The sequence below is a fragment of the Acipenser ruthenus genome, chromosome 10 (assembly GCF_902713425.1).
Source record: "Acipenser ruthenus chromosome 10, fAciRut3.2 maternal haplotype, whole genome shotgun sequence".
In the NCBI taxonomy this organism is placed as follows: domain Eukaryota; kingdom Metazoa; phylum Chordata; class Actinopteri; order Acipenseriformes; family Acipenseridae; genus Acipenser; species Acipenser ruthenus.
The window spans coordinates 52,079,503-52,200,808 of record NC_081198.1 but is presented as its reverse complement, the minus strand read 5'-3'; the positions used below and the strand labels follow the sequence as shown (position 1 = coordinate 52,200,808).

At 41.7% G+C, this 121,306-nt stretch overlaps 1 protein-coding gene across 1 annotated transcript; it reads right to left on the bottom strand.

Annotated features, from left to right (window-relative positions):
• Positions 1 to 684: 684 nt before the first annotated feature.
• Positions 685 to 94,155, bottom strand: LOC117412408 (zinc finger protein GLI2-like). Its single transcript, XM_059032586.1, has 14 exons — positions 93,659 to 94,155; positions 69,722 to 69,867; positions 33,668 to 33,773; positions 24,604 to 24,806; positions 22,009 to 22,203; positions 15,854 to 16,055; positions 15,300 to 15,510; positions 14,579 to 14,689; positions 12,995 to 13,135; positions 9,504 to 9,653; positions 8,531 to 8,695; positions 6,892 to 7,161; positions 4,360 to 4,693; positions 685 to 4,149 (listed from the first exon to the last, which is right to left on the bottom strand). The coding sequence occupies exons 2-14, from the start codon at positions 69,834 to 69,836 to the stop codon at positions 1,841 to 1,843; spliced, it is 4,512 nt and encodes a 1,503-aa protein (XP_058888569.1). The 5' UTR covers positions 69,837 to 69,867; positions 93,659 to 94,155; the 3' UTR covers positions 685 to 1,840.
• Between the last annotated feature and the right edge of the window lie 27,151 nt (positions 94,156 to 121,306).

The following is a 121,306-nucleotide window of genomic DNA, read 5'->3' as shown; positions in this document are numbered from 1 at the left end:
TGTGGTTTCTGAAACTATTTCCTTAGGGCCAATCTGCCACTGTTAATTTTGGACAACTAAGGGGCGTTCTGTTTTTTTGCAGGATCCTTTTTCATCTCCTTCATGAAAGAGCCAGGACTGTGCACTTGCCAGCTTTGTGGACATAAACAATTTCATTCAAATCTGCACAATGAACTCAAGGGAGGCACAGTGACCTAAAACAATCTGACCTGATCTAAAGAAGTGAAGTTAGAGCATCCCATTGGTGGAGAGTGGAATTGAAGCTGCAAAGAAAATGCATGTTTCTCAATCACAGGGGAAGTAGGGTCCATTGTGATTAGTGGAAATGTTTTAACTGTAGTAAGCAGATTCAACTGACATTTTCAGTATATTTTGTATTGATGTATATTTTAAACATTTGGCTTTCACAATAAAGTCAACAGATATGTATGTATATTTAAATAAGTCATTTCCTCATTGATACCATTTGTATACTGAAACACTTGCTATGCACATCGAAAACACACATGGTTTGCAAATTCTACAGCATCTAAAATGAAGTTTGATTTTCGAATGCTTGTAAGTCAATACATCGCTCTGTTTATTTAGTGGTTAGGACTTACTGGAGACCCAACATAATTAAGCGTACTTGTAACCCAAAGGGGAAAAAGGGACGTGGTTTGAAATGACTCAGTACAGACAAGATAAGTAAAAAAATTGTTATTGTATTTTATAAAATGTACAAAAGCTATATACATATTTAGCACACGACATATGTGCTGTTAAGAGCGTATAAAAGGTTATTTTTAACTCTGGTGAATAAAACAGAATTGATATTGTTTTTTATACAGAAGTTTCTCTAGTGCTGTCTTGTTGAAGGGCAGAGCATTCCCTAATGGTCGACGGCACACTCTGCGGTACTTGCTCACTGTAATCTCTGCAGACTGACCAATAGCGTACTCGTCTTTTTCATCAGAACACTGTTAAATACATTTCCAGTCTTGATCTGTAATTTACTGACAGGCATTTAACCCTAGAAGGTAAACTGAAGTGACATAGTCATGGGGATGGCTAAAGTAACCCAAACAAAGCCCTCTGTCTGGGGAAGAAAATGCAACAGTTATATATACAAGATGACAATCAAGCCAGAATCATCATCCATGACATCATTTAGGTCATTTTACCTTTTAAATAGTTTATCAAGAAAATTCGTAAAAAAATAAAAATAAAAAAAAAAAAGCATTCTAAATAACTTCTATCAGTTTTCTAGCAGTGCATTACAAGTTTACATGAAGTATGGGTGTGCTCTTACCATCAGACAGAAATATACAGTACAGCAAGGCACTTGTCATACCGGTTTCTTGAATATCAATGTAAGTTCGGCAAGATGTTTACGGAAATGCAATGCGGTGAGATCTAAGTTTAGGCAAGATGTCTTTCTCAAAATGTGTGTAAATTATGGCTTTTGATGTGACATAAAAACATGTTGCCAGTTTAGATTCCTTATTGACTAATAGGTACAGTAACACTTTCATTTGCATAATACATTAATTATTGAAAACAAACAAACACAAATAAACCTAATTCCCTAGTTTACAGGAGAGATGCACATGTTGTTTTTCTCGTGTCGAATCCAGCATGGGTCAGTGCTTTTGGAGAAGACACCGGAAAAATAGTCATTCGCAAACGACACACTTTGATGTGCTAACTTACTACTGTAAGCTGAGTCTGCTCTGCCCACAGCAAGAGCACTGTCATGTCATTTCCACAAATAAACAGGACACAGTACTTGAAATGGTTATCAAAGACAGGATTCCAAAGAGCATGAATGTCTGTCTCTTTGTTTCTTTTTGACTCGGCGTTAAGACAACAGGTTAAGAAATTTGCTTTCCTCAGCCAGCGCTGTCAACATGGAGCTCATGTCCCCGATAGCCATGTTGGTTATCCCAGCAGGCATGGAAGGCAGCGTCAGAGAGCTGCGAGGAGTTGTGAGCCGGGAGGAGCTCTGGGAGAGGTTCTGGAGGATGCTGGGGCTGAGGGTTCCTGACATCAAGCTGGATTGATCTCCGTCATCCATCATGGCATCAAAGTCTATCTGAGCATGCTCCATGCCCTGGGAGTCGACTGTGCTTGAAACCTGGTTGACTCCTGGGGAAGGCATGCTGGGAGCCTTTATATCAGAGGAACACTGCTGCGCCACCTGCTGCTGCCTTGCACAGGAAATCCCTGTGTCGAGGTTTCCATTGTGCTCATACATGTGAATCTGTCCTGAATAAAACATCAGGCTGCTTTCCTGGCTGCCATTAGTGCACTGCTGGGCCTGGGACTGAGCCATGTTAGGCGGCCTTTTGGGGCTTGCTTCTGAAGTGGCGTGGCTGGGACTCGTGCCATGGATGGACTGTGGACTTCTTATAAAAGCCTGCTGCTGCTGCATGGAGCTCAGAGCCTCACGCTGCCTGTTGGATGGGCCGGGTCCTGGAGGTGGACCAGGTTGCATCAAGCCGTGGCTGAAACTTGAGTTCATCATGGTGGGTTGGGAGGGACTGTTGAAATTCTGCTGGGTGGGACAGTAACCTTCGTGATGATTAGGGGGGGCGAGGTGGTTTTGACCCACCCCAGACTGAGAGCTGTAATTCTGCACTGCGGGTCCTCTGCTGTTACTGGTCATCATGGGTGCAGAGCTGCCTGGTATACTGCAGCATGATGGCAGCTGGCCTGTGTTTACACTTGCAGCACTCGGACTGAGCATTGCATTGTTCAGATTATACCCCCGCTGCGGGCTCATTTGCTCATTTAAGTTAAGCTGCTGCTGCCTTTGCTGCATGTAGTTCATCCTTTGGGTATTTAAGTCTGTGTTCCTTGGCGTGAAACTCTGCTGTGCTATGTGTGCATTATTTTGATTCATTTGCATGGTTTGTTGGCTGGCATTAATGTTCTGATACTGACCAAAGTTTTGCTTCTGCAGCACAACCGCTAAGTTCCCTCTGGCAAACGGCTGCTTTGTCTGACTTGGTATGACATCAACAGTACCTGAGCTGACTTCATTCCACTGGACGGGCATGTTATTTTTATTGATAATCGGAGGAGTGTGGAACTGTTGCTGGTTCCCTGGGCTCATTTGGCACTGCGCCATTATTTGTCCTGGCTGATTCATGTTTGTGTCAACCATGGCCATTCTCCGCTGGCCGTAAAACTGATGCTGATGCTGCTGCGGCACATTCGCGTTTCCTTGGAAGCCCAGCGCCTGGCTGCCGTAGCCTGTGGAGCTGGTGTCCTGCTCCACAGATACTCTGTTCTGAGTTTTAATGTACTGCACTACGTCATCCGGAAGCATGATGTCATCCTCTGGAGCCTGACTGTCCAAGTCACCAGACATCGTCTCCATAGCAACGTTCTCAGTGATGCTTGGCGGCCGGGAGCAGAAAGCATGCCGGTGCAGGCTGCCATCTGAGCGGGTGTAGTTCTGCAGACTGAGGTTGCGTCTCTCCATTGGCTGGGGGAGCGGGTTCATGCTGTTTGTACTATTAAAGCGTTGAACCCTTGGGAGAGACAGAGGATCAACAGCTGGCCTCCGTACAGGGTCACTTGCACGTCTGTTGATGTTGCCCGGCACTTCCTGCAGCATCATACTGGACACAGCGTAGCCAGTGTCACTGCATCGTCGTGGCACAGTAGGGGGATGCATGGGAGCGGCTGCAGACTCGTATGCATCCCCAAACAGAGACATCCTTGTCCGGAGACCCATGCGGTCCATGTTGGGTAGAGGAGTGGGTGGAGCTCCCCCAGTTGCAGCGGCATATTTAGCCTTTAGCCTGTACTGCTGGGCAGGGGTGAGATTCAGGAGGCTTGGTATTCCCCCACTCAGACTCGCCTCACTTGATCGCCGAGACATATCTGTGGAGATTGGATCGTAGGAGTCTGCTGAGCTGATGTTGTTCAGACGACCCCCGAACTGGGAGGCCTCACTGGAACGGCGGCTGGAATAGCAGGGTGAGATGCCTGAAGATCTCCGACTGACGGTGTAGGCAGAACTGATGGTACTCGTGGTGCTGTCTCTGCGTTCGTTCAGCTGATTGAGCACAATGACGTTACTGGTGGACAGTTCACTCAGTCTCTGGTTGGGTAGCATAGCCGTGGGTCCACCAATACTTGAACTCTCCAGTAAAGAACCTAAAATACAAAAAAGCACACCTTTTAGGATTCAATAAATCTCTCTGTAAGCATTTTTAAAGAGATTTGCATTAAATATGCAAGCTCTTTTGTAAGAGATCAATGCTGACATAAATCTGCTCAAGGGTGTGTTAAGAGGGTCTTGGATATGAAAGAACTGAAACCAGTGTTATCTTTAATAGTTTAGTTTTATCTCATGATTGTGCTTACCGATCGCTGGTATGGGAGGCAGCTTGGTGTTTCTGGCTTGAGGTGCTGGGCTGGCCCAGGAACAAGAATCCTTCACCGTCTTTAGTTTCTCCCTCTTGAGTTGTTCAAGTCTGTGGGTGGCGGACATGTTTTTGCGCAGCTGAAGGCCGACTGTTGAGGACCCAGAGGAAACAGTGGAGTCCCCGATGGGGGGGTCGTCCAGTGCAGCCAGGTCTCCCAGACTACCTCCACGGTTCATGTGCATCTCTACTCCACTGTCATTGTTGGTGGTGCTGCCAAGCGGGGACGGCTCACTGCTGCATGACGACTGACCACCAGGGCTGGACTGATACATCTGGGGCGAACGCAGCAAACAGAAACACATTGTTACTACCAGTCTGCACTGTGGGCTGTGGAGCTACATTACAATATAAGGTTATAGAGGTGAAGCCTGCTGCTGCAGAACACTCGTATAGCAGCAGCACACTTTGCATTAGAACCAAGGGGGCTGCTGTATCACTCATATCTACCTCAGTTTAGTAGTTGCAGTATTTTGGGTCTTTCTAACTTTGCTGTTCAATGTACCGCTTGACTTATTTACAGGTTTGAACTGCAGCAGCTGAATGTTTTCTCAGTCCGCGCTTGTCTTCCCAGTGCATGCCATGGGGTTCTCTGTGAGCTGCTGGCTCTTAAGAACAATTAAACTGTCTGCAGTTGCTAGTCTCAATCTCTCACCACATAAAACGATTCCCCCATTAGAAAAGCTGCAAAAGTACAGATCCCCACCTCAGTGGCGGACATGTGAACTAAACCATCTGATAGAAACCGTTCCTGCAGTAAGTCACGTAGCTTAGAAACGACTGCCATGAAAGTAACGGTTTAAAGTATTCTTCTGCATCTAATTTATATTAATTCAGTGATCATAGCGATTAAAAAAACAAAACATGTTCCTTTAATGGTTTAGTAATCTAGGAAACATTAATTTAATGGTCGAACAAAAAAATCTTTCTTTGGCTGTAAAAAAGCAAACATGACATCATGACTCAAACATGACTCAAGTAGCAGCAGGCTATTGTACACATTGCTGCACATACAGTACAAAGGTACAGAATGCCAAACAAGGTGTAAAACGATCAGACAGCAGAAGGGTTAGAAAGCCTCTACACAGCTAACGAGTTTTCTAGCATGCTTGGTAATGTTATTTCTCTTCAGGGTGTCTTGTTGAAACAAGACTGTGCTGGTGTTAACATGCAAAACATGTTTTCATTATACTGAAATCTATTTCATGAATAATGCAGGTGATTAAAGTTTTAAGATAAAGATGAAGGCTACAGTAATTAGAATGACGAAGGGGATTTGATCCCCAGACTAATTCATGAAACTGTTTTTCGAGAGAGCTTATTCTCGCAGTTTATTCTCCGGTTTCAAAGCACACTAAAAAAAATAAGTGAAACGCAACTGAAAGGTTCAGTGAAGAGGGCCCACTATTTCCTGTATTATTTCTGGTGATTGTTATGACAGGTGCTTGGGTGATGGTTTCCATAACCTTTTGGTAGTTAAATGAGGGTTATGCTCACCTTGGTAATGGCTGTCCTTAGGAAAGTACAAAGAAAGAGAAAAACAGACATTGAAGCAGTAGACAAAGAAACATGGGTTAGCAGACTGGACGGAGAGGAGAGATAGGTCGGATTTGCACAGGCGCTGGTGTAGCATCAACATGTTGTCATCACAATACCTCTCGCTGAAGCTCACAACATTGTCGGCTGGTATGAGCCAGCGCCACTGCAGTTCCCAATCCTGTCAGTGGTTAGGAGATACTTGCTTGGAAGCAGTGGGGTCACTGGTTCATGTCCAGACTCCACATTGCACAGAAGTTTGATTTATCACTGTTAAAACCAGATTTAAAAATCACCACTCAAACCATTCTGTTCTAGCGGTAAGGTGAGAAATTAAAGCAAAACCCTCCACGAAACAAATGAACCAAGGCCTGATTGGTGTGTGTTTGAGAACAAATAAAAGGTTTGTGGTGACAAGGGAGTGCAACATTTTTGCATGAGCTAAATTTGCTAAAAACCCCAAACCTGCAGTCTATTTCAGTCACTGCTATAAATTCTCAGAATAGTGAGGTGCACACGGATGATCCTGGCCCCTAGGAGCTAGCTAATGCTTGCATAACCTAGTTTCAAATGCAGACTTCAGTTTTATTATTATTATTATTTGTTTATTTAGCAAATGCCTTTATCCAAGGCGACTTACAGAGACTAGGGTGTGTGAACTATACATCAGCTGCAGAGTCACTTACAATCACGTCTCACCTGAAAGACGGAGCACAAGGAGGTTAAGTGACTTGCTCAGGGTCACACAATGAGTCAGTGGCTGAGGTGGGATTTGAACCAGGGACCTCCTGGTTACAAGCCCTTTTCTTTAACCACTGGACCACACAGCCTCCGTTTTTGGATTATTAAAACCCAGAAAAGGGAATGGTTAATTTCAGAAGCTGCCTAGCATTAAAATATCACAACTAGCTATAGCGTTGCTGGAGTTAATTCTTACCACAGAGTTCTCTGTTTTAATGGGTTTGACTTGTAAGCAGTCCTCTATGCCTCTAGTTGTGCTGCTATCCTCCAAGCCCCTGCCACTGTGTTTGGTGCTGGCCTCGTTTGCTCCGTTCTCTCTTGGCGGCTGAGGCCGGTGGGGGGCTTCGTTTCTCTGTTTCTTTGTGACGTGAGCTTCAGGCCCATGTACGGTCTTTACATGCTTCCTCAGGGAGCTGGGGTCTGTGTACCTCTTTGTGCAGCCTGGGATCTTACACACATAGGGTTTCTGTGGAAGAAATGCATGGTGACTATACTGTTCATCTACAGTATCTCACCTAGAGACACTTGAATTAATGAAGGCAAGACAAATCCCAAACCGTTTATAAATGTATAACAGCCAGTGTGCATTAATCCATTTGTTTTAAATAGTGGAATAGTTGGTGTGAAACATTTCCATTCTTTAATAGGTCTTGGAGTGTGAGTGAATGCAAACATTCTTTTAATAGGTGAATGCGGTACTGAGACTGGCAGAGCATTTATATTGTCTGGTGCATCCTTCCATCACTTGCTTCCCTTACTCTCAACTCTATCTGAAAAGAGAGGAAGCACCTTGGATCTCAAGTGCTGCAGTGCAGCTGCGGTACTGTGACACCCCAGGCAGGCACACAGTATCTACCAGATATATCAAGTGCTCTGCTAGAAGTGCTTCATACAGCTGGAACATATTTCATGATGCATTTGTAAATAGAAGATGGGATGGTGGGCTGCTGCTTGGGCTGATTATACCTGCTGACAGTAAAAATACACATCCAGAGTCCCTTAACTGGCAACAGATGATTCCCTCAAAAAGCATGAGCTGCACTGGGGTAATTAGCAAGGACACTGATGACGGCTCCACTGGCAACGCAGACCACCTGCACACTCAGGGATTAGGAAGCTTTTCCATGTCTGGTAATGTATTCTGAACCTGCAGGAGGTCTGTGTACCTCCAGGGTGTGGGTTTGATTCGAATGGAATTCGTGGTTACCATGCAGCCTGGTGTAACCTGCTCTTCATTCTCTGTACTGCAAGAGGAGATGCACTGATATGTCTTTCCTATCAAATATAAAAATAAATACAAATGTAAAGATGAGCTGGCAACGGTCTTATTAGACTATGTGCTAATCAAACAGGAGATGACTCATTGCTGCAAGGATTTTTTTTAAGTTTTAGTAAAGCTCATGTAGTAATAAGTGCATTGTCAGCTTGTTTGTGCTGAGACTAAATGACAGCATTCAAGTTCTTGGATAAGTGAAAGTAATGGGTGTATGAATGAATGACTCAGCTGTTAATGGACTGGTTGTTTTGTCTGGTTGCAAGCAGATGCAGTCGGGTTCATTTGGATCACACACAGTAAGGCATTGATACTACACTGGGCACGGGTGCACACTATTTTACAAATCAAATGGAACTCTTAAAACATTTACCGAACCCTGAATAACAATAATGGAAACAACACAGAAGAGCTCCACATGAAGTAAAAGCTCCAGAGCAACCTGTACAGCTTTACAACGCTACTGGACCAGCCACCCTTACCCTCCCTTCATGTTAATGTCACAAGCAATGCTGCAGTATTTCACGCCCCTCCCCCCCCCCCCCCCCCCCCGTGTTTGCACCTCATTGGAGTGGGTCCTGTTCTGGTGCTTGGCTCTGTCCGAGGCGTTAGAGAACGCTTTATTGCAGCCCTCGTGTTCACAGACATACGGCTTCTCTCCAGTGTGAGATCTCAGGTGAGTCTTTAAATTCTCCAGTCGGGAGTAGGCTTTGGAACAGCCCTCAAACTAAAAATGAAAAACAAACAAACAAGCAACCCAACAGTGAGCACGGGCGGGCTGGTCTCTATAGGTCTGCACAGCTGTGTGACTCCTGTATGACTGCTGGCTGCTGTATGAATATTGCATATATTATAGTGAATCTATATAATACATTTCAATCATGTATAAAATACAATACTGTATGAGACAAACTAAGAAAAAAACTAGCAACATCAGCAGATTGTTTTTTTGTTTTACAAAAAAAATACTAAAACAATGGTGTAAACCTTGCATCTGATTAAATATGTCCTGGTACTTTCACTTAGCAAGCCTTGTGCCCTGTGTCTGAGCTGTGCCTGAGCTGTGCCTGAGCTGTGTCTGAGCTGTGCCTGAGCTCTGCCTGAGCTGTGTCGAGCTGTGTCAGAGCTGTGCCTGAGCTGTGTCTGAGCTGTGCCTGAGTTGTGTCGAGCTGTGTCTGAGCTGTGCCTGAGCTGTGTCTGAGTTGTGTCGAGCTGTGTCTGAGCTGTGCCTGAGCTGTTCCTGAGCTGTGTCGAGCTGTGTCTGAGCTGTGCCTGAACTGTGCCTGAGCTGTGCCTTGCTCCAGTAAAGACCCTGTACAATCCCAGAGGATCCCCAGCAGGACTGCCGGAGCCTAGTTGTTGTGTTCCCCCCATGGAGATAGCTGATGGGCTGTGATTCTCATTGTAGGTAACTCACTGTGCATGTGTGTGGATAGCCCTGCTGGTGGGCTGTGATTCTCATTGTAGGTAACTCACTGTGCATGTGTGTGGATAGGCCTGCTGATGGGCTGTGATTCTCAGTGTAGGTAACTCACTGTGCACTTGTGTGGTTTCTCCCCTGTGTGTCTCCTCACGTGCACCACCAGCATGTACTGCGCCTTGAAGGGCTTCTGCTCCCGGGAGCACTCCTCCCAGCGGCACACAAACTCCTTCTTCTCCCCATGGATGTGCTCGTTATTAATGTGCTGCGAGATCACAATCACACACGTTGAGGACGAGGAGGGGAGGGGGGACAACAATAGAAAGGCAGTGAGTCAGGGCGCCTGGCTTGGATCAGCAATGAGTGCAACAACAGGGTTTACTGGAGTTTTTGTCTTTCAGCGTAATGTCACAAAATCATCACTCTTTAAGAGAACTCATTTTAACAGTTCAGTGTTTTTAATGCAAAAGGAGAGAAGACTTAACTGCACACTTAATATATACAAAATAAAAACTTAAAACAAGAGAATTAGAGGAAAGTGCACAAAGTATTATTTGCTTTTTTTGGTGTTAATTGTAATGCTCTTGTCTCAATATTCAATAAGGAGGTGGCCTGGGTACCAGTCTGTATGTCCCAGAGGCAGCTACATGTAGAGTGCAGTGAGAGGTTCTCAATGAGCCACGCCTGGTGCCCAGGATAAGTGCTATAGTACATTGTGTGAAACGTATGCAAGCTTTTTTCTCAGGATTTTCCTTGTTGCTGTTATTGTCATTACTATTATTGGTAAACTAGGTGAAAGGTGCCACTGTGTGGATATTTTCTGAACATTTTACTAAAAATTATTATTATTGTTACCATAATTATTGTTTTGACTGTGATTGTGAAAACCACAGCTGGTTGTTAATTTGCTTTCCCCCCTGTCACACATCACATGATACCGGTAAGACATCACACCAGTCCTGCACTAAACTTAATTCTCCTAATTGCTCTGAAAACAGAGAAGACGATAACAGGAAAGCCTGAAACTTGGTTTTACTTGCTTGCATTGAAACTGGAATTTGCCTTAACATATGGATATGATCATTGCATGTGTGCACGCTCACGTGGATAAGATCACATAGATATGCTCATTGCATGTGTGCATGCTCACATGGATATGCTCATTGCGTGTGTGCACGCTCACATGGATATGCTCATTGCGTGTGTGCATGCTCACATGGATATGATCACATAGATATGCTCATTGCATGTGTGCATGCTCACATGGATATGCTCATTGCGTGTGTGCACGCTCACATGGATATGATCACATAGATATGCTCATTGCATGTGTGCATGCTCACATGGATATGCTCATTGCGTGTGTGCACGCTCACATGGATATGCTCATTGCGTGTGTGCATGCTCACATGGATATGCTCATTGTGTGTGTGCACGCTCACATGGATATGATCACATGGATATGCTCATCGCGTGTGTGCACGTTCACATGGATATGCTCATTGCGTGTGTGCACGCTCACATGGATATGATCACATGGATATGCTCATCGCGTGTGTGCACGTTCACATGGATATGCTCATTGCGTGTGTGCACGCTCACATGGATATGATCACATGGATATGCTCATCGCGTGTGTGCACGTTCACATGGATATGCTCATTGCGTGTGTGCACGCTCACATGGATATGATCACATGGATATGCTCATTGCTTGCGTGCACGCTCACATGGATATGATCACATGGATATGCTCATTGCTTGTGTGCACGCTCACATGGATATGATCACATGGATATGCTAATCGTGTGTGTGCACTTTCACATGGATATGATCACATAGATATGCTCATTGCATGTGTGCATGCTCACATGGATATGCTCATTGCATGTGTGCACGCTCACATGGATATGATCACATGGATATGCTCATTGCTTGTGTGCACGCTCACATGGATATGCTAATCGCGTGTGTGCACGCTCACATGGATATGATCACATGGATATGCTCATCGCGTGTGTGCATGCTCACATGGATATGATCATCACGTGTGTGCACGCTCACATGGATATGTGATTGCGTGTGTGCACGCTCACATGGATATGCTAATCGTGTGTGTGCACGCTCACATGGATATGATCACATGGATATGCTAATCGTGTGTGTGCACGCTCACATGGATATGATCACATGGATATGCTAATCGTGTGTGTGCACGCTCACATGGATATGATCACATAGATATGCTCATTGCATGTGTGCATGCTCACATGGATATGCTCATTGCGTGTGTGCATGCTCACATGGATATGATCACATGGATATGCTAATCGTGTATGTGTACGCTCACATGGATATGATCACATAGATATGCTCATTGCATGTGTGCATGCTCACATGGATATGCTCATCGCGTGTGTGCACGCTCACATGGATATGCTCTTTGTGTGTGTGCACGCTCACATGGATATGATCACATGGATATGCTCATTGCATGTCTGCATGCTCACATGGATATGCTCATTGCATGTGTGCACGCTCACATGGATATGATCACATGGATATGCACATTGCATGTGTGCATGCTCACATGGATATGATCACATGGATATGCTCATTGCTTGTGTGCACGCTCACATGGATATGATCACATGGATATGCTCTTTGTGTGTGTGCATGCTCACATGGATATGATCACATGGATATGCTCTTTGCATGTGTGCACGCTCACATGGATATGATCACATGAATATGCTCATCACGTGTGTGCACGCTCACATGGATATGATCATCGCATGTGTGCACGCTCACATGGATATGATCATCGCGTGGGTGCACACTCATATAGATATGCTTATCGCGTGGGTGCACACTCACATGGATATGATCACATGACTATGCTCATCACGTGTGTGCACGTTCTGAGAAATTTGATACAGGCCTCCTTAAGTTCAGAGTTCAAACATTGCAGTTCCTGATACACAGGGCTTGTCAGTCTCAAAAGTGAAACGTACTCCTTAACCAGACAGCTTCTGAAAACAAAATGTAATAGCAGATCCATTTACAGGGCCTCCTGTGTTAAAGATCAGTGTTGTCATGGATACCAAGTTCATGGGTCACTCTGACTTCCCATGCAGCTGCACTGCACTGTTCTAGTCTTACTATCATGAACCTCATTACACCAAAAAATCCACAAGGCTAAAAACAAACTTGTGCATGCAGCTGCTTTTGACCTGGTGTCTGTCACTGAACAAAGAAAGAGGTGACTAACTGGGCTTCCATCCAGAACTTCTGAATCCAGTCCAGGCTATGTTCAGTTAAGGGTTCAAATGAAGCTAATTAAAATGGGAAATGGTCACTACTGGACAGAGGGATGAAGATTAAAATTATCATTTTGATTTGTTCCTTGTGCCCCAATACAACAAAAGTTTGCAAACTTGTGCACTTGTGGGAAAGATTAGTCTGAGACTACGGGGATAAAACGAGTGTGAACGGAACCCATTTTAAAATGATCTTCTGAGATACAGGACACAGGAAGGTCCTGAAACAAAGACCACTGATGGTGCAGCTGGCGGGGTGAGGTCATGTATCATGGAGATATTCTTACATGCACAAGCTGGTCCTGAGTATCATACTCCTTGGTGCAGCCCTCCCAGTGGCAGTTTGTCTCATATATAACTTCCGGCTCCTGTTTACACTCGTCCTTATCTAAATCTTCTGTGAGACCCACGATTCCAGCCAGATGGTCCTGTGTAAAAAAAAGGAATGAATAAAGAAATCAAAAAATAACGGTGCTTAATAAATAAATAAGAATCTGTAAGAAACACAGAAATAAATTATATATATATATATATATATATATATATATATATATATATATATATATATATATATATATATGTTTTGATTTGTGTTCCTAAAAGTGAAGTATAAAAATTCTTCCTGTGAAAGCTCCTAATACAGTATTTGGAAAGAGAAAACCAAAAGTATTTATTGCCTGATAAACAAAACAAAAAAAGGACACATTCCCTGTGATACGGCCAGTGATTAAAATAAATTATTTCTGCTCCAGTGGAAACGGCATACAGTCCTGATACAATAACTTTTCTTAGATGTAAAAAAAGCTGCCTTGAAAGAGCCCTGCCCCTGAGGTTTGTAAAATTGTTTTCAGATGGAGCAGTTTCCATAATTGTTGACGTGCTCCTAAGCTCCGTGCTCCAGAGACGCAGCTCTTGGCCCTGAACGTGCTGACTGCAGCATGTTTATCTTTCCCTGATCCGCTATCTTCATCAATCCTCCCGGCCCCTAGGTGATTGCACTCACTGCCATCTCCATGTATCATGCGGAGACCTGCCTCTGAACCGGAGAGGAACAGGGAATTTGTCAAAAAACAAACTCAGATGATAATAACACTGGGCAATATTTCATTAAAATGAAGTGCCTTGACACAGTTTATACAGTGCTGGAAAAAAATGAATGAATGAATGAATGAATGAATGAATGAATGAATGCAAAGCTCTTATCACTGGAGTTTTTCTGTATGTGGTTCAGAAAAGGGGGTCAGAGGACTCTGGGTCTCCCTAGAGTCAACTATTGTGCCATTGGTGTTATTACAAAGCGATTCTCTATGGATAAGGTAATGTACACATCCAGGCGCACTCTTCTTGAAAACTTTTACAAACCTGCTTATGTACCTGGTCTAAAAACAGCTCCTCTGTTAACTGCAGTTGCTTTGTTTTGCAGGATCATTTACAGATTGATAGGAATTCATCATGATTTGAAATCTCTTCTATGACTTATAAGAAATGATGCTGACTAGAGATTGACAATCAGTCCTATTGGACAGGCATCACCATCAACCATTTAGCTGTGAAAGCACAGTAAATAGTTAGACTGCAGGTATAGCACAGTAAATAAATAGTTAGACTGCAGGTATAGCACAGTAAATAAATAGTTAGACTGCAGGTATAGCACAGTAAATAAATAAATAGACTGCAGGTATAGCACAGTCATTGTACAGCTAAACTGCAGTCTAGCTGTACCCTGGTGCTTGTAACAGCTTAGTGCAGCCTAATGAAGTTGCTTTGGACAATATAAGACCACAGAGGTCCAGTATGCAGCCTCTGAATAGCCAGGCAGTACAGCTATACACCCCATTGCTTGTCCACAACTCAGCACTGTGCCACATTACCTGAGTACCAGGGGAGGCTGGCCTCACTCCTTCCCCCTCTGTCTTCACCTTGGATCGCTTGGTTATCATCGGGTTCACGGTGCTGCTGATGGCTGACTCGCCACTGGCGTTCTACACATAGAACACATTTTAAAACATTGGACCGGGACCAACACCAATATTATGCTTTGATGCTGCATAATTGCCCTTTTGTGAACTTATAATAAATGTGAAAACTCACCACAGAGACTAAGCAGTTTACACTGTGCGGCATATAGAAAATGTATTGTATACAGCATGAAACACTGGCATGTTGATATAAAATATTTGATCCATCTGAAAAAAAATCCATCTGACGTCCTGCTGCATAAGAAATCCTGAAAGTGAGGCCAGTATGAACTATCCCTGTAGTAATACAAGCTGCCCACTTCTGCACACTGTAAAACAAATGCTTTCTCAAATAGCCACATGCTGTCAGTGGTGCTGGTTTTAAATATTACATAGAAATGCTGGGTCTCTTTAAATGCTAGGTCAAAAGTATTAAAAAACAGAATGCATGGACATATTTATTCTACCACAAATAAGCGGTTATTTTTGAATACCTTGTTCCAGTGGAGACTGTTTTAAAGATGCACAACACATACAGGTACAGACGTGTGTTGCGCTGTATGCTTACTGAAGCTGCACTGTAGGCTGAGCAGCTCTGTTTGTTTTGAATGAAGCAGGGAACTGTGTCTCTCACCTGGTTTGAGTCGGAAGTGCTGCTGTTGTTGTTGTTGTGTGCAGGGGTTGGAAGGCAGGAGATTCCCGTCATGTGCTGTCGCGTTACAAACGAGGGAGACGGCTGGATGAGAGGCGGGGTGTGCCCGAACGCGGAGCTCAAGCCTCTCTGCTGGTTCAGAATCTGCTGGTACGCCATGGGATTGATGGGGTGAGGAAAAGCAAACGCAGGGCTGAGGAGGGATACAAGAAACAAAGATGGAGAATATATATATATAAAATGATGTCTCTGTCAAGTTGTAATACCGATCTGGTCATTCAGTTTGGTTAATTCACAGTTAGACCATGTTGAGAGTAAATTCAGATGAAATAATGAGGAAGCACTTATGGTTTTAAGATTATGCAGATATTAAGTTGTTAATTGTTAATTGTTTAAAGTTAACAAAAATTAGAGCCTCCTTGATGTGAGACACTTTAAGGCAAATAATCGTAGACCATACCAATCTCTGGAATTAAAATCTCTATTCTGATTTCAGCGGGATGGCTGACGGCAGTCCCTCTGAATCCCCAATGTACCTGATTCCACCAGCAGAGAGATGCCCGTACGAGCCGCTGGCTGCAGAGCTGCTCCTGGAGTTGTTGATATAGGCCACCAGGGAGTTGGGCGAGGTGCGGATCATGGTCTGGAGGTCAATGCTGGCATCGGAGAGGGGCGAGATGGAAAGGGCTCGCTTTCGACTGAGCCTCGGAGTCAGCCGTGGGCTGGAGTACCGCGATACTGAAACGGGAAATAAAAACTGGCTTTGAATATAACACTTTCACTGATTCTGTTAAAAATCATGTTAAAAATCAGTACTTACCCTTGATTGAAACACAACTGTAAATGCTTTCCATTTCTACAGCTGTACAGTTCAGTTTCTACAGCTTTACAGTTCAGTTTCTACAGCTGTACAGTTCAGTTTCTACAGCTGTACAGTTCAGTTTCTACAGCTGTACAGTTTCTACAGAATTTCTGTAGAATTTCATAAGAAATGCTCTCTCCACCGATTCTACTGAACACAGAAACCCATTCTGGAGTACTGGTGTGGACCTTCCTTACAGGGAACATTTCCAACAGTGTTGTGTATTTCAATGATCTTTCACATTCTGTGTTGCAATTCAGATTTGGATCTTGCTGGGGATAATGAATTGCTCCCTATAATTTGCAGTAATTACAGTGATAATAATCTAATTACTGCAAATGTAATTCAGTTTGTTAAATGGTTGTAATTTACAGAATTGATTTGAATTTCTAAAAAAAAAAAAAAAAAAAAAGATTCAAGTTTCATGGTGGCCCATATTGCTCTGCCTTCGTTTGTCAGGGAAGCTGAGACCGTTACAGTTTTCAAGTCAAGACTGAAAACGCACTTTTACACACGCACGCACGCACATGCACACGCACGCACACGCACGCATGCACACACACACACACACACACACACACACACACACAGGAAATTAGAAACCGAGAAGAAATGACACCAACAGTTGTGAGGGTTCAAGGCAGTTCTGTTTCTCAGCCAGCCCACACAGTGTTAATCTATCCCTTCCTTGGGAAGAAGCGTGCTGAAAGTCTGTGTCCCTGAGTTTACCACTTAGTGGAGAGCTGCCCCCTGGGGTGGCTGGCCGTTAACCATACCGTGAGATATCCCATGCCATCAGAGCCAGTGCGTGCTGCGGTGATAAGAGTCAGCATTGACACACAGCAGCTGCTTCAGACCCCAGATCACACAACAGGTGCTGTGCATTAGGAACTGCTGTTAGCAAAGCCTTGTGATGGGGAACAGCTTAACATGGGGAATACAGGCAAACTGCACTCAGGGAGCACATCATTATATCATCAAGTCTTTGGTCTACTGAAGTCAATACTACAAGACACTGAGGTCTATTTGAATTATTGAAACAATAGCTGATTAAAATCCCATTGTCAGGGGCTCTCAAGTGGTGCATCCAGTAAAGACGCTTCACGTGGAGTTCAGGTCGCCGGTTCGAGTCCAGGCTTGTCCACTGCCGACTGTGGACAGGAGTTCCCAGGGGGCGCCGCACAATTGGCCGAGCGCCGCCCGGGGGTCGGCCAGGGTGTCCTCGGCTCACCGCTCACCAGCGACCCCTTTAGACTGGCCAGGCGCCTGTAGGCTTGACTGTAAGCTGCCCAGAACTGCATTGTCCTCTGACGCTGTAGCTCTGGGTTGGCTGTATGGTGGGCCTGCAGAGTGAAAAGAAGCGGTCGGCTGACGGCACACATTTCAGAGGACAGCGTGTGTTCATCTTCGCCACTCCCGAGTCAGTGCGGAGGTGGTAGCGGTGAGCTGAGCCTAAATACAACTGGCCGTTTCAAATAGGGAAAAAAATGGGATAAAATCAATTGGCAACTACTAAAAAAAAAAAAAAAAAAAAAATACCATTGTCTTTGGTTTTGTTAAAACACTACTTTTGTATTGCATTTCTATTGTTTTTATTGTCAATAAATCACCTTGTAGGAAAATACCAGCTGGATTGTTCTATTGTTGAACAGAGATATTAAACTAGACGCCTCCGTGCTGCACAGCAGCTGTTTCTGCCAGTTACTTAATTATCAGCCACTTTGTATTCGAAACCCATAAAATACCTTAGACTTTACATCACACACCTTCCAGGAAAGCAGAAAGGTTGTTTTTTGTGAATACTGTAGATTGAAACGTGTATTAAAACACATGTATATATATATATATATATATATATATATATATATATATATATATATATATATATATTGAAAGGGAATATAACTGCAGGGTACAAAAATAAAAAATAAGGTTATTTTTTGGGATGTACACATTAAAAAATTATTTATTTTAGGATGTTAACTATATATACAATAAGTACATTTGCTTTGAAAATGTAATATTTGTTTAACGGGGGACGGGGGACAGGGGACGGGGGACGGGTACTTTATAAAACCATGAAATAACAAAAGAATTAAAACCCCTGCTCAGAATGTCCACCAATTTGCATTGCTTTAATCCTTCTCTTTCTGCGACCTGAGAAGCCGTTCAGGATTGGCATTGCTATTTATCTCTGTTGCTCCCTCACCTCAGGGGAGATATGTTTATTAATGTGCCACTTCCCTTGATAAATGACTAAATACAAAGAGAAGCCATGTCCTCGTTTCTCCCCTCGTTCCCCTGTGATTTATGTCAGCAATGACTGCTCAGCCACTGGCCCCCATTCATTAGCTGCTTGAAGCAGGCGTGACGTCCGTGGCATGGCAGTGTTTATTGGCGCTCTGCTGCTGGTCTGCAGAGGAAGTGTACATTGTGTTAACCAGTGGAAAGTGTTTCTGGAGGCTGTGTGTCGTGTAACAGGCCCTCAGGCCTGGGGCTCTTCAAGCACGTCATTAAAACACATTTTATTAGCGGCTGCTTTGACGAAGATCTTCTGGGCCAATCAGAGTTTGGCACCAAATTGTGCAAAATTTGCACAGCTAAGTTATTTGGCCATTTTGACATTTATTTTCACTGGTGAATCTAACTAATACCATGACTGCACATTTGATTAGAAGAGGTGCTGAGCGAAAGGAAAGGCAACAGGGCTCCTCTCTGTAAGCAGCTTGCAATAGTGCCTGGACGGCAGACATTTTCTCTGGCACCAGCTATTGTCCAGGGATCCCAGAGATTTCCCACAGGCTCCAGCAGCCTATTTCACTTTTTTTTTGTTTTTGCTTGATCCTTAATGAAAGACAAGGAAGTCTTTTTTTAGTTTGAAAAAAAAAAGCTGTGAAAGGAATGTAAATCGGTCTCTGGACACCACATTCTCTAAGTTTGTCTTTTTCCTTCAGGGCATTTAAATGTGTGACACAGCCTTTTCAATGTGCTCTCAATGACAAAAAAAAGGTTCAAAGCATTTTTCCAATCTTACCAATTGCATTATTTCTAAATTATATAATTATACATTCAATCAATCAGCAGCATATCAGTCATATGTTGCCACCCTCACGAACTGCCTCAATTCTATTCGATTTCCCACCCTCATTGAGATCCATCCTCAGAAGTCTTCCCATCTCGTTCTTGGGCGTCCGCTTTTTCTTTTTCCTTTTATGTCTCCTTCCAGGATTGTTCATTCCAAGCTTTCATGCCGCTTCAGATGTCCAAAGTAACTTAGCCTCATTTTTTCTATGTCCCTCAGGAGCCTGCACCCTTACAAGTGGAGTTCCTCCAGGATCGACTGGTTCCTTCCATAATATATCAGCAAAGTCATACCAACACTTCCATACTGGAGCAACATTTCTTTTTCATTAGCGAAAGAAGCCATGCTGTATTTTGTTTTTCTTTGCAATTAGTTTTCGATGTAACCGCACACATTATGCGTTGGAACGTGAAATGTAAGCTGTGAGCTATCCTGAGCTGTATGGATAATTCAAGTACTCAACTAACACAGAGAAACACATTACAGCTTTTTAAAGGAGGCTTCAGTGACAAGATTACACCAGCATATGGATTTAATAGCGACTGAATTAAAAACGGCAAAGCTCATTTGGAAAGGAAAGCAGTTTAATTAGTTAAGCCTGACAGTTAAAGCAAGATGATGCACTAGAACAATTCTGCAGTAACCAGCTCTTGTCCTTTCAACAATTTTACTTATCACTATATACCTTAACAGCTCTTACTAATATATGGACTGTACGTATTACACTGCTTGAGCTGTATTATTAAATATTGCCACTACTAATCGTAGACATATCTGTTTAAAATCAGCCACAAAAATCGTTTAAGGGATCGGTTTATCTAAAATTATACAAAGTTAGGAAAGTATGTAGAAAGGCATATTTACAACATCTATTTAAAAAACAGATAGCAGGACCTACATCAACCCTGAATAAGTAATATTAGTACTTTTTTATATTTAATCTGGGAGCAGATTTTTTGTTCCTATTACATTTCTAAAACCAGTAATCTGAACTTGATCAATACACATATTGTTATGAATCCATACAGTTGATAGTTAATGGTGCACAGAATAAAGTGTTTTGACTCTGCGTGTTTATATACTTCCATTAACAAAGTTCAATAACTTGTTTTGTGTTTCGAGATTTTACCTCCCACTCTACTTCCATCACCTCAGGTACCAAATTAAAAACAACATCAAACCAACCAAAAAGAAAGTGACTACCAAGCTCGCTGAGAAAGGCAGTGTGAATAGTGTTGCTGGCTGTTTACAGACACAGCACAGAGGCTACCTCAATAAATATGTGTGGCAGACCTAGCTATGTTTTTCCAACCAGACTTACAGGCATTGTGTACTATGAAGCTTGCAGGGGTACGTCACTGAGGAGCTTCTCATCAGATGTGATGGATGGTGCTCAGCTCATGACTGCATGTTTTAAAGAAAGAAATATATTGAACGTTGTGCTCAACTCACAGAGCTGCTATTTTTTTCTAGTGTTTTTTCATGTCATGCTGAGACTATAAACTGCCGTCTTTCCTGTCTCTCAGGCGCAAGGCATGGCGAGAATGTTACAAAGTGAATGAGTGCGTTAAACGCCTCTTACTAAAGCACGAAGGCTTCATTTACTTCACAGCCTCAAGCCTGTTCTGGGTGATTGCTGCAGGCATTAGAGTCTGTACCTGGCTGTATATTCTGAAGGTAGGCTGGCCTGGCTCACTGGGTGGAGCTGTATATAAAGTCCCAGGTTAAAGAACAGTTTCTTTGTGCATCTCTAGTGCTGTGTTGTAGCTGAGGGGTGCACTGTTTCAGGATGCTTCACTGATCATACACGACTTAATTCAATAAGTGACTGCTGATCCTGTGATACTCAGAGCCTGGTAGTAACTGCTGGAGGCATGCTGCTGCACTGTTTCAGGATGATTTACTGATCATACATGACTTCATTCAATAAGTGACTGCTGATCCTGTGATACTCAGAGGCTGGTAGTAACTGCTGGAGGCATGCTGCTGCACTGTTTCAGGATGCTTCACTGATCATACACGACTTCATTCAATAAGTGACTGCTGATCCTGTGATACACAGAGGCTGGTAGTAACTGCTGGAGGCATGCTGCTGCACCTCTACACTGTGCAAAATGGAAAAACAAACTTTAAGAGAGTTTTTTATGGTGGGAAAAAAAACTGCTATTGATAAAACAAAGAATCTTAGGTGTTGGGGCTGGGAAAGTTCGATGAATATCTAATACTTCCTAGTATTTTATTTTATTTTATTTGGCAAAAGAACAGTCTTCCATTTAAAAAAAAAAAAGATTTGTATTGCTGATCTTTGCACTGCGGTGCAGCTGATATCCGAATTTGAAAAATATGTTTCTGAAGTGAAGATTTAGCTGCCAGATTCGCTTTAAAAAAAAACATCTACAAACCTCTACACTGTACCACACTGTAACACTACAGCAGGATATTGAAACCTCCACACTGTACCACACTGTAACACTACAGCAGGATATTGAAACCTCTACACTGTACCACACTGTAACACTACAGCAGGATATTGAAACCTCTACACTGTACCACACTGTAACACTACAGCAGGATATTGAAACCTCTACACTGTACCACACTGTAACACTACAGCAGGATATTGAAACTTGAAATGTACTGATGACTCATCGCACTGCAAGTTGAATCTGCCTCCTGTCTGCTGATCCCTCGCATGAGGTGCTGTGGTGACTATGAGAGTCTGTATAAAGAGTGAGAGGCTGACTTACCATCCACGGGGTTGATGTAGTCTGGGAGGTGTGCAGCCATCGCTGCCGCTGCCCCGCTCTGCATCAGGAGGTCCCCATAGGGGCTGCGGTGGCTGGCCATCAGTGCCATTTGGTGGTAGTACTCAGCAGGGGTAGCTCCAGGGGGGGGAGGGGGCAGGCTGAAAAGCGCTCTCTCCTTCAGGTGTTCATGCGTAACTGCAGGGGAGCAGAAGAAAGCGAGAAAACAAATCAAACTGTATTCCTAGTTGGTTAACAGCCCCTTGTGAAGCTATGTGTGGTGAGACTGCTGCACTGGTGTACAGGGCCTCCTCTGCTCCCCCAGATGGGATTTCGTAGGGCTTTGAATGACGCTAGTTTGGGCGTGTTTGTGTGGACAAAAGAGAGCCGAGCTGAGGCCTCTGCATTCCTCTGTTTCCTCAAACTTATAAACAAACCCAACTCCCCTGAATTGTTTTTCCAGTGCAGAAACCGAACTGACAGTGGGAAGGACCTATATCCTGTGCAGTAATAATGATGTAACAGTGTTAACATCTGCACCCATTAAACCAGGGTTAAAAGTGTCAGAGGCAATAAGGATTAGACATGAATTTGTTTTACATGGCCCAAGTCAAGTGGTCCAATGAGTTTCATTTCTGCTTCTCTACAACATTCGGAAACATCCATTCTGTTTAAGATTTCGCTGCCTCGTTTTTGTTTCTGTGCAGCCTGTTGTTTGTTTTGTTTTTACCACTTTTTGTCGTACTAGTTTCCAAATAAATTACTTGTACAAGTTATACAAATTGAAAGAGGCAATTTTTTCAACTTCGTAATATCCAGATTTTTCCTACATGTATCAAGTAACTACTTTTGATCAGCTAATTGCATAACATGCCTGAAACTAGCAGATAACCCCAAACCCAGTCCTAGTGAAACATGAATCTCTTTATTACACTTTCTGTAGCAGTCATTGCAGATGGGTTTATAATATGCCTGGACTGCATATGGAATCTATTGCTCTCTAAACATAAGAACATTCTTAAAACTAAGTTCTCCTGCAGTAACATGATAATAAAAATTCAACTTGTTTGCCAGACATTGGCTGCTATTTATACTACAAACTGCCAGGGCCATTCAGAGGCTGGTTTCTTAAAAACGATTGCCTGACGACCACTAAAGCTGGCTGCAATTGTACTCCAGGGCACCTAGAGCATATGAAAAGCAACCGTTCTGATAGAAAAAACATAACCACACACCCCCGAACACAACGTAATGGTTAAAACCTATCCACACTCTACCAAAGTGAAGCAGCTAAAAACCCAGGGACCATTCAAAAGAACAATCAGGTCCTGTCCTGGGCTAACAGTGTGCTAGCAACGGATTGGGCTTGGGGGGAAGAGCAGCCTCCATGCTTTCTGAGTACTTCTTACATTCTGCTTTCTTATTCAGCTCCAACTGAGAGAACCAAACTGACACATTCTAATTTCAAAGGCTGAATTCCAACCCTCCCCCAAGCCCTATCATTCTCACAGGAAATACCTCTCCAAGATCCTCAGAGGTTTGGAGCTGTTAATGTGTCCAGGTTCATTCCCTTTTGGTTTAGGTTATGGGAGGGTATGACAAAGCAGAGGGGATGCAGTGCTGCTGAGCTTCATGGATTCAACACACGCTTAGTGGCGTTTGTAAGGCCAAGGTTTTGTTGCACCAATAGTCCCGGGTTCTGTAAAACATTTCTTTGCTGCAAATCGAAACTTTTCTACAGTATTCTGAAGTCACGGTTCAGCCAGGGCTGAAGATGAAGCTGGAGCCCTGATTGCATTTTGTGCTCATTTGAATTTGTTGTTGTTTATTTATTTATTTTTTTATAAAGTCGGTGGGACTTCTCTAGTTATTTTTTATTTTCCTCAGACACTTTTATGTCCAGTAAAATCTACTCTGCCTTGCTTATTTAACTTTAAAAGCTCAGGTGCTCTACTGTTGACAGACTGTAAAAAGGTGATTTATTTCCCATTCTGGCTCTCGGTCTGAACCTGTTATAGTAATATAGCTACAACGAAGGAGCTAACATCACCCTGAGCACAATCCAGAGAACTCCTGTTTCCACAATAGCGCATTGGTAGCACACAGCAAGCTCCACCGGACACAACTGTGTAGGATGGTTCTCCTTTACAAAAACAACATGCAATACAAAATGCCTGGTCTGTATATACATGTGTGAATATTGGAGATCTCAAAATTAGGACGCATCATGAGAAAGTAACCTGATAAATCTGTAAAGAACCTTTTTTATTTTGAATTACACTTTGTAGCCAACCCTTTTGTACCACTTTGTTATGACATCAAGAGCAGACAAAGAGCATTGTAAAACATCACAAACTTGGGTGGCAGCGTTAACCTAACATAATGCTCTTCATTTTTATGTGAAGCTGCAATAAAGTCCTACCGAAGTGGGCTGCACACCACAGCTCTCATTAAAGGACTGCAAAGAGGGAACCTCAAGCACGCTACATATTATTGCCGGAGAGGCTAATCTGCTCCAGTCCTGGTCATTGTCCTGCTGCACTTGAAACGTCTGCAGCCCCTTCTCGAGAGCTCTCAAGGAGGCTGTGCATTACTCACCCTCCGCTGGGCTCAGGCCTCGGGCTGCTGAGATCATGGAGAGTGTGGGGCTGCCGTGCACAGAGTGGAGGTAGTTCTCCATGTGGGGGCTGACGTAGTGGTGAGGAGCATTGAAGGGGGACTCCCCCGCGGCAGCAGGGTGGGGGGACAGTCGAATGAGGGAGATGTCGGAGATGACAGGGCTACCAGTTAATCCAGGAGGGCTGCAGATCAAACAGAAAGGGTAAAAAGGGTAGACAATGAACTGAGATATACAGGTTAACGTGTAGCACACTGGGGGGTGGTGAGGTGGGATGGCATCACAGTCTTTTACTAAGTGTCCATAGCATCATTGATTCCCAAAAAAGAAATAAAATAAACTTCAGGAGCCCTTGAAGTAAATTCTTCAGTTGTTTATTAATATAATTATGACACTGGAGTAAATGGCTTTGTACATTTCCTTCTTTATGTATTTTGTTGACACCAGTTACCAATAAACACAGTCCACAGACCTTGCTTTCACTCTTACATCATGTCAGCACCTTTAGATAATTGTTAAAGATTTGTGGCACAATAGCATCACTTTTCTATAACAGATTGGCAGGTCACTTCTGATCAGCTTTGTGTAATTTTAAATTGCATGTTTTGTTTTATAATTATGTGTCAATGTAAATATGGGGCTGCAGTCAAGGTGTGTAAAATGTCTCTACAGGTAAAGAGATGTCACATTGCATACATTGCATATATGTACACATTAAATGGAACATTTGATTCTCTTCCCCTTTAATTGAAACAGATTTTAACCTGGCGCGTTGAAAGTTGTAAATGTGGATTCTCTTTTGCAAGGATCTGAAAGGGAAAGTCAGATGTGATTGCCTCTTTTCCCAGTAGGACTGCATATTAAACATTTTGGGATCTATGGGAAACAATATCTTGTTTTCCATTATGGCCCTGTAACAAGAAGTGATTCACCTCAATATCTTGTGTTGAATTCGTAAAACAAATCTAACGTGAGTGTTTTATATGTGTTGTAGTGTTTATCCAGGTTTTTCAGCTCATTTAAGGTGAGCAAACATGGCACAGAACACAGACAGTGTTGCATAGCTGTGGCAGACTTTGGGTCTGGGCAGGTCTGCTTGCATCCAGTGGCATGTTTCCAAGGCATGCATATCCATCACAAGTAGGATCTCAGGCAAGGCCCTGAAAAAAAATGATTATGAAACCACTGGCATAAGTAACAGAACAAGGAGGTGGTGTAATGTGTGAATGAAAATAACAGCAGATTGAAATCAAAGATCCCTGTTCCCCAGGCTGTGGTTCCTCAGTGATGTTTATCCAAGTCTGCTGAATCAGTCATCAAGCACTTTCTGCTTCACTTTCAAATAGCTTTTGACAAGGCCGGAGACTGTTGTAATGCTGAGGATTAAAGGCACGCTCATGCTGATCCACACACCGATGCTTCTTTACATGCAAGGCTTTCCAGCTAGGCCCAACTAAGAAGCACCTGATGGCATGTGACGTGATGCGTAGCCGGGAGATGTACTCTACATTGCTGTGTCTGCTTTACTTTGTTTCAGCTATCTGCTTGTTGTGACTACATTCCAGTAAAGGGATCTTACTAGTTTCCCCTCCACTCCCCAGTTTAGAGATTTAAGGATTGGCTCTTCTCTTTCACAAACCTGGCCAGATTGGTGCTGTAAGACAAACACCTTCTGAAAGTGTGGGCCGTGTTTTATTCCTTTTGTACCGGCAGTAATTTTGGGGAGCTCGCTGGAGAGTCTGCAGCCCGGCTTTGAAGATGAGTGCAGTGTATTTAATGTCACATTTAATACAGAGCAGTGTAGTGCTTCCCAGTACAAGAATGACAAGTTAGTGGGAATGCTTGGTAAGAAAGAATATATAGCTTGAAGGAGATCAGAGGTTTACTCGCGTCCTACAGAGATTGGACAGATCGGAGATTCAAATGTAACAGACATGTAAAAAAAAACCTACAGTGAGTGAATGGAACCCTGAATTTGTGCATATTTCTAAATACTTTCAAAGACACTCATCCATTAGCAAGGTCATAGAGGATTGTACAGCTGGTAAATATAAAGCACTGCAGATTGATTGCTGTCATCAGTGAAGTATTACTAAACCATACATCAAGCTGCTTTAATTCTGTAAAGTGATAAACCAGCTAGCTCTAGCTAGAAACAAGTATTAGTTTCTCGGTACCATTATAAAAGTTTACCACAGTATTTTTTCACTGTATTTGTGCAGTTTCCCCCCATGCTTTTCCCATGGTTATACTGTGCATTTACCATAGTGTACCCTCATTTGTCATGTTTATTAATATCCTTTATCATACCTGGCTATTCTTTACAATGCTTACCTATGCTTTGCCATGCTTTCACTGTGCTTTATTACACTTTGCTATGCTTTTATTATGGGAAACATTTATAAGGGTTTTGCTGATCTCCAAAAATGACATGGCTCTGAAGTTGTGTAACTACCTCCATGTCTATCATTTAAAAGGCATTCTGCATGATTACTAGTGAACATTTAAACACATTTTTAAATACTGCTAGTCAAATTAAGATAACTGAGTAGTCTTTCTTTACCAATTCAAATTAGCTTCATCTGAAAGTAAGAAATGATTCTGTTATTCTTAGATACCAGGCTTTCCAATATCTTATGAAACTGGAATCACTCCCAACGAGCTATTAAATAATGCAGATGGGAATGCAATGCAAGAGAGCAGAGACAGCGTGTTTTCAAAGGCTGGTTCAGAAATCCTCAGGACCGTTAGAAGACCATGGGTTTCTCATGTATGGGCCCAGCAATGCCTGATCCAAACACCACGTCGTTTCTGTTACACCGCTGCACTGACCCAAACACCACGTCGTTTCTGTTACACCGCTGCACTGACCCAAACACCACGTCGTTTCTGTTACACCGCTGCACTGATCCAAACACCACGTCGTTTCTGTTACACCGCTGCACTGATCCAAACACCACGTCGTTTCTGTTACACCGCTGCACTGACCCAAACACCACGTCGTTTCTGTTACACCGCTGCACTGATCCAAACACCACGTCGTTTCTGTTACACCGCTGCACTGATCCAAACACCACGTCGTTTCTGTTACACCGCTGCACTGATCCAAACACCACGTCGTTTCTGTTACACCGCTGCACTGATCCAAACACCACGTCGTTTCTGTTACACCGCTGCACTGATCCAAACACCACGTCGTTTCTGTTACACCGCTGCAGACTGCCCTTGTTAGAGTGCCAATTCTCTGCTGTCAGTCCTGGAGATGAACTTCATAGAAACAGACCTCTTCTCATATGCTGGCCACACTCATTCCTTTTCATTACGGCAGCAGAAACAGGGTTATATATTTAACTTTGTCTATCATGAATACTGTCAAGGAAATGAATTGCTCTTATCTGCATGCATTATTTATTGTAAAGACTCCTTTATCTCAAGCCTCCCCTGCCCAAGCCTCAGTTGTTGAAATAACAGGAGGTCTTGGGGTCTCCTTGGGTGACCCGGCACCCCACACCCCCAAAGCATCAGTACCCTCAGCAGCTTATAAGGCAAGCTAAAAAAAAACCAGCAGTGGCAACATCATAGCTGCTGGTCTATTTTCAGCCACTTTTAAGTATATCTTGCAATGTCATTGCTGTCAGCTACAAATGTATCTAATAACAAAAGCTCAAAGTGCCCCCCCCCCCCTGCTGCAGCACTAGACCAATGGATACAGTATTTTACTGTGACAGACACAGCATAATACATCTCGGTGACATCTGCCTGCAGTAGCTATAAGATAAAGTGAACATGATATAATTAATATACTGATACACTGTAAACCTATAAGATAAAGTGAACATGATAGAATTAATATACTGATATACTGTAAACCTATAAGATAAAGTGAACATGATTGAATTAATATACTGATATACTGTAAACCTATAAGATAAAGTGAACATGATAGATTTGGCATGGCATACTGATACATCGCTGGATCTACTCTTGAACTATACATCATACCCACAGACCTCAGCCTGACACACTTACATTTACTTCTATGGGAGGAAAGAAAATACGGTACTACTGAAGTTATTTCCCTATTCTATGATAACACTCAAAGTTTACATTTTCACTGTATGTGTGTTTAAATATTTATATATTATATACTTATTGCATTTATATAGTGCTTTTTATATAAAAGTATTGCAAAGCACTGTACAGTACAGAGCAGAAAAAAGAACAAACCACAATACATTTGTATAGCATGTCACACATACAACTGCCACAATCAGACCATTTAAATGACAGTTTACACATAATACAAAAGCAGGAAGTTTAAAGTTACATTAAAACCCACTAAGATAAAAAAAACAATTTTATAAAAGTGGGCTTACAGAATGCTAACACAGAGGTATAACACAGGTCAGAATGTGGGGTGCTGCAATTTTTTTATTGAATCCTCCCCTAGCTGCTACCAGCCTGTCACTGGAGGGGAGATAAATAACCAAATAAATGGGGTCTGGCAACCAAAAACACCCCACGCCCCAGTATATCTCACGCTAGCCCCACCAACTTCCAATATAAGAACAGGCAGCAAGACACAACAGGGCATTGTGGAAGCAATCGACTAATTAATAAAAAATCACCATCTGCTAATAACGAGCGAATCCTGCGCGTTTAACATGTCCTTCAGTTTCCTTCGGGGCTCATTTTAGGTGTGCTATAACAGCTACTGGAGGAGCTGGTGGGTGTTTCTGTTTGAGTGAGAGGTGTAGCACAGCTGAGGCTCACAGAACTGTGAACAGATACCATCTCTCCAGACCCTCAGTCATTCCAAGCGTCTGTGTTCTCCAGGGCAGGCCCTTGCCTTGTTCCCAGAAGATCATGTTACTGGCAGCGGAGCTCAGCCATCTTTTGTTTACTTATTTCTTATTGTGCAACTTTAAGGCTTTTCAGGTTACTGATAACGAGCATTCGAAAGTGATTCAGCGCCTATGGGGAAACATTCACGTGTCTGTAAGAGAAAGAGTGGGCACAGTATCTCTCTATAGAAAGATGACTACTGCATCATTATCTCCTGTAAGGGGTGTATATTCCCAGTGCTGGAGATATAACAGAGGCACACATACCTACCTCCTCTGTTTTGGGAACCACTGGCACTAACTTGATGAAACTCTGAGTTAGGTGTTTAGCATACTGTGCCACAGTGACTTCCACTGTTCTGATACCTGTAATGCATTATTTATACAGTATCATTATCAGGGGACATGTAGGTCACTTACTCTACATTCATTTATAAAGTTATTTTTTAAAGTTGTAACTTACTAGAAACACCCATCAGGCATAACATATTTTTCTTTTATATTTCTAAATGCTACTGCATTTTTTCTCAGCAGTCTGCCTCAGTAAGTTTCATATTGCCTATAAAGTGCCAAGCAATGTGTTTTAGAGAGCATTGCTGGTTAACCAAACCTGAGAGCATATATTTGTTAAAAAAGCTGCTACCTCCATCCCAGTGCTGGCTGGAGATTTTTGTAAACACTAATGATTTTGGTTAAGCAATGCAAAAGCAACAACTATATCTTTTTACTAATGTGCAAGAACTTACTGGCTGTAAAATTGTTTGTCAAATACCTCAAAGAGGATTTAAGCTAAACCACCGTGATCCTGATTTGAAACGGATCATTTTGAAACAGCTACTTACTGTACAGCATCTCTGAAACATGTTGAAGAAACAGACTGTACAGCATCTCTGAAATATGTTGAAGAAACAGACTGTACAGCATCTCTGAAACACGTTGAAGAAACAGACTGTACAGCATCTCTGAAACACGTTGAAGAAACAGACTGTACAGCATCTCTGAAACATGTTGAAGAAACAGACTGTACATGGATTGAGCACATAGGGTTTGAAACAGCTTAACCCTTTAATATTTGCCGTATGTTAACATACATCGTCGGAAAGCACGATGGACCCCCACGGGACTCCTAGGTCCCAGTCTGAGGTAATGGATAATTATATGTTAAAACAATAATAATTGTGTCCTGTTCTCATGTATACTCAATAAAGGGGTTCCTTTAAGTATATAACTTAACTTCTCATTCTTCAGCTTGACTAAAATAATTCAGGACTGAAAGGGTTAAGTTGGGTGTTTTCTCCCAGTAAACTAACCCAAACAACACCACAGAAAGAGAGGGAAATAAGACTGAACTTGCTTTTGAAAATAGAAGCAGTTTGCCAGAAGAGAAATGTTAAAAACACTCTTTAACTGTGTACAGCGGTTCTTTTCCTGTAATCAGAAAACACAGCTGCGATTACTGTAAACAATGTTCTGACTCTGTGTACAGCTCCAGTACTGCAGTAATGTTATCAGAAGTAGAGTGCAACACTGGATCCACAAGCATACAGTTTGTTCACGGGAATTACACAACACAGTCCTATATTCCTGACATTTTGAAAAAATGTTCTTTTTTCCTTGACTGCAGTGTTTACTGTGATCCTGAGCTGGCAATTTCATGAAGCCCTGCTGCTGCCCAACCCAGCGCTGTTATTAAACAAGAAGACATCGGGGAAAACTAGGAGGCTGTGTGGTCCAGTGGTTAAAGAAAAGGGCTTGTAACCAGAAAGCCCTCGGTTCAAATCCCACCTCAGCTACTGACTCATTGTGTGACCCTGAGCAAGTCACTTAACCTCCTTTTTGTAAGTGACTCTGCAGCTGATGCATAGTTCACACACCCTAGTCTCTGTAAGTCGCCTTGGATAAAGGCGTCTGCTAAATAAACAAATAATAAAATAAACAAATAATATTAATTTAAAACTAACATTAATCATCAGGAAGTCATTCTGAAACAAGCAAAAAAACATACATTTCTGGCACTGATATGTCGCTACTTTTAAAATTAATTTTCTCTCAGCTAAAATGGTAATTGGGTGGGACTTACCTATCTTAAACATGAAACTGAATCAGTGAAGATTTAAATTGTAACCAGTGAAACAACAAGATTACAGTTTTCTTTTAAATGTGGACCTAAGCTTGATTTTTTCCCAGTGTTGTGTAGCATTACTAAACTGCTGACTGGGTTACTTCTTGTATTGAGATTGTTATCTTCAGTGATGGAGATGTGCTTCTGTTCATTATTACCCAATATAAAAACAATATATAGCATGTGTCTCTTTAGAAAAAGCGGCTTAAATGTGAGGTTTTACAAAAATGCAGTTAAAAAAATGACATTCAAAATCTTTGAGATCAAATGAAACAGGAAACAGGAATCAAGCAATAAGCACCAAAAAAAGCCTGCCCCCACCATTCCCAATGCTGTGGCTTCTCCTTTCCTTTTCCCATCATGTCATTTCTTTTGTATACGCAGGCTGGTTTTGCATGGCTATCAGTTTTCTCTGAGTGACACATGCAGTTCATTACCCCCTGTGCTCTAAGTATCTATAAGCTGGCACTGTGGTTAGAATAGATGCCTCTGGATACGGAGGTCATTGACATGATCCCTGGCTGGAAATGTGGGCAGAGAGTCTAGACTTCAGTCTTCAATGAGTGCTCTGCAGTCTGCACACTAGGATAAAGTCCTACTAGCTTTGCAAAAACCATGAACACTGGGGCTGGGTGCACCACTCCATTTCATAGATCCCACTGATCAAGAAGCAGAGTGCCGAAGCGCTTTGCAAAAAAGCTTCTTGGTTACTCAGTCTGAAAGCAGTGCAGGAGCAGGAGATATTAGCTCATGCAGGTTTAATATGGTATGAAAATACATTAAAGCACAGTTAACCTGTGGTAAAGCATGCAGACTCATGGTCAAAACACTGCACCTTATACATTGTATGCTTGATCAGAGAACAGCACAGCATGGTAAAGAGAACGATAAAATTACCATGCAGATCTACCGTGGTCTGTTTAGATGCGGACACTGATTTGATGGATTTTTTTTCCCCTTTTCAGCCTTCATGTCAGCCTTCACACCCAGTCTCAGGGTGGGATTATTCATAATAAGTATTACGCTCAGATCTCTTGTTAGATCTGGGGTCTGCTGTCATCCCTGCAGTTATAAAATAGCTGTCCTGCGTGCACGCTGCAAGGCTCACAGAACAAGCACTCTGCTGCTTCTCTTATGACAGCTATGATAAAATAACCCCAGGTCTCATTATGTTATATGCAAACAATGATAAAGGGGGATGTATGGAGGTGTCATGTTTAGCAATCAAAAAGCAAACCTTTGACATGTAGCTGCGAGCGGATAATAAAGTTCCCTGCCTCACAACAAATGACACTGCACTTAATTTGCTGTGCAATGTTGTTGTAATTAGATACATTTGGCACTGGCAGCGGAAAAGACAGCTAGATCAAGGCCTTGATGAATTAGGGGTCCTCTGTCAAGATCAAATCACATTAATCAACAAGCCCAAGCACAGAGACAGAATTTTTTCCTACTTCCAGCCTCGTTGATGAATAGCCTTGCTTTTGCCCAGCTCCAAGAAATGTATCAACATTGAATCTGTGAATTTAAATGTAACAGCACGATTTCCACAATTGTATCGATTTTGCTGAAAAATCAGGCTTGGCGTCTGCACCTAAAGAGTTTGTATTCCCAACTTAGGGTGGCCAAGCTCCAGAATATTGCAGAACCGATCCTGAACCAATCACACTGTATAGACACTAGACTAAACATCTCTCTTTGACTTTGCTTCTTGTAGTTCTACCTCAGAACCAATACTGCCTTAGACCTCTCTAACCTGCTGTACCAATACTGCCTTAGACCTCTCTAACCTGCTTTGCACTGAATCTATCAGGGAAATCTCCTGCTTTTCAACAACCCTGAACTTGGGGGTTGAACCTATTTCTCAAGAAAGTAAATACAGTAGATTCACAAACAATACAGATATATTTCAGGGAGTGTCACAGCATCATTGTATGTATTCTCAGATATAAAACAATCCAGTTGCGTTGAGAAACGTTAATTTTTTATGTTTGTTTGCTTAAAAAAAGGCCAGCTCAGGTTTCTCCTAGTGTAGCGCAGGATCATTCGTCTTCCATGCAACAGAGGTTGAAGACTTACCCGTGTATAGCGTGTATGGCGTGTGGTTCGTAATGGTATCTTCCCTCATGGTGACGCATGTCAATCGGAATTGGAGTGTGGAGTGTTGGGAATATGTGGTGTGGGGCTGTGGAGAGAGAGAGAGAGAGAGAGAGAGAGAGAGAGAGAGAGAGAGAGAGAGAGAGAGAGAGAGAGAGAGAGAGAGAGAGTTAAAAAAACTGTGCTTTCAAAAAAAAGTTCAAAGGCAAAAGCGCTACAATAAAACAACATGAATTTCAGAGCAAGCTGGGCAGTTTCGTGTAAAATACTGGCACTATCACACAAGAGAAGTGGAATAAATAAATAATCAAAGTCATCCCAAGAAACCCTACATCTCCAACATAAAAGATCTCCAACTGGGCTTCTGACAAAGACCTGCAGCTAGGCACCCTTTGAACTTGGGGAGATGAGAGAAAGAATCGAGGAAAACTGCAGACTGAACACAAACAGAGCTGACAGCATTGGGAAAATCCTTTTCTAGCATCTCTGTCATATGCTTAAACCAAAAAAAGCACCTCTCTTAAGAGGAAACTGCAGGCTTGAACAAGGGACGAACCTTGGGTATGAAGCTGTGCTCTTAATAAAATAATCAAATGCAATAATGGCTTGTAAACAATGGCTAACAGCACAACACGCCTGTGGTCCAGGACCACATATTCCTCAGCTGTGAGGGCATCATTAATACCAGCCATGCATGGGCTGGATCTGGTCAATATTGCTGACACCTTTAAATGAAGTGCCGCTGTATTTATCTGAAGTTGCTTTACAGCTAAGTAATTGGGACCTGTTTACTAAGTCAAGCTATTATGCAGGGCATTGCCAATTAGAGGGCTTAATTTCTATTGGATGCTTCTCTTCTATTAATAACATAAAGTCTTTATTTAGAAGTATTTTTAATGCAGTGCTTGGCTTTACATATGTAGTTAGAAATCAGTTCTGGTTAAAGCAAGTATTTGTAAATTGTAGAGATTACAGACAACTGCTATGTATGCATGAAAAAGACATTTTGCTCAGTTGGGCTTTTGTGTGGTGTACTACTGTGATAGCTGCTAAGCAATTTAAAAAAGTTGTAGTTTTTTTTACTTCATTTTGTTTCTCATTATCATTATTTATTTCTACAACTTCAAGAGCTTTGTACAGTTTAAATTTGACAATTTTGTTTTTTTAAAGCAACACTTAAACATTTAAACATGTAAGCATGCTTCCTTACAGGCACTACTTCAAGACCCAGCATGCAGACTTTTGTATTGTATTAAATTCCTTCAGCATCTCATGCAAAGAGACAAGTTTGACCTCAAAGTAGGAAAAATCAGGTGTCAAAACAACCAGGATCATTATTTCACAGTCTATGTAGAACTGTCGACCAAAGACCCCCCGTTGAGTTAGCATACACAGCAGACTGTATATCTGTATGTCTGTATGTCTGTATGTCTGTATATCTGTATATCTGTATGTCTGTATGTCTGTATGTCTGTATATCTGTATATCTGTATGTCTGTATGTCTGTATGTCTGTATGTCTGTATCTGTATGTCTGTATATCCTTAACAGACATTTAAATGTTCCTTTTCAAAATGAACCGAAGCAAGCTGGTCCTCTTTTTAGACTTTTTATTTTCTGGTGATGGGAAGCACCCAGTATAATGGTCCACTGTTTAAGTCCATCGGGTGGATGAGAGGGTGCAAGCTAAACAGTTTTATTCAAAGCGCGGCTGAAGTTAATGCACCATTAATAATGGTCAGGGTGAATTATCGGAGGAGATAATAGGAAAGAGGGGTCAGGGAAGGTCTAAGACAAAGAGCTTCAAGAACTGGGTCATGCCCACATGACAGGGCTGATCAGCTTGGAACACCATCGGAATTCTTGTACACTGCAGTCATGCACCGCTGAGCTGAATAACAACTGAGTGAAAGAGGCTGAAAAAACCTGGAACTGCACGCAGAGCCAAGAGTGGCGACCTTCGAAATATTAAAGGCCTCTGGAAAGTTTTAGAAGCTCCTCGTCTTGAATTTACTGTCCAAACTGAGTTTGAATTCATTTCCTCTGGTTACTTTTTAATTATGACATCACTACCCTTACAGTTTTAAAAAAGTACCAACAAAATACAGTGGCATTTCATTTAAAGGTGTCAGCAATATTGACCCGATCCAGCCGTGCACACCTGATATTAATACTAGGGAATTTTTTTTATCATTTTACCAATAAAATTATGAAAAATACACAAGGAATTTGTAGGTTTCATTTTTCAATTTGTACACATCCAACACAGAAGCAGGGTTTACTAAACTAGAGCCCCTTTCACACTGGCACTCCTACCCGGGTCCCGACCCAGGTTCGGGCTAGCCGCGTCACAATCCCGCGTAGTGTGAAACCACGTACCTTAGCCCAGTTGACCCGGGTCCCAGCGACCCACCTCAGGATGTGGGTCGACATACTTTGACTCGGGTTGAGCACAACAAAATGCATGACGCCCGTTCGTAAGGCGACGAAATAACAAACAGCCACGCCTGCGCTTTCTTTTATTTTTATTTGTAAGGACTGACTTTTTAATATGATGCACTCGTGACTGCTGCGTCCTGGTTCACAGGGGTCGTTCTCTCTCGTCCTCCTCTTTGTGCCCTGCCAGAGTTTGCACTGTATTCTCCTGCCTTGCTCCCCTCGGGAGAGCTCAGATGAAACGCAGGCAGGGCTAGGCTCTGACAGAGCAGGCTTATTCCATCACCAAGACAGCTCTATTGTTCCAACGCCATGGGAAGAACAAAAGCAGAGCGCTCTGGTGAGTTCAAGGGCTGCGTTTACCTTATTTACTAGGACTAATCCCCCAGGGGTAATGCACAACTGGAATGTCGTGCTCAGGCTCTCACATGTATTAGTTAAGGTACTAACATGTTTTTGGAGCAATGTTACAATGTAATATGCATCCCTTCTTAAACTTTCCTTTCACTAATATAAATGCATGTTAATGTGCAGCATTTTGCTTTTTAAATACTGTGGTAAAATGTTCTCAAAAAACACTCTACTTTTCTAAAACCATACACTTTTAGTCTAAACCAGGGGTAGTCAATAGGCAATCTTTTTATTTACTTATTATTATCATTATTGTAACTTTTTTAATTATTATTTTTACTGTTAATTTGAGCTATCGTCAGTTTCCACGAATAAAAAAACGAACAAGAGTTCCTTTTTTTTTATTACACTTTCCACTGTACGCTTGTGCGCACTGTTGAACGCTGTAGTCCAGCCTCCAGTACTTTCTCAGATTTAATTTATTACATCCTTTTTTTTTTTGAAGCAATGGGGTATATCACTAATTCACAGCATTGCATGTGTTTGTTGGACAGGGGCACTTGCAGCATGAAAGATGTTTCTCCCCGGAGTCTGGACCTTGACTATACCTTGACCAAGAAATTTGGACCTTGACAAAAAATAATTGACAACCCCTGGTCTAAACTGTTATACTTATGAAGTGCAATTACAGTACAAGTAAAACTAGTAAGAAAAGGGTTACTAAAGGTTCAGAAATAGGTAAACGTTCTGTGGGGCTGGATGGGTGAAGCTTAGTTGCCTCTGGGCTTTGATTCTACACACTAAAACAATATTATTACCGGCTCCCTTAATACAACAAGAATGACGGCGCAGAGCAGACAGTACCAAATGCACAACAATACAAGAAAAACAACCCGCAGTCTAAAAAAAAAAAAAAAAAAAAAATATCATTAAGTTTGCATGTCCCAACTTAGCTGAAAGCCGTGTAACCTCGTACTCTGAAGTAAGTCTCATCCTCGGAGGAAGCACTCACTAACAACAATAATACCCTGAAACGCTAACCCTCTGCACTGTAATTAAAAAGCTTTTTTTCAGTCTAGGTTGGAAAATCAAGGAGGGAAATTAAAACGAGACAGGAAATTCCACTGGAATAAGCTGGCTTCTGTCCTAACAACACAGATCACTGCCAACCCCTGCACAATACAGCACCAAGCCCCGAGCCTCAGGGCTTCCACTCAACATACAATCTGCACAGACTTTCTCTAAACACACCCCATGCTCAACAAAGACCCCTGCACAAGACAGCACCAAGCCTCCAGCCTCAGGGCTTCCACTCAACATACAATCTGCACAGACTTTCTCTAAACACACCCCATGCTCAACAAAGACCCCTGCACAAGACAGCACCAAGCCCCCAGCCTCAGGGCTTCCACTCAACATACAATCTGCACAGACTTTCTCTAAACACACCCCATGCTCAACAAAGACCCCTGCACAAGACAGCACCAAGCCCCCAGCCTCAGGGCTTCCACTCAACATACAATCTGCACAGACTTTCTCTACACCATCCCCGTGCTCAACAAAGACCCCTGCACAAGACAGCACCAAGCCTCCAGCCTCAGGGCTTCCACTCAACATACAATCTGCACAGACTTTCTCTAAACACACCCCATGCTCAACAAAGACCCCTGCACAAGACAGCACCAAGCCCCCAGCCTCAGGGCTTCCACTCAACATACAATCTGCACAGACTTTCTCTACACACTCCCCGTGCTCAACAAAGAAGACAGCCACCTAATCAATTCGTTTACACTGTCCTAGGCCAGTCACTGCCTATTTGAACATGAGTGCCATTCTGCTGTATTACACACTGCATGTCATTCTGCTGTATTACATACTGCATGTCATTCTGCTGTATTACACACTGCATGTCATTCTGCTGTATTACATACTGCATGTCATTCTGCTGTATTACACACTGCATGTCATTCTGCTGTATTACATACTGCATGTCATTCTGCTGTATTACATACTGCATGTCATTCTGCTGTATTACATACTGCATGTCATTCTGCTGTATTACACACTGCATGTCATTCTGCTGTATTACATACTGCATGTCATTCTGCTGTATTACACACTGCATGTCATTCTGCTGTATTACACACTGCATGTCATTCTGCTGTATTACATACTGCATGTCATTCTGCTGTATTACATACTGCATGTCATTCTGCTGTATTACATACTGCATGTCATTCTGCTGTATTACACACTGCATGTCATTCTGCTGTATTACACACTGCATGTAATTCTGCTGTATTACATACTGCATGTCATTCTGCTGTATTACATACTGCATGTCATTCTGCTGTATTACATACTGCATGTCATTCTGCTGTTTTTTTTATTTTTAGAATAGCATAAGGGTTTGTAAAATTATCCTTTTTATCTTGATGTGGTATATTAGGTAAACGTTTAGTGGATAAAGCCTGGGCTCCAATTTTAACTAGCAGTTCATTAAGTCTGCTCTATGTACTGCTGGTGGAAACAAAAAGTGTAAGAATAGCATTGTATAATGTGGCACCCCAGAACTCTGAAAGCTCAGGAAGTGATGAAAAATGTGTCATTTTAAATTTGATTTTATGGGCGAGCGTTGCTTCTGAATGCCAGTGTGGTCAATTAAAGGATACATTTTTAACCACCTACAAAAGAGATCCAAACTTTATGAAAATATTACAGAAATAACAGAAATTGCATAAATGCATTCAGCCATCCCAAATAATGTAGCTCACTCAGTAATGACACTATGTTTATTTCCTTGGCTGGACAGCTGCAACCCAATATTACAATAAATATTATGTTTCGGTTCTTTCACACCTCTGACAAGCTAATGTGAGACAAAGTGCAGCGTTTCTGTTTTCTTGAAAGAGCAAAGTAGCTTCTGACATGGTGAGCACATTCAGTGGCTTTCACTTAAAGTGTTAGTGACTGGGAGGGCGATACCTGTTGGCTGTTGGGTCTCTGGGGTGTTTTTTCACCGCTGCATGAAGAATCCCACAGCAGCTGCCAGAAATGTGCTGCTCAGGCCTGCAGGAGCAGATTGGCAGTCCCATTGGAAGAGGCAGGAGACGTTTTAATTAGGATAGGCTCTTGAAATTGCCATATTATTATTTGTTTATTTAGCAGACGCCTTTATCCAAGGCAACTTACAGAGACAGTTAGGAAGGAGTGGTTCAAAGATGTTTTCAACTGGGAACGGGTAAATTAAAGTCTACATCTGAGAAGGAGTGTAACAGACACTTGGGTCTGTTTTGTTTATTTTGAAGAGTTTTGTGTGTAGGGTTTTGTTCAAACTGTTATTTTGTTCCTGTGTTTTGATATTTGTTATCTGTGTGAATAAAAGTGTGCTGAAAAACTGCAGTTCCTGTCTCTGTGTTGCTATTTCTGCCTCTGGCCAGCCTTGACCGCCAGCCACGTTACCGCATATCAAAGCTGGCCAGCGGCAGAAACACAAACCCAGACACAGGAACTGCAGTTAAGCGCCTTTCAGCACACTTTAATTCACAAGGTACCTTCCTCACTCGTTCCACTCCTTCTCAGCTCCACACCCTCCTACACAAACCCACCCTAAACATTCATTCCTTTGTCCTTCTATAGGGTGTGACCAGGGGTAATGGACAATCAATCAATCAATTACCACCTGGTCACATTCCACACGTTTCAATAAACCAATTAAACAATTCAACACTTACACAGCCCTCACACCAATTAAACAATTCAACACTTACACTGCCCCCACACCAATTAATTAATTCAACACTTACACAGCCCCCACACCAATTAAACAATTCAACACTTACACAGCCCACACACCAATTAAACAATTACACACTTACACAACCCCCACACCAATTAATTCATTCAACACTTACACTGCCCCCACACCAATTAAACAATTCAACACTTACACAGCCCCCACACCAATTAAACAATTCAACACTTACACAGCCCCCACACCAATTAATTCATTCAACACTTACACTGCCCCCACACCAATTAAACAATTCAACACTTACACAGCCCCCACACCAATTAAACAATTCAACACTTACACAGCCCCCACACCAATTAAACAATTCAACACTTACACAGCCCCCACACCAATTAAACAATTCAACACTTACACAGCCCCCACACCAATTAAACAATTCAACACTTACACTGCCCCCACACCAATTAAATAATTCAACACTTACACAACCCCCACACCAATTAAATAATTCAACACTTACACTGCCCCCACACCAATTAATTAATTCAACACTTACACAGCCCCCACACCAATTAAATAATTCAACACTTACACAGCCCCCACACCAATTAAATAATTCAACACTTACACAGCCCCCACACCAATTAAATAATTCAACACTTACACTGCCCTCACACCAATTAATTAATTCAACACTTACACTGCCCCCACACCAATTAATTAATTCAACACTTACACAGCCCCCACACCAATTAAACAATTACCCAGGGCAGGCCTCTGCCCTGCCCACATCCTCCCCCTACTATGCCACAATCCCTATGAAACGTGCGTAGCTAATTGCCCTTAAAATGAGCTGCTGAATACTATAGGGGCTCCCCCCACAGGCCGGTACAATACATAAATAAACATTTAAACTCAACTCTGAGATAACAGCCGCTCAATCCCTTCAGTGTGTTATTCTTTGCTTTGTTACTCAAATGGGTTGTTTTAGTACATTCTGTGTTGCTCACTAAACCTAGAGGGCTGTTAAAGCTGCACAGTTCAACGACACACTCTGAATGTTCACTTATTTCGTGCACTGGTCCACAGATTTAGATTGTTTGTGAAGTGCCTACATGTAAACGGTACAGCTTAGTTTACAGTACACAGAGCGTTCCGATATTTAAAGTGCAGTGTGCTTATATGTGGTAGCGTACATTAGGCAGACCCTTTCAAAAGCCTGTGGTTTATTAAATAGTATACATAACGTCTGGCTATGAAGCATTTAGGCGCAAAGAGGTCACATTACTATATTTATCCAGCATTGCCCTTCCAGGTGGCTTACATCTTCACTACCAGTATTTAAAGGGTCTTCCTGTTCATGTTTACAGAGTTGGACCTGCTTTCCAAAAGTTCTGGCTGTTTCATTCAAATGAGTTCCAGCTTTACTGCCTAATTGGTCTGACATCCTTCAGGAAACTAAAATACTATAGAAAGTATTTGTTGGTACATAATCTATCATTTAGGTTTGGATCAGGCCAGGCTTCTCAGGGATGGCTCAAGTTCAAACCTGCCTGCGGTCAGTTTAAGCTCTTCGCTGATGATCTGTCTCCTGGGCGGTTCACAGCTGATCTTTAAACATGCCAGCCAACTCTCAACAATACAATGGGGTGGAAGCTGTCAAAGAAACTGACATGGCTATTTACAATGCAACATGAAAAGCAGCAGAAATATAGGGATATATTTTGATATGTTCCTTAAGTTTGACTCTCAATGTCTGTCATTTAGTAACAGCGCCAAAGTCTGTCTTTATTTATTTATTTATTTATTTATTCATTTATCTACTGCAATTATTAGCCATTACAGTATAATTTGAAGTAACTACTACAAGGCAAAGCTGACATCCACATTATTGTCTTTTACATTTTTTCTCCTCTTGTAAGTTTTTTTTGTTTCTTTTCTTATTCAGGAGGATCTGCTGCCTGGACCCCTTGGAGTAAGCGAGGCTCCGGGACAAACAGTCCCATCATTTAAATAAGCAAGGAGGCAGAGCGCGTGGCGAGAGCGCGGGGTAAGTTATCTGCTTTCAGCAGCTGTGTTGTGGTATCTGCTAATAACCTCCATGCATCATCCTGCTGTCTGTGAGAACACTGCGTTGCTGTCCTCCTCGTGCTTGTTGTTAGCATGCTGTTTGTATAATTTAGGTACTTAAGACTGCAAGGGTCTCGCACAGGTCCTGAAGAGTGATTGCAGTTCGGGGTAATCACACACCTGACTGCATTCTGATTTACTGCCAGCTCAGTTAATAGCCCTGCTTAACGCAGGAGTTTGTCGAGATTAAGTAATTACCTTAAACAAAAAGTTTATTATCTTTAAGACCAGGATGATGAAAGGTTGGCTGGGCTGGGAACAGTGAACGAGAGCAATAATTAAAATACAATCAATTCCATTGGAGGCACCAACGCTGTCTTTGTGTTGCCGTGCCGTCATTTATATTACTGTCTGCATGCCTTGTAGGGGGCTGGCCTGTGAACCGTCCTGCCGAACATTAAAGAAAAGATTTAATATGCTATCTGCGCCACCACGTTATTAACATTCAGAGAGGGTTCTGTCGCTCCAAACATAGTTACAACCTTATTGTTCCCAACAATTTAAAAAAAAATGTATTCCTTCATACTGTATGATAAAAAACATCAAAGTAAACCACAGACAGCAAATCATTTTAGTAATCTTTCATAAAATAGTGCAAGGATTACCCCCAAATCATTATTTTAAAATTTCTAATCTAAATATCATTGTATTGCTAAAAAAAGAGAGGAATATTAATTGTTATTGTTCTGAGAAAACATACATATATATGGAACAAACATATATTTGTAATTCATATATTTATTTTATATGGTTTACAGACTAATGAAAATATGTGGTGCACCATATATTTTCAAATATAAATAAATATATGGATTACAGACTAAAACATATTTAAAATATGTCCCATATATTTTAAATATATAAAAAAAGGGGCCAATTTCTATATATGAAAAATATAAGGATAATACTTTTCTACCATATATATGTTTTTTCCATAAGGGCCGGCTTGCCTGTAAGCTGCCCAGAGCTGCGCTGTTCTCTGACGCTGTAGCTCTGAGGTAGCTGCATAGCGGGCCTGCAGAGTGAAAAAAGGACAGTGCGTGTTCGTCTTCGCTGCTCCTGAGTCAGCGCAGGGGTGGTAGCGGTGAGCTGAACCTAAAATAATTGGCTATTTCAAATTGGGAGAAAAACGGGGTAAAAATCAATTGCCGACTACTAAATAAAAAAAATCCCGCTACTTACTCTTTAAGATTACACACAAGCCCCTAAACGTAACGTCTGAGTTGTTTGTTTCTGGTTTGATAACTTTAGTGTGCATGTTTTTCAATTCCGAATTTTTTTGGTTTGTTTGTTGCCAGTGATGATTTGAAGTAAATAGCGTTTTTTTTTTTTGTTTTTTTTTTGAAAACCAAGTAAGAAAGCAGTGCCAATCTTGTGTGCTTGTTTCATTGCACTTTTTTACACAGAGAATTGTGAGGGTCTGGAACCAACTCCCCAGTAAAGTTGTTGAAGCTGACACCCTGGGATCCTTCAAGAAGCTGCTTGATGAGATTCTGGGATCAATAAGCTACTAACAACCAAACGAGCAAGATGGGCCGAATGGCCTCCTCTCGTTTGTAAACTTTCTTATGTTCTTATGTTCTTTTTGATGGTAATGTAGTGCTGTAACACATAGCAATGGAAATGCAGATAGGAAACTACCTCTCAAAGTAAAATATAGTCTTGTGCATTATCCTCGAGAACAAAGAGATTGTTATTTATATGACAGCATTAACAAATTAGCCATCAGAGGGTCTTGTTTAAAGTTCGGCTCATGTGTGCTTCGTCTTCCATGTGATAAATACCAGCTGTTCTGCATCTTTATTTTAACACACCTCCACTATCTTGGGATTTCACTCCAAAAATGGAAATATATACTGTATTTATACAGCCTGGCTACTGTTGCCTACACCTACGATACTCAGCTCATATTAGAAATCAAGTTTGCAAAATGAAATGAACTCCTCTGACCAATTAGAGTAGATTTGCAGAGGGCAGGATGGCAGTGATGTTTTATGAATCACTTACTGCTTTAGGTCTATTCCAATGTTCTCCTGGACTGTCTCATTAACCTCCCTCTGCCATGGCTAATCTAATTGCCAGTCTCTCGTTCACACAGTCTCCCGTTCACATAGTCTCTTGTTCACACAGTCTCTCGGTTCAAATCCCACCTCAGCCACTGACTCATTGTGTGACCCTAAGCAAGTCACTTAACCTCCTTGTGCTCCGTCTTTCGGGTGAGACGTAGTTGTAAGTGACTCTGCAGCTGATGCATAGTTCACACATAGTCGCCTTGGATAAAGGCGTCTGCTAAATAAACAAATAATAATAATAAAAGATGCGTTCTGATTTGTGTAAGCAACGTGCAACTCCAGACCCTCCCTGGGGAGGCGCTGTGCTTCAGTATCTCACAGCCCACATGACACTTGATCACTGAGCCCCCTGCACCACCCCTGCCCCACCCAGGAAGCAGTTCTGTTTATTTTCCCTGATTTACAGTGCCGTCTTTAGTAGCTGCTCAGTCTATTAAAGCCTCCATACACAATATACCATTTTCATGCTTTAAACACTAAATTCACTGTTTTTTCCAACTTGTCTTTGGCATCAGGAAGATCTGCAGAAACAATCTCCCAGTGAGGGACCTTCTTGTAAAACATAGATTAGTACCAACTGTGGGGATGCAGATGTCTTCAATTCTCCTGGCTCATGAAGACATCGCAGGGGTCCTCAGAAAGACAGACTGGCCTGTGGAGAACCATGGCCTTGACTGTCTGATACACACACAGATACAAAGAGGGATACACACACCCCAGATAGCTGCTTTTCATGTATGGGATCATATATTTACTAATATATGCCACTCATCAGAATGCATGTTTCGTCTCCTGTGTTCCACGACACGTCACGTAGAAACCCTACCCATGACATCAGCCATGTCGCTTTACACTTTACACTTTACACATTAGAAACACTGCCCACAGAAAAATCGAGGAGGAGACTGGACAAAACTAAACATTGCTGTGGTTCAGCCTACTCACAGCCCTTAAAGAAGGAGAACAAACTTGAGCAAAGCGATAATCTGTTCTGGGGTAAGGAGGGTATGCAGTAAATTAGTACTCAAAATAAAATCCTTTTGACTGGGCTCCTAGAAAAGCAGTAAAGAACCCTGAGTGTCGATGGCTCAGCGTGGAGCCAGCACAAAGCAAGAAGGGATGGATGGGCTTTAGAAAACCTGTGCTCTGAACAAAGGCCCTGTTTCAAACCGCTGTCCGATTTGCACGCAGGACACAGTCTCCAGAAGGGGAGTTTATTCTACAGCAGGGACTGGCAGGAGCAATGAGGTCAGGTGGCTCATCATTAAATCAAACTGCTGTCACCACCTCTCAATTACTTCAGCTCAACGCTGGGTTATTCCTTCAGGTGATGTAAAATAAATAACTTTTACTAAACATTTCAACACAAGCCTGACTTACAAGGCAAACTTCCACAAGCGCCAAGAAGACACGCTTCAGACTGCGTGATCTGAATTGAAGCTTTAGCAGGGGGGTGGCATTTCAGAAAAACAAACAAATAAACAAAACTGGGAGCAGAGCGGGAACCCCAGTGCTGGCCCCCTTCATGCGTGCTTCTGCTTGCATGCAGTCATCATACTGAGTCATTAGTTCAGGCTCTGTTCTGAAAGACGCACACCGGGCAGTGAATTGGTACAAACAGCTGCTGAGTGTAGTTACACAGAGATCTGAGATTGCAGTTACAAGGCTTAATGAGCTGCGTTTGTAGGGGTCTGGGTAACAGCGTGGCGGTGTCAAACGTACAAATGAGTTTAGTTCAGGTCTTTACCACTGCATTGAATCTGAGATATCACTAGAACTACACCAATTTACATGTGGAGATAAAATCAAAACAAATAAATAAAAAGTTTTCCAGGCAGCGCGAACTCACCTCCCTGAACCAAGAGGTTTGGTTCCCCTTTTCTGTTCGTACTCTACAGGAATAAAGTTACCCCCTAGTCCTCAATGGCCTTTTCCTCCTGCTAGTCGGGCACAGTTTGTTTTATTGAACCTCTTGTGCTCACTTGCCTCTTGGAATATGTTCTGACTAACTGTGAATCTCTGTCATGACTGATGTCACATTCTTGAACCACGCATACAGCTAGATTGTTAAATCCAGCTCTACCCCAATGTATTAACAGACATGGTGAGGAGTCCTTATGCTCCTCCCCGTTTTGAGTTAACGAATCCCCTCCCACCCTCAGTGACCGTTAACCTTTGCACCTCTGCAACCGCAGCAGTGCCACCCCTTCAAACCAAGAGCAGCTTCTCAGAAGAATGCTTTGCAGAAGCATTATCAAGAATCGTTATTAGTTGATATCTCAGACTGTAGTATGTGAAGCCTGAAAATAAAAAAAAATCCCAAACTTTCTGAGTTTCACCTGTCTTCTCTTATAAGAACTCCAAGCCCTTATAAGAACTCCAAGCCAACCTCTTCTATCATTGTATTTGGTTCTAATATGATTATTGTTTGTTATCGGCCTGGGAAAGTCATGTTTTTATTGCTGAAACGTTATCATGACCTACGGAACCCCCATAGTGACACACACCTAATGATTGCTAATGAAGCAGCAGCAGTCAGGTAGCAGCCAGGCTAATGATTTTGATCCTTAACTCTCAGTGTTTGCTCTGGAGGGTTCACAGAAGAATGAGCTTCTTTGGTGAAGGCTCTCTCTAACCCTGCACCCCGCCCCCTCCTCCACCCTGTGTTTCACTTCACCGGCCGCAGATAACATTCCATTCAAATGCCTGTGTCTTCTGCTGCGACCCCTTGCAGTAAAACCAGTGCCATGAAAGGCAAGTGGGACGGCACAGTGTCAATCACTGACCCTCTGTTCCAAAACCCATCCTGGGAAGAGCCACCTCATTGGATGTTCACTGGACGCCTCTTTCAGCTGGGACTTGGCCACCGTGAGCCCAGCTACAATATGTTTTAATCGGCAAAGCTGAAGGCTGAGGAGTGATGCGTTATACTGAAAAAGTGCAGCGTCTACAAGAGCCAAAGCAGAGCAAAGCCAGTATTCTTCTCTGTCCTGAACCGGGTTCTGTTTGGTTAGAGGCAAGGGAAAAAAAGGGAAATGTTTACTTGGCCTTGACGCAAGTATGAAACTAAATAAATAAGGCTTGCATGAATAACACATGTAGCTTCCTTCCAGCACACCTTGGCAACGGGCTAAAATATTTAGAAATCAAGATCCAAAACACTTTTATAAAATGTTTCAGATTCCTCTCAACGTGAAATATGGGAAAGAGCAGGAGGCTTCAAGAGAGGAGTGCTTCAGCAGCAATGTCTTTGTGCTTGTACAGTATGTGCTGCATTATATATGGACTGGCAGCAATGTCTTTGTGCTTGTACAGCATGTGCTGTGTTATATGGACTCTGGAGTATCAGTCATACAATTCACCACCCTAAATGAAGGGGCTGTAAAACACCACTGCGTCGTCTGCTTGGAAGGTACAGTACTGCAAGCAAGTGGTAGTCCAAGCTCACACACGCACACACAAGTTTAGTATACTTGGCAAACAAGCAAATAATGTAGGACAGGACTGGATGGGATTGCTCTCGCTGGCCTGTAGACCCTCCGCAAACTGTAATATTGATCTTAGCAGAACCTAGGAGAGGCTAAGGAGGCTCAAGGAATTTCTGCAAATACTTGCACGGCTGTTCCTTCCCTCTGGAGAGTCAGCCGAGATGACCCTTCAGCGCTTCCCAAGTAGCACAGCTCCTGAACTCAGCAATTCATCAGCTGAATACAAAGAGGTCAAACAGAGCACTGTTTAATAATACAGTGCTTAACCGAGGAGAGGGCTTCCTCAACAATGATGCCTGTGTACACATTTAAACTCCAACGCAAACCCCTCATTACCCCTTACAATGAACTGACGTTTTGCTTTTGAAAATGGCCAAGCAAATGGTACAAGTTTAACAAAGAACTACATCAAACACTGCATCCCCCTTGCTTCCGTTTATAAGAAATAACTACTGTATAAGAATCTGAAGACCCTAGTGCTGGATAAAGTTTTATTACAGCCTTCACAGATGGACAACCAGCTCAGAGCTGCACATGTTTTAATGTGAGCAAGAGAAATAAGTTACTTTGTTTGATGAATTCAGTCCCTGGCATCTAAATATGAATACCTAGCCTAAATAAAGAGCTTTTAGGTATAAATCATTCTGTCATCTTAAAGACAATGTGATCTATTCCAAACAAAAAATAAACAATTTAAGACTACTTCCAAGTCCTCTAAGTTAAAAGTCTTGGTTGTTTATGTGGTAACCTTATTCAAATAAATGAATGCTCCAATGAGGATTTGAGGTAAATAGCTTTGGAAATCTAGCCCTGTTGTGTTGGTCTCTTGAGTCTATTTTGTCTTTAAAAGTCAGTAAAAGGCCAGAAATGGTCCTGTTCTTTTAATATTAAAACAGTGATGCTCAGGTTAGCCACTGTTCTGATCAATTGAATAGACCCCAGTGTTTATCAACAGAGCTGCATGAGGCACAGAACAGCGGCCTGCTGTTCGGGGCGTGCGCTTTGTTATCTGTCTGCTAAATGGAGGCCCATCACTGTACAATATATTAGGAGACTGTTCTGGAGGTATCAATTAAGTAATGAGATCAGTACTGATAATATAATATAATATCATATACTATAATATATACAATATAATCACTACAGTATAATAGTATAATCACTCATTTACTATCAAACAATGTGCTATAAATAATTCTGATAGTGTGAGATAACTTGTAAGTGTAAGTGTAAGAGATAGTGTAGGTTTTCTAAGTAAGGTCCATAATACAAGTCTCAAACTCAGCTGCATGTAATCCAAAACTGCAGGCGTGGCAGAGGCTCATGTTAAGCACGCCGTAATGATTACAGTGAAGTGGGACTCAAAAGCTCTGGACTGTAATAGGAAAACACAAATACAGTAGAGTTCACTGCAGAATATCTGAAATCCCCCAGGTCTTCAATTCTATAGTATATGTGATGCTCCCACTCGTAGGCTCCTGTTATCACTGATAACTGTTCTTTTGTTTTACACACATCTGGACAATAAGATGCATTGTCACAGTAAAACTTTGTATGAATCCTATATTGCTGAAGTAAATAATCATTAATAGAATCAATACTTTGTCTACAGAGAGAACCCTAATTTAACCTCCACCTTTCACGACTCTGGGCTATACTGCCTGGTTGACTGCGAAGTTCAGGTGATCATTAATAAAGGCGTTTGTATACCTTGTTTTAAACTTGGTAAAGTTCATGCCTTACCATGATTATCTTTTTTTAATGTATTTATTTAGTTGCACAATCTAGTTTTTCTGGTTGCAAGGGCTTTTTAAATGTTGCTATTTACGACACATTCTGTAGCTATTTGCAGTGTTCCAAAAGTCTTTTTTCCGAATCTGACCACATGGAGCCCAAGCACAGGGCTGATTAAACTAGACTGCTTGATCTCTAAGTGCGTTGTGTTTTTTCTTAGAGGCTTGGATTACAGTATACTTTGGACTGCAAGCAAACACAGCTCCTGAATGGATCTATATTAAGGCTTCCAGTCTCTCTTGCTTTGATAGAAGATGCATGTGCGCTACAGATGTTGTACAAATAACCGCAGATCTTAGCGCTGGCACATAAACATATCCTCCAGTACTTGTTAGGCTTTAATTATGCTCAGTATGATACCCACTCTTAAAGCAAAGGGGCCCCCACGCTGATGAACGCTTACCATTCGTATTGTAATAGCAGGTCAGCTCTACCCAGCTGCAGGGTTGCAGAGCTACGTGTGCAAACAGATTCAGCAGAAGCTTTTCCTAGAGCTAGTCCTTAGGTTTCCAAATGAAGTTCTGCTCCACTCTGACGGACAGTGGCTTACTCAAGGGCAGTGAGTTGTATTGTGCTCGTTGTGTTCCTATTCACCAGAGAAGGGCACATTCTGACTCCAGCAGTGCACCCAGATACGTGTGCTGGCGTTAGTAAACTGCTGTGTGCGACCGAGTGTTAAAACAGAAAGTGTGAATGAAGTCTGAAAAACCACTAAGAGTTTCTTTCAGTAGCAGCACTTTGGACTTTTTTGTTTGTTTGTTTGTTTTTTGCCGGTAGCAGTTTGTTCATTGAACCGCCTACTAAAGTCAGAATGTTAACTCCAGCGGGGATCTTCAGAGTGAAAACATGTGCGGGTGCGGACGGCAGTTTATTTGTGTTCTTGGACCCCTGACCCCTAATGCCTGACGGCTTACTCTGTGCATACCGCAGGGTTATAGGCAGCACAGAGGCAGCGTTCAGCTCCTGCTGGCTATGAAGTACAGAATCCTTGTCATGATACATTGAGCACATAGAAACAATGTTAAAGAGATTATATGAACCACACCATGCCATAAATGAGCTGTACACAGCATAAACTAAACTGTGGAAAACATTCTGATAAAAGACAATTAATTGCAGACATTTATTGACATGAACAAAGGTAGGGGCGACTACATATCAGAATAAATTATTAATAAGCAGGGATTAAAAACAGAAGACACTGATTAGTATACTGTAAATGGTATAGTTTCTGTGATTACTCATCACCGAAAGCAGCATGGGTGGACCCAAGGCATTTCTAACTTCCTTCTTAATGTTTATGAGGGGAAAATATGCCTCACTAAAGAGTTTTATTTCAAAAGCAGCTGTCATTCCCTGATAGTGCGTACTGGTGATACGGGTCATCAGGAATAAAGCGGAGCTTCAAAGCAACAGAGAACTTGTGGTCTTTATAGCAGCTGTGGAGACGAAAGAATAATATAACATGCCTGTGCAACGGATAAAACACAGACTCACGTTTTAATCAGACACAAATCAGCAGCTGGAACATACATTTGATTTTTAATAACAATTCTTGTAGATGGATTATTCATTCCGGAGCATATCAATCATGTTTTTGTTTTGTTTTTTCCAGTGAAAATACAGTAATGAGCAAGAGATCAAATAAAACGTGGTAATATAATGCTAAACGCTCCATTCCGAAATAGGCAAGGTCTCAGGAATGTTAATTGAAAGCCATGTTCTTCAATGTGGAAGCAAAGAAAAAAAAAACTCTGTAGGATCAAGACTGGCTGTTCCACTTAGTTTCCATCCTTCTGCGATGGACGCTGTGACTGGAAATAATAAATGTGCACAACTGCTGTTGCAGCGGCGGCACCTAATTCATTGAAACATCAGATCCACCTGTAATAACTCATTTGTTCTAATAATACACACACACACACATATATATATATATATATATATATATATATATATATATATAAAGAAAGACAGATTGCTACACTGAACCTACATTTTCCTCTCTGTGAGTAGCTGAGGCCCTGGGGAGAAAGTTCTGTGCTGGTAACTAATAGGAAATCCTTTAGAAAATCATGTGTCATTATGATGGACAACCGAAGCAGGAGGTATTAAATAGAGTTAGGTGTAAGAACCTCTCATAAGAGAAATACTGGGGGTCTGTGCAGGCCAGTGATGACCAGCATCCCTCTGTCACAGCTGGACTTACTGACTGACTAGCCAGAGGACTGGACAAGACTCAATTTGAAACAGGCCCACTAAGGAAACATTTCCTCATGCCTCTGTGCTTTTTTTTTAAAGCGTTGGTGTTTAGAGATTTATTATTATATTATGAGACAAGAGATTGTATACAGGGGCACACATCATGAAAATCAATAGGTAATCATAAATTACATAATTAAAATGTTCACAGATGATTTAAACTTGAACAGTTTTAAAAGTCACCAGGTTGTGACGTTTGTAACAGAAGTGACTTTAAATCTGCACCAAAACCAATACATTTGTTAGGTTATCAATTTCAAACAGCATTGTTATTCAACTCAAATAGCTCACTAGGGACTGGTAAATTTATATTTGCATCATTCCAGACAAAATAAAAAAGACACACATTTTTGTTGTAGATTTTAGTAGATACTACAGTACTTGGCCGTGCCTCCGGACTGCTTCTTCAGTTATCACCTTGTCTGAGCCAGACATGCAAAGATTTGCTTTTTGCTGGCAGCAATAGATAGTTCTAGCACAGGCTGGCGTAACTGACGCCTCAATGTCTCATTCAGTAGGGTGAGGCCCAGCTGATGGATGGAGACATTACCTAAAGCATAGCATTGATTGGCTGCTGTCCAGACTCCCCCAAACACTAATGAACGTAAAAAACATTCTGCCACAAAAAATGCACTTAACCCTAAGCTGTGTTCTGCAGCCCTACAGACCAGTACACACTTCATGCTGTAATGAAATGAAAGAGGTGCCGGGATGGGACTGTCCTGTAGTGGTGGTGCTAGCCAGTTCAAAGCTGTTGTTGCATCTCCACTGGTTTTAGTTCTATTGCACAATGGCCTAAGCCTAAGCACTGCACTACCAGAATATCATACATTCAAGAACTACACTGCTCCGAATTTATGAACAGCAAGCTGACAGCAAGTTGGCTCTGGTTATAACCATTAATTCAAAGTAGAAGAAAAACAGTTGCTTCTGTGGTTTGTTTGTTTAGAAAATCAGAACATAAGAAAGTTTACAAACGAGAGGAGGCCATTCGGCCCATCTTGCTCGTTTGGTCGTTTGTTGCTTATCCCAGAATCTCATCAAGCAGCTTCTTGAAGGATCCTAGGGTGTCAGCTTCAACAACATTACTTGAATGCTTGAATCAGATCACCACGTAGTCTACTTTGTTCAAGACTGAATAGATTAAATTATTTTAGCCTGGCTGCATATGACATGCCTTTTAAACCTGGAATAATTCTGGTTGCTCTTTGCACTCTTTCTAGAGCAGCAATATCCTTTTTGTAGCGAGGTGACCAGAACTGAACACAATATTATAGATGAGGTCTTACTAATGCATTGTAAAGTTTTAACATTACTTCCCTTGATTTAAATTCAACACTTTTCACAATATATCCGAGCATATTGTTGGCCTTTTTATAGCTTCCCCACATTGTTTAGATGAAGACATTTCTGAGTCAACATAAACTCCTAGGTCTTTTTCATAGCTTCCTTCTTCAATTTCAGTATCTCCCATATGATATTTATAATGCACATTTTTATTGCCTGCGTGCAGTACCTTACATTTTTTTCTATTAAATGTCATTTGCCATGTGTCTGCCCAGTTCTGAATGCTGTCTAGATCATTTTGAATGACCTTTGCTGCTGCAACGGTGTTTGGCACTCCTCCTATTTTTGTGTCGTCTGCAAATTTAACAAGTTTGCTTACTATACCACAATCTAAGTCATTAATGTAGATTAGGAATAGCAGAGGACCTAATACTGATCCCTGTGGTACACCACTGGTTACCTCGCTCCATTTTGAGGTTTCTCCTCTAATCAGTACTTTCTCTTTTCTACATGTTAACTACTCCCTAATCCATGTGCATGCATTTCCTTGAATCCCTACTGCGTTCAGTTTGAGAATTAATCTTTTATGTGGGACTTTGTCAAAAGCTTTCTGGAAATCTAAATAAACCATGTCATATGCTTTGCAATTATCCATTGTCGATGTTGCATCCTCAAAAAAATCAAGCAGGTTAGTTAGACACAATCTCCCTTTCCTAAAACCATGCTGACTTTCTCCCAGGATACTGTTACCATATAGATAATTTTCCATTGTGGCTCTTATTATAGTTTCCATAAGTTTACATATAATAGAAGTCAGGCTTATTGGTCTGTAGTTACCTGATTCGGTTTTGTCTCCCTTTCTGTGGATCGGTATTACGTTTGCAATTCTCCAGTCTGTCAGTACAACCCCTGTGTCAAGAGACTGTTGCATGATCTTGGTTAGCGGTTTGTAAATAACTTCTTTCATTTCTTTGAGTAACTATTGGGAGGATCTCACCCAGCCCAGGGGATTTGTTTATTTTAAGAGCTCCTAGTCCCTTTAACACTTGTGCCTCTGTTATGCTAAAGTTATTTAAAACTGGATAGGAACAGGTCGATATGTGGGGCATGTTGCCCGTATCCTCCTTTGTGAAAAGTAATCATTTAATATATGTGCTATTTTTTTCTCTTCCTCTATGATTTTGCCATTTGTATCTCTTAGTTTGTTTGTTTGTTTGTTGGTTTGTTTGTTTGTTTGTTTGTTTGTTTGTTTGTTTGTTTAAGTACTGTATGGTCCTTATTGTGGTTAAGAAACGTTAAACATATATATTAAAACAAACACAAGGTTAATTCAAAAGTGCAACAGTACCTCATTACTTTAAACCCACTGACAGTGGACAGTGAAGCATTAGCTGCTGCATACCTCTAGTTTAAGGACAACTCTTCTGATTTATGCAGACAGTTTGGCAGCTATGAATACTGGATTGTGTAAACTGTTTGTGGAGATTTGTAAAATATATCTATTAATTAAAGTGATCTATAGAGCAAACCCCAGGATTCAGATATCCTAAAAAGGAGCCTGTTAATAATACAGTCACTGCTACTGTTAATGCATGCCTCTGCTCACACTGTGACAAGCATTCTGAATCAGAGGCTTGTATAACTGCTGAGACACAGAACCCAAGCATTCTGAATCAGGGGCTTGTATAACTGCAGAGACACAGAACCCAAGCATTCTGAATCAGGGGCTTGTATAACTGCAGACACAGAACCCAAGCATTCTGGATCAGGGGCTTGTATAACTGCTGAGACACAGAACCCAAGCATTCTGAATCAGGGGCTTGTATAACTGCAGAGACACAGAACCCAGGCATTCTGAATCAGGGGCTTGTATAACTGCTGAGACACAGAACCCAGGCATTCTGAATCAGGGGCTTGTATAACTGCAGAGACACAGAACCCAAGCATTCTGAATCAGGGGCTTGTATAACTGCAGAGACACAGAACCCAAGCATTCTGAATCAGGGGCTTATATAACTGCAGAGACACAGAACCCAAGCATTCTGAATCAGGGGCTTGTATAACTGCAGAGACACAGAACCCAAGCATTCTGAATCAGGGGCTTGTATAACTGCAGAGACACAGAACCCAAGCATTCTGAATCAGGGGCTTGTATAACTGCAGACACAGAACCCAAGCATTCTGAATCAGGGGCTTATATAACTGCAGAGACACAGAACCCAAGCATTCTGAATCAGGGGCTTGTATAACTGCAGACACAGAACCCAAGCATTCTGAATCAGGGGCTTGTATAACTGCAGACACAGAACCCAAGCATTCTGAATCAGGGGCTTATATAACTGCAGAGACACAGAACCCAAGCATTCTGAATCAGGGGCTTGTATAACTGCAGAGACACAGAACCCAAGCATTCTGAATCAGGGGCTTGTATAACTGCAGAGACATAGAACCCAAGTAATTAGGACAGACCGAACACCGTTTACACTGTAGCCATCAGAAAATCAATATGAAAAGGCCCTGTTTATCAAAAGAGACACACACACTTTCATTTAAATGAGAGGATTAAGGATAATTGTGGCTTTTGGCCGTAATATTGCAAAATTCTGTTTTACTAAATAAACATATGAAATTGTTGTTCAACACAGTGCAAAACATTAAAAAAATATAAGTTGCATTGTTTTTCCCCAAGCTTTGATGCAAAACAACATCATTCTGTCCATACTGGATGTTGTTGCACAATAATTGCAGATCAGCTAGAAAGCTCAGTTTTAAACCACACGTTTGTTTGTATACTGCAGCTTTGTCTTCCGAGACACAGGCTTCTCCCAGAGGAAGTAACTGTTTGCCGTTATAAAAAAAAACCAAAAAAAAAACAGCTTAAGTCTGGGAAAGGACAGTTTTTCAAATACAAAGTTTAAAATGGATATTTACTGTACATTACATCTCAAATTATATTATATTGAAAACAAACAAAAATGTTTGTCATTGTTGGTTCTATTGTTGTGTACCTTAATTGTTTGGAGTCAGTTTCAACAATTATATATACATACATATAAAGACAAGTTTTGTTAAAACTGTCCCACGCCTCCCTGTGTTTAGTCCTGTCTCAGAGTTTCATAGTGTTTCACCTCCCTGTGTTTAGTCCTGTCTCAGAGTTTCATAGTGTTTCACCTCCCTGTGTTTAGTCCTGTCTCAGAGTTCCATAGTGTTTCATCTCCCTGTGTTTAGTCCTGTCTCAGAGTTTCATAGTGTTTCACCTCCCTGTGTTTAGTCCTGTCTCAGAGTTCCATAGTGTTTCACCTCCCTGTGTTTAGTCCTGTCTCAGAGTTCCATAGTGTTTCATCTCCCTGTGTTTAGTCCTGTCTCAGAGTTTCATAGTGTTTCACCTCCCTGTGTTTAGTCCTGTCTCAGAGTTTCATAGTGTTTCACCTCCCTGTGTTTAGTCCTGTCTCAGAGTTTCATAGTGTTTCACCTCCCTGTGTTTAGTCCTGTCTCAGAGTTCCATAGTGTTTCATCTCCCTGTGTTTAGTCCTGTCTCAGAGTTTCATAGTGTTTCACCTCCCTGTGTTTAGTCCTGTCTCAGAGTTTCATAGTGCTTCATCTCCCTGTGTTTAGTCCTGTCTTAGTTCCATAGTGTTTCACCTCCCTGTGTTTAGTCCTGTCTCAGAGTTTCAGTGTTTCACCTCCCTGTGTTTAGTCCTGTCTCAGTTCCATAGTGTTTCACCTCCTGGTGTTTAGTCCTGTTTCTGCTTCCTTGTTATTGCTCAAGTCGGCCAGACTTTGGCAAAAAGGGACTGGGCTAAACCCTTTTATTAAACTATATTTCATTCCCTTGAATATCTCTGCGGTGTCGGGCTGGTTTTGGGTATTACATGTTGGGTTCTGGTTGTACTCCTCCTGGAGTTCTGCACACAAGATGCCCACATGCTGGCCTGGTCTCAGCAGGGCTGCAATGTGCAGACTCGCTTCAAGACATGTCTGTATCTGCTGTGACAGAGTAACCCGCAGACCTTTGAAGTCATTGCCAAGTATGCACAGTTTGCATAACATGGAGCTACCCGACCAAAAAAAAAAGGGCTGGCAATCCTGGGTTCCAATATGCAGGCATGACAAACTACAATATATAGATTTTTTTCACCTATTTTGCTGAAATCATTGCAGTCAGGTTTATATTAAGTTATAATTAGGACAAGCTGTACATAGTGTGCTGTGCTATTCCAGCAGTTAAAATGTCTGCAGTATATTTTTATAATACCTCAGGTTATTTATTTTTATATCATTACACATCCAATAATAATAATAAAAAAAGCTCAAACAATTGGCAGGGCCACGGAGGCACTTGGCACCGCATGAGATATCAAGGGAAAGGGAAAACGTTGCTTCAATCTCATATTTTGGAACATGTACATGCTTTTTGAATTTCCTGAAGGAGATATTACTGGTTTCTGGCTGAGCCTCTCAAACCACTTGTAGGCCACACAGAAGGTAGAAAGCAAGCACATGGCGGGCTCTTACAGCATCCTTGTCAGTGCCTGTGGAACCGAAGCATACCCCTACAACACTGTGAGCAAGGGCTTGTCACTGTGCTGGACAATGAAGCTCCTTCACAGCAACGCAGTGGAATAGCAGAGTCCAAACCCAAGCTGAACAGGTGAGGAGGGAAGAAGTAAAGGTCAATCACTGATGAAAGCTGATCTCATAGGATGATATTGCCTGGGGCTTTGTTTGAATTGTCAATGCTGACCTCATAGGATGATATTGCCTGGGGCTTTGTTTGAATTGTCAATGCTGACCTCATAGGATGATATTGCCTGGGGCTTTGTTTGAATTGTCAATGCTGACCTCATAGGATGATATTGCCTGGGGCTTTGTTTGAATTGTCAATGCTGACCTCATAGGATGATATTGCCTGGGGCTTTGTTTGAATTGTCAATGCTGACCTCATAGGATGATATTGCCTGGGGCTTTGTTTGAATTGTCAATGCTGACCTCATAGGATGATATTGCCTGGGGCTTTGTTTGAATTGTTACTCCGCATGATAACATGTTTCTATGCTTTTATTCTATTACTGCTCGCCTCCTCCACAGCCTTCACCTGCTTTTGCCCCCATGCCCATGGCTTCCCTACAGTCAGCCTCTCCATTTATCTGCAAGCTAATTTGTGTGTGTGTGTGTGTAGGGGGGGGGGGGGGGGGGGTACTGTACCTCGAAAGGCAAGTCCAAAGAAAGTACTGTTGTCTGGTCTAAGCTTTAAGAAATAATCTATCACATCAGTTTCCTGACTTTAGTGAGAAACACGCTCTGTATCACTCGTGTTTTTTTTAACAAACTCCTAATCAGTACCTATATCCAGGATCGAGTACCAGCGTTTTAATAGTCAGCAAACTGTCATTGCAGAACACACTCTCTTTCTCTGGCTGCTGTATTTATCCAATTGCAGACATAATAATTCAACGTATTTCTTGGCTATTATGTTTAAGCTATGGTATTTAATCAGGATTACATCACCCACAGGCATTGGGAATTATTTGAATACAATGAAGTCTGCTTAGCTTTGCTACAGGTGCCAGTAATTGAATAGATTTGGGAGGCAGTGGTTTCCAGCTCTCGATAATTCAGTTAATTGCTGATAATACTGTAAAGTGGACTGTATAACTAAAACAAGCTCAGCTCGGTAATGACTGGCAAATGAAGTCCTTGAAGGGGTTTTGTATCCGACAGAGATCCATTTTCTCACTGAACGTAACCAACAACACAATTAACCCTGCAGCTTTAAGGAAGGAAGCAAAGACAGACAGGAGGATTACCTTCAGATTATTTCATAACCTTTAATTGGCTTCATTTAAAACTTAAAACCCCTCAGACTTGTTTAGCACGGTATTTTTTGCATGATTTCCCATGCTTTTCCCATGGTTAAACTCTGCATTTACCATAGTGTGCCCTGGCTTTACATGTTTATTAATATGCTTTACCATACCTCGCTATTCTTTACAATGCTTGCCTATGCTTTACCATGCTTTCACTTTGCTTTATTACACTTTGCTATGATTTGACAAGGGAAGCACTTATACAGTGGAGCTCCATACATGGATTCATCATGACATTGCCCCTATTTAACTATATTACCTGGACTTTCCAGTTCCACTTATTAAGCTGTGTTGAAAACACCTTTACATATCCCAGCCTATGAGGACATGCAGAATGGAAATAAATGTGTTTCAAAGATTAAAAGGAAAATATGAATCAGGTGTAATTATAGAAAGTGTCAGCTTGCAGAATGAAAAACATTAAGTCCTGCCTTTTCACTGGAGGTCAGCGCCACATAGTGTTGTGTGGTTTAAAAGCTATGCCTTACAGCCGTACAGTATATTGCTGTTCATGCGGGCGCGTCTAGTCTTGCTTACACTACATCAGATTTACCATTCCACCACACATAGGATAACATGATATACAGGGCTTCCATTATTGGGAAACACAGGTGCATTCTCTAAGCCAGGGGTGTTAAAAGTTGACCCTTCCATCCTGGTCTTTGATCCAACCCTGTTCTAAATTGTTTAATTCAACCAGTTAAAACCTCCATCCAGACCTGAAGTAGTTAATTATGTCATTTTACCTGTTAAACCTGGAGTGAAATGGCCCTCTAGGACTGTGATTGGACACTCTTGTGCTAAGCCTATTAAACACATAGATGACCTTTAATTGCCTAGTCTAGACTTGACAGACATCGACGATGATGACGCAAAGCTGAGCTGTATGAGGACTTCTCCAGCAAGTTACCAGTGATAGCTGGTGCGTAGCAGAGGCCACCATGTGTTTGTTAACTGTGTATGCATGCTGAAATCAGTGTGATTGATAGACTGTGTATGCATGCTGAAATCAGTGTGATTGATAGACTGTGTATGCATGCTGAAATCAGTGTGATTGATAGAATGTGTATGTATGCTGAAATCAGTGTGATTGATAGACTGTGTATGCATGCTGAAATCAGTGTGATTGATAGACTGTGTATGCATGCTGAAATCAGTGTGATTGATAGACTGTGTATGCATGCTGAAATCAGTGTGATTGATAGACTGTGTATGCATGCTGAAATCAGTGTGATTGATAGAATGTGTATGTATGCTGAAATCAGTGTGATTGATAGACTGTGTATGCATGCTGAAATCAATGTGATTGATAGACTGTGTATGCATGCTGAAATCAGTGTGATTGATAGACTGTGTATGCATGCTGAAATCAATGTGATTGATAGACTGTGTATGCATGCTGAAATCAGTGTGATTGATAGAATGTGTATGTATGCTGAAATCAATGTGATTGATAGACTGTGTATGTATGCTGAAATCAATGTGATTGATAGACTGTGTATGCATACTGAAATCAGTGTGATTGATAGACTGTGTATGCATGCCGAAATCAGTGTGATTGATAGACTGTGTATGCATGCTGAAATCAGTGTGATTGATAGACTGTGTATGCATGTTGAAATCAGTGTGATTGATAGACTGTGTATGCATGCTGAAATCAATGTGATTGATAGACTGTGTATGCATGCTGAAATCAGTGTGATTGATAGACTGTGTATGCATGTTGAAATCAGTGTGATTGATAGACTGTGTATGCATGCTGAAATCAATGTGATTGATAGACTGTGTATGCATGCTGAAATCAATGTGATTGATAGACTGTGTATGCATGCTGAAATCAGTGTGATTGATAGACTGTGTATGCATGCTGAAATCAGTGTGATTGACAGACTGTGTATGCAACAATACCTAAGGAGCAAACATAAAATTTCTATTGTAAACGAGAAACACAGTGAGTGTGTCTTGAAACACAGAGCCTCTTTAAAAAGACATGAGAAAAAACGTAATGAATAGCAAACAATATAAAAAACGACTGTCTTTAAATAAAAACACATTTTAGAGCCCAAAAAAAAAAAAAAAACAACATGCCCCCCTAAATGTTTCCTTTTTTCCCAGTGACTGGGTAAGAGACTGTAACATGTGACTGTAAACTAACACTGTCAAAAACCATAGCTGCTCCAAGCAACCCCATCCCATCTGTCTGGCTCAAAACTTGCTGAAGATTCTTGGCACTCGCTGTGTTGTACCAGACCCAGCTCTCCTTGTTTTTTCTACACAGCTGAAGACACTGAGCTGGTGTGGATGCACATGTGGGGTGTCGTGGGTTGGGCAGAACATTCAGAGGAACGAGACGGGGAAGGAAACAACTCAAATGAGAATCACCTTTCCATCATCCCATTCAGCTCTATAATGCAGAGAGGAGCTCCAGCAGCTGAAGTGTCATCCCATTCAGCTCTATAATGCAGAGAGGAGCTGCAGCAGCTGAAGTGTCATCCCATTCAGCTCTATAATGCAGAGAGGAGCTCCAGCAGCTGAAGTGTCATCCCGTTCAGCTCTATAATGCAGAGAGGAGATGCAGCAGCTGACGTGTCATCCCATTCAGCTCTATAATGCAGAGAGGAGCTGCAGCAGCTGAAGTGTCATCCCATTCAGCTCTATAATGCGGAGAGGAGCTCCAGCAGCTGACGTGTCATCCCATTCAGCTCTATAATGCGGAGAGGAGATGCAGCAGCTGACGTGTCATCCCATTCAGCTCTATAATGCAGAGAGGAGCTGCAGCAGCTGAAGTGTCATCCCATTCAGCTCTATAATGCAGAGAGGAGCTGCAGCAGCTGAAGTGTCATCCCATTCAGCTCTATAATGCAGAGAGGAGCTGCAGCAGCTGAAGTGTCATCCCATTCAGCTCTATAATGCGGAGAGGAGCTGCAGCAGCTGAAGTGTCATCCCATTCAGCTCTATAATTATTATTATTATTATTATTATTATTATTATTATTATTATTATTATTTGTTTATTTAGCAGACGCCTTTATCCAAGGCGACTTACAGAGACTAGGGTGTGTGAACTATGCATCAGTTGCAGAGTCACTTACAATTACGTCTCACCTGAAAGACGGAGCAGAAGGAGGTTAAGTGACTTGCTCAGGGTCACACAATGAGTCAGTGGCTGAGGTGGGATTTGAACCGGGGACCTTCTGGTTACAAGCCCTTTTCTTTAACCACTGGACCACACAGCCTCCGGAGAGGAGCTCCAGCAGCTGACGTGTCATCCTGTTCCGCTCTATAATGCTGAAGTGGCATTGCGTGAGGTTTCCTGAATCAGAAGTAAAAGCTACTCAATCAAGCCAGTCCTCCGTCTGCATCATTATATCACGATATACTTTCCTCAGAGAGCTCGGACATCACCAGGAAAGCAGCCTGTTGTTCTTGGTCCCGGTAGATATGAACACCCCAGCTTGGACACATTTATGTTTCCAGATGTTGCCCACCCCTAACTTTACTATTTTTAACTTGTACCTTTGAAGTCCAAAGTCATAACAGAATGTTCCAAAAGCAATTAATAATATTAGCTCATGTTTTATTTTTGTGTATCATTTCTTTTAATGCTGAATATATATATTTGGAATTTGGGAGAAATGTTGTCAGTAGTTTATAGAATAAAACAAAAATGTTCATTTTACCCAAACACATACTTATAAATAGTAAAACCAGAGAAACTGATAATTTTGCAGTGGTCTGTTAATTTTTTCCAGAGCTGTATACCAGAGAAGTTCTAATACTAATAATCAACCATGACTTTAGGGTTCAGTAGTCCAGTAAGCAGTGTACAGCAAGTATTATAGCCACACTGTCACCAAATGAGAAACCCCTATATTCCCAAAGTCATGGAGAACAACAAGTCATAGAGAACAGCAGATAAGATTACAGAGAAAGCCTGACTTTAGACCCGCAACTACAGCTATGTACAGACTGCTCTTAAAACGAAGGAAAGCACACGTGTTTCTCAGTTTCTGACTGCTGATCGCGATCTTTAAGAATCCTGCCATGCTTGCAGGTCCTGTGATGCTCAAGATAAAGGATCTTGGAACGCTGTCAACATACATGATTAGATAACCACATAAATGGAAGTAAGTATGAAAGTCATTACTCTTTCTTTTTTTGATTTCAGAACGTTACCATGTGGTAAGGATGGAAATGCTCGCTGTCCCTATTTTGAGACAGCAGCCTATTCCAGTTAACATGTGGCGTTACTAATGACTGGAAAAGAACAAGCCGGGTCAATAGGCCTTCCTGTAAGCAGCCCTGTTCTCATATATCTGTTCTCATAGACACAGAGTTATTGCTAGACTGGCTGAAGAACCTGATATGAAATGCCATATGAAAAAGATTTCTCCCTTTGGAATGCCTGCAGAGAAGCTGATTAATCTACTCAATGAAAACGTTCTGTGTGGAATCCAGTCCTGTTCAGTGTTCCAAGCTTGCTTGTGATTCATCTTTAAGCAAAATGTGCAGATAAATTATTACTGTTAGTTTGAAACATTCTATACATTCATATTTAAAAAAAAAGAATCTGTATACAGATATATACTTTACAGATTGTTGTTCCAAATGTACAAAATAGGAAAGAATAATAGTACATGTTTAAATGTATTTATTCATGTATTTATTTGTATTAATTTCTAATGACACATTGACAGAAATTACCATTTTCAACAGAATGCATTGGAAATGTAGATTGGCTTACTACATTCTATTTGCTGTCATGAATGATTTTTAATACTGTGGACCAGGCTTTCCTGTCCATAACCCTGGAGGAGATTGAGCACGTTCCCTCTTTCAGATCTACTCTCATGAAGATTAGTCCTGGTTCTTTTACAGATTTTTTGCGGACCATTGGCATGACCCTGGGAGCAGGTCCTGCACGTTTCACATGCAGCTGTGAAACACATACCAGGACTCATCAATTACTCACTGTCACCAGAAACACTTCATCTAGGTGATAAAGAACCAGCCCTTACCACAAACACCTCTGAAGAAAAAACAAACAAACAAACTCGACATCGTATCCATCTATCTGCTTATTTACTGTAATTGCCTGAGCATGTGCATTTTAATACAACCAATTCATTTACACAGAACGTGTTAAAGGAACTAAATTAGCGACCAACAGGATTAAGGGGACCCCAGTGTGTCTGCTGAATAAACAGGAGTTTACAGTCCAGCGCATTTGACCAGCACTGCTTTTACAAACACTTCCCTTATCTCTAAACTACAAACCACCCAGAGGAGCCGTTAATGACCCCAGGTTCCAGGCATGTCGTGTCGTGGTTCAGTCTGCTGTTTATGCATGTGCATGCATGTCTGCTTGTTGAGTGAACGCACAGGGGCACTTCTTCTGTTTATTACGCTGTCTTCCCTTTACTCCGTTTAAAAATGTTGTCATTTTGCAGTCTTGACAGAAGGAGATTGACTGTGGCAGATTCCCCACCACATTAAATCTGTGTGGGTCTCAGTCTGGGTGCAGAGGGCAGGCTGGGAGGTGCTAAGTACCTACCATCCCTCCGGAGAGAATGCCAAACTCAGCTGAAATTCATCTCCAGAAAGCAAACCTGCTTACCGCACAGCATCAATCTACAAGATTGAGTCGCTGGGGAAAAAAAGAAGAAAGAAAAACCTAACCCTTTAGTTGCCTTTTGTTTAAGGCAGAGCGGATTCAAATATAACTACCACAAGGCTAGAATGCTACATACGCACAGACACACACACGCACACACACACACACACACACACGCACACGCACACACACACACACAGAGACACACACGCACACACACAGACGCACACGCACACACACAGACACACAAGCACACACACAGACACACACGCACATGCGCACACACACAGACACACACGCACACACACACACAGACCGTGCATTGGGCATTGGGTATTGGGTGTTTCATGTATATGTGTCTGCGGTCTGCAGTGCATTGGGCATTCATTTTGCCATCTGTCCCCACATACATTAAAGAAATATGATTTCAGCATTACATTTTATTTGGAACTGAAATGTAACTGAGGTTACGGACAGCTTACTGTCCAATGTATTGTCATTATTTCCTCCTTGGATCTCCGTGTGTCCGGTTATCCTGTTTTATAGCTATATCACCACTTTAAACTTGTATTGCTATGGTAATCCTATAAAATTAAGAACCCACACAAGTAGCTGTGTTTTTTAGTAATAAGTGCATTTTTTCTCATTCACGGTGCTTTTCGTGTTGCTCTATTTAATGGTTCTGATCCAGCGCACTGAAGCAACAATCCCTGGAGTTGAAACTGCACGAGAGGCAGAGGCAGAGGCAGGCTGTCCAGAAGATAAAGGCTTTCATTTCATGCTTTAGTGACAATGCGCTTTAAATCATACTTGTTCCATTGAGAATGTATTCATTTATTCATTCCTTAAAAACAAGAAGGTCCATTCCTGGCTCCTTATCCTTTTACAAAAGCTGAACCGCATCCAATACATTGTGTAATATATTTTTATTTTAAAAAAGATACAACTAGATAAAGCTGTTAAACAGCAAGAAAAGGAAAAGCAAAAAAAAACTAAACCTGGTCTGCTTTTAATTGACTCCAGCAGCGGTTTCCCTTTTAAACAAAGTGACTTACTAGAGTTCATTATCCGCACACTATTTCCATAGAGCAGAGGGACCAGGACCCTGGCTTCTAACATAAAACAAACAAGCGGCCCCATGATAAATGGTTCTATTAGTAATCCAGATTGTTAAACTCTGGTATAACAGATCGGAGTCGGCAGCACCCCATTCATTCTCGTACCGAGCCGTAAATAGCTTGTTTTTATGTGTAAGTAACATATTAAAACTCTGCATTAGCTGTGTCCTTTGATAGAGAGGAGATTGTCACAAATAAATAATGCTGGACAGGAATGTAAAAGAAGCCAGACTTAATAGAGCTGGCTGGCTCTCGCACGGGTGGGCATGACTGATGTGACAAGACTCCCAGAGCCAATTGTAAACGCCACCTTGACAATGAAGCGACAGGGCTGGATTTTAACAAAGACGCGGAAATGCTGAGAAATGACAGGGTTCAAGGACCGTCACAACAGCAGTATAATGCCCCCAGTCCAGGCTCATTTCTATGTATATTAATATGTGCAGAATAAATAATACATTTTAACGGAATAGTTCCGCTTTTTCCCCCCAGTCATTCTGTCCTTCATGCACAGCCATGCGGCATCAGTGACATGTCTTTACCAGGGTACAGAGATGCACGTATATTTATAGAAAGAGCACATTGAGTTTGTATTAAATCATCCTGACTTACCCTAACTCAACACAACTTCAAATGTCTACTGTGAGCCCCTTTACTGCCCCAACGCTCTTTCTAGTCTGAATTTGTTCCATCACTGTTTTTTACCAGGGGAGTAAATTGCATCTGCATGCTGACCAATCTTTTCTTTTTTTTACAATTCTAGTCTTTTTATTATCTCCTACAACCATACCAAAAGTGACCATACCGTTCCTATTCCTGAACTGTGCATTTTCTATAGACTTTGCCATGTTTTTATCATACTTGTCCATTCAGTATATGACTGCTCTTTGTCTGCTTCAAATTTTACACTGGGCACTTGTTGAAAAATTGGTATCAAAGTTTATCTTATCATTTCGAAAGACATGGTAACTGGGACTATAATGCTTCTTTTTAAAAGTAAGTGGCATTTTTAGATGTAATGTCTTACTGCTTTCGATTAAAAATAAATGTGTTTAAATGAATGAAGGTAATTTATTTGTCTTCTTGTCACTAAAAACCTGAGTTATTAAAACTCATATTGAAATGATTCTGCTCTTTGACTCCCAGCTGGCTCCCATGTCTGCAGTATGTACCAGTGAGAAGCTGGTCACTTCCACATGTTTGCTATTACCCACTCCCTGAACCCAGACACTCGCAAGCCCCTAACCAGCCCACATAATCAAAGCTAGGGCGGTCCGCGTTCTCTACAGTGCAGACTGCTTGATACGCAGGCTTTATACCAGCTGGACAGAACATGTGATACTGTGTAACGCGTTCCTGTCTGAACACAAAAAAAGGTTTGGGAATGCAGACAGTAATCCTGAAGAGTTAAGGGGTTTAATAAAGTAAGGAAAAAGGTTTGGGAATGCAGACAGTAATTCTGAAGAGTTAAGGGGTTTAATAAAGTAAGGAAAAAGGTTTGGGAATGCAGACAGTAATTCTGAAGAGTTAAGGGGTTTAATAAAGTAAGGAAAAAGGTTTGGGAATGCAGACAGTAATTCTGAAGAGTTAAGGGGTTTAATAAAGTAAGGAAAAAGGTTTGGGAATGCAGACAGTAATACTGAAGAGTTAAGGGGTTTAATAAAGTAAGGAAAAAGGTTTGGGAATGCAGACAGTAATCCTGAAGAGTTAAGGGGTTTAATAAAGTAAGGAAAAAGGTTTGGGAATGCAGACAGTAATCCTGAAGAGTTAAGGGGTTTAATAAAGTAAGAAAAGGGAGGAAATGACACTATCTGACATCAACCTGTTACACAAGTTCATGATGAAAGTTTTAAGCTGAAAATAAAAACTGCTAGTTAAAGTAAATAAGACAGATTTCCAGTGAATATGTGCCAGTAAAATGCAGTCACTGTCAATAACAGCTGTCCCCTTTCCACTCGTTGCTTTAATAAACAATTAATGACTATTACTTTATTGTGGAGGCCACCAAGCTCTTCATTAAAGCATAAAGACACCATCATGTCAGAACTCGGATTACCATTTCAAAGGCAGCCTTCAATCAGCATCTTTGTCGATCTCAGAAGGACTATGTGTCGTCTCTGATGCAGAGTCTATTCCACTGCTAGCTAGTTTAAGTAATTTATGACTTCTATACACCGGAGGTAAGAGCCAGGTCTTTAAAGCTCATTATGTGCTGCTTTCATCATGCATTCACTGACATCTTTCACACTCGCACTCTGAGCTTGCCATTCCTACACTGGGCAAACAAGAAGCAAATATTACTGAGAATAACATATTAAAAAGAAGGGTTCATTGTTATCTTTTAGCAGCTCTTCATTCATTTGATTATATATGACCCCTACACCTTAAAAATACTGTTTGCACCTGCTAGCTAATTTGACACTGATTTATAAAAAGGTTGTCCACAAATGTAATACAGTACCGACGCACGTGTGTTTTGTATCTTAAATAAGTTGCCAAGCTTTAAATGTAGACTAAATAACTGCTTGACAGCAGTAGAATTGCGACTTAGTTAGAAGGGCTGTATTTACTAATAATTGCCAATCCTCTCAACAAGTTCCCCTGCAGGAGACAGTTAAAGCACTCCTTGTTTAACTTTTACTGCTGAACATTGTATTGCATGTTTTGTGTTGATGATTTACATACAAAAAGGAGTCACTGAACACAACTCATTAAGTCTCTGCCATGCAGGATGTGTCTGGAAACAAAGTAAGTGATTGGTAAGATTTAGGACCAGCTTTAAATATGTTGAAAGCCCATGAATGTCTCCCCAGAGTTGACGGCCAGGCAGAGTCGCATTCCCTGCTCCTAACTCGTGCTATCACTGAGGATGATGATTCCCTGCGCCTAAGAGGGGGCTTGCACCTTGTGCTATCACTGAGGATGATGATTCCCTGCTCCTAACAGGAGATTTGCACCTCGTGCTATCACTGAGGATGATGATTCCCTGCTCCTAACAGGGGGTGTGCACCTCGTGCTATCACTGAGGATGATGATTCCCTGCTCCTAACGGAGGGATTTGTACCTTGTGCTATCGCTGAGGATGATGATTCCCTGCTCCTAACAGGGGGTGTGCACCTCGTGCTATCACTGAGGATGATGATTCCCTGCTCCTAACGGAGGGATTTGTACCTTGTGCTATCGCTGAGGATGATGATTCCCTGCTCCTAACAGGGGGTGTGCACCTCGTGCTATCACTGAGGATGATGATTCCCTGCTCCTAACAGGAGATTTGCACCTCGTGCTATCACTGAGGATGATGATTCCCTGCTCCTAACAGGGGGTGTGCACCTCGTGCTATCACTGAGGATGATGATTCCCTGCTCCTAACAGGAGATTTGCACCTTGTGCTATCACTGAGGATGATGATTCCCTGCTCCTAACAGGAGATTTGCACCTCGTGCTATCACTGAGGATGATGATTCCCTGCTCCTAACGGAGGGATTTGTACCTCGTGCTATCACTGAGGGTGATGATTCCCTGCTCCTAACGGAGGGATTTGTACCTCGTGCTATCACTGAGGGTGATGATTCCCTGCTCCTAACGGAGGGATTTGTACCTCGTGCTATCACTGAGGGTGATGATTCCCTGCTCCTAACGGAGGGATTTGCACCTCGTGCTATCACTGAGGATGATGATTCCCTGCTCCTAACAGGAGATTTGCACCTTGTGCTATCACTGAGGATGATGATTCCCTGCTCCTAACAGGAGATTTGCACCTCGTGCTATCACTGAGGATGATGATTCCCTGCTCCTAACAGGAGATTTGCACCTCGTGCTATCACTGAGGGTGATGATTCCCTGCTCCTAACGGAGGGATTTGTACCTCGTGCTATCGCTGAGGGTGATGATTTCTTGCCCGTGTCCGTGAAGCCATTCCCCTCTATGATCGAGCCCTTGGTCTCCTTTGTCTCATTAGTGGTTTGAGCCGAAGTCTCCATCTTCAGATGGTGGTGATTCAGTAGATCAAACCTAAACAAGACACACAAAAAAACATAAAAATACAGCCTTATTACAAAGTGATGCACTTTTTCATTGCTGTATTGCATTCAGGATAGCTGTTTTATGTTTTTAATAAAAAATAAAAAAACTGCTTTTAACATCCTAAAGAATGTGGTTAAGAGATGATCTCCCTGGGTTTTGTGCTTAATACATTGAGAGCTGAATGTGTTTTGAAGAGAAGTCCTTTGTGTATTGGAGTACCACTGAAACAGCACAGGGTTAAGAACATAAGAACATAAGAAAGGTTACAAATGAGAGAAAGCCATTCGGCCCATCTTGCTCGTTTGGTTGTTAGTAGCTTATTGATCCAACTTCTTGAAGTTGGATCAATAAGAATTGAGCAACTTCTTGAAGGATCCCAGGGTGTCAGCTTCACCAACATTACTGGGGAGTTGGTTCCAGACTTGACTTCCTGAAGTGGAACTGTTCATTGGCACCAGTAGAGGGAGATTTCATCAGAATACCGATGCAGAATAAAGGGTAAATAGTTACTGCAAGAGCACCTCCCCTAACCATCTGAACATTCATACAGTAAAAAAATTCCTTCCTCAGGGTATGACTCAGCCTGCAGGCTATATAGGTGCAGGAAGGTGGAAGAGATTTGTGCACAATATATTGCCTACACACTTTGTGTGTATTTAATTACAGCTTCGGTTAGACTCTAAAAGTTGCAAGAAGAACCTGGTTATTGAAAAAACAGACAAAAGAGGACATGCTGTGAACTGACAATAACATTCAATGAATTGCTTGAGCACAATAAAATAAATGAAATGCCATTGTCAATACCTCTATAAATGAAATGCCATTGCCAATACATCTATAAATGAAATGCCATTGCCAATACATCTATAAATGAAATGCCATTGCCAATACATATATAAATGAAATGCCATTGCCAATACATCTATAAATGAAATGCCATTGCCAATACATCTATAAATAAAATGCCATTGTCAATACATCTATAAATAAAATGCCATTGCCAATACATCTATAAATGAAATGCCATTGCCAATACATCTATAAATGAAATGCCATTGCCAATACATCTATAAATGAAATTCCATTGTCAATACATCTATAAATGAAATGCCATTGCCAATACATCTATAAATGAAATGCCATTGCCAATACATCTATAAATGAAATGCCATTGTCAATACATCTATAAATGAAATGCCATTGTCAATACATCTATAAATGAAATGCCATTGTCAATGCCCCTATAAATGAAATGCCATTGTCAATGCCCCTATAAATGAAATGCCATTGCCAATACATCTATACATGAAATGCCATTGCCAATACATCTATAAATGAAATGCCATTGCCAATACATCTATAAATGAAATGCCATTGTCAATACATCTATAAATGAAATGCCATTGTCAATACATCTATAAATGAAATGCCATTGTCAATACATCTATACATGAAATGCCATTGTCAATACATCTATACATGAAATGCCATTGCCAATACATCTATAAATGAAATGCCATTGCCAATACATCTATAAATGAAATGCCATTGCCAATACATCTATAAATGAAATGCCATTGCCAATACATCTATAAATGAAATGCCATTGTCAATACATCTATAAATGAAATGCCATTGTCAATACATCTATAAATGAAATGCCATTGTCAATGCCCCTATAAATGAAATGCCATTGTCAATGCCCCTATAAATGAAATGCCATTGCCAATACATCTATACATGAAATGCCATTGCCAATACATCTATAAATGAAATGCCATTGCCAATACATCTATAAATGAAATGCCATTGCCAATACATCTATAAATGAAATGCCATTGCCAATACATCTATAAATGAAATGCCATTGTCAATACATCTATAAATGAAATGCCATTGTCAATACATCTATAAATGAAATGCCATTGTCAATGCCCCTATAAATGAAATGCCATTGTCAATGCCCCTATAAATGAAATGCCATTGCCAATACATCTATACATGAAATGCCATTGCCAATACATCTATAAATGAAATGCCATTGCCAATACATCTATAAATGAAATGCCATTGCCAATACATATATAAATGAAATGCCATTGCCAATACATCTATAAATGAAATGCCATTGCCAATACATCTATAAATGAAATGCCATTGCCAATACCTATATAAATGAAATGCCATTGTCAGTACCCCTATACATGAAATGCCATTGTCAATACATCTATAAATGAAATGCCATTGCCAATACATCTATAAATGAAATGCCATTGCCAATACATCTATAAATGAAATGCCATTGCCAATACATCTATAAATGAAATGCCATTGTCAATACATCTATAAATGAAATGCCATTGCCAATACATCTATAAATGAAATGCCATTGTCAATACATCTATAAATGAAATGCCATTGCCAATACATCTATAAATGAAATGCCATTGCCAATACATCTATAAATGAAATGCCATTGCCAATACCTATATAAATGAAATGCCATTGTCAGTACCCCTATACATGAAATGCCATTGTCAATACATCTATAAATGAAATGCCATTGCCAATACATCTATAAATGAAATGCCATTGCCAATACATCTATAAATGAAATGCCATTGCCAATACATCTATAAATGAAATGCCATTGTCAATACATCTATAAATGAAATGCCATTGCCAATACATCTATAAATGAAATGCCATTGTCAATACATCTATACATGAAATGCCATTGCCAATACATATATAAATAAAATGCCATTGTCAATACATCTATAAATGAAATGCCATTGTCAATACATCTATACATGAAATGCCATTGCCAATACATCTATACATGAAATGCCATTGTCAATACATCTATACATGAAATGCCATTGTCAATACATCTATAAATGAAATGCCATTGCCAATACATCTATACATGAAATGCCATTGCCAATACATCTATAAATGAAATGCCATTGCCAATACATATATAAATAAAATGCCATTGTCAATACATCTATAAATGAAATGCCATTGTCAATACATCTATAAATGAAATGCCATTGCCAATACATCTATAAATAAAATGCCATTGTCAATACATCTATAAATGAAATGCCATTGCCAATACATCTATAAATGAATTGCCATTGCCAATACATCTATAAATGAAATGCCATTGTCAATGCCTCTATAAATGAAATGCCATTGTCAGTACCCCTATACATGAAATGCCATTGTCAATACATCTATAAATGAAATGCCATTGTCAATACATCTATACATGAAATGCCATTGCCAATACATCTATAAATGAAATGCCATTGCCAATACCTATATATATGACATTGGGTGAGAACAGCCAATGAAATGCACCGCCCTAACCCAGCGAAGAAGAAGAAGGAGGAGGAGGAAGAGGAGGAAATACGAGAAACTGGGAACCCAGCCCTATGGAAATAGCCCAGTAAGGCCATGTCTCTCGATCCATGTGTAGCTGTCAGCATGTTTATATACTACTCGAAATGGATAATTGGTTGGAAGCCGTCTGTTTAACTTTGTGGAGCCTACAAGATTAGCCTCAGTGCAGTGCAAACAAGTGGCGGTTTTTGCTTGAAAGAAAACATCATTCCAGGCTCTTTCATGCTGTTGTCCCTCTGTTGGTGGCTCAGTTTACTTTTCATTTAGAAAGGGCTTAGCCGTGTATATCCGTTTTAAGCAGAGTTTTAAATGCAGGCGCTGCGCTTTTCCCTTTTCTTCCTTTAATTTTTCAATGTGCTGCAGCACCCCAGCAATCAGAAACGATGTGATCAGAGTGGTGATGTTATCGGAGCCCAACTGTTGCAACAGCAAAGGCCCCACTTTAAAAAACTTTACCAGCTGCCGTGCTTCAGTGAACATACCCAATCAACTGCAGTGGCATTCTGCAGCCCCCTTTCTCTTCAGCTTCTCAATGTACCAACAAAGAAAAATAAACAGTTCTCTCGCAGACTAAATAAACAGATGCCTGGGTGCAGCTTAAAAGACTGAATGAAAGAAGGAACTGGACGTGAACCTGTAAACTCTGCTGAGAGTGTAATGCACATGCTACATGTGTTCTTCTGTGTACTGAGCTTGAAACGTGTATTTCAGTGTTACCACAAGAGAGCGTGGAGCTCAGAGTCATTGTATCATACTGTAGGGGTACCAGTGAAGAAGTCCAGATGAGATACTAATTTAATAAAACAGTAAATGGACGCATATATGTTATTACAGTACTAACAGTTGAGGTAAATATTGGTATATGTATTTCACTGTCTTGGGGGTTTACATATATATATATTAATGAAACGCAGCATGCACGCACATGAAGAAGGGTTGAGGCTGTTTGATATCTTCCAGCGCTGGCGCTCCCCCGCTTCCTTTGATGTGCTGTCTATACCTGGGGGAGGAACCCGCACCACGAAGAGATCACTCACTTAACTGGAATGCGAAGGTCTGCGACGCGCATCATTACCAGCATTAAACTCAGGCCCGCTTTATCCACAACTCATTACTGCACGCGTGGATTTCGATTTAAGAAGACACGTATTTATTCCTTTGAATGCTGTCGTACCGGTCAATCCAATAAGCAGTGTGCTCACACGTTGCATGGCAGTTGTTTCTCCCTCATAATTTTATCAGATGGGATTATTTTGACGAGGTAAAAACAAAACAAAGAAAGAACCTTTTTGAGCGTCATGCAGAAGATTTGTTTTCTTGCGTATAAAATTGGCAGTTTAAATGTAGTTATTATATACCTGTAACCGCTTCGTTGGCTTTGCCAATAGTTTTAAACGTGACTGTATCAAACTCTGCGCAGGTAACTTGTGTTCAATAAAACGTTTAGTTTTGGGGTATATAAATCATTCATAAAACAAAATGAAACACGGTATGATTTGTTTACACGTGGTCAGTTTACCAGTGATTATAATATAAGTATGGTTTTAAGATTTTAATTGTTCTCAAAAAATAATACCAGAACGTGAATTGTTATTTTTATGTAAGTGCCTACATTCATATAATTGTCAGGATTATATCCGGAGTACAGGTCTTTGTTTTTGCCAGTTACATTAGTCTGTACCAATACGCCAAATCAGTGTTTAGCTCACGTGTTTGTACTAATAGGCTTTCACAGATTTAATGACAACTCTATCAAGCATGTCACCGATTTGTTACAACACCTTCTCTAGTTGTGTGTAATATATAAAATAAGCTTTATTTTCTAAGAAAACTGCTTTGGTATATTACCATTTTATCTATCATAAAAAACAATATTTAAAAAAATGATAAAAGCAATTATATTTCATACAGAATGGCTGTCTGTAGAAGAAGTGCAGATGAGGCACAATCTTGATGCCCTGCCCGTGATGCCAGTTGTCCGTATCTATGCCAGGGTAAGCCGATTAGACGTGAGTAGCTAGCAGGGTTAGAAGGCATCTGTTTGGATCTTCTCAGCCAAGAGTGAAAGTCTCACCATTATGTCACTGGTTCCTTACTGGAGGTTTTGTGATAAACTGATGCAAAGAAATTGGGTTGGAGACATGGTCTGTATCCACTATTTAATAGTAGCAGGAATGGAAATATGACTCCCATTGCATAGCGGTTTGATCTAATCCTGGCAGTGCTATGAGTTTAATAAGACACACTCAGCTTGTTACCTATACACTGAGTCATTGTAAAACCTGGAATGGGTGAAACTGCTATGCAATGAATGGGAGTCTTATTTCCATCCCTGAGTTGTACACATTTGCCTCACAAAAGATGTGTCTTGTAAGGTTGAGGCGTATGAAAACGGTTTGGTTCACCTTGTGCGAGTGATTCAGAACTCCAGAAATCTCATTGATCACAGGACTGCATTCCCCCAGCTAAAACCACCAACAGAACTCCAGAAATCACACTGATCACAGGACTGCATTCCCCCAGCTAAAACCACCAACAGAACTCCAGAAATCACACTGATCAGAGGACTGCATTCCCCCAGCTAAAACCACCAACAGAACTCCAGAAATCACACTGATCAGAGGACTGCACCCCCCCAGCTAAAACCACCAACAGAACTCCAGAAATCACACTGATCAGAGGACTGCACCCCCCCAGCTAAAACCACCAACAGAACTCCAGAAATCACACTGATCACAGGACTGCACCCCCCCCCGCAGCTAAAACCACCAACAGAACTCCAGAAATCACACTGATCACAGGACTGCACCCCCCCCCCCCCCCAGCTAAAACCACCAACAGAACTCCAGAAAATCACACTGATCAGAGGACTGCACACCCCCAGCTAAAACCACCAACAGAACTCCAGAAATCACACTGATCACAGGACTGCACCCCCCCCCCCCCCAGCTAAAACCACCAACAGAACTCCAGAAATCACACTGATCACAGGACTGCACCCCCGCAGCCAAAACCACCAACAGAACTCCAGAAATCACACTGATCACAGGACTGCACCCCCCCCAGCTAAAACCACCAACAGAACTCCAGAAATCACACTGATCAGAGGACTGCACCCCCCCAGCTAAAACCACCAACAGAACTCCAGAAATCACACTGATCACAGGACTGCACCCCCGCAGCTAAAACCACCAACAGAACTCCAGAAATCACACTGATCACAGGACTGCACCCCCCCCCCCCCCAGCTAAAACCACCAACAGAACTCCAGAAATCACACTGATCAGAGGACTGCACCCCCGCAGCTAAAACCACCAACAGAACTCCAGAAATCACACTGATCACAGGACTGCACCCCCCCAGCTAAAACCACCAACAAAACTCCAGAAATCACACTGATCAGAGGACTGCACCCCCGCAGCTAAAACCACCAACATAACTCCAGAAATCACACTGATCAGAGGACTGCACCCCCCCAGCTAAAACCACCAACAGAACTCCAGAAATCACACTGATCACAGGACTGCACCCCCGCAGCTAAAACCACCAACAGAACTCCAGAAATCACACTGATCACAGGACTGCACCCCCGCAGCTAAAACCACCAACAGAACTCCAGAAATCACACTGATCACAGGACTGCACCCCCCCCCAGCTAAAAGCACCAAGCCTCCTGTTACCAGTGGAATTCATTGATTTGAAAATAAGTACAATACATTACACACTGGTAATTTCTTCAAATGAGAGGGTTACGTTTACCAGAAAGAGCCACTTTGTAACTTCTTTATAAAGACAATCTTAATATCTTAAACTTTTGCTGCCTATTGTCCAATATATCTGACACTGAGCAAATAGGTATGTGAACATAAAGAGGCAGTTAAGGGAGGGTCACATGTCTCTTAGATTTGACTTCTAAGAAGTGCAAGCAGAGTAACGGGACTCCCTCAAACCCAACAACACCCCCTTGTTCTGAGTGTAAGGAGAGGACACAGGTGCTGATCTCACAGGCTGTTCCTTCAGTGCCCGCACTTTGACAGGGAGGCTGGGGACTGATGGGACAGTACAGGTGTCGGAACTAAATAAACAGATGGCAGCGGCGAAAGCAAATAATCAACAAAAGGGGACTCCTGCACACAAGTCAAAAGCAGCTGCCAAGCGTGCAGCGTCCGCAAATGAGACTCGAGTCTCACGTGATGAAGAGCAGCAGAGCAAGCAAATAAGCTGATTCATTCACTCTGGAAAAACAAACACCCCACAGATCCTTAAGCTAAATAATGTGCTGTTTGGGACACACCCTGTATACTGAGTCACGATGCCCCCCCAGGTGCTCATGAGGAAATATTCAGTTTAATAGTCAATTTATGTCCTCCATTGTTTTTACAGATATTGTAATTAAAAAGCAATTATGATTAACAATCCACACACACACATACAGACCAAAGCATTGTAGGCCAAAGTTGCTGATTGTAACAATGAATCATGGTGGATCTGGTAACTAAACAATTAGCAGGATTGAATCTCAGCTATCGTGACACTACTCTGTAAAAATGGTTTGGGTATCTTGTTTTTTTTTCCCCCAAAGTGTTTCACTGTATGTTTAGACTGAAAAATGCATATCTTTGTCTCTCCCTCCAGCATCACAAATGAATAAGCTTTTGCACAGTACAGTAGACTGAAAACACATCTTGAAACACAGGATCAGACACAAAAGTGGGGATGAAGCCAGCCAGGTCTCATTGTGATGATAAGAATCAGCTCCACGTGCACATGGGCACATAAATTAAGCCTTTCTCTCCCAGCAGTCATCCTACACTTGTGTTTCTCAAACTGAGATACCGAAACGTTGATGAAATCAGAGTCGGGTGTTTTCATGCTAACCACACATTAGGACCATACATTTCATAAATACTTTCAAAAATCTCTACAACTTTTACAATCGTTTTCTTTGGCATTTCTGGATGATTAAATATGATTACGTTTTGGAGCGTTAAGTCATAAAGATGGCGTGAAATCACCAAGGATATGAGTTTCTGAAGTTTAGCTTCGGTTCTTTTTAGTTATTCCACTGCTGTATGAGCAGGGTTAGCGTGAGCATGCATGACAGCCTTAGTGCTCATCTTTATTGCAGTAATCACACCAGAGAGAGTGACGGAACAGGTGCAGGAGGAATTATCTGTACTGCTGCTAAACAAGTGGGAAACTCAACACATACAGGGCTGTATTCACAACACATACAGCGCTGTATTCACAACACATACAGCGCTGTATTCACAACACATACAGCGCTGTATTCACAACACATACAGCGCTGTATTCACAACACATACAGGGCTGTATTCACAACACATACAGCGCTGTATTCACAACACATACAGGGCCGTATTCACAACACATACAGGGCTCTACTCACAACACATACAGGGCTGTATTCACAACACATACAGCGCTGTATTCACAACACATACAGGGCTGTATTCACAACACATACAGGGCTGTATTCACAACACATACAGGGCTCTACTCACAACACATACAGGGCTGTATTCACAACACATACAGCGCTGTATTCACAACACATACAGGGCTGTATTCACAACACATACAGCGCTGTATTCACAACACATACAGGGCCGTATTCACAACACATACAGGGCTCTACTCACAACACATACAGGGCTGTATGCACAACACATACAGGGCTGTACTCACAACACATACAGGGCTGTATTCACAACACATACAGGGCTCTACTCACAACACATACAGGGCTGTACTCACAACACATACAGCGCTGTATTCACAACACATACAGGGCTGTATGCACAGCACATACAGGGCTCTACTCACAACACATACAGGGCTGTACTCACAACACATACAGGGCTCTATTCACAACACATAGGCTGTATTCACAACACATACAGGGCTCTATTCACAACACATAGGCTGTATTCATAACACATACAGGGCTGTATGCACAACACTTGAAGAACCTCTTCAAGAACTGTTTTGTTAAGCACATTTTGTTTAATAAAATCACATCTGTAGTTTATGAAACCCATTTCAATTGTTTTAGAGAAGGTTTCTTTTTTTCAAAGCAATAATAATCTTTTTATAATATCCCTGTCCTGGTAGTTATGATGGAGCAAGATCTAGATATTATAAGGAAGTTGTGTCTGAAACAATGCCTTATATCCATACCGCCTCCCCTCCCTGCATTAAGATGCTGAACTCCAAAAGTAAAACAGTAATCCATCTCTGGCTCTCCTGATACCCCTTCCTTATAGACCTGTAGTGTAAGGAAACACCAGTGCATGTTTACCTTTCCTCTGAGCTGTGTTACCAGGCTGCTTCCTCCACTGCTGTTCCATAGCTGACCTTGCAGCGGCACTGAACAATGCAAACAGACCAAAGGAGCTTTGAAGATCTTTGTGATCCGGGGGCATTTTCTTAAGTCAGTGCAGCTCCACGCACAGGTGAGGTTTCACCTACTAGCCACCAATCAGGATCGTCTGACCACCACCACACCCCCCCAAACACACACACGTCACAATCGCTGTACCATCATAGGACATTCTTCCTCTTTATTATTAAACCAGCTCGCATTTCAAAGATTTGGATGGTGCGGGGATGAGCTCATTCTCTCACGCAGCGGCCAAAATGTTAACGCAGAAAGAAACAGGCAGCTGATTGCAGTAAATCACTTTAAAATACAACGAAAGGCCAAGAAACCCAGAGTTTTGGATCATTGACTGTTGAGGATAACAAGCAAAATCTTACCTTTCGAGTCTGCCTTGTTGGCACCCCGGCCCAAGTCTAAACACCCACATGTAATAGTTGTACAAGATCTTTGCAAAGACAATGCGGTCTGTTCAACCCATGTGAATGTAGATGTAAATTGAAGAAACCTCACATATCCCTGTGCCCTATCATTATTACTTCCACTGGAATTCTGCTCTGTGTTTTATGTTCTTTTATTAGCATTCCAAAAAACTAAAAAGACACAAAGTTAATTTAAAATTCAGCTCAAGTCTCCAGGGATTAAGCATTATAAAACAATGACGGCAATTTATGAAAATCCCAGATTTTGTACCATTTGGAGCATCAAAAAAAAAAAAAAATACCATATTCATACCGCATGAATAATGTGTGTTTAAACCACGTGGCCACCATTCACTCTATTCATAATCGCGAGTTTCACACGTGGCGGTCGCGCATTAGAAAGGTAGTGTGAACAGACTAGAACAGTTATCAGACACAGGACTGGGTGCAAGAGTGCAATGAACACTTAACAATTCCCCAGATAGGTAGGGATCTGTTTATTCTGCTCCAGCGTTGTCGTTGGCAGAATCTATTTGTTATCCTGTCAGTGAACCAACAGCAAAAGAAGCCTCTGTCAGGGGCTCCAGAGTGGCGCATCCGGTAAAAGGCGCTCCGCGTGGAGTGCAGTCTTGACATCATCGGTTTGAGTGCAGGCTATTCCACTGTAAACCTTGGACGGGAGTTCCCATGGGGCGGCGCACAATTGGCCGTGCGCCGCTCGGAGGGGGGAGGGTTTAGGTCGGCCGGGGTGTCCTCATCTCTCCGCGCACCAGCGATCCCTGTAGTGTGGCCAGGCACCTGTCGGCTTGCTTGTAAGCTGCCCAGAGCTGCGTTGTCCTCCGATGCTGTAGCTCTGAGGGGGCTGCACGGTGAGTCTGCAGTGTGTAAAAGAAGCGGTCGGCTGACAGCACACACTTTCGGAGGACAGCGTGTGTTCGTCTTTGCCCTCCCGAGTCAGCGCAGGGGTGGTAGCGGTAGGCTGAGCCTAAAAAATAGTTACGCCCCGCAGATCAATGGGGTAGTGGAGATTAGGCTTCAAGGACGCAGTTACGCACCGCAGATCAATGGGGTACTGGAGATTAGGCTTCAAGGACGCAGTTACGCCCCGCAGATCAATGGGGTAGTGGAGATTAGGCTTCAAGGACGCAGTTACACACCGCAGATCAATGGGGTACTGGAGATTAGGCTTCAAGGACGCAGTTACACACCGCAGATAAATGGGGTACTGGAGATTAGGCTTCAAGGACGCAGTTACGCACCGCAGATCAATGGGGTACTGGAGATTAGGCTTCAAGGACGCAGTTACGCCCCGCAGATCAATGGGGTACTGGAGATTAGGCTTCAAGGACGCAGTTACGCACCGCAGATCAATGGGGTAGTGGAGATTAGGTTTCAAGGACGCAGTTACACACCTCAGATCAATGGGGTACTGGAGATTAGGCTTCAAGGACGCAGTTACACACCGCAGATCAATGGGGTAGTGGAGATTAGGCTTCAAGGACGCAGTTACGCCCCGCAGATCAATGGGGTACTGGAGATTAGGCTTCAAGGACGCAGTTACGCACCACAGATCAATGGGGTACTGGAGATTAGGCTTCAAGGACGCAGTTACGCACCACAGATCAATGGGGTACTGGAGATTAGGCTTCAAGGACGCAGTTACACACCGCAGATCAATGGGGTACTGGAGCTGTGCCTAAAAGGTACCAACTGGACTTGTTGTTAAAATCCATTATATATGAGACACCCAAAGCATTGCGTGTGTTTCAGCCAATAATCGGACCCTTTATTAGGTGCTAAATGGAATAACTTGGAGGGGGTTCTGGTTAATAAGCATTACTCACTCCACACAAAGGAAATGGATGGGGTCGTTGCTGTTTTATTTGCAGGAGGACAGCTGTCTGTGTATGATATTCCCCATCACTGTCCCCTCAGGATGCTATGACTGTGGGAGAGCAGAGTTATTCAGCAAGCCCACAGGCCAACCCATTTCCTGTGTTAAAGCAACCCGTTAATACAGGCAAAATACAGCTGCTCTGAAATAACTGGGGCCTCCACTGTGGCTAGACCAATGCAGACTTCCTCTCTTCTTGAAGGTTTATGAAAACCTTTCATTTTGCAGAATATATTTCTTTTATTATTTATTTTCTTAGTTTTTAAGTTTCTGCAGCATTAGTTTCCAAATGGTTATGACCCGGCTATACCGAGGGGCTGTAACGCACAATACCGTTCTGGTTTTGTTTGATTGTTTGTTTAACAAAGATTGATACTTTCTGTTTGTTTTGTTTGGTTGGTTGTTGCTGGTTGTTGTTATAAAAAGAGAAAACGTGATACCAAAAATAAACGCAGAGCGGTACAGTATATCCAGACTTTAAGAAAGTGTGCAGCTTAGACACCACCCTCCCCCCAAATGAGAGAGTAAGAGAGAACATGGGATGAGAGACTTTCCAGATGAGCAGGCAGGCAGGACAAGCTTGCAGGCTGTGTTTGGTTGGCTTCCACGAGGCAGGAGGCAGTCCTTTGGTTCTGAGCGCACCCCATATAAGTAAGTGCAATACCCTGTGGGTGATCTCCTTGGGCTGCACTGTGAATGTCAAACAGATGTTAAGTTCACAGTCTCCCCCAAAGGGGTGGAAAGAAATTTCGCAGTTGGATTTAGCCTGTCTCTGAATAAACCTGTGCAATAATTGTCTTCAGAGCTCGCCAATATATATGTAGTGTGTACTAACACACAGTCCATACTGTTATTAAACAGTGGACATACCCTAAATCGGTGGCCAAAAATAATTATACAACTTATAATATACATTTATTTATAGGTTATTGAACCAATGTCTGACTTAGTAAGACACTGTATGGTCTAAAATGGGACAGACTGGTTTATTTATTGTCAGATTTGAAACCAATGTCTCACACATCCCAGTGCGTATAGCCAAGTTAAGGTCTGGGCTATATAACTGATTTATATGTAGGAAGAACCAAGACTCAAACTTATAAATATGGTCTTAGTATTTTCTTGGCAACTAGCAACAGCGGTATGTTCCACCCAAATGGAAAGAGCTGTCTGTCTGTGTGGCAAAGTGCCCCCCCTGTGTGTGTGTTATATGTTACGTGTTGTGTGTAAATGTTGGTGTATAGGCATTGGTACACGGGATATAAGCGGTCTGTGTTTCACGTGTGTGTAAATTGTATATTTGTATTTAGGCACGGGGATGGCACATCACATCACGTGCAAGTAAAAAGTAATATGTGAGCACGGGGAATTGCACTTTAATTAATTCACGTGCAGTTGTACCGAGATTCCAATTGAATGATTGACTAGCAATCGAATCTCGGTACAACTGCATAAAAGCTGCAAGTTTTCACTCACTGGGGGTTGGTGTTCGGTGAGTGGAGAACGGGTTAGGAGACGGAGGGTATTTAAAAGTAATAATAGTAAAAGAAGCTCACCGTGTTTGTCTGTGTAGTTCGTTTTGTCTGTCTGTTTATTTTGGCGTGTAGTGCCGTGTCCTGTTTTGTGTTCTGTTTGGTAAACCTTTTTATTTTGTTAATAAACGCTGAGTGCAGCCATTGCACTCAGCTCAGCATCACCACCGTCTCTGTCTGTGTGTTTCTCTCTGGTCTGAGTTCCTCCCTGCAGCCATCTTTGTCACACGTGGTGTCAGAACCGGGACAACAGCGCCTCCAGGGCTCAGGCCAGAGCGGGAACCGCAGTTTTTTTTTTTGTGGAAAAGTAAATAAAAAAAAAAAAAAAAAAAAAAAAATGGAAGGCTGGAACTGGAGAGACGGCTGCAGTGAGCTGGAGGATCTCCTCGGCAGGTTGGAGGACCAAGGTTGGTGCCTTGCCTGCGGGGTGTATGGGCACACGGTGGCTGTCTGCCCCTTCCAGGAAGAGGAGGAGGAACCAGCCCAAAGGAGGAAGGTGAGCAGAAGGAGGCAGAGAGGGGGAAAAATGAGGAGGAAGCAGAGGGAGCCAAGGTGGTGCACCATGTGCATTGCATATGGGCATGAGGACGAGGACTGCCCAGAGCAGGAGCCAGGGGAGGAGGAGCCCGAACGTCCTGCGCCTGAGTGGGAGGAGCCCGAACGTCCTGCGCCTGAGTGGGAGGAGCCCGAACGTCCTGCGCCTGAGTGGGAGGAGCCCGAATGTCCACAGCCCGAGTGGGAGGAGCCCGAACGTCCACAGCCCAAGAGGGAGGAGTCGGTGCGTCCACGTCCCAAGAGGGAGGAGTCGGTGCGTCCACGTCCCAAGAGGGAGGAGTCGGTGCGTCCACGTCCCAAAAGGGAGGAGTCGGTGCGTCCACGGCCCGAGAGGGAGGAGTCGGTGCGTCCACGGCCCGAGAGGGAGGAGTCGGTGCGTCCACGGCCCGAGAGGGAGGAGTCGGTGCGTCCTGTGTCCGGAGGGGAGGAGCTGAAGGCCCAAACCCCTATTTTTTTTTGGGAGGGACGAGGGCGTGAAGCTCAGGCTCCACAGCAGCCGCTGTTTTTGCTGCTGAAGGGAGCCCAGCGGAGACGCCCGCCACCAGCCCTACCCCCGCTGTCGGAGGAGCCGGCAGCGCCACCAGCCCTACCCCCGCTGTCGGAGGAGCCGGCAGCGCCTCCACCACCACCCGAGGGAGAGGAGCAGGAGCTGCCTCTGCCTCCACCACCACCCGAGGGAGAGGAGCAGGAGCTGCCTCTGCCTCCACCACCACCCGAGGGAGAGGAGCAGGAGCTGCCTCTGCCTCCACCACCCGAGGGAGAGGAGCAGGAGCTGCCTCTGCCTCCACCACCCGAGGGAGAGGAGCAGGAGCTGCCTCTGCCTCCACCACCACCACCCGAGGGAGAGGAGCAGGAGCTGCCTCTGCCTCCACCACCACCCGAGGGAGAGGAGCAGGAGCTGCCTCTGCCTCCACCACCCGAGGGAGAGGAGCAGGAGCTGCCTCTGCCTCCACCACCCAAGGGAGAGGAGCAGGAGCTGCCTCTGCCTCCACCATCACCACCGCAAGGAGCAGAGGAGCTGGAGCTGCCTCTGCCTCCACCACCGCCAGGAGCAGAGGAGCTGGAGCTGCCTCTGCCTCCACCACCGCCAGGAGCAGAGGAGCTGGAGCTGCCTCTGCCTCCACCACCGCCAGGAGCAGAGGAGCTGGAGCTGCCTCTGCTGCCCGTACCTCCGCAGGGAGTACGGTGGCCGGAGCCCCAGAAAGGGGAGCTGCCGGCCACAAAGAAGGGGGAGGAGGTCTGGAGACCACTTTCCCCAGCAGCAGTTTCGCTGCAGGAGTTCTTGTGGCCGGAGCCCCACAGGAGGGAGCTGCCGGCTATGAAGAAGGGGGAGGTCGGGGGACCACCTGCCCCCGCAGCTTTTTCGCTGCAGGACGGGACCAGCATGCTGTCAGCCGTGCCACTACCGGCAGGGGAGCTGACAGCATTTCCAGCCATGGGCCCACTGAAGCCTCCCGTCCCAGCCCGAGACTTTTGCCTGGACTGCTGGGTATTTAAGGGGGGAGGTGGCCGTTGAGGCCATGTGTGCGTTGCACAAGGGGGGGTATATGTGGCAAAGTGCCCCCCCTGTGTGTGTGTTATATGTTACGTGTTGTGTGTAAATGTTGGTGTATAGGCATTGGTACACGGGATATAAGCGGTCTGTGTTTCACGTGTGTGTAAATTGTATATTTGTATTTAGGCACGGGGATGGCACATCACATCACGTGCAAGTAAAAAGTAATATGTGAGCACGGGGAATTGCACTTTAATTAATTCACGTGCAGTTGTACCGAGATTCCAATTGAATGATTGACTAGCAATCGAATCTCGGTACAACTGCATAAAAGCTGCAAGTTTTCACTCACTGGGGGTTGGTGTTCGGTGAGTGGAGAACGGGTTAGGAGACGGAGGGTATTTAAAAGTAATAATAGTAAAAGAAGCTCACCGTGTTTGTCTGTGTAGTTCGTTTTGTCTGTCTGTTTATTTTGGCGTGTAGTGCCGTGTCCTGTTTTGTGTTCTGTTTGGTAAACCTTTTTATTTTGTTAATAAACGCTGAGTGCAGCCATTGCACTCAGCTCAGCATCACCACCGTCTCTGTCTGTGTGTTTCTCTCTGGTCTGAGTTCCTCCCTGCAGCCATCTTTGTCACAGTCTGTTAAATGAAAAGGTTTTTATTTACCGAGAGCCCTTGACACTGTCTGGCTAGAGTAAGGCTGATTCGTAGCATCTGTATACCTGTAATGAAGTGTACCAGTAAGTCACCTCCTTCTCCATTGTTTCCTGTGAAATCAGATCAGCATGCAAGATCGCGTTAATGAAGGTCTAGTGATCTGGACAGTGTGAAGCTTGGTATAGATCAGTGGGGGAGGGTCTGCCTAAACAACACCATTTGGGGTCTTAAGTAATTGATAGCCTCCGAGAGACACAACGCACATGGGTGTTTAGCAATTCACCAACAAATTGTAATTAGACTCACAGCTTCATGACAAAGGGTACTGATTTTTTATTTACTTTTTTTTTAAAACGCTAAACCCTTCCTTTTAATTAAACACTTTTTTCCAGTACTTTCTATTTGCATCTAAACGTGTGTCACAAAAGTTATTGCTTTAATTTCCTCATCCTTAACTCATGTTTTCCACTCTAAAGTGTCAACTAGCAGCTGATTTTCATTTACTTTAAAAGAAGACTCATAGAAGCGGACGTTTTCAGTTTGAGTTCTAAGCAGGAGAAACTGATCCATTGGAGAATGAAGACTGCAATCCCAGCTTGTATGATCTGCTTCATTGCAAGGAGGAGTGGAAGAACTAGAAGGGGTTTTGTCTGAGAACTGACCCATAGCATTGTCTACGTAGGCAGCCCTTCGGATGGATTGAGGGGCTGCGTGCCAAAAACTAACACATGGAGCTTGAGTACCACATGTTAGGCTCGTCTTCAAGTCTGTCAGTAAGGAGTCTGTGGTCTGGCTACAGCTCCCTGCTTTTCAATTTCATCATAATGTATGGACATAATGAGTAACATACCCCCACCCACAAAGTACAGTTCAATACAGTCAAAACAGGTTTATGTTACTGTGGTTTGCCCCACCGATAATTAACTTTCACAAAGGCAAACATATTTATTTTTTCTGATTTCAGTGTAATTTTGAGTACAGCTGTTATGGTTTGAATTAACCGTCCCCCCTCCTCGCCACCCCCCCCCCCCCAAAGTAAAATTAATTTATGTTGCAGTACTTCCTCAGTATATCTTTTAAAAAGGTTACCATGGTTACACTAGCCTGTCAGACAATCAGAATTTCCTGTTTAAAAAGCAGCCCCTTGGGAAGAATAATACACGTCACTTGGTATCAAACTAAAATGTAAACGTACGCACCTGTAGCACCAACGTCGTTCTGTAAATATAAGAAGCCAGCTAAACGTGACTGTGCGAATGGGCACTCCTGTGTAATTCTACTAAACACAAACTGAAAAAACCCACCCACCTACTCTACGAAAGTTCACTGCTAGGAGAAATGAAAACAGGAGATTAAGAAATTGAGCATCACTATTTGGGTTTGCACTGAAATAGAGAGCATGCCACCCACATCTGAAATCTTCCAGAGATTTTCCAATTGTGGTTGAAAAGAGATGGCCTGATGGTTAACAGCCACCACTCAGACATTTCAGATTTCTGACTAATCTGTGACGCCGGTTATGCAATGGTTATGAGAATAAAACGTGTGTGCATGTGTGTATCTGTCTATCTATCTATCTATATATGAATATTATTAGTCATATACTTGAGTGGCCGCTAAGTAATTATAAAGTGACACTGGCAGAACGCTACCACTTTATTAAATAAACAGAAAAGTAGGATTATAGCAATTGTTGATCAAACTGCCTTTGACAAGATTATACTGTACAATTGTAATGTTGCCATGACTGCTTGGTTTTTTGCTTAGATAACTTTCCACTGCCACTCATATATGTCATTATTCTTTATTTAAACACTAATTGATACACACATACCAGTCACACAGAAGTCTGGACTGATTGCCATGTCTGCACAGTTATATATCAATGCACAGCAGCTATGTGTCTCTGATATTATCTTCACAGCCAACCTGAACCAGAGCATTTCAGATTCAGCTAGCAGTGTGAACAGTTTATTTAAGTGTGAAAAGCTGATGAGCGATTAAAGCTCTGGATCCTTAGCGTTTGCCAAAATGTTTGGCCCCACTACGCACCAGGAATGTGCAGTGCAAACGTCCGATTAACCTGGTCCCCTGCACAGTCTGCTGTCCGAACACTGCAAAGCAGGGTTCTCCAACCCTGGTCCTGGAGAGATACAGGGTCTTCTGGTTTTCGTTTCAACCGAGCTCTCAGTTACTTAATTGAACCAATTATTGGCTTAATTAGTCAAGATTAACATGTTCCATTGATGACACCTAGAAAACCTGCAGGATTGGGGCTCTCCAGATCCGGGGTTGGAGAGCCCTGCTGTAAAGGCACAGTGCCCAAGTGTAACTGGGGCTCTTCATTTTAGTTTTTTAGTTTTTGATCATGTGATGTCCCTTAAAAGTTAATTAAATTTAAATAGATTGTCCCCGATTTTAAAATCTTAATGACTCATTGCAAAAATGTGATTACCTGTTTTGCAAATAACAGTTTTCTCTTAAGTACGATTTAATTAAATACATTTAACTTCACTCACTTTTTGTGTTCGGTGTGAATGAAAACAAAGAGCTGCTTCTTTTTGTACATTGTTATCAGTGAAACAAAATCAGAGTTGCATTCCACTTACTAGAGAAATAATAAAAGAGAGCGTGTGTTACAATCAACATTTATCCTGGAGTGAGAAACGGAGACAGCTCACAATAACTTTAAAAGGACATCATGTGATCAAAAATAAAAATGGAGACTTCAGTCGGCACAAAGGTGACTTACAGCACTTGAGAATGAACGCACAGAAATCTGCTTGCATCTCAAATGTATATAACCAGGCTCATGCCAGGCTTGAGGTATGCACTACTGCGTATAAAATACAAATGATTTCAATTTTGTTTTAAAATGTAAACTATAAGCAGTGCAGTGAATGTAGAGACTGTAAAATAAGTTCATTGCTTATTTAAACAAGGGGATTCTACATATTTTTTAATCAGTTGTTCAGAATTCGTAAGGTTCCCACCCTCTGAATTGTGCAATCAATACAGTATGTTGAGTGCTGGCGTACTGACACCGAAAAGTGCATCTTGTTTATTTAGGAAGTGCAGTTTAGGAAAATATGATCAGGGTGGTAGCTGGAAGGGGTGAAAAAGCATAAACACTAGAGCTCTGTGAGGCACTCATGTAATTAGAACTCTTATTACTTTGTGGGCAGGCAGCAATGCACAGGCTTGATGGGACTGGAATGTACTTCGTTTAAATAAATATCTGCCAGTCACTACTCCTATAATGTTACAACGGGAATGCAATCTGAGTACCAGTGGCATTTTTAATTAGTTACAGTTCAAATTGGTGGTGACTGATCAGCAGCTTTTGACCATTTCACTGCATTTGTGCCATTTCTATACTGTGATTCACAAAGTTTAGGGGAGAAACCATTTCTTTTCCTTCCCATTTGCACTGAGCCTGTGCATTGCACACTGGATTTTATTTTCACTTTATCGTTTTGTTCACAGTAAAGAAATGTAAATTGTTATTATCCAGAAAGAAGCTGCAAAGCGGATGCAAAGCACTTCTACTTCACCTCAGACACTTCAGACAGAACGGACAGGATGCAGAGTGGAAATGAGGAGATTGTTTCTGACTAGCAAGGCAAACAACAGGAGGCCAGTTTTAAAGAGCACCCCTTGAAATGAATGCGGACCCCGCTTCTCATCTCCCTGAGCATGTTTCTAGTGCGCTCAAGACAAGCTCGGACAGCGCTGCCTTTTTAAATACCCCTAATAGCCATTCAGTCCCAATCAATTCAACCCAACCCAAGTGTACTTCAGCTGCCATTACAGTTCTTCATCTACAGGGGATTAAAGGTCCTGTCTTGACATATTGTATTGTCAGTGGCGCAGAGAGATGTTATCACACACTTGAAGAATGATGCTTTTTTCACACTACAGTAGTTATCTGCAAGCGGGCTCTCTCATAAAACGTGCTCACAGAACAGATTTATTTAAAAAGAAGCTGTTAAACAGGGACCCTATCTAGACTAGTATTTCCTTTTCTTTATGGGAAGTGCTGCCCCTTCAACATGTCCCAATACTATGATTTGTGTACCTGTGTTTTTTAGGTTAACAATATAGTAACTGTTAGCTCTGTGTCTTTCAAGAATGCCTTTTGACTTCAAAGACATGTTCCCATTTAGAATACGATCCAAACAATGACGGGGTGGGGGGTGTTAGGATTAGGACAGCAGACAGCAGTCTGGTATTCCTCTCACAAAGGGGGTACAATATTTAAGAAACTGCTTTTGCGGTTTCTCAACAATCTCTGTGTCACCACAATATGGAGAAAGTGGTCTATTCAGATTCTAAAGAAAATCCCATAATGCAGTGAATTAGGGCGAGGGGGTGGGGGCGTGTGCTGTACTTGAGTAGCCCTTATTACAACCTAACATGTTGTTTTTAGTTGGTTAAACTGACTGTCGCTCTGCGTTTAGTTGATAGCTGTTTAAGGCAGGACTGGCCGTTGTTTAACAGGCTGTCAGTGATGGAGGCCAGAAGAGGCTAAACAAATAGTTAACAAGAGCAAGCTATCAGGCGCAAAGGGTCCCAACGCTGTTCTAGTTAGGCTTTCAATTACAGAGGAAGGATTAACACAACTGTAAATGTCAGCAGAAATGACAATAAAAAAATTAAAAAATTAAGTGATTTAATTACAGGGTTTCATGTGACCCGGAGAATATCAAATGCATACCCTGAAGATGTAAGTGTACATATTTCAAACATGTGTGATTAACATTAAAAACAGTCGAACCGTGTGGTGAAATGAGTGTAAGAGAATGAGAATGAATGAAATGCATTTAAATACTGCGGCTGTGAATCACAGCACAGCACTTTGATACCAGAGTCAGTCCTTGTTAAACTGCTTGGCTTGCAATTGCTATATCTTTTCCAGAGGTTGCGCTAGAAAATAACTAACCTATATAGGCAAACTGCTAATCGCCTATAAACTTGGCGGCACATATTACAACAACGGGTGACTAGTTCAGTATTTAATTTGACAGCCTTGCCAAATTTGGGTTTGGCAAAGGGGGGACATGTTTGGGAGGAGTCCATCACTTGCAGTTTATGAGACAAAGCTTAATTGGTACTGAACTCAGTCTGGTATGGTAAAGCAGTTCAGTTCTTCCCCTAACTTTTTGAATTGACCCAGTGGGGAGTTTGTACTCTGCCTCTGTTCATAGTTTCCTAAAGACTCCCGCTGCGCGACTCATTTCTTTGGAGTTTTTCTGACACCTTTTTTTTTTTTTTTTTTACTGAGTGTGGGTCATTACATTTTCTACAGATTTCCAGAGAAGAAAACCCAATCAATAAAACCTGACAAAAAAGTGGAATGTATGAAAAGCGCAGCAGAATGGTGGGTAGGCAGATGAAAGTGGCATCCCGATCACACAGCCCAGAGTCTCAGGACCAGAGCTTTGGGCTGCTGAATAATCTGAATAGCCCATCATTTCTTAACATCTTTTCAGTCTCTTCTGCCTGACTGCTGGAACTCTTCATTCAGCACAATAGGAATGCACTAAACTTTTTTTTCTTATGCTAATGATTCAGATTCACTTTTTTTTTTTTAAAAACTCCTCACCAACTTTTTGTGAAAAGAACTTTGCTGTAGTTTCATGTTTTTAAAATGTATTTTTACATATCCTTAGATATATTTGTAATTTAAAAAAACGTATAATAGTGAATAGGTTTGTGATGATTGGTGCAAAGAAAATGTAACTCCCTCCGCTCTTCCTGAAATAAACAATATCACTGAGCTGAGATAAAAACTGACAGCATTGTAAATGGAACATTCATATTAAAATATACGCGCGAGCTCCACATTATTTTGCAATGCATAAGGGAGCACCGTGGATGTAGATATTGTAACAAGCTAAGGATGAAAAACACGCTTTGAGTCTAACTTACAGTGATCATTACAATGCATTAAGTTGTTTTGATAACAAAAAGATTCAGTAAACATGGCAGGGCTTAAGCAGCACAGAAAGCATAAATAATTTGAGTAATTGTGAGAGTGAATAAACAGCTAGTCACTGGCATTCCCGCACGCTTCCAACAATTAGAGAACTAGCTTCTGACCTTAAAAGATTTAGTGGGCAGTTTTTATTCGCCATACTTGAGACATAATTATTCTGTTTATCTTCTGTAGTATTTAGTTTTCAGCAAATGTAAAGTTTTTTAAATTGCACCAATTGAGAAATAAAACCAGACGTCTTAAACGCGCGCACACACACACCATACACATTATAAAGATAAAAACCAAACGCTACCTAACAAATGACACAGCAGAACTTCAAATCAACTCGGACTGGATACAATGTAGGTGTTGTTGCTGCTGCTTTGTTTTGATGAAAACCAGGAATAAATATTGTTTTTCAATTATATAAACTATATTTAAGCAAAACAAAGTTGGTGAATTAAAAGGATTCTCATCACATCCACTCAACTACTGGAGAGATCATTTGCACAAGGCATACCAAGACGTAAGCGGCGAGATAAGTGTTTTTAAGAACGCATCATTTCTCTGCAGTTTTGCCAAAAACACTCCCTCGACCTAAAACTGTTTACAACCAATTACATTTATTTTAAAATTGTAAAATTCAGAAAACACAAGTGTAGCTCTCGGGCACATATATCCTCTGAAACAGATGTGGCTGGGTGAAGATGCATGTGCACCAAAAATGACCTTCACAATCTTTCAGGTCCCGATGAAACGAGAAATAAAAGAAATTCCATTTGGAGAAATGCGGCATTTAGAAGCTAAACGTTTAGAAGCTAATTACAGCAATTGCTGTCAGATTTCCTGATCCAGACGATCACTTTGGAATCTTTCATGGCTTCCAAGTAGCTAATGAGATTGGCGCGCTTGACTTTATTGATCACAATCTCTTCACATATGGATTCAATTGCAAAAGCAGCATTTTTGGGATCCCAGTGCCAAGGAATTTGTAAGGTCAAATGTAAACTTGCGAAAGTAATATTATATTACTAGGTCCCTTTTGTACGCTAACAAAACAAACCAAAACAAAACGAAAATGGCAGTTGTCAAGTTCCAAAAGTATGTGTTTAAATTATTAATGTAAAACAACCAATAAAGCAACGATATAGCTGTTACTGCAATTGTGTTTCAAACAATCGCGGCTGTACATTTGAGCTACCCAAGCCTGCTACCTGTGTTAATATGAAAGCGGGCTGGACTGCACGTTTCAAAACAGATCCAATAGCTTTGACAGCGCAACCATCTTCCAAAACTTTTAAGAGGCAGCCTAATAATTCATTTTAACTTCAAAAAGCACGGCGGCCAACTACTATCCCACACTAACACAGTAATGAGGTAACAGTACATAGAACGAAAGAACAGACACATCATGAAATCAAATCGAAACTATACCTGGTGATGTTAGAGATTCTGTACAGCGTCTCTGCAATCGGATCCCAGTGCGTCACTATATTCACTTTGTCCGATCCACGAGTGATCTTTACAACGTGACACTGAATAATGCGATCGAATTCACAGAATACTCTGTCAGTCAGAAATCAGCAAAATGCATGTCCATCTTAATATGCGAAGAAAATCCATCTAAAATGATAACGTCACTGTTTAAAAAACAAAGAGGAGAGATGGGGGGGTTAGCAAAGCTCGATGTAAGTTTGCTTTCTCAGAAGGAGGCTCATTCATAAAGTTCAGAGCGGAGCGGCAGCTCTATAGCGTGTCCCGGGGTGCTTCTGCGGTGCATCACTGCGATTAGGCAAAGTTCTCGAACCCTTTAAAACGATGCGTGCTGCTTTGTGTTTTGTCAGCGAACACGCTCTTTTTTCTTGTGTTTTTTTAATGGAGGTGGAGAGGGTGTGAGAAAGAAATGTGCAGCCTGATCTGTTTTCAATCTACCCCCTAACCCCCCCGTCTCCGGAGTTCAAGCCATTTGCTATAGCAGATGGGATGGGCTTGCTGGAATCCAGCAGTGAAGACGCAGCTTGGGAGGGAAGTTAGCTGTAGCTTGTATTCATGTATTGTTCTTTTCCAGCAGCTAAGGAACATATATTGTGTCACCTGTTGTAAAACACGATGCTGCTTTAGGATACAGTAAAGCATAAACACACATTTGTTTAACTGCAAAACAAACATGAAAATGTTCCCAAACTAATAAGAAACTGCTGCGGTGGATTCACTAAACGTGTTTATCACGTAGCTGTGTTAAAAGTTACAATGCTGTTTACTCCAATGTGCAATTTGCACACTTTTTTAAAAACTGGAATTGTTTTTTATATGCCCCATGAAAGGACACACTCTTAGAAAAGTTTTTTTTTTCTTTTTCTGCCGATTAACCATAATTTCAAATGCTTCATATTTGGAGCCCAGTTAGTGGGTTGAGATGTGATGTGCATAGATTGTGGGCAGCAGTGTGGAGTAGTGGTTAGGGGCTCTGGACTCTTAACCGGAGGGTTGTAGGTTCATTCTCAGGTGGAGGACATTGCTGCTGTACCCTTGAGCAAGGTACTTTACCTAGATTGCTCCAGTAAAAACTCAACTGTATTAATGGGTAATTGTATGTAAAAATAATGTGATATCTTGTAACAATTGCAAGTCGCCCTGGATAAGGGCGTCTGCTAAGAAATAAATAAATTGTGCGGCAGAGCGATTCTGATAGAACCCACACAAGCTCTGTACAGAGTGCACAAGGAACTCCTATGTCTTCCTTTCTTTTCACTTTAAAACAAAAATTGTACATCATTTTGGCTAAATAGCTTGATATCTAACTGCCCATGCTATTTAACAAAATAATAATAAGACGAGAACTGCGTGGTACACATCATATAATAATAATAATAATAATAATAATAATAATAATAATAATAATAATAATACCATAGTTTTATTATCACGCTACTTTAAATATTGGTATCGCAATTATTGCTCTGTGTGTCTCGGCTAATTCAGCCCGCTTCGATTCACATTTTTGTTGTTTTTCTAATTTTGTAATTCAGAGATTAATGGAATAGTCGATTTCAAGCACTGAAACAGTAAATGTCAATATCTTCCCTGCGTTTTATTCTGTTGCGTGTTTGCATTTCAATAAGGTGTTTGGGGAGTCTGTCCGTATTCCATGTTGGCTTTTTTACTTTGTATTGTTTTAGTGAAAAGGTATTGAAACAAATCGTTTAACAATCCATAACATTGACAATTGAATTACATATACTGATAACCTACATAAGAGATGGATATGTACTCGCTATTTATTTATCACGAACAGCTCCTGACCCGATTTTACTAAGGGGATGACAGTGTGTTTAAAGTAACGCGATTCAGGCGCATTGCAGCCCAGGGTAGGGCTTCATATTCCGCCTTTTTATTTATTTATTTATTTATTTATTCATTTATTCATTTATTTATTTATTTTTATAGCTTTGGATAAAATATCGTTTTTTAATTCAACTAAAACTTGATCTTAAACTCAATGATCTTAACCGTTTTCAAGTGAACATTTCAAGTTACACTTATAAAACAACAACATCAAATGATGGATTTTGTTAAACTGATAAATCTGCCCGATTTTTATTTTTTATTTTGTATAATAATAATAATAATAATAATTAATTAATTAATTAATGCATTTTTGTATTTATTTTCTGTTTTCACTGCCGGTATTGAAATAAAACAATCGATGTGCTAGATTTAAGATTCATTTACAATTTGTAAATCTATAATTCTGTGTGTTTTTGCAGAATCTGTTGTACACAGAACTATACAATTCCTCTGTCCTGGATTGCGTCAGTAAAGCACTCGCGTCTTTGAAAGAAAAAGACACGTATTGCAGATGTTATTAAAATATGACACTTAAAATGGTCATATTTTACTAAAAAATAGTTTTACCCCCTTTTCATGATGGACATGACGAAGGCACATGATTAGTATAACAATCCATTTTATTAAAGGAAATGTACAATCATTCGCTGTATGGTATACTTTTGCTTCCAGTGTACTGTACAAAGAGTTATCTCTATCGGAGGTGTAGTAGAAATTCTTTAGTATTACAGTAGCTTAGAGCAGTGGGCAACACTGCCATCTGCTGGAACATGAATTAAGAACATGACGTAAAAGTTCAGCGGGTTAGCTCTATCGGGTTAGCTCTATCAGGGGTGTCCAATCAGGGTCGCGGAGGGCTATTCCACTGCAAGTCTAACAGATACAATTAAATATAGAACTACTTCAGGTCTGGATTGAGGTTTAAATGGTTCGATTAAATAATTTAGAACAGGGTGGGAACAAAGACCAGGAGTGGAAGGGCCCCCACTGGCCTATATGCATTGGAGACGTTTGAAACATTATTTTCCTAATGCAATATATTTTTTTCGGATCTTTTGGGAAAAGATTGGCTGAATTTGTTAAATTCATTCATTCTTTCAGCAGTGAGCCTAGGAATCCATTTTATTTATGGCTCTGCTGTCATTTTAGCAGAAGTAACTTTGGCCATTTTATACATTAAATCAGGGGTCTCCAATCCTGGTCCTGAAGGGCCGCGGTCCCTCTGGGTTTTTGTTCCAGCTCTAACCTAAATGAATTAATTGGACCAATTAAGTTTCTAATAAGCACTTAATTGGACCAATTAAGTAATTTAGGGTAGAGTTGGAACAAAAACCAGGACCATTTAATCCCTGCATTAAATAATTACACACAGTAATTACGTTATTATTATTATTATTATTATTATTATTATTATTATTATTATTATTATTTGGTACTTCTCATAGCCACTTTTAGAATAGTGGCTCCATCATTCAAATATATAATCCAATGCTAGTTAATGTTCCATATCTTCCCTACAGTACATGAGCAGTCTGTATGCAGATCTGCAGGCTTGTTAACAATTTGCAGTTATCTTGCAGAAAAAATCTATCAAACACCAATATGAAGTGTTTCAGATTTCTAGACAAATAAAATGCAAAGAAAGTATTTTAAAACTTCAGTTTTCCAAACCTGCGCTGTATTTTTTTATTACATAAAGCTAACTTTCCTTGGTCCTATGATGCAAAACCAAATGTTTTAAGAATTACGTGCATATGCAGCAGATTATAAACACATTTTTTATTGTTAGAAAATATCCTTAAGCACAAAAAAAACCCCAAAACAAACATCAAAGTGTAAATTACATAAATGCTAAAAGGTGTTCGTAATTGGTTGCATACGATTTATATTTTATTCTTTAACACTTCATTTACAGCATGTAATTATTTAAGATGCTGCCCAAGCACACAACATGCCTAAAATGCATGCATTCTTTGCATAACATGCATGAGATAAGCAGTAAAAAGGTGCATGCTATATACACTAAATGAAATGATCCCACCCTTTTGGCATGGGAATTGACCTGCAGTCTTCACTGTGTTCTATGAAGCATCCTGCACACAAGGCTTCAGACAGATCGAGAGTGTCCATTGCTTTTGTGTAGCCAAATGCTTTGAAGGATGAGAGGTTTACAGGCACAGTGTGTGTCGTACACACTTACCTGGGAGGGTTTAATAAGCTTTGTAAAGGTGTGTTCACCTTGTTGTTCCAGTAGGTCCTAAAAGAGCCATTTTAATACTAAGGAGGTTCCTCTGAGGGGGCAAACTTGGAAGGAAGCTAATAATAACATACAGAATTTTTGATGACTTGCATTGTGGATTCATGTTTTTTTTAAAATATTTTTTATAAGTGTAACCCTCTTTTCTGTACTAAGCTTTAAACTTGTTTTCTTTTCTTAGCTGCGTGTGTGTGACCCCCTTCTTGCACTGCAGGCCCCATACAAAGCAGACTGAAGACAGGTTTCTCGGTTCAGGTCTTTCGTTTTATTGCTCTCACAAAGTCAGCTTCAAGATCTGAAAATAGCAAGCCCAGAGTCATTAAAATAAACAGCATTAATTACAAAAAAATAATAACTTGAGAATTACTACAAACGCATTCATATAACCATCTGTTGCATTTAACCAGACATGTGGTAAACACGCTTCATCATTCTCAATCAATTATTACTACAGCGGTTAAGAATCTATTACATCTTTCCAAGTACAATACATTTATTTAAACTTTTAAGGAAATTATGCAGTCACTAAACAAAATATTAATAATACAGAACAAGCCAGATATGCAGCCTCACCTGAAAATAGCAAGCCTGGAATGACTTGCCACGCAGTTGACCTTGACCTTTACGCCATTAAATGTTTTTATAAATTTAACAAAATAATTATTCATTTTAAAAATCGCTGTGACATACAGTATTAACAATTTAACAACAACAATACAATAAAACCAACAATGAGAAATTATTAAATCCCCAAATTTATTTATAACAAATTTAAAGGAACAGTGCATAATCATTTTGCACCTGTTACACAGGGTGTTATTTTTTTAAGCTTTCCCTGAAGAATCAGTATTCAGTAACATACGGTCTGAGTTTCACTATAGCCTCCCAGTTAACTTGCACACACAGCATCTGCCCCAGGTGTATACAGCATGCGCAAATGTGTCTGGCTGCATCGGGGACATGCGTTGTTTTATTTATTGTAATTATTTGTGTGTATTGCAGAATCCATGCCAGCGATTTCAAAACAGATTTACTGCAGATTCACTGAGGTCAGTGTAATGTACAGCAGCACAGTGTGGGAAAAGAATTGTAAAGCAAGGTAAATGACAGATTATACTGCAGGAAACTTCCATAAGTTTTAACATTGCATGGGGGTTTATTGGAAACCGTGGCAGTGGAGACGTGCCATATAATAGTAACATTAGCAAGCAAAGCTTTTGGCAGGTTATCATTCTAGGTTATTGGGCTTCTGGTTTTAGTATGCAAATCTAGTCTCAAACAATGCTGTGTCTGTTTCTTTGTCTCATCAAATGAAGTAATTCACACACAAAGCAAAACTACTAAGACCAATAGGACTGTGACCTTGATAAAGGCACTTGTGAAACAAGTTTGCACTGGTGCTGGGGAAAGTTATGTGAAAGTGGGCATCAAATGCAATGTTTTAATTATGAATCCAGCAGTAAGACTGGATGAAACCTGATCTTTTTACCTCGTTGTGCGGTTACGTTACTATTCAAGCAATCTGTAATTGAGCTGGATTTCCATGGTATGCTGGTGCAGGGACTGACATATGGGAATGCAGGTGAGCACAGATAGTGCATTAGGAATGGGATTAAATAAACCAGGAAGCTGAGAAGGACCTGTAAAAGCACACCGCAGTAATTGTTTCAGGAGAGTTTATGTAATACACCATCAAACTTTCTCATGTAGATTGCTGGATACTGAATTCATGTATTTATATCAGTGTCAAAAAAGACATTGAGCTTCCTGAAGAAACAGCTCATTCGCCTTTGAGTAAAGTCTGGAAATCTTTGTATTTTTTTTTTCATGCAGTATATAAATAAAGACTGCATGTTCTAAACTTTTACCATCCGGTCAAGGCTGGTCTAACCTTACAAACTCGTTCTGGATCTAATTGGCACACTCCAGATCAGTTTATATCGGTTCAGTGGTGAATACCAGAATTATCCTGAGATTTTTGGTTCAATACACAGCAGAACTAATCTAATGTGGTACATGGGCACTATAGTTTTAAAGGTAAGCAAAACATCAGGGTCTGACATCATCACTTAACTCCATGACCGTTGATAAATAAGGCAGCTATAGTCCAGAACAGTTATCAATCAAATGAATATCAAACTGCAGAACAATTAAAAATGTCTAATTAAGCAAATTGTCAGTCCAATGAAGGGTCTAGTTAAGTAATTGAGAGCTCAGTTGAAATGTAAACCAGCTGACACTGTGGTTGAGAACCACTGCCTTACAGACCTCGACATTGTTTTCTTGAAGTCGTGCCATTATGATCCTAGCACTGTGTGGTTTTGCATTGTCCTGCTGGAAAATGGGCTTGCATTCCTGCAAGCCGGATAGGCTTGCAGGAATGGAAAAACTTCCTCAAGCCTCAAGGACTTTGTCAATGTATCGCTGAACAGTAAGGTTGACCTCAATCTGAACTAAAGCCATTCTTGTGTTAAAGGAGATTCCTCCCCACATCATCACACTTCCACCGCCCCGCCGGTTGGCTTGAACAGCGTAACAATCAGCATAACGGTCCTGGGCCGGTGGTGACCCTCTGCCTTCCAGGACGTGGCCTGTCCTTCACAGAGCCAGTTTCCTGGTTTCTCTGGACTAGACTGCTGATTGTTGAAGCAGAACATCTCATTCTCCAGGCAACTTGCTGATAGCAACCAGGCAATCTTCATTACTCAAGCAGGGCATGGTCGTATTTTTCGCTGTTCTTGCATTAATTAAAATCCAAATGGCTATTTATACAGATTCTTAATGAACTCATTTTGGCAATTTTAATTCAACTCAAATACCAAACACTGAGCACCTGGCGTTTTTATGAAATCACATGAGTTAATCTCAGTATTTTGTTATCCCAAGGAACAATACCACTCAAACGATCAACAAACCTATCTGCTCACTATTTAAAATGTAAATGATGTTGTGTATGTGCCCAATGAGCTATTGATGTAAAACTTAGACTGTTGCATTTTCATTGTGCATCAGTATATATATATATATGTGTGTGTGTGTGTGTGCGTGCGTGCGTGCGTGCGTGCGTGCGTGCGGGTGTGTGTGTGTGTGTGTGGGTGTGTGTGTGTGTGTGTGGGTGTGTGTGTGTGTGTGCGTGCGTGCGTGCGTGTGTGTGTGTGTGTGTGTGTGCGTGCGTGCGTGTGGGTGTGTGTGTGTGTGTGTGTGTGTGTGTGTGTGTGTGTGTGTGTGTGTGTGTGTATGCATGCATGCCAAAAGGATTCGGAAACTCAGTGTCTAGACTGTTTATCTCTACATTTGGAAAGCGTTGCTTTGTTCAGATGGTATCACAAAGCCTTAAAAAGACTTAAAACTGCTTTCTGACCACTGCGCAGGTGGCTGTGTACAAGCACTATGCTGGCCATGGGAATTTCATATTTTGTATAAGCAGAGACCACTTCAAAGGGAGGCAACGGCCACAAGAGGAAGTGAATCAGAGCGCGCTCCTGTGGTACAGAGCATGCTAATCTTCACTGTGTGTGATGTGAGATTTCCACTGAAGAGGCCAGATGGTCCTGTGGCACAGGTAGCTCCGAGACATGCTGTGCACCGGCCAGTCTGAAACACATTATTTACTGCATCCCACATCCTCCAGCTCCCTGGCAAGCCTCCTGATGTTTTAATATGCCCACATTAGGGAGTGGTGGAAGTGGTTCATTGGCATTCCCCACTAATGACAAACCAGTGCTGGTTGGAAATCATCTCTTTAGAGGTTATTCAGGGATCCCATCTTATCTGCGTTCTGCTTTCATTTGTGCCAAGAAAAAAAAACAAACACTGGATCACAGGAGGCTAATTCACAAAATGTTTTAGTGTCCAGTTTTATACGAAGTAAGGAATAGATCCAGAAAGTTATTCTTAGTATCGCAATGATTCTGTCTGACGAGACGGCTCAAATGTGAACATCAGTCTGGACACCAGGGAGCAGTGAAGAGCTACTCAAATATGTGCAGGAAATATTCTCAGCAGAATTACATTTCTCGTATCTAGTGTATAGTAAATCCTAAGACACACTCACACTGTTTGCTGCTACAAGGAGACTAGCTTTCTAACGAAAAAAAAAGTTTCCATTTGTGTCTTTAAATATAAGAGGGGGCCGATGGGTTATTACTAGGTGTCACCTTTTATTTTTTTTGCAGCCAAATTCAAAAGCTTTTTAGTTTGGAGGCTATTCACCTTCATTCCACATTCTGTGGTAACACGACACAGTACAGTTTGGATGAACAAATGGCAGGGTCTGTAGAGACAGCAGGCTGTTTCGGTTGAAGCCAAGCTGAGAGTGAAAGCAGGACATACTAACTTCTTTATATATATATCGTTAATATAGAAGTAACTAACCATTGACAAAACATGAACAGCACATATTCCCATGTTACTACGTTAGTTGTCATAGTTAATAATAAGCAGTGCACATTACATGCATCATCAGTTATTATTTAATAAACAGTTTGGTTGCAGGTACAGCGTACAGTAGTTTAATTATTGAACTGCCACTTTCTCTTGGCTCCTCTACACTTCATGCTGTTGTTTTTACCCCAAAGCAAAACCCTGATGACAAAACAAATTGCTGTGTGACCTTTGCCCCAGTATGCTTCTTTGTGACAGGTGTGTACATTACTGGCCTGGCCTCCCCACCTTCCCAATTACACGCTTCAGTCTTTGAATGGTTGTGAAGTGCTCCTCAGCATGGAAGTTACTAACCTTTACCCTTCTTCTAATCTCCCCCTCCTCCATTAGTTGGGCGGTACACCCTTTGTCTCAGTTCTCTCCCTCTTTCATCCTCAGTTCTCTCCCTCTCTCTTTCCTCCTCAGTTCTCTCCCTCTCTCTTTCATCCTCAGTTCTCTCCCTCTCTCTTTCCTCCTCAGTTCTCTCCCTCTCTTTCCTCCTCAGTTCTCTCCCTCTCTCTTTCATCCTCAGTTCTCTCCCTCTCTCTTTCCTCCTCAGTTCTCTCCCTCTCTCTTTCCTCCTCAGTTCTCTCCCTCTCTCTTTCCTCCTCAGTTCTCTCCCTCTCTCTTTCCTCCTCAGTTCTCTCCCTCTCTCTTTCCTCCTCAGTTCTCTCCCTCTCTCTTTCATCCTCAGTTCTCTCCCTCTCTCTTTCATCCTCAGTTCTCTCCCTCTCTCTTTCCTCCTCAGTTCTCTCCCTCTCTCTTTCCTCTTCAGTTCTCTCCCTCTCTCTTTCCTCCTCAGTTCTCTCCCTCTTTTCTCCTCAGTTCTCTCCCTCTCTCTTTCCTCCTCAGTTCTCTCCCTCTTTTCTCCTCAGTTCTCTCCCTCTCTCTTTCCTCCTCAGTTCTCTCCCTCTTTTCTCCTCAGTTCTCTCCCTCTCTCTTTCCTCCTCAGTTCTCTCCCTCTTTTCTCCTCAGTTCTCTCCCTCTCTCTTTCCTCCTCAGTTCTCTCCCTCTTTTCTCCTCAGTTCTCTCCCTCTCTCTTTCCTCCTCAGTTCTCTCCCTCTTTTCTCCTCAGTTCTCTCCCTCTCTCTTTCCTCCTCAGTTCTCTCCCTCTCTCTTTCCTCTTCAGTTCTCTCCCTCTCTCTTTCCTCCTCAGTTCTCTCCCTCTTTTCTCCTCAGTTCTCTCCCTCTCTCTTTCCTCCTCAGTTCTCTCCCTCTTTTCTCCTCAGTTCTCTCCCTCTCTCTTTCCTCCTCAGTTCTCTCCCTCTTTTCTCCTCAGTTCTCTCCCTCTCTCTTTCCTCCTCAGTTCTCTCCCTCTCTCTTTCCTCCTCAGTTCTCTCCCTCTCTCTTTCATCCTCAGTTCTCTCCCTCTCTCTTTCTTCTTCAGTTCTCTCCATCTCTTTCCTCTTCTCTTTCCTACTCAGTTCTCTCCCTCTCTCTTTCCTCTTGTTTGCCTGGAAAGGGCAGCTATTCCCAGTTATTGTCACTATTTACACATGCATTGCAGGACAGTTTAAAGGGTTCAACATTTCACGTCTCTTATAGATTTCTAGAGAAAGGGCTTTAAATATATTATTTTTTGGGGGGGATGACATGACCTTGCAACAGCTTTTTCTGGACAACCTATTCTCCTCTTGTGCAAACCAACACACTCCTGAAAATACTGCACTACCTGCAAAAATGCTATTTTGGGTGCATGTGTTTTTTTGTTGTTTGTCTGTTTTTTCCTGGTGGCGGTCTCGTCTATTTCCATTGCATGGATAGCTGGAGATTTCTGCGTGTGAAGTGCAATGCACGTTTATGTTGAATACATGGGTGTAAAATAGCTCAAATTATAAGTTGTGGGGGCTTCTGTATGAGAAATCCTTACACTGTCCCTTTGTCTGTAATTAGAAACTAAAGAAAGTTTGACATCTTCACTGACATCTGACTTGAGCAGCTCTGATGAACAGCAAAGCTCCCCAGTGTGGTGACAGGACCCCTGCAGAACGAGAGTGCACTGCAGCTCCTACTGCGTCTGAGGGACAGAAAACCCTGCCAGTCACACACAAACAAATAAGCAAGAAAGCAAAGCATTGGCAGCTGGAAAACCTGACGTTTTATTAACCTTCTCCCCAGAACGAACTCTGCAGTACTGTGTGTCCAGAAACAAACAACTAGCAGAAAACAACTAAGAACACCAAGTGCATGGGATGTTTTACTCTCTAGATATATAGTAAGATAACCCTGAGTTTCAATGTCTTGAAGCATAAATAAATAATAAACTACAATGATTCTGATTGTGTGCATTTTTAATTCAGTATTTACACACAGGAAGGATCAGGTTACATTTTAAAACTTGCCAATGACAGTAAAATAATTGAATGCAAGCTTCTGTTATACAAACTAATCCAGCATATTTTGAATATAGAGCAGCAATGCTGTATATAATTGTGAAACTGAGTGTGTATCAGTAAATCACATGGAGGTTAGTAACACATGCTGGCTGTCATGTCAGAGGCAAAGCCACGCCATCAGCGTGTGTTCTGTAGTTTACATTACTCAGTATACATTAGAGCAACACAGAGAATTCCTTTGGATTTCCAGATGTGCTTCTTCATTTTTAGTATCTGGGCTGGTAGTTAGCAATGCCAAAAGACAACCACTGCAGCCCTCTGTCTGATGACTAAATGTGGTGGAGTACACATTCCAGATCTCAACACCCTGGTAAGCTGTCTTCTATAAAATAAGCACGCGTTAAACCTGGATTTTATATTTGTGCTGCGTGGGATTACACATTTGCATCATTCGGACAGATTGCACAGAGAGGATCTAAGGAAAAGCCTGGTAACTCATTTGTTAGTAAGTTGGTATTACTGTCCCTCTCTCTCAAATAAAGGTAAGATCTGCAGTATATCCATGGAGCACATTCTGTATTTGTATTTGTGTAACTGATCACTTGAAATGGTTAACCTCTGATATGATGCTCTGCCAGCTTGCAGCATAGAAATAAATAAGTACAGCAATGGTATTAGAGCAAGTTATAATATGGGCACCCTATTTGCATGTACAATTCCTTAAGTGCACTCAGGGCTATACCATGATGACTACACAGCAATGATAATATCGGAGGTGTAATATGTCTTTGAACACCAATGCCACCAATGTGATGTTCTTCTCCAGAATCCTAAAAAGAACGCTTTCCTTTCCCACACATCATACATGCACTAATAACAGTAATGATCTGCATTTGCAAACTGTAATAAACATATATTATGTTTGACATTAATATATTGTTTGACATTGTTGTCATGACTTCAGAACAACCTATTGCTAGGTACTGTTGCTAAAATGGTCCCTACTTATACATGGGCCGTCTAAAGATTATACAAATCATTACTGTTCACATAATTCATTGTTTGTTTAAAATCTGTAACCTTTTCAGAACTGAATGTAATTTTCCTCGAGAGGGTATCCTCAGGACATACATTACATGCAGCCTCACAATGACAATATGAATCAGACATGCTTCTGTTCCCTCTCAGGACTCTGCGTTGTGTTGCGGTGTTGCACAGAAAGTCAAAACCCTTTCTTAAAACGTCTCGACACAATGGATCCTTTATGTGACGCCCCCCCCCCCCCCCTCCTCCTCCTCAGTGGAAGGTGGACTGTTTTATATAAAGTTTCTGATATGTAACCTAGTGAAGGGCTCAGAAAAGACACTAATAAATAAACAGAGCAGTGAGCGAAATCAAGAAATCAAGAGCTGCATGACACCTGCAAGGCTCTGCACCAGAGGTCACATACCAGCCTGCAAGTCTGTCCCTCACCCTGTATTACTGATACAATATGCTACTTTCCTCTCTTTCTGCTGACATCAAGTGACTTCAAGCCCACGTCCAAGTGCACGGAGGTGTGCTGAAACCCAGCCGTAACTCGTGACTCCCCGGACACAAAGGGAAACGGGAGACTGCTGACCCCCGTAACTCTGCATAACTCTCTGAGGTCTACCTCCACCTTGTGAGTGCCTCTCTTTTTATTACTGGAGTTGCTGCCTATGAGTAAATTGAGCCTGAGATCTGAGTTTCCATTGGCCTCCTGGGTTGTACAGGACATTCTGCTGCTCAGAGGCACTGCAGGCATTAAACACAAGCACCCCTGAAGTGATTTATCTTCAGCTCTTATTCACTTCATTGGTGTCACTAATTCTGTGATTCAATCAAGCGCTCTGTTTCTAGCCCTGGACTCGAGTGCTAAGAGATGCTCAGGCAGCAGGAGCATGTTTTGCTCATGTTTTTTTTTTTTTTTCATTAGTTACAACATGCAGATGTGTGCTTGGTTAAGTATGATATGCTCTCATGGATGATAGACTTGTGGTGCAGATTAATCAAAGTGCTTTTTACAGGCTAAGTTATCAATAAAAAACTGCTGGAAGACATGAGACTTGGTAATGATCTGTGTATAAGAATAGACCCATCGCCACAGGAATCTTTGGCTTGCTTGCCGTTGGTTAGTATAACAAACATAATGTACCTTGGATGCACACCCAAATCGTTCATCAGACCGCTATGGAACTGCTTTTTACCACCGGAGCAACAGCTTTGATGGATTCCATGCACTGCCCAATGGAACACGTGTATTACAAGTGGAGCCGCACGGAGCAATGCACTTCAGCAGCACATCATGAACTCCTGAAGCGGAGCCGCATGGAGCAATACACTTCAGCAGCACATCATGAGCTCCTGAAGCGGAGCCGCACAGAGCAATGCACTTCAGCAGCACATCATGAGCTCCTGAAGCGGAGCCGCACGGAGCAATGCACTTCAGCAGCACATCATGAGCTCCTGAAGCGGAGCCGCACGGAGCAATACACTTCAGCAGCACATCATGAGCTCCTGAAGCGGAGCCGCACGGAGCAATACACTTCAGCAGCACATCATGAGCTCCTGAAGCGGAGCCGCACGGAGCAATACACTTCAGCAGCACATCATGAGCTCCTGAAGCGGAGCCGCACGGAGCAATGCACTTCAGCAGCACATCATGAGCTCCTCAAGCGGAGCCGCATGGAGCAATGCACTTCAGCAGCACATCATGAGCTCCTGAAGCGGAGCCGCACGGAGCAATACACTTCAGCAGCACATCATGAGCTCCTGAAGTGGAGCCGCACGGAGCAATGCACTTCAGCAGCACATCATGAGCTCCTGTTATCTCCACTCTGCTTGTAGTTTGGGATTACCCAAAATGGGCGATTGTTTATAGTTTCCTTTGGGAAAGGCAGTGCTTCTCACGAAGTAACGACTTCCCCACTTAAAGAAAATGGCTTTTAATTAATTCCAAGAATGAGAGAAATTCTGTTAACAAAGCAGAATGCTTATTGTTTTTAACTTTACAGAAGTCAGCCGCACTTGATTTAAGCTTAGTAATGCCACCTCTGGCCTAAATGGAATGAAGCCACCGAAAAGTGTGAACAATTTTGAGTATTTTAGCCACTTTGTTGTGAACCCTTGTATCAAAGAACTGTAAATGGTGTTTATGTGAGAAAGGGCGTGTTTCCTGGGCCACCCCAAAGTGTTTTCTGGCACAGCAGATCTGCATCAGTTGCTCACTGCGAAGGTTTTGTTTAACACAGTCAACCCAACAGGCCAGCTGCATGAATTCTTTGTGCTTTGTGCCATATCTACAAGATAGCAGTGTGCCGGACCTGTTAAACTGCGGATGACCTTCGAGTTCTTCAAACTCTGTCTGGGGGATAGATGTTCACTGACGAGAGCTGCTCGAAGAGCTTTACTTGACCTCCACTTCTGTTGTCGAAGACTGAAACCATTAAGATTATAAATCAAAATTGCATTGGTTTAGAATGCTTACAAAAAAAACAATGGAAGCATTGGGAATTTAGTATTTGCAGCATCAGTACAGAACGTACTTCAGTAATTCAGTTTAGTTTATGTGTGAGGAAAAAACTCCTTGCTATATTTTTGCCTGGTGTCATAGATAGATCTAGTTTCTGTAAGCCTGCGCTGGTTTTTATAGACCTCCGTGGAAGTGCGTTGGAATCTGATCCTTCTCATTGGGTGTAAATCGTGAAAACAAGGAGTTTCCAGGTGTCCACTTACAGCCAGTTAAATCAGTGGCTATGTCTGTGAAGCAGGGCAAGCATGCAGGGTACAAAGATGGCACTAGAAGGAATTGGGAATCTGCCATTGATGTTCCCTGTTTTTAAAAGGAAGCAGGATGGCATGATTTCGTATAAGCAGGCATATTTTAATGACGTAGAAGGAGGTCAATCTAAATAGTACCATTAATAGAACCAGGGTCCTCAACAAAAGTGTAAATGCACTCAAAAGGTGGATTTATGTCTTGGGGCTTGCATTGGCTAGAGAGCTGATAGTTTAATAGACTTCCATACTGGTCTTTCATCACTGTTCTCAAGGCCCTCGCAGTTCTGGACAGCAGTTTGACTGAGTCAGCTGAACTGACTCGCATTAGTGACTTGGACACCCTTGTGATAGTATTTACACAAGCAGTCGACCTCATCTAGTAAATGCAAACATTCAGCTTAATTAAGTTCTGTTGTTCTGAAGGGTTTGATTTGCATTCAAACAATTCTTCAATTCAGCAAGACTTCCATCTCCATCTGTCTTGACTCAGGAAGCGTTCACATTCTTTATTTGAGCAGGTAGGACCAGTGTAGGCTCGCTGTGGTGACACTGGGAGTGGAGAATTGGTCGCTCAGGGGTGGGAATTTGGCCAGGCCAGAGTTTTCTGAAAGATCTCCACAGGATCTTTCAAGGAGGCTTCTCCACTGTGGCAGCCTGCTGGATGCTTGCATTCCAATGTCCATGGCCTTGACCTTGCTACTGGTCACCTGTTGCCACTCATGAAGATTGATGTCTGACAACGTTCATACACACTAGCTTTTTTTTTTTTTTTTTTACCTTAAAACCTTTGATTCAGTCTTTTAAATTACAAAATGGGAGGATTACAAAAAAAGTAGTATAAAGAACCTGGTAAAAAAAAAAGTACATTCTTTAAAAATAAAATGTATTCACTTTAAATGTCCTTGTTGCATTTACAATATAAACTAATATCCTGGTACACTCATTTAAAAGATATGCTTTTAATTAATGACAACATCTAATTGTTGCACCTACCTTTCCTGTGTAATAGGAGACTTGGGACCTGCAAGTTAATAAATAAATAGCTGGTTAATTTTTTTACAGTTAAATAATAAAATGTAAATAGATGTGAATCGCAATGCTTCTTAAAGTAGCTGTACTGTAATGTATTGTAAGACAGGGTATAGATGGGAATCGCAATGCTTCTTAAAGTAGCTGTACTGTAATGTATTGTAAGACAGGGTATAGATGGGAATCGCAATGCTTCTTAAAGTAGCTGTACTGTAATGTATTGTAAGACAGGGTATAGATGTGAATCGCAATGCTTCTTAAAGTAGCTGTACTGTAATGTATTGTAAGACAGGGTATAGATGTGAATCGCAATGCTTCTTAAAGTAGCTGTACTGTAATGTATTGTAAGACAGGGTATAGATGGGAATCGCAATGCTTCTTAAAGTAGCTGTACTGTAATGTATTGTAAGACAGGGTATAGATGGGAATCGCGTTTACATTTACATGGATTCTCTAACCCTTTATCACTGGTACACTAAACAGAGGTGATGACACGTTTACTGTGCTTTTATAGCGTTGTTTCTAGAATATCGTACCTCATGTTTCATTTATTTTCTTGTTTTCCTGTCCTGCTATGTGAGTTCTGTGTGAATGTCTATTGTTTTCTGCTTTCATTGCCATGTTTATTTTTTAAATAATGTATTCATCTTTTTCTTGGGGTAGGGTTGTGATTGTACTAACATGCTACTGACTATATCAGAACTGAGTGCTGTGTGTCCGTTAGCTCCTCTGCTGAGTCCTTTTCCAAGACTATTGATCTCCCTTAGCACTAACCTATTCAAAACTGTGCTTGCCAATTAGTAAACAACTTTTGGACTATCAGGTTGCCTTTGCGTAACTTTTTTTTTTCTGGAAAAAAACACAAGGTCTGTATAATGCAGTCAGGACACCGTGCACAGCAAACCAGATTTCATTAGCAGTTTCTTTTTTTAGAAGATAGTTAAATAGATCAAATTTGGTGTTGGTGAAATTAAAGTCCTGCCACTTGGATCTCCCCATTGATACCACAGCATCCTGCATTAACTAGGGTATTAGAGGCTGAGCCAGTGGGCTTATCTAGCCTTTATTAAGCTAATGAGCAGATTTTTTTAATCAATGTCCTTAATCACAGTAACCGTCTGCAGTAAAAGCGCCTCAATAACTGTTAAACCAGATACAATTAGGAACCTCGCAAGGATTAGCGATATGGAGCGGCTGTTCCTCTGCACCTAGAGTCCCTTTGCCTAATTGTGATTAACAAGAGACCTTCTGCCTCCTTTCTATATGATCTCCCCCCCCCCCCCCAAAAAAAAAAAAACACAACACTCCGCTTTAATGAAACGCCTGTTCTTAACAAATTTGTTAGCAGTCATTTCTCAGCTGAGCGAACCATATGGTGTTCATTAGGGAAATTAGGGATGGGGGACGCACTGGGGAGGCAGAGCGTTGTTACCATTTACACTGTTTGTTTGTTTTGCAAATTAAATTTGCCCCTGAAAACACCCCTTCACAGTTAAAACTGAAAGAGGCTGTATCTGTGGAGTCTGAACATTCTTACAAACTGTTAACATTCTTATATACTCCATTTTATAATATATAGGTTGTTTCATAATACCAGATTATCCCCTATTAACAACCAAACACCCACAAACAAACAAGCAGCACTAATCAGCTGATATATTACATGGGCTACAAGAAGCCAGGTTACTCTCAGGTTATTCTTGTCCTTTTAGTTTTTACTGACTTTGTCAAATCAATTGTTTATTTTTATTTTAGGAATTAAAATGGTATAACCTTTGCTCTGTAAAATGTAGTAAATCTGCTGCATTAATTCACAGGATTAAAGTGCATAAATACCCTTTCTGTTCAAGATAATGATCATTCTGTTTTCAAATACGCAGGAAAGGTCAGCGCTGAGGAAAGATTGACCCACATAAGGTCAGTACGGCCTCAAATGCTGTATGTTAGTAAGTTTGAAATGGATTGTATTTAACAAGCAGTAGCCTGACCTCATTGTGCCTGCTGCTGAAAACAACATAACTCCATCTCAAGCAGTGTTTTTTTTGTTTGTTTGTTTGAAGGAAAGCTTCGGATTGGCGAGTCTACTATTATTGTTTCAGATTGTATGTCCCTTAAACTGGAATATTTATCTTCAATGAAGAAGTATTTTCAAAGCAATTTAATAAGGGGCATTGCGGTAAATCTATCCCATTGTACTGCAAAGACAGATGGTTTATCTGAGTGTGAATCATAGTGATGCAGGTCACTGCTGTGTTTCATTGATTGGTTCTGAGGTTCGTAGGAAATCGGTTGGATCTCTAGGTCTATCAGGCCCTAAGAAAATCAAGCAGATCAAGTTTCAGTCCAGGTCAAAACTATTGCACACAGAGGGTGAAGGTGCTGTAAATACAGGGTGCTTTAATTCACACAGAGGGTGAAGGTGCTGTAAATACAGGGTGCTTTAATTCACACAGAGGGTGAAGGTGCTGTAAATACAGGGTGCTTTAATTCACACAGAGGGTGAAGGTGCTGTAAATACAGGGTGCTTTAATTCACACAGAGGGTGACGGTGCTGTAAATACAGGGTGCTTTAATTCACACACAGGGTGAAGGTGCTGTAAATACAGGGTGCTTTAATTCACACAGAGGGTGAGGGTGCTGTAAATACAGGGTGCTTTAATTCACACAGAGGGTGATGGTGCTGTAAATACAGGGTGCTTTAATTCACACAGACGGGACGGTGCTGTAAATACAGGGTGCTTTTTATTTCTGTAGTAGGAACACTGTGATTATTTTAAGGCTTTCTTAAATGTATTCCTAATCCCAAACTAACAGCAGGTATTTCTTTCTTTGTCTGCATTCACATTAAAGGTATTTCTTTCTTTGTCTGCCTGCATTTCTGTCAGTTTAGTATCAGAATCCCCACACAGTGCACACATATAAATTCCACACAGTATCCTGTACCTCCGCTGTGTTTGTGTTGGTGTGCATTCTCTTTCTGTTTTGACTGTTAGGTTCTTATCCAAAATCACAATTGGAGTGCAAGAATGTGCACAGCCTCTTTAAATGTAAATGCTGTTTATAAAGCAGTTGAGAGGAACTCAAAGCTGCTGGGCTGTGAACAGTCCCTTCAGTTTTACAAGTCCCCAGCTTGCCTCTCTTCGGCTCGGACTTTAAAAAGGCAGCTGCTCCCAGTGTTTAAGATACAGAAGATTGAACTCAAGGTCACTTTTAAGACAGCAATTGTTGGCAGTGGATTTTAGGCATTATCTGATACTTTCCTTGTATCTGTCAGTCCTTCTGTCTGTACAATGAATGAATGGGTTTAAATATTAAGCACCTATAACCTTAATCAGGTAGCACTAAAAACAACAACAACAACTTAGTAATACAATTAGACATTTGGACTGTAAGTCTTTGTTATATTTGTAGCACGCAAAGGCGGAGGGGGAATGTTATTGGCAGGCTGAATGAATGAGGGAGAAGCCAGCGTTTTAAATAGAATGCTACTTGCTCTTTTTAGAAAGCAAGCTCAGATCATATATAACATCAAATAAAATACCATAACTAAAGAACAAAAACAAAAAAATCAATAAAAGTGTCCCAAACTATATTTTGGGGGTAAAAGTACCAGAATACTGACTGAGTGTCTCAAAGCTGACCACACGCTGAAACTTCTGTTCTGGTGTACTGGTGAACAGATGGTAAATGACTTGAAAGTAATTGTTTGTGGATCAATTAGTCCCATAGGGCAGGGACACTTGGACCTGTGTAATGCCACTTCTAGCTTCAGGAGGCTGGAGAGCTGGGAGCCCACTTGAGCTCTCGCAGGTGGTAAATGCGCCCATTCAAAGAAGAACCTTGGAAGCCCAGTTAACATTTGGAGAGGTTGTTTGAACAGCAGTTAACTGTGAATTAAGTGGGGTCTGCAAGCAGATGTAAAGGACCTCTTTATTCCTCCTTTACAAACACACACTGCAGAAACCATAAACGACTGACTCCTTCAGCTAAATGAAAATCACAGTTTACTGGCACACATATTCAGGCCGGTGGCAAATATTGACAGCAGGTGGAGGTAAACCAATTAATTTGTAGATGAATCGTCTCTGCTCATTCTCTTGTCTCATGAATCGTCTCTGCTCATTCTCTTGTCTCATGAATCGTCTCTGTGCATTCTCTTGTCTCATGAATCGTCTCTGCTCATTCTCTTGTCTCATGAATCGTCTCTGCTCATTCTCTTGTCTCATGAATCGTCTCTGCTCATTCTCTTGTCTCATGAATCGTCTCTGCTCATTCTCTTGTCTCATGAATCGTCTCTGCTCATTCTCTTGTCTCATCAATCGTCTCTGCTCATTCTCTTGTCTCATGAATCGTCTCTGTGCATTCTCTTGTCTCATGAATCGTCTCTGCTCATTCTCTTGTCTCATGAATCGTCTCTGCACATTCTCTTGTCTCATGAATCGTCTCTGCTCATTCTCTTGTCTCATGAATCGTCTCTGCTCATTCTCTTGTCTCATGAATCGTCTCTGTGCATTCTCTTGTCTCATGAATCGTCTCTGCTCATTCTCTTGTCTCATGAATCGTCTCTGCTCATTCTCTTGTCTCATGAATCGTCTCTGCTCATTCTCTTGTCTCATGAATCGTCTCTGCTCATTCTCTTGTCTCATGAATCGTCTCTGCTCATTCTCTTGTCTCATCAATCGTCTCTGCTCATTCTCTTGTCTCATGAATCGTCTCTGTGCATTCTCTTGTCTCATGAATCGTCTCTGCTCATTCTCTTGTCTCATGAATCGTCTCTGCACATTCTCTTGTCTCATGAATCGTCTCTGCTCATTCTCTTGTCTCATGAATCGTCTCTGTGCATTCTCTTGTCTCATGAATCGTCTCTGCTCATTCTCTTGTCTCATGAATCGTCTCTGCTCATTCTCTTGTCTCATGAATTGTCTCTGCTCATTCTCTTGTCTCATGAATCGTCTCTGTTCATTCTCTTGTCTCATGAATCGTCTCTGCTCATTCTCTTGTCTCATGAATCGTCTCTGCTCATTCTCTTGTCTCATGAATCGTCTCTGCTCATTCTCTTGTCTCATGAATTGTCTCTGCTCATTCTCTTGTCTCATGAATCGTCTCTGCTCATTCTCTTGTCTCATGAATCGTCTCTGTTCATTCTCTTGTCTCATGAATCGTCTCTGCTCATTCTCTTGTCTCATGAATCGTCTCTGCTCATTCTCTTGTCTCATGAATCGTCTCTGTGCATTCTCTTGTCTCATGAATCGTCTCTGCTCATTCTCTTGTCTCATGAATCGTCTCTGCTCATTCTCTTGTCTCATGAATCGTCTCTGCTCATTCTCTTGTCTCATGAATCGTCTCTGTGCATTCTCTTGTCTCATGAATCGTCTCTGCTCATTCTCTTGTCTCATGAATCGTCTCTGTGCATTCTCTTGTCTCATGAATCGTCTCTGCTCATTCTCTTGTCTCATGAATCGTCTCTGCTCATTCTCTTGTCTCATGAATCGTCTCTGCTCATTCTCTTGTCTCATGAATCGTCTCTGTGCATTCTCTTGTCTCATGAATCGTCTCTGTGCATTCTCTTGTCTCATGAATCGTCTCTGTGCATTCTCTTGTCTCATGAATCGTCTCTGTGCATTCTCTTGGGTCATCCACTTACATAAAGTGTTTCTTGATAAACGCTAAAATAATAGCCTTTTCAAGAAAGGGCCCAGAGCAGTTTGTAAACGATCAAGGGGTAGCAAGTTACTTGAACCCCTGTGAAAGTGTCACTGCGGTCTGAGTTTCACTGGAAAAGAAAGTTAAAGATGAGCCTTTACCCAGTGCTATATGATGGATACTACATTTCTTCTTTGTCTTCTTGTTATTATTGAAACATGTACAGTACAGTAAGATTATGAGATTTCTGTTATCACCACTCCACTCTGACATGCTTGCTCACACATCCTATTAAACTGTAATGAAGCCCAAGCTGAATATGCTGGTAGATTCAGAACTGCTGCTGTGGGTTATTTTATGATGCTGATACTGCATGTATGTGCAGATTTTCTTTTCAAAAGACCCATTCACCCCATTGCTGTTGTGAGCGCTGTTGTCTATTGTGCAGAAACAAGACCCTTCATTTGTAATAACTTGTTAAAAGAGCCCACAGCAGCTTTAATGTCAGCTTGTCCTTTCACACTTGCCCTTTTCCTCTAATCTGGCCTTTTAGCCCACTTTGTAAATGCAGGTCTCTCTCATAATGTTTTGACTGCAGCCGGTAAGCTGCTGTAAACTTCGAGGATGCACTTTTAATCCGAGTCCCGACAGGAAAGTGACATAAGATTTCAGCAAGTACAGTCTGGGGCCCCTGCCTGGAAATGCACCTCACTCTAATATCTTCATATTAATGAAAGCACTTCCAGGTACCAGTGTGAGTGAAAATGCATGTTTCAGTATGTGAACCACAGCCATACAAAGTGTACAGTACTGGTGGTGAGGAATAGTAGTACAGTTAATATAGGAAAAATGAGGGGGAGAGAAACAGGAATTCTTTTTAAATATCAGACACTCTTTAGTTCAGTGTTGGGATAATGCAGGAGAAAGGGGTACTTAAAGGGGTCAGTCAAGTGGCATTCATAGTAAAAAAAAAATTAATAAATAAAAAAAACACATAGACAATGAAAATAGATATATAATGTGTGTGTGTATATATATATATATATATATATATATATATATATATATATATATATATATAATATTTATATTACAATTTATATTGCATTTAATGCAATTTGTTGCAGTATTTAGTTTAATATTTATTGTAAAGCAGTATATATATGATGTACATATTGATGGTACCTGTTTATAAAGTAAAAAATGAGGTTAACTTTTCAATTGAAATATAATTCAAAATCTTGTGTGATGAAATGAAATCCCATAATAATCTGCCCGCAGTGCTTGACAGCTGGGCTGTCTGATCCCTGCAGTCTGCTTACAAATTGGTATTAGTGGCCCGAATAAAGGTGATTAGCATTGAGGCTAGAGATCCACTGCCAGCTGGGCTCACACAGGCTGTCAATCTCTGCAGCAGCTGTTAAGATGCTACGCCACACTCTTTTCATTGACAAGCATTGATCCCCATATTGTACTGCATTCTCATTTACAGTAGCATAGGATTAGGTGGAGCTATTTCACAGAAGAGAGCATGCATACGAGTCCTCTGTGAGACTGCACAGAAGAGAGCATGCATACGAGTCCTCTGTGAGACTGCACAGAGGAGAGCATGCATACGAGTCCTCTGTCAGACTGCACAGAAGAGAGCATGCATACGAGTCCTCTGTGAGACTGCACAGAAGAGAGCATGCATACAAGTCCTCTGTGAGACTGCACAGAAGAGAGCATGCATACGAGTCCTCTGTCAGACTGCACAGAGGAGAGCATGCATACGAGTCCTCTGTCAGACTGCACAGAAGAGAGCATGCATACAAGTCCTCTGTGAGACTGCACAGAGGAGAGCATGCATACGAGTCCTCTGTCAGACTGCACAGAGGAGAGCATGCATACAAGTCCTCTGTGAGACTGCACAGAGGAGAGCATGCATACGAGTCCTCTGTCAGACTGCACAGAAGAGAGCATGCATACGAGTCCTCTGTGAGACTGCACAGAAGAGAGCATGCATATAAGTCCTCTGTGAGACTGCACAGAAGAGAGCATGCATACGAGTCCTCTGTCAGACTGCACAGAGGAGAGCATGCATACGAGTCCTCTGTGAGACTGCACAGAAGAGAGCATGCATACGAGTCCTCTGTGAGACTGCACATTAGAGAGCATGCATACGAGTCCTCTGTGAGACTGCACAGAGGAGAGCATGCATACAGGTCCTCTGTGAGACTGCACAGAAGAGAGCATGCATACAAGTCCTCTGTGAGACTGCACAGAAAAGAGCATGCATACAAGTCCTCTGTGAGACTGCACAGAAGAGAGCATGCATACGAGTCCTCTGTGAGACTGCACAGAAGAGAGCATGCATACGAGTCCTCTGTGAGACTGCACAGAAGAGAGCATGCATACGAGTCCTCTGTGAGACTGCACAGAAGAGAGCATGCATACGAGTCATCTGTGAGACTGCACAGAAGAGAGCATACATACGAGTCCTCTGTGAGACTGCACAGAAGAGAGCATACATACGAGTCCTCTGTGAGACTGCACTGTTGTTGGAGATGAATGTGCAAGGGTTGAATAGGCTTTCAGATGCATGAAATGGGGAATCTGCCCCTTGGCAAAAAAAACCAAAAAAACATTTTCTTTTCATCACCATAGCAAAACAAAAAAGGACATCCTCTGTTAATATTAATAGTTAAAACATATTGGCAAGCTATTGTGTTATAAAGTAAACAGGAGCACTAGATTTACTCAGTGGTGTATCTTTTGAAATCATTGCAAATGTGACTCATCAAAACCAATAACAAGCACAACACCAATAAACCGTGCTTGCTTGTAAAATACATTGAATGAGTGCAGCTGAGCTTTTATTGCTTGTGAGCAAACAAAACATGAAGGAAACCAAAAGCTGTTTTGTTTGGGAGGTAGGCAATACAAATCAAGGCCCCCAATCTTGTGCACGCTGCAATGTGGAATGTACATAATGCTTCCTAAGCACCTGTATGAGATGACGCGTAGAAGCAGGCACCCGGCGAGGCCAGGCCACAATACAAACTCAGCTTCTTAGTCATACCATTCTTTTAAAACGATATGCCTTTCAAGAGTACTATTCATTTATTTATCAAACGAGTTCTCTTGTGTAGTATTGTTATATAATTATTGGAGGCTTTTCTTTTGCTGATCAGTATACTTCCCAGTCCAGCAGGTCCTGAAATTGCGTTGCACTGGGGTTACACACTGCTCTAGGGTTACACATTACTTTAAGGTTACACACTGCTCTAGGGTTACACACTACTCTAAGGTTACACACTGCTCTCGGGTTACACACAGCTCTAAGATTACACACAGCTCGGGGTTACACACAGCTCTGAGGTTACATAGGGCTCGTGAGGCTGTGTTTTTCGGTTGTTTTCAGCTTGTGTAACTTTCTTGTTTACCGTTATAGTCCTCAGTGTTTTTGCTGGGTTTGTTGTGCTGGTTTGGTTTTAGAGTTCTCGTCTGAGTTTTGTCTCTTTCTGAATCCTGTGTGGAGTAACCGACCCTCAAACCAGAATTCCTAGCACCTTATCAGCTCTCTGACTCATTTATGCTCCCCACATTAACCTCTTAGACAAAACAGACTCCCGGGAACCTGTGTCTCAAAGCTGTTTCCTCCAAAGGTGCAATCTGAAATACTAAGGGAACGGAAAGCATGGCAGTAAATTCACAAAACTACTAGGAAATAATGTAGATGAACTTGAGTGTCCTTAAATGACCCCATTGAGTTTTCTGAGATTTGACAACACTGCACTGTACATTTATGGAACAGACGGCCATTATAATCCGTCTTAGCTAGAAAATGAATACATTTATTTCTATTCAATAACTAAAACAATTGTATTTGCTTTGCTAAATGCTGGCTCTTTTAATCACCCTCCCTTGCTTTCTCTATACTATTGAATTTTTTTTTTCCTGAGTATTTCTTGTGTGGTTCTAACCCCCCCGGTTGCTGATCCTGGGCTGGGTTAGCCACTGCAGGACAACCTGCTCCAGGTCTCTCATCTCCGGCTACACTCTGTGCCTCCAGCTGTCATAGCTTTATAACTGTGCAGTACTGGCTGCGGTTAAAACACAATCAGATATCTGTACAATATCCCTGTTAGCTAGTGTCCCTCTCTCTCTCTCCCTGTCTGTCTAACTCAGGCACGGAAGTTTATTATTTAATCAAACACAAACTTCAGCATTATGTTGGGTGTGTGTTCCAGACACAGAGGCTAGACTGCCATTTAACACACTATGATGCCATTCACATCAAACCAACATATTTATCCTTTCTCAGTTGCCTTATGAGTCAGGACCTTTCGGGCAATTCATTTGTACCAGGGAATTTAAATTTGTTGTACATGTCTACCTAACATGACTGCATTGTACTCTGCACCAATATATATGCTGCTTTATTTCTGCTGCTCAGCACAGTCAGAGATGAAGAGTGTCTTCAAGTGCCTATGTCTGACAGATGGTATATGTAAGGGGCTGTGCCCAGTCCGTTTTGGTTTACTTTTGTAGCAATGTTATAGAAGCTAACTTGACTGGAAACAAAGCAACAGTTTGTTACCTAGTCGCCCTCTCAACTTTAATTTCCACGTTACATTTTCTTGAAAGTGATGATCCATTAGGCCATACCTGTCTTAACTGCAGGTTTACTGAATGATTCATTACAGACATTAGGGTCATGTAGAGTGCTGTTGTCTAAAAATGCAAACGTGACAATATTGTAATGTTAGGATCCTTGTATTTGCTAAAGAATGTCTCCGTGGCTCTTCTGGGACTGCCTGCATGCAGTATTTTGTGTTTGTATATGATAGGACATTACCAGAACACATACAGTCCTATTGTTGTACTATAATAGTCCTGTGTTATAGAAAGCTACTTTGATGATGGTCATACAATACACCCCAGTAACAATTTGCTGGCAGTGAATGTTTTTTTTTTTTTTTTTTGTTCAGTGATGTAACAATATTTCAGGTGTTCTTTCTTTAATTGCATACTTAAATGACAAAGATTCTTTGTCACCAACGGCCCTGTGAATTCATACACTTCAGAGATGTGGATTAGCAGGGACAACTTGATACTTGTTAAAGAAGCAGTCATTGTACCGATCAAAAAGATAAGAGGGAGGTTTTTGAGACAGAAAGTTTCCTAGTAACCTGATCGATTTGACTTGCCCAGAGTCATTGATGTATGCTTGTTTATATTTTAGTCAAGGGCTGTCTGGTAGATTTGTGCACTACACAGGACTTAGAAAACTGCATGAACACTTAGCTGAGGTGTGTTCTAGTCTTTTTCAGTTCATAGTCACCCAATGAACAGGATACTCTGAAACTAAGGGTTTTGTTTTGCTTGTATATATTTTTACACAAATGAAACATGCATAGAAAACAAATTCTGATACAGAAACACATAAAATGAACAGCACTCAAATCTGTATTTTGTATTATATCTGCAATAAGGCAAGCCCAAAGCCATGGTTTAGGAATTTAATTGGAAGGCTGGCTTGAAGAAGGATGTGAGTGTTGGCTGCTCAGTGGGTAGTATATTGACCTCTGACCACAGGGTCAAAGGCTGAGATCCTGCCAGGATGAAGCTGGCAGGACTCCATTCATCGGGAGACTGTGTATGACCATCGTGCTGCTGGAGGAGGTGTGGCATTAAACTGAGGCCCTGGGGTCTTTGAGAATATTGGAGACCCATGGCTTGTGTCAAAGAGCAATGAAACAACAGCAATCCCAAAGCAGAAAACGTATCCGTAACAAACACCTATTCAAACGTGCAGGTATGAACACGCCCATGAATACACCAGCTTCCAGATACATGATCCCCCCCAAAACCCCCACCCCCATCCACCACGCACACACACACCTGGGAGAGGATTCCATGTTCCAATCTTATTAAACATCTGATAGTAAAGCAGTGGTTTGTTAGGTAATGTCTGCTTGTTGTTCACATACAGTACCTTTCATATGATGGCACCCTATAAACCTCACAAGCCAAACCCTGCATTCACACAGGATTAAAATAAGGTCTTTCAGTCAGAGGTAAACACTGCTTTCTTCAGTACATGACCTTCATGTTGCATACAGAGTCACGTTTTGCATGCTTTGTTGTGGGTCTATACAATCAATCTAAATGGTAGTGGATCTGAATATTGCTGCTGTTTAGGTTATGAAAGAAGCATCTAGCATTGCATGTTAGATGATTTAGTTTATAGCACTGAAAACT

Excerpts from the sequence above, each read along its gene's own strand:
- LOC117412408 (XM_059032586.1), bottom strand. The coding sequence starts at position 69,836 with ATGGAGACTTCGGCTCAAACCACTAATGAGACAAAGGAGACCAAGGGC. Across the intron at positions 16,056-22,008 it reads CTACATCAACCCCGTGGATG|TATCGCGGTACTCCAGCCCA; the intron begins GTAAGTCAGCCT and ends TTCCCGTTTCAG. Across the intron at positions 9,654-12,994 it reads CTCAGGACCAGCTTGTGCAT|CACATTAATAACGAGCACAT; the intron begins GTAAGAATATCT and ends GTGATCTCGCAG.